This window comes from Polypterus senegalus, chromosome 1 (assembly GCF_016835505.1).
Source record: "Polypterus senegalus isolate Bchr_013 chromosome 1, ASM1683550v1, whole genome shotgun sequence".
NCBI classification, from domain to species: Eukaryota; Metazoa; Chordata; class Cladistia; order Polypteriformes; family Polypteridae; genus Polypterus; species Polypterus senegalus.
Genome location: NC_053154.1, coordinates 188193197 through 188337375, shown reverse-complemented (window position 1 = coordinate 188337375; position 144179 = coordinate 188193197). Strand labels below are relative to the sequence as shown.

At 38.7% G+C, this 144179-nt stretch overlaps 4 protein-coding genes and 1 pseudogene across 16 annotated transcripts in view; 2 read left to right on the top strand and 3 right to left on the bottom strand.

Moving 5' to 3' along the window:
- LOC120536386 (UAP56-interacting factor-like) overlaps positions 1-1143 on the bottom strand; it is a 46017-nt gene extending 44874 nt beyond the window's left edge. For 4 of the 8 annotated variants that reach the window (XR_005635110.1, XR_005635111.1, XM_039764718.1 and 1 more), the window contains exon 1: positions 551-734. Coding sequence is in view for 6 of the 8 variants with exons in the window: in XM_039764718.1 (XP_039620652.1) it covers positions 551-645 (95 nt within the window). In the remaining 2 variants the exon portion in view is untranslated. Of the gene's footprint in view, positions 1-374; positions 515-550; positions 735-1105 lie in introns of those variants that run through there. The other 4 variants (XM_039764730.1, XM_039764739.1, XM_039764748.1 and 1 more) reach the window with 4 other exon arrangements.
- An 892-nt stretch (positions 1144-2035) lies between these two features.
- On the bottom strand, positions 2036-4863 carry LOC120539835 (annotated as a pseudogene).
- A 23249-nt stretch (positions 4864-28112) lies between these two features.
- On the top strand, positions 28113-58167 carry rubcn (rubicon autophagy regulator). Of its 3 annotated transcripts, XM_039764662.1 has the most exons (22): positions 28113-28243; positions 34865-35018; positions 40111-40167; positions 40244-40382; positions 40458-40564; positions 40655-40760; positions 40837-41196; positions 41330-41374; positions 41591-41671; positions 41773-41888; positions 41967-42177; positions 42721-42825; positions 43092-43166; positions 44241-44295; positions 55098-55230; positions 55323-55468; positions 55558-55622; positions 55736-55974; positions 56059-56120; positions 56202-56355; positions 56458-56551; positions 57025-58167. In XM_039764662.1, the coding sequence occupies exons 1-22, from the start codon at positions 28128-28130 to the stop codon at positions 57213-57215; spliced, it is 2811 nt and encodes a 936-aa protein (XP_039620596.1). In that variant the 5' UTR covers positions 28113-28127; the 3' UTR covers positions 57216-58167. The 3 variants fall into 3 exon arrangements, with proteins under 3 accessions (XP_039620596.1, XP_039620603.1, XP_039620611.1); XM_039764669.1 differs by lacking the exon at positions 41330-41374; XM_039764677.1 differs by lacking the exon at positions 43092-43166.
- A 167-nt stretch (positions 58168-58334) lies between these two features.
- LOC120539743 (5-hydroxytryptamine receptor 3A-like) lies at positions 58335-134661 on the bottom strand. Its single transcript, XM_039770154.1, has 10 exons — positions 133917-134661; positions 129371-129709; positions 62598-62761; positions 62449-62493; positions 61712-61821; positions 61387-61556; positions 60971-61131; positions 60647-60857; positions 58668-58901; positions 58335-58597 (listed from the first exon to the last, which is right to left on the bottom strand). The coding sequence occupies exons 1-10, from the start codon at positions 134005-134007 to the stop codon at positions 58335-58337; spliced, it is 1788 nt and encodes a 595-aa protein (XP_039626088.1). The 5' UTR covers positions 134008-134661.
- LOC120536358 (CPD photolyase) lies at positions 97571-116869 on the top strand. 4 transcript variants are annotated; one of them, XM_039764699.1, is made up of 11 exons: positions 97572-97659; positions 99785-99942; positions 112813-113145; positions 113220-113365; positions 113464-113646; positions 113759-113917; positions 114262-114460; positions 114534-114686; positions 114901-115022; positions 115112-115271; positions 115358-116869. In XM_039764699.1, exons 3-11 carry the CDS (start codon positions 112848-112850, stop codon positions 115510-115512), a joined length of 1575 nt encoding a protein of 524 aa, XP_039620633.1. In that variant the 5' UTR covers positions 97572-97659; positions 99785-99942; positions 112813-112847; the 3' UTR covers positions 115513-116869. The 4 variants fall into 4 exon arrangements, with proteins under 4 accessions (XP_039620621.1, XP_039620633.1, XP_039620627.1 ...); XM_039764693.1 differs by having other exon boundaries at positions 112748-113145; XM_039764687.1 differs by lacking the exon at positions 99785-99942 and having other exon boundaries at positions 97571-97659; positions 112748-113145.
- Positions 134662-144179: the final 9518 nt, after the last annotated feature.

Below are 144179 nucleotides of genomic sequence, written 5' to 3'. Positions count from 1 at the left end.
AACCGAACTTCTAATATACAAGGCTAAACCTCAAACTTGACCAAACGATGTAAAATGTTTGTGAATATTACTTCATCTAAACACAGCGTCTAGGGAACTTTAAAACCTCATCTCGAGGTTATTCTTGTAAATTTTACTTGAGTAGGAATTTACCAACAATGATGACCTTATTGGCCTTGCTCGCTTAAAAATCATCAATAACTATCGCCCCAGAAATAATCCATGCCTAAGAAACTCGAACCTCCAGTTTTCTCTACTTGTATTTGCCTACCATTCCGCCGCATCCCACCAACAAACCACAAAACTATGCACCGCTTTTCCACAATGGGCATACCCCCACATTTATTCGATTGTACTCGACATGTTCACCTTACCTGGAAGAATCTCCGTTTGTAACCACGTTTCTAAATACTGGATTCACCATTTACTTTTACTCTCTCTGGTTCGGAAAATGAAAATAAGAAGCTCAAAGGCCTTAGCCAACTTACGATGGGATGCAACCCAAACTTGAGTCGCCGACGTCGAGCTTTGTAAAACGAACGGTTCTTACCTACCAAGAGACATGTCAATTTTATCGACGGCATCTGAAATTTGATCCGTATTCAAGCTGGCCTCGTTGTTACTTCTAAATGCAGTTTCGCTCATGATGTCGTTACTCTATCGTTTTCCCAGCCGAGAGGCCTAAAACACCCCGGAGAATAGACTGACGGTTACGCAGAGAATCACGGCTCTTGTAGTCCTACTACTTCAAGTGACGCTATACAGTATATCACATGAGCTTCAAGCGCAGGGTATTCCGGATCTTGTAGTCAAACTACATTATACATTGCCTTCAACAGAGCGTTCAAATTCAAAAGTCAGTAATCATCCAGAAATTTTCAGGTTTTTGATAGAAACTGATACATTGTTATCAATATATTATTATGTTTATTTATAAATACATCCAAGACAATTACTCGTGTTGCTAATGGCAATTACTGCTAAAAATTACGGATTTTAAATTTATTAATAAGATATAGCTGCAAAGCCCCGTTTTCGTTTTGTAATTGTATTAGCACTGCTAAAAATTGTTATTCTCTTCAAAAAAGCAAGTCATTTATCTTACCTTGGGTTGCAAGATACTAGCATTCCTAAACGTATTCTATATGTTAGTGTTTGTTTTTATGATCTTTTGATTGGCTGTTCAGCAAACTTGTGACTTCTAGATAGAAACAACCCCTAAATCTACTAGTGTGAGTGCCAAAGTGCCAGTACTTTTTGCCAGAAGGGAGGAGTGAGGAAAGAAGCTATGCAGGATGGCCGGGGTCGTTAATAACCCTTTTTGTCTTCCTAAGGCAGTGACTGTTGCATTATGACCTGAATAGAATGCAGGTGGGTGCCAGTAATAGTCTGTGCTGCCTTTACCACTTTCTGCAGCACTTTATGATCTTAACCCAAGCAGATACCATATTAGAATGTGATGCAGCCAGTGAGGATGAATCTCACTGGAGGCGTTTGAGGGAACAAATGGAGAAATGCAAGCTGTCCTCCAGTATTTGAGGAAGATGATGAAGGTTTAGTCAAATACATAGATGCAAGTGACAAAACCTTGACTCTCCAAGCCCTTCAATTAGTGTGAATCAAACATACCAATTGCACAGACAATACAATGTCTATCTATTTTTTAGGCCGCCTAGCAGGCAGTGATATTCAATCCTCCCACTTTTTCTTTGTTTGCCCCTAGACATTCTCTCAGTGGACTGTGCTCAACTTTCTTTTGAAAGTACCTAGGTGGCAAAGGTACCAAAACACCTGACCTGGCTCCTCTCAGCTTAAGCAAGCAAAGATTCTACTGTACTCCTGCTGTACTGTTTTGTTCCTAATCCTGTCATAAGGTGTGAACCCAGCAATCCTGCACAGATATCTCATTTTGATTGTGTACACTTTATTTATACCAGTGAGCTTTAGGATAGGTTTTGGTTTCCTGCAATGCTGCAGCAGAAAAATGGGTTCTGAGAAAGGGATGATTATGCATAAAATTAAACACAGAAATAGTCTACTGATGAAATGAAATGATGTCAATAGGTATAGGTGAATTTTTCAGCAGGCAGTGTAGCCCAGTTGTAAAACAATGCATGCATACAGTTTTGTACCTAAACTTGTAAATGTTAGGAGGTTGTCTATGTCGAGCAGGATAACGACGTTCAGTGCGAGCATCTGTTGAAAATGAAATAGTTGAGGGATATTTTGTAGATTTTCTAGCTGACTCTTCCTCATTCACAGGAGGTGATGGAGTTCCTGATACTTCAATAGGTGACACTTCTTCCTCAGTAATAGGACACTGATTTTCACTAACATCATAATTCAATTCAGGACAGTCCACATCTGGTGGCTCAGTGGGTGCTGGTGATGCCTGCAACAATTGATCCACATGTCTTCGCCAAACAGTACCATCAGCAGTGCAGACAGTGTAAGAAACAGGTCCACTCTGACTGATTACGGTGGCAGGAACCCATTTGTATTTGTTATTAAAACCTCGAGCCAATACAGTGTCATCCGGACGAAAGACTCTGTCTCTTGCTTTCTTGTCTTGATGTTCAACTTGCTTTTGTTGATGATGACGTACCACTTGTTTTGTTTCTGGTGGCTTTAGCAAATCAAAAATTGTACGAAGTTGTCTTTTCATCATTAGGATGGCAGGTGAAAGTTTAGTTGCGCTGTACTCAGAATTCCGATAAGACAGTAAGAACTGGTTCAAACGTGTATGAAGAGAGCCTTCATCTTGCGATGCCTTCAGTGAAAGCTTCATTGTCTGAACAAACCTTTCTGCTAAACCATTTGTGGAAGGATGGTGTGGTGCAGAGCGAATGTGCAGAATTCCATTGACTTGTAGGAAAGTGGCAAATTCCTGTGACACAAACTGAGGACCGTTATCACTCACAAGTTGCTCTGGAAAGCCATAACGACAGAATAATTCCTCCAACTTTTCCATTGTTTTAACAGCAGTTGTTGAGCGCATAACAGCAACCTCTGGCCACTTACTATAGGCATCTACAACCACCAGAAACATCTTTTCCTCAAAGGGACCTGCAAAATCCACATGGATGCGCTGCCAAGCCCTTTCAGGCCAGTCCCATGGGTGAAGTGGTGCCAGCTGTGGGGCATTCTAATCTTCTGACAAGAAGAACATGCCTTGGCCCTCTCCTCAATATGTTCATCTATTCCTGGCCACCAAAAATAACTTCTTGCAATCTCCTTCATGCGGACAATACCAACATGACTTGCATGTAGCTGCTGGATTAAAAGTTTCTGCAGTGGTGGTGGAATGATGACACTGCGACCCCAAAGAAGGCAACCTGCCTGCACAGACAGTTCACTTTTCCTAAAAAGGTAGGGTTTTAGTTCTGGTAAAGTACTAGGACTTTTACCAGTAAGAACCACGTCCATTACTTTAGACAGTACTGGATCATTTCGAGTGAATCCTTTTACTTGATTTGAGGTCATTGGTGTCTCATTTACCTGCTTAAAATAAAATATATCCATATCTGGGCTTTCTGAACAGGTAACTGGCAAGGGTAAACGTGAGAGTCCATCTGCGTTGGAATGCAACTCAGACTTGCGGTATTTGATATCATATGTATGGGCTGATAAAAGTAATGCCCATCTTTGCATTCGACTAGCTGCTAGAGATGGTATACCAGTATGAGGTCCGAAGATGGTAGTAAGGGGTCGATAGTCTGTAAGAAGGGTAAACTTTCTCCCGAATAGGTACTGATGAAATTTGCGAATTCCAAAAATTATTCCCAGTGCCTCCCTCTCAATTTGTGCATAATTTCCTTTCAGCTTTATTCAATGTACGTGAAGCGAAAGCAATTGGTTTCTCCACACCGGAGGGCATAATGTGTGAAATCACTGCACCAACTCCATATGGAGAAGCATCACAGGCAAGCTGCAGTGGCAGTGTGTGGTCAAAATGTGTAAGAACATCAGATTTTATGAGAGCGTCCTTTGCTTTGGTAAAAGTTTTTCTACATTCTTTTGTCCACTTCCAAGCTTTGTTTTGACATAACAACTGATGCAATGGCCTCAAAAGAGTTGCCAAATTTGGAATATATTTTCTATAATAGTTGAGAAGTCCCAGAAATGAACATAATTGGCTTACATCCTGAGGAGCAGGTGCATCAAAAATTGCTTTAACTTTTAAGGGTGCTTTGTGCAGTCCACAAGCATCTATTACATGTCCCAAATATTCTATAGAGGACTTGAAAAATTCACATTTATGCTTGCGAACCCTCAGACCATATTCATTTAGGCGCTGAAGAGTGGCATCCAGGTGTTGAAGGTGCTCTTCTTCATTTCTTCCTGTCACAAGGATGTTATTAAAATAACACTGGACCCCTGGAAGCCCACTTAAGATTTGGTCCATTGCTCTTTGGAATAGAGCTGGAGTCGAGGTGATTCCAAAGGGTAGGCAGCAGTAACGGAACAGGCCCTTAGGGGTCACAATAGTTAGCAATTCTCTAGACTTTAGTTCAACATGCATTTGGAGATATGCATGGGACAGGTCTATTTTGCTGAATTTCTGTCCTCCAGCAAGGCCTGCAAACGGATCATCTATATGCGGAAGTGGATACTGTTCTACAGACAACACAGGATTGATGGTCAACATAAAGTCCCCGCATATACGTACTGATCCATCGTTTTTAATCACGGGTACAATAGGAGTAGCCCATTTGCTTACACTCACAGGTTTCAGAACACCAGACGTAAAGAATCCAGTTCAGCTTCAACCCTTGGTCGAATAGCATAGGGAATTGGTTGGGCCTTCAGAAATTTCGGTTGACTGTTAGGTTTAGTGGCAAGTCTGACAGTGATGTCCTTCATGCTCCCTAGTTCACCAGAAAACAACTCAGCATGTCTGCCAAGTACTGCATCCAACTTTGTTTCTCCTCTGGGCAGCATACAAACATTTGGCCAATTCAATGTGATTTTTTTTTTAACCATGATCTTCCTAATAATGATGGGTAATCTCCTCCCACTACATAAAGTGGTAAAGTGGCTTTCTGCCCATTCAATTGAACAGTCACCTTTATCAGGCCTCTCACATTCACCGGTTCACCTGTATATGTTTTTAACACTACATTAGTTTTCTTTAGTGGAAGGTGCCTCAGGAACGTGTAGTAGGTTTTATCTGACACAAGAGAAACAGCCGCCCCTGTGTCCACTTCCGTGTATACTTTTTGTCCTTCCAAAAATGGAGATACCTGGTATCCCTGTGAGCCTCCTTCAAGACTCAAAATATTTAAAAACACTTCATCTTCAGATGTGTCACTTCCTAATGTTGTTTCTAATTCTTGCGGTTGCAGCAAATGAACATTTTTCTTTTGACTAAATGCTGCCTTTTTACTTTCATGTCTATAATATCTTTCTGTAGCTTTCTTGGATTTACATGCTTTCTCGATGTGACCGTTTATTCCACAACTCTTGCAGTCTAGGGGCCTCATGTATAAACGGTGCGTACGCACAGAAATATGGCGTAAGAACTTTTTCACGTTCAAATCGCGATGTATAAAACCTACACTTGGCGTAAAGCCACGCACTTTTCCACGGTACCTCATACCTTGTCGTACGCAAGTTCTCCGCTCGGTTTTGCAGACTGGCGGCACCCAGCGTCAAAGCAATGCTACTGTTCCTGTGTGATTACTCATTATTTTCATGACGCGGCTTTATAAATACAATGAAACTAACCGCATATTGTATGTAACGCATCTGATTGTAATTAACTCGTAACAATATAATGGTCCAGGGAACAGACATAGTATTCCAAATACCATAACTGCTTTAGCGTTGTTACTCTCACTACACCTTCTTCTTATTATTATTTTTCTTCTTCTTCTTTCAGCTCCTCCCGTTAGGAGTTGCCACAGCGGATCATCTTTTTCCATATTACTCTCACTGCACCACTCGGAGTATTTATATTACTGTATCTGAGTGTGAATCACAGCAGCAGCTGATCGGAAAGAGAATTATCGGTATACAGTTTCATGGACACGCTGTCTCAGCCACTGCAAAACGTTTTAAAGCCTTTCCTGTACAGACCTCGCGGTTCAGAAACAGTTTAATCCCAAGAACTTTAAATGCAGTCAATCAAGTGCTCCTTGTAGAACTGTTTGTACTTATAAGCTTATCAGCCTACTGTAAACTTGCACTACAGTTATAATATCGCACAACCTGAGCCACTTTATAAAGCGCGTATTTACATATGATGACGATTTCATTTTTAAGATAAAATGCAGCAAAATATGTTTGTTAAATTATACAGATAAAACTTTAACTTCATTTAAATAATCTATATTCTTCACTGGGAGTGTTGTTAAGGATAGAACAATTAAACATGTACTACGAAGATATTTCAATGTTCTTTAAACGTTTTGAAGAATCGGCGCTAAGCTTACTGATGGCTTAACGTCTATTACAGAGCTGATTGTATGGCGATCGGTTACTTGGGGAAAGAAAAGCACTGACTGCAGTGACGCTACGCCAATATATATTGAATATAAAACAGAAGAAAATAACAACACAGCTAAAAGCAGCGACATATTTGGCAAAGTTAAATGCTTGTGTCATGAGCACGAGGCGGCTACGCAGTGTCTGCAACGGACGTGGCCATCCACCGTGCATGACACTGGCGGGCGAAGGAGCACTGCTGCAATAAATTATTTCATCGAAGTGAAACACATGTTTAATAACGTGCTTTAACTCCTATCATCATGAAAATGACATCACGTATACATCTCAGTATTTTAGTTATTCAGAGAGCTGTAATATTACGAATGTAATGGACTCTGTGTCCAGTTGGAGGAAGAAAGCTGGTTTAAGAAGCAAGTGTGTGATTCACACACATAGAGCACATAGAAAATCAAATACAAAACAAAGCATTTAACGTGCTACTTTAATTACGATGTGATTTGAGAAACTGGTTAATTAAACGATTTTAAGATGAAGTTTATGATGTTCTACTTTAATGACAAAATAAACTACGTGATTAAAGTGGAAATGTCGAGATTGAAGTTGACATTTTGTGTTTTTTCCCCACCGTGTGCCTTTTTTCTCTGTACCCTAATAAGCTTACATATGACACTCAGACAGTGGGCTACAACTTCGCCTTTTCACGGCGACTTTGATATGTGGCTTTTTTATTTCCGGCACTGCGCGATTTTGTGAACGTGAGCTTTCAAGTTTCTCCAACACGCTATGTTACTCGATCAACTTCCTTTTGTTGATTATACCACGGTTTATTTGAACAAACAGTATGTTTTCCTTTGCCTCCACTTGGTATTCGCTGAAATTCTTATATTTTCCCCCGTGCTTTTCCCATTGTCTTTTCACAGAAGGCTGCGCTTAAGGGCAATTTATATTATTTTGCATATTCAAATAGGCGTAATTCTGGGAGGAGTTGGGGCGTTACATAAAGCGCGTGCGGCGTTAGTTTTCACGCTGATCGGGATTTATGTAGCGGAAGAACGTGGAAGTTGGAGTACACACAGATTCCTGCATCTGGATTTTTCTGTGCGTAAGCACATTTCGACTTTATTAACTTACGCCATGTTATAGTGCGAGTTCTACGCACGGCGTTATACATGAGGCCCCTGGTCTTCCACAATGATAGCACAGCCCTCTACCAGCGTCCTTGCTCTTTATATTTACTTTATGAATTTGCCCAGTTATGCTTAACTGCTGAGCCTCTTTAGCTGCCACTTCCATGGACACGCTTATTTCAATTGCCTTTGCAAGGGTTAGGGCACTTTCTGTCGGAAGCCGTTTTTGTATGGCTTCACTTCTCAGTCCACATACTGTACCAGCCTATCACGGATTGTGTCATTGGGCACTTCATTGAATTCACAATGTTCAGATAACTTCCTTAGTGCTGCCACAAACATTGTTACTGATTCCCCTTCCTCTTGATTTCTATTGTGGAATCTAAACCGTTCAGCAATTATTGATGGCTTTGGTGAAAAATGAGCACTCAAAATTCTAACAATCTGAGGATATGATTTCTCTCCAGGCTTATCTGGTTGCACAAGACAACGCAGTAAGTTGAACGTTTTTAAGCCAATGCCACTCAAATAAGTAGGAACTAATTTTACATCGGTAATATCGTTTGCTTTAACAAAGCACTCAAAGCGCTCCGTATACGCGTATACGTCCACTGCTCCACGTTCTCATCGAAAGGTCCAATTACTCCGATAATGCCAGCCATCTCGAACTTGCAATCGAATCACAGTCACTCTTACTTCACAATAAGGCGATTTAACTTCTGAAGAAACTTCTTTTACAATTATCAGTACGGTTTCTTCTCTACTCCTGCCACGCTTCCTTTGCGGCAAACAGCGGCGTCTTTTTTTTTTGGATTTACCGTCACCGTTTCTTAATGGAGTATTATTCGTTGCTCCTTTACAATTATTACCACCGTGTGAATTCAGACTTCCTCGTCGCCACTTTTTGTTGTGTTCCTTCCAACTCCAACAAATAATAACTACAGAGACACAGGTAACTCAACGTGCTCTTTACTCAATTTCGAATGTGTGTCAACAACACTTCCTTTTTCCCACAAGGCTAAGCACACAATATTTCTTTATGTAAATGAAGTTAACATTGCTAATTAACAAAGGCAAGATTCATAACAACCTTTACATCAGATTGTTGCACAGAGCATTCTATAATGGCAACATAATAAATCAGAGGAGAATAGTGTAATTTATTTATATCTGGATGCAGCAGGAATGATGAAAATAATACATATTTCTTAATTTTTATTTTTTATTGTGAGTTTTGTTTTCTTGTGAAGTGTATTGTAACACTAATCAAGTATTTATAATTTCTAAAGCTGGATAGCCTCCATTAAATTGGTTAAAACCTTATATTTCTGTGATTTGTAATTGTCAATAATCATTGTTTACCTAAACAGTCACTACTGGTCAACAGAAGGTTCTACGTAGAAATGGACAGTAAAAAGAGTTGCTGGAGGAATCAGAAAAATGGACTTCCTCAAGGTTCAGTGCTGGCTCCTGTTCTGTCCAATACCTATACCAACGACCAGCCTGTGTTCACCAACATTAGGAAGTTCATTTATGCAGATGATCTCTGCTTAGCCTTCCAGTCTGCTCCATTCCAAGGTATCCAAAAGTGACTTACAAATGCCCTCAACAACCTCTGTTACACTAAATGGTTCCTTAGTGCCAACACAGGGAAGACACAGGTCTGCACCTTTCATCTTAAAAATAGACAAGCAAGCACAACTCTAGAGATCAGGTGGAATAACAAAGTACTGAAGAACACCAAACATCCTGTTTACTTAGGCATCACTCTGGACAGGACTCTGTCTTTTAAAGAACATATTTTTAAACTCAGAAAGAAGATATCCAGCAGGAATAATCTCCTTAGCAAACTAGTAAACACATCCTGGGGAGCAGACCCTAAGACCCTGTGATCAACGGCCATGTTACTCTGTTATTCAACAGCAGAGTATTGTGCACCAGTGTGGGCTAGGTCAACCCATGCCAACAAGGTTGACCCTGAGCTAAACAGTGCAAGCCGAATCATCACCAGCACATTGCGAACAAAGTGCCTTCCTGCTTTATACAGGCTGGCCGGGATTGCACCTCCCCATATATGACGAGAAAGTAGTTCAAGAGTAGAAAGGTTCAAGCAACTGATGGACTCCCAAAGACATGGACACCAACTTCACCATCACCAGGGGCCTCATGTATAACGCCGTGCGTAGAACTCGCACTATAACATGGCGTAAGCACAAAAGCCGAAATGTGTTTACGCACAGAAAAATCCAGATGCAGGAATCTGTGCGTACTCCAACTTCCACATTCTTCCGCTACATAAATCCCGATCAGTGTGAAAACTAACGCTTCGTACGCGCGCATTATATAACGCCCCAAATCCTCCCAGAATTACGCCTCTTTGAATATGCAAATCAATATAAATCGCCCTTAAGTGCAGCCTTCTGTGAAAAGACAATGGGAAAAGCACGGGGGAAAATATAAGAATTTCAGCGAATACCAAGTGGAGGCAAATGAAAAACATACTATTTGTTCAAATAAACCGTGGTATAATCAACAAAAGGAAGTTGATCGATTGACATAGCGTGTTGGAGAAACTTGAAAGCTCACATTCACAAATCGCACAGTGCCGGAAATAAAAAAGAAGTCACATATCAAAGTGCCGTGAAAAGCCGAGATGTAAGCCCACTGTCTGAGTGTCATATGAAAGCTTATTAGGGTACAGAGAAAAAAGGCACACAGTGAGGAAAAAGCACGAAATGTCAACTTCAATCTCGACATTTCCACTTTAATCACATAGTTTATTTTGTCATTAAAGTAGAACATCATAAACTTCATCTTAAAATCGTTTAATTAACCAGTTTCTCAAATCACATCGTAATTAAAGTAGCATGTTAAATGCTTTGTTTTGTATTTGATCTTCTATGTGCTCTATGTGTGTGAATCACTACTTGCTTTTTAAACCGGCTCTCTTCCTCCAACTGGACACAGAATCAATTACATTCGTAATATTACAGTTCTCTGAATAACTAAAATACTGAGATGTATCGTGATATCATTTTCATGATGATAGGAGTTAAAGCATGTTATTAAACATGTGTTTCACTTGATGAAATAATTTATTGCAGCAGTACAATCAGGGGCGGCTCTAGGCTTGTGGTGGCACTGGGCAGAGGAAGAATCGGTGGCTCCTTCGCCCGCCCGTCAGTAAGGTAGCTTATGCACAACGTCCGTTGGGACACTGCCTAGCCGCCTCGTGCTCATGACACAAGCATTTAACTTTTGCGAAATTTGTCGCTGTGTTTTTAGCTGTGTTGTTATTTTCTCTTTCTGTTTTATATTCAATATATATTGGCGTGCCGTCCTGCAGTCAGTGCTTTTCTTTCCCCAAGTAACCGATCGCCATACAATCAGCTCTGTAATAGGCGTTAAGCCATCTGTAAGCTTAGCGCCGATTCTTCAAAAGCGTTTAAAGAACATTGAAATATCTTCGTAGTACATGTTTAATTATTCTATCCTTAACGACACTCCCAGTGAAGAATATAGATTATTTAAATGAAGTTAAAGTTTTATCTGTATAATTTAATAAACATATTTTGCTGAATTTCACCTTATAAATGATATCGTTTCTGTTTCTGAACCGAGGTCCGTACAGGAAAGACTTTAAAACATTTTGCAGTGGCTGAGACAGCGTGTCCTTGAAGCTGTATACCGATAGTTCCCTTTCCGATCAGCTGCTGCTGTGATGCACACTCAGATACAGTGATATAAATACTCTGAGTGGTGCAGTGAGAGAAATATTGAAAAAGATGATCCGCTGTGGCAACTCCTAACAAGAGGAGCTGAAAGAAGAAGAAGAAGAAGAAGAAGTGAGAGTAACAACGCTAAAGCAGTTATGGTATTTGGAATACTATGGCTGTTCCCTCTACCATTATATTGTTACAAGTTAATTACAATCAGATGCATTACACTAATAAACAATATGCGGTTAGTTTCGGTGTATATATAAAGCCGCGTCAGGAAAATAAGGTGTAACCACACAGGAACAGTAGCACTGCTTTGATGCTGGGTGCCGCCAGTCTGCAAAACCGAGCGGAGAACTTGCGTACGAAAAGGTATGAGGTACCGTGGAAAAGTGCGTGGATTTACGCCAAGTGTAGGTTTTATACATCGTGATTTAAACGTGAAAAAGTTCTTACGCAACGTTTCTGTGCGTACGCACCGTTTATACATGAGGCCCCAGGAGGTCAATCGCCAACTACCTTCTCATTGGAGTTTCGCTACAGTGGAACCCCTTAATCCAAAGCAGTCCACAAAACATAAGCTTGAGAGGTGGCACGAGACTGACTGTAGCCCTCGCAATGAAGCCCTTCCTACACCTCAAGAGCATCTACCCAATGGAACATCCCTCTCTAGGAAAGACTGGGTCGCATTATCCAAGCTAGGTTAAAGGTGGGAAAAACAAAGGACAACCTATTTAGATGGGGCCTCACAACAGGCACTGATTGGGTGGTGAGCCCACCCAAACAATGGACCACATTCTCCATGAATGTTCCAGTGGCCCTACATGTACTGATGAAGATGCTAATGACGCCACTTTTACCTGGATACGGCAGTGGCATGATAAGATATGATGATGACCTAAACAGTAAATAAATTAATATATTTCTGTTAAGAAACATTTATAAAATTACTAGCAAAATACCCGCGCTTCGCAGCGGAGAAGTAGTGTGTTAAAGAAGCAATGAAAAAGAAAAGGAAACATTTTGAAAATAACGTAACATGATTGTCAATGTTATTGTTTTGTCACTGTTGTGAGTGATGAGTGTTGTTGTCATATATATATATATATATAAATATAAATATATATATATATATTTACACACACACAAACATATATATATACATATCTATACATATACACATACATATACATACACACATACATACATACACACACATATATACACACAAATGCATATATATATATACATACACACACACATATATAAACATATATATACATATACATACATATCTACATATATACACACACAGCTATTTCAGTATCAGTGCAATACGCTGCTTGTTAAAATGGATAACTCCGCTCTTACGTGCAAGTCTGCGTGGATATTATGAACTATCGTATTTGTTCAAGTTCTATTTAAATTTTAAATAGAAGGAATTTTTATTTAGTCGACAGAAATATCTTTGGTAGGAATGGTAAAAACAGACAGGAATATTATTCCTGAATAAATCAACTCAAACCTTAAACAACTTATAATATTTTGCTCTCCATAAAAATATATCCTGTCTAAATTATACAAGTTAGAAATAAAGTAAACATTAAAAGAACAAACATTAAAATTTCTTTACTCTTATGTAATTTTATATTTTATAAAAATAAACTTAGATTTTAAATATCCCAAAAGATTTTGCTCTCCATAAAAATATATCCTGTCAAAATTATACAAATTCAAATATGAACATGCTGCATAACAAAACCTGGAAATATAAATAAAATGTGTTCCTTTCAGCAATAACAAATCAAATCATTCAGTTGTCTTTGCTCATATGTCATTTTAGAGCTGGACGCCTGGCATCTTTTTTGGCACAGGTTCGTTTCTGTTTGGTGTGAGGTTCTGTGTTGTGGAGATTCTCAGGATGGATTGCAGGTGCTCATCAGTGAGGCGACTCCTGTGTGCTGTTTTGTTAGTCTTTATCACTGAGAAGAGCTTCTCACACAGATATGTGCTACCAAACATGCACAAGGTTCGAGCCGCATGTAGACGGACTTTTTTTGTTCTTCAAAGTCACCAAAGCGCCGTGCAAACTCAGTGCGCTCAGTTTATCAGCAAAGTGCGTATTTGGGAACACCGTAGTGACGACTTGGTTTAACATTACTTGGCAACAGGGAAAGTTGGGCAGGTGGTTGTGTCTCCCATAAAAGCAGCTTCACTTGAAATCACTTTGTGATTGTGCACGGTAAAACGTCCGCTGAAGTGTCAGATTCTTATTTAATTCTTCTGCTTTCTGTATCTTCTGCATTGCATTCAGGTCTTTCAGCCTCACTGATGAGCACCTGCAATCCATCCTGAGAATCTCCACAACACAGAACTCCCTGATGTTTTGTCTCATAGTGCCGTCTTAGATTAAATTCTGTAATTACAGCCACATTAGCTCCACAAATGAGACACACGGGTTCAGTAAACATATACTCAGCCTCCCATCGGTTTTTAAAGGCTCTATTTTCAGAATCAACTTTTCTCTTCAGCATCGTGTGAGCTAGCTTCGCAATAACTTGCAGCATCATAAGGTAGACTTGATTAACGCGGTAAGTGTTCGGCAAGGCAGCTGAAGCGCTGCATTATGGGATCTGTAGTTTATTGTGTTACCAGCGCTTCATATACCGGGCTTTAATAACAATAATACAGTATATAAAATGATCTCGCGGGCGGATATAATTACACGCCGGGCGGATGTGGCCCGCGCCCTTGAGTTTGACACATATGGACTAAATAGAACTTGAAAAGATATATTTTTCAAATGTGATCGCGCAATTCAGATAGAGTTGACGCGCACTACAGCCTGCATGCCTCAATAAGTCATCCTCCCTGCCTTACTTTTTACCGTTCATCTAATGAATACACTGAGTATGGCTTTACCAAAACAATCATTGATGGCGAATAAAGTATCCATTATTCGAGTATGTAGATCGGGATATATATATATACATATATATATACCCGCGTATCAGCGAGAAGTAGTGTGTTAAAAAGCTAGAAAAAAAAGGGAACATTTTAAAAATAACGTAACATGACTGTCAATATACAGTATTTGTTTTGTGAGTGTTACTGAGTGTTGCTGTCATCAAGGATTTGATTATCATTATTTCTTTCAATCAGGTTCGTATTTGTAGGATGTGTTGTGTTCAAGTTACATTCCGTGTTTGTCAATCGTTGTAAAGATGACAGGTTTCATTCATCGATTCGTTTCTTACTGCATCAATAAACAGCTCGTCTTCTTCTTTATCTGAGACCTGACACACTGCATGCACGGGTTTTTTACACTGTCTTCCTTTAGCGGGACATTGACTTTTTCCAACGTGTGCTTTGTTTCCGCAGTAGTTGGATTTATGAATATGCTTGTATGTATCAGGCGCTTCATATTTTTGCTGCCTTTTCAATTGTGTAATTCGGTTTTGTTCAGCTCTTTGGAACTGTTGCTTTTATCTGTGCACTGCGTCAGTTCACGTGAGCCACTTGGTGTACATGCATCGAAGGTTCCCAGCTGTGCTGGTGCCATCTCGTGCTATGTCCATGGCTGTATTTAATGTTACCTTAGTCCTGGCACTTAAAACTTTCTCTCGTAGTTTCGCTGAGTTTGTGTCAAACACCACCCTGACCATCTCATCTTCCTCTCCATAAGCACAGTCCTTCACCCGTGAATATTTACCCGTGGCAGTTTGCTATTGGATTGCCGCTGACGGACGGCCTTATATGGGCAGGCACTAAATTACAAACGCCAGCGCAGCCTGTCTATGAACTTAATTTAAAGTGTAGGTTTACATCGTGCTTTGTTTCAGTAGCAGAACTCATGAATATGGTTGTATATGTCACTCGCTCGCTTCTTATTGTTTCGCTGCCTTCTCAATTATATAATGCATGTTTTCTTCAGCGCTTTTTGAGGTCTTCCTGGTTTTCTATGTACTGCGTGATTACGCGGGAGGCGTGATGATGTCACACGAAACTCCGCCCCAACGGCGTTGAAGCTCATCTCCATTACAGTAAATGGAGAAAAACTGCTTCCAGTTATGACCATTACGCGTAGAATTTCGATATAAAACCTGCCCAACTTTTGTAAGGAAGCTGTAAGGAATGAACCTGCCAAATTTCAGCCTTCCACCCACACGGGAAGTTGGAGAATTAGTGATGAGTCAGTGAGTGAGTGAGTGAGTGAGTGAGTGAGTGAGTGAGTGAGTGAATGAGTGAGTGAGTGAGTGAGTGAGGGCTTTGCCTTTTATTAGTATAGATTTGTAGAATTTATTATTTTCAAGTAAAGTTTATTGTCATGAGAAGAATTCTTACTTGCATGTCTCCTTAGAATAGTTGACTAAAGTACAATACCCAAAAATAAAAATTAAATAAATAAATCAATTTAAACATATAAATAGATGTATAAAATTGCATGCAACATATTTGTATAAAATTATATACAATCTAGATTTTCATGTGACATTTTCATGGAACACTGATTTTTCTTCAATACTGTATATCATATAGCATACATCTATACAGTATATCATTTTTTTGTCTTCGTTAGGAGAATACAACAATGATTCTCTTATGTCAATACAACCAATGTAACATGCATATGTCAAACAAAATACCTTCTATATTTTCACTCCGTTAAGAACAGTAAAAGTATAGTTGTGTGTTAGCATTCAACAAATAATGCCTATGTAATGCATATAATGCACACACCTACAAATTGTAAAACTGCATAAACATTCAGTTACCAAATTTAAAATCAAGACTGGTGATCATGCAGGAAATATTTATATTCCTTCCATGTATTAAGTAAGTAGATTATCATTCATCTTGCATATATGACAATTTCCGACAGTTTTAGCATTTGCTGTGACTGTAAATAAATCACATGGCCAGAGTTTTGACCTGTTGGAATATACTAATGGACCAATAGCAAGCAAAGTGAGGGGGGTTGGACCACCATTGGTGACCAGGGGCGTCATGCATAACGCCATGCGTAGAATTCACACTCTAACATGGCGTACGGACAAAAGCGGAAATGTGCTTACACACAAAAAACCCAGTTGCATAAATCTGTGCAAACAGCAACTTCCACATTCTTCTGCGACATAAATCCTGGTCAGTGTGAAAAGTAATCCACGTACACGTGCCTGCTGCACCACCCCAACTCCTCCCAAAATTATGCCTCTTTGAATATGCAAATCAACATAAATAACCCTTAAGCTCAACGTTCTGTGAAAAGGCAATGACAAAAGCATGGGGGGAAATAAAAGAATTTCAGCGAATACCAAGTGGAGGAAAGGAAAAACATACTATTTGTTGGTGTAAACAGTGGTATAAACAACAAAAGGAAGTTGATCGTGTGACATAGAGTGTTGGAGAAACTCGAAAGCTCATGTTCACAAAGTCGCACAGTTCCCGAAATAAAAAAGAAGTTGTTAGATATCAATGTCAGTGTGAAAAGGTGAGTCATAGCCCACCATCTCGGTGTCATATGAAAGCTTATTAGGGTACAGAGAAAAAAAAAAATAGACACACAGTGGGAAACAAACACGAAATGTTATCTTTAATTTTGAAATTTTCACTTTAATCACGTAGTTTATTTTGTAATGAAAGTAGAACATCATAAACTTCATCTTAAAGTGTTTAATTTACTAGTTTCCCAAATCCCATCGTAACTAAAGTAGCACGTTGAATGCTTTGTTTTGTATTTGATCTTCTATGTGCTCTATGTGTGTGAATCAGTACGTGCTTAAACGGGCTTTCTCTTCCTCCGACAGGACACAGAATTCATTACATTCGTGATATTACAGCTCTCTGAATAATTAAAATACTGAGATGTATACTTGATATCATTTTCATAATGATAGGAGTTAAAGCATGTTATTAAACATGGGGACACAGTGGCGCAGTGATTGTTCATGCCTCATGCAAAATGCTTGCTGTGCCGTGCACGACCTTTGATTAAATAATTTATTGCAGCAGTACTGTCTCTTTCAAACGTACTAACCCCCAATTCCTGTCCTTACTTTTCTTTTCTCCAAATACCCAATCAACACACAATCATCTCTGTAATAGACATTAAGCCATCTGAAAGCTTAGAACGCCGCTTCTTCAAAACTTTTCAGGAGCATTGAAATATCTTCATAGTACATGTTTAATTATTTATCCATCTATCCTTCCAGTGTTGCGCCAGTCCCAGCAAGAATACAGCACGAGGCAGGAACAATCCGTGAACGGAGTGCCAGCTCTTCGCTAGCACTGTGGTACCGTGTCCTCACATGTTGAATTATTAACAGTACAGTATAGATTATTAAAATGAAGTTAAAGTTTTATTTGTATAATATAATAAACATATTTTGCTGAATTTCATCTTAAAAATGATATTGTCATCATATGTAAATATGCGCTTTATAAAGTGGCTCAGGTTGTGCAATATTACAACTCTATCACAAGTTTACAGTGAGGTAATTGTACTTAGAAGTACAAAGCATTCTACAAGGAGCACTTGATTGACTGATTGAGTGTGTTTATAGTTCTTGGGATGAAACTGTTCTGAACCGCGAGGAAAGGCTCTGAAGCATTTGTCGTATGAGAGCAGTTCAATAGCATGGCTGAGGCAGCATGTGCTAGATCCTGTATAGTAACAATTCTCTTTCCAGTCAGCTGTTGTAGAGCTGTGATTCCCCACTCAGATACAATGATATAAATACTCCGAGTGGTGCAGTGAGAGTAATATGGAAAAAGATGATCCGCTGTGGCAACCCCTAACGGGAGCAGGTGAAAGAAGAAGAAGAAGGTGAAGTGAGAGTAACAACGCTAAAGTAGCTATGGTATTTAGAATAGTTTGACCATTCTGTTGACCATTATATTGTTACAGGTTAATTACAATCAGATGCATTAAACTAATAAACAATATTTGCTTAATTTCAGTATATTTATAAAGCCGTGCCAGGGATGTGGATCTAAAATAGAAAGGGAAACCACACTGGAACTGTAGCACTGCTTTGACGCTGGGTGCGGCCAGTTTGCAAAACCGAGCGGAGAACTTGTGTATGCCAGGTTTGGAGCTACCAGGAAAATGTGCGTGGCTTTACGGCAAGTTTAGGTTTTAACATCGCGATTTGAGCGTAGGAACGTTCATATGCAACATTTTTGTGCGTATGCACCGTTTATACATGAGGCCCCAGGAGTCTCACCCCCAGTATATATATATATATATATATATATATATATATATATATATATATATATATATATATATATATATATATATATATATATATATAGTAATGAAACCCCAGGGCAAGCCCAAAACCCCAAACACGAACACACGGGTTCAAATAAAGAGTGATTTATTAACCAAAATACCTCAAAAATAGCACAAAGCACAGGTTCAAGTAATCTCTTTCTCACAAACACCTCACAATTCAATTCTCCTCTCCTTTCACTAGCGCACGGCCCTCCTCCAATCAAATGTTGCTCCACACCTTCCCAGCTCCGACTTGGCTGGATAAAGGAGTGTGGTCCCTCTTATTGAGGACCCGGGAGCACTTCCATGTCATATGGAAGTCCCATAAATTGGGGACGTTTTAATACGAATGGCATATCAAGATCTCCTTTGGTGTCTAATGTTATCTGCGGAAGATGTACTACATTACCTTTCTTCTCACCTGTTAAAATTTTACATGTCAAAATTGTTCGACCAATTTTGAATACAACTAATTTTGTCCTATTGCATAGCCCATCACTCATACATAAATTATACAATAACATTACGATATATCCTTCTTCAACAGTAATTCAGCCAGTGGAAGACTGGATGGTGTTAATTGTTGTAGATCTTCTACGGGATATTGTAAGTTAATGTTTTCATCTTCCGCAACATCACCAACAACTATTTTCAGCATAGTCTGTTGATACGCATTTAACCAATTTGCCAATTTGATAATAATAATTTACAAGAGCTGAGAGCACAGGAGCTGTGTCTGACAAAAGCATTCACACGAATGATAGGTGAGGAGACCATGGGTATGGGCCCTTAACCTGAAATGGTTGAGAGGAAGACTGGACTTGAAAAAATCTCTTGGCAATAGTCTTGTCTCGTCTCAAGATTTTCTTTTATAATAGATATATACAGTATATATATATATGTATACATACAGGTGCCGGTCATAAAATTAGAATATCATGACAAAGTTGATTTATTTCAGTAATTCCATTCAAAAAGTGAAACTTGCATATTACTGTAGATTCATTCATTACACACAGACTGATGTATTTCAAATGTTTATTTCTTTTAATTTTGATGATTATATCTGACAACTAATGATATCATACACAATGATCACAAAAATAGTATTCTGTCTTTTAAATATTATTTAATACGTTCGCCACAACAGTATAGATGTTACCATTGCTGTTTTACAGTTACAGGTACCTGGGTTTAGATACTTGTTAATGAATGTAGTATGTAAATGCACCTTGCACTTTATTCTCTCATACATCACAAATATATACATTTGAGGATATTTATTGACTCTAAATTAGCCCTATTTCTGAATGAAACCTGTGTTTGAGTGGTATAAATGGATAATTTCTGACTTGCACTTGATGCTGCTGGGATAAGCTCTTGCTCCTACAGTCCTGTAGTTGTTCAAAATATGGATGATGGTTTAATAATATTTATTCTGTTTACACTGTCTTACATTATGCAAACATTTGTTAGTATTTGAAAATATATATATATATATATATATATATATATATATATATATATATATATATATAGTAAGAGACGGTCGGCAGCTCAACCCTGCCAGGACGCCCCTAAGATGAAAGGATGGGGAAGGCAGCTTTTCTAGAACACTGCCTCCCCCAAGACGCTAAATGGCAGCTCCCCTGGACTGCAGTGGTATCCCGGATTCCTGCAGGGCACTATGGGACATGGAGTTTGGACACATAGCCCTGCTGGGTGCCGTGGGTGCTGCCAGGAGGAGCTGGCAAAGGACCTGGGGACATATTCTTTCCTTATAGCCCGGATGTACGAGGTAGTCATGAGGCCAGAAGCCCCAAGGTATTTCCGGGCTCTAGAAAATCTCAGTTCTTTGTTAGACCCAGAAGTCTAAGGACAAAAGCACCTGTGGGTCAAAGACTATTTAAAAGACTGATGGAAACCCAACAATCCAAGCCTGAGTTGGGAGGAGGTGGAAAACGCTTGCTGGGAGGTGTGGAGGAGAGAGAATATTGTGTTTATTGCTGAGTTGTGTGTTTATTGTGGCTGTGGTGCTTTGGAGGCACTGGAAAGGAAGAAAATAATTAAAAAAGATCTTCTTGGTGCTTTTACCCAGTGTCCTGTGTGTCTGTCTGTTGGGTTTAAGGGGCAACAGCGACCACTAGTGTCCACAATATTTATATATTTTTTGGGAAATGCAATTTAATGGGAGGCAACCTTATTAGGTACACCTTGTTTTCTTAGATAAAGTTAGTTACAGCATTCTAAGTGTAGACAATGGCACTTAATGCTCGTAAGAAGATACAAATATGATATGTGCATAATTGTGTAATTCAGTGTTTGAATTAACAAGAATAACGATTTGAGTGGTGTTGCAGACAGCACACCATTAATGGGACTGTATCAGGAGCAACTTTGCTAAATACATATTTATGCATTCCTCACAATCATTTCTTCTCAGGTGTATCCCAGTGAGCCCCAGACCTCAAACACAAATACACCAGACAGTCAAATAAATGGTGTGTTTATTACAAAATACCTACAAATTAAAGCACACAATACAAGGACAAGTAATATCTTTTCCAATTTACCTCTCATCTACTCTACTCTTCTCTTTTCTCTCCACTGTACTGCACTGGACTGCACTGCCCTCCTAGAGTTAAGTGTTGCCTTCCTTCCTCCCAGCTCCGACTCGCCTGGACAAGGGAGTGCACTCTGTTTTATTAAGGACTAACAAAATACCCGTGATTCGCAGTGGAGAAGTAGTGTGTTAAAGAAGTAATGAAAAAGAAAAGGAAACATTTTGAAAATAACGTGACATGATTGTCAATGTAATTGCTTTGTCACTGTTATGAGTGTTGCTGTCATATATGTCTATATATATCTATACTAATTAAAGGCAAAGCCCTCACTGACTGACTGACTCACTGACTCATCACTAATTCTCCAACTTCCCGTGTAGGTAGAAGGCTGAAATTTGGCAGGCTCATTCCTTACAGCTTCCTTACAAAAGTTCCATTTCGAAATTCTACGTGTAATGGTCATAACTGGAAGCTATTTTTCTCCATATACTGTAATGGAGTTGAGCTGGAAAGCCGTGGGGGCGGAGTTTCATGTGACATTATCACACCTCCTACGTAATCACGTGAACTGACTGTCAACGCAGTACGTAGAAAACCAGGAACAGCTTCAAAAAGCGCCGAAGAAAACATGCATTATATAATTGAGAAGGCAGCAAAACAATAAGAAGCGAGCGAGTGACATATACAACTATATTCATAAGTGCTGCTACTTCGGAAACAAAGCATGATGAAAACCTAAAGTTTAAATTAAGTTCATAGACAGGCTGCCGCTGGCGTTTGTCATGCCCACGGGTAATGCGGGATACAAGTTTAATGAGAGGAAGCAGGATATAAACAAGAGTTTTGATCACTTTGTAACTAAGTTAAAATTGCAGGTGAACGGCTGTGCTTATGCAAATTCCGAGAGACTGTGTTTGTGGGGGATTGACAGTTAAGGCGGGGTGGGGAGTCACGTCATCATCTCCTCTCCCATTCACCTCATTTCGCTCTGAGCTGAGCTCTGCAGCTAACGCAGTGTTATAGAAGCGACTTTGTGACGCTGCCACCAAATACTCACAGAAAAATCCACAAGTTAATACACACTGAATCCTCCAGGCACTACTTACAAAAGGCTACATTGACAATCATGTTACGTTATTTTTTAAATGTTTCCTTTTCTTAGCACAAGCACAGCTGAGAAGCTTCGATGCATGTGCTCCATAACGCGTTAAAAAATCAAGCATTTAATCACACTTTGCATTCCCAGCAAAGGGGAACTTCTGTCAATGCATGATTTCCTGGTACACCGATTACATTGATCAGCGCTTCGATTCATTTTACCCTCGCACCCCCTTGGTTTGAGAAGTATGAAAAAATATGAGGTTAACACAGAAAACCAGATCACCAATTGAAGCTTTATGAATAATTGATTCGCCATCAATAATTGTTTTAGTAAAGCCATACTCAGTGTAATCCTCCTTTCATTTTATAATTTTTCCGCCACTAGCCATGATTAAATGAGCGGTAAAAAGTAAGAGCGGCGAGGTGACTTATTCAGGCAGGCAGGCGACAGCTCAATAGCTCGAATTTGGATATAAGTAGGTTCTATTTAGTCACCAGAAATATCTTTGGTAGGAATGGAAGTTGAATTTAGTCTTTAAATTTCTATGGTAAAGAAAAAGTTATGCAATGATGACTAAAGTTAACTATATAAAGTCAAAACTTGTATATATAAAGTCATTCCCGAATATATAAAGTCAAAACTTGATTATATACAGTCACTGTCGGAATAAATAAAGTCAAAACTTGAATATATAAAGTCAGTGCTGGAATATATAAAGTCAAAAGTTGAATATATAAAGTCATTTCCAAATATATAAAGTCAAAACCTGAGTATATAAAGACAGCGTTGGAATATATAAAGTAAGCGCTGGAATATCCATCCATTTCCCAACCCGTTGCATCCGACCACAGGGTCACGGGGGTCTGCTGGAGCCACTCCCAGCCAACACTGGGCGCAAGGCAGGAACCAGTCCTGGGCAGGGCACATGCATCATTTTCAAAACATTAAAAGAACAGTGTTTTTTAAATTTATTTTTCTGAATACGTTTTTGTTAACTTAGTTCAGTTCAGAGTCGTTTCAATCAATATATTTTGACTTTGACTTTTATATATTCAGGAGTGAGTTTATATACTCCGATGTTGACTTTATATAATCAGGAATGACTTTATAAATTCCGACGCTGACTTTATATATTCAGGTTTTGACTTTAAATATTCCAGCACTGACTGTATATATTCCGACGTTGACTTTATATATTCAGGTTTTGACTTTATATATTCGGGAATGACTTTATATATTCAAGTTTTGACTTTATATATTCCAGCGCTGACTTTATATATTCAAGTTTTGACTTTATATATTCCGGCAGTGACTTTATATATTCAAGTTTTGACTTTATATATTTGGCAATGACTTTATATATTCAAGTTTTGACTTTATATATTCTGACGCCGACTTTATATATTCAGAAAATCAATGTATTTGCCTGTTTGGCACCCCATAGTATATGTGTGTGTGTATATATGTACACATGTATGTATGTACATATATATATATATATATATATATATATATATATATATATATGCCAGCAACACTCATGACAATGACTAAACAATTACATTGTCAATCCTGTTACGTTATTATTAAAATGTTTCCTTTTCTTTTTACTTCTCTGCAAGCTGGTATTTTGCTATATATATATATATGTATATATATATATATATATATATATGCATATATATATATATAGATATAGATATAGATATAGATATATATATATATATATATATAGATAGATATGACAACACTCATATCAATGACAAAACAATTACATTAACAATCATGTTAAGTTATTTTTAAAATTTTTCCTTTTCTTTTTCATAACTTCTTTACACACTACTTCTCCATGCTTGCTTGGTATTCTGCTAGTATATATATATATATATATACACACACATATAAACATATATATACATATATACATATACATACATATGTACATATATACATATACACATATATACATACATACACAAATATATATATATATATATAGCAAAATACCGCGCTTCGCAGCGACGAAGTACTGCCTTAAAATTTTTATTAAGAAGAAAATTAAACCTTTTAAACTGAGGGAAAATATACCAATAATTATTTGTTAAGGATCTCATTGTACACCACATTGTGAGTTTGGCCCTCCGGTTGTAATATGACCAAGCTGTGCGCTGAGCTTACTCTTGAACATGCAATGTGCTGTTGGCCATGTGAACAGTAATCTTGTTTCAAATCTCACAGATTGGATTGCTGCTGTCATAATCGGTTTGAGTTTCATGGTTTGTTTCAATTACAACAGTATTTGCAGGACTTGTGTTGAAGTGACATTCGGCATCTGTCAAGCGTTGTAAACATACAACCGGTTTCATCGATAACTTCACATCCAGCTTTTGAGAGTTTAAACATTCATAAACACCAAAGTGTCCACTACTGAAATCGTCACCTGTGAATCTAAGATGTTTAAGAGGCATTGGCGGTTGTTGAAAGGTGTAAAATATTTGGCCATTTCGGTACACTTGAAAGCGACAACCGAACAATTCAGAGGCAGCCATCAACTCACATGGAGAACCATAGGTGAAGGGCTTAAGCATTTCACTCTTATAGTGCTCCTGTGTAGTATAATTATCTCATGTACCGTCATCAGTCCACACCTTGAACCTGTCCCAGTCATTCAATACATAAGACACAATGTTTCTCCGGATATCAAGATTGAGCCTGATATGGCCGTGCAATATGTAACAAAGAGAATGGAAAAGGTAGGTGCCATCTCTGGGCAGGGAAACCACTCAGTAAGTGACAGTTCTTTGATCGATGGTGATCACCTCGATAGACATGTTAATGGGGAATGCGGCTGGAATGATAAAGGAAATGGGTACCTGAACAATGTAAAGTAAGTCTAAAATACCTACACAATAACTATAATCGTAATAAACGAACAATAAAACAGCAGAGAAGCCGTGGATTAAATAAAAAGGCTGTAGTTATCAGCAGGGAGACGTGAATCCCGAAGCGAAGCAAGGAAGGGAATGTAGAGACCGGAGCGACGGACGGCCTAATATAGGCAGACAGCCAACAACGTGGGAGGTGTTGGGATGGGGGACCCAACGCCGCCTCACACGGTGACCGAGCTGCAGGCTATGGATGTATATATGTACGTAAGTAGGATTCAATTAGCGTTGGGAACCTGCGTACCAAATTTCTTGAACATGGGCCCATAAGTAACAAAGACTGTTGAAAGTTCAATATGGCGGCCGACAGTTGCATCATACCACCAAAATAAGTACGTACATTGGTTTTGGTTAGCGCAGGGAAGCCGCCGACCAGATTTCATGAAGATGGGGCCATAAATAAGAAAGTTCAACATGGCGGACATTGTTGACCATTATGACCGTTACACATAGAATTTCGAAATGAAACCTGCTTAACTTTTGTAAGTACGCTGTAAGGAATGAGCCTGCCGAATTTCAGCCTTCTACCTACACGGGAAGTTGGAGAATTAGTGACGTTGGAAAGTTCAAAATGGTGGCTAAAAGTGGTGTCATACCACCAAAATAAGTACGTACATTGGTTTTGGTTAGCGCAGGGAAGCCGCCTACCAAATTTCGTGAAGATGGGGCCATAAATAAGAAAGTTCAACATGGCGGACATTGTTGACCATTATGACCGTTACGTGTAGAATTTCAAAATGAAACCTGCTTAACTTTTGTAAGTAAGCTGTAAGGAATGAATCTGCCAAATTTCAGCCTTCTACCTACACGGGAAGTTGGAGAATTAGTGACGTTGGAAAGTTTAATATGGCGGCCGACAGTGGTGTCATGCCACCAAAATAAGTACGTACATCAGTTTCGGTTAGCGCAGGGAAGCTGCCTACCAAATTTCGTGAAGATAGGGCCATAAATAAGAAAGTTCAACATGGCGGACGTTGTCTACCGTTATCGACCGTTATGACCGTTACCTGTAGAATTTCGAAATGAAACCTGCTTAACTTTTGTAAGTACGCTGTAAGGAATAAGCCTGCCAAATTTCAGCCTTCTACCTATACGGGAAGTTGGAGAATTAGTGATGAGTGAGTCAGTCAGTGAGTGAGTGAGTGAGTGAGTGAGTCAGTTAGTGAGGGCTTTGCCTTTTATTAGTATAGACACGGAAGTACTTCCGGTGCCAGGGCTACTGGCTGTTGGAGGTACTTCCGGGTTACACAGAAGTAATAAGGAGTATATTTCCCTGCAGTGCCCTCTTGCAGCCACCATGGACACCAGCAAGGCTCTGCTGCCAGACTACAACTCCCAGGATTCCCTGCTAGTTCCAAAATGGAGAGCTGCTGCCATCTAGCTCCTGGGGGGATGAACACCCCTCACAGACAGTCCTTCCCTGTACTCTTTCATCTCGACCAGGGAAGGTGTTAACACAAATGCCTGGTCAGGACGCCTATCAATTTGTCTGGCTTGTCCGGGTCTTCTCCAGCTGGGATGTCCTTTCTTCCATTAGGAAGCCTTGTCTGTGTGTGACGACCTTCCTTGTTTCGGCCAGGATGGCTTTCTGTACATTCGAGGACTCCTCTCTGTGAAAGTAATGTTCCCAACTCCCTGTCGGGGTGGCTGTCCATCCCATGTGCCACCTACAATACCTTATACCCATTTGGTTTTGGATGACCCTTGGCCGTTCCTTCCAACTTTGTGTTTGTGTGTTTCACTGAGTCATAGTGCAATAAATACAGTAAGATAGGAAGCACTCTTTAATAGCTTCATCATGGTGAACCAGTTCATTGAGGGGTACCCTATATAAAAATAAATGATCAAACCTCACAAGGAGGTGCGGAAGTAAGATGAAAATGATGTGGAAACTGAGACACTGCTTTATTGGCAATACCAATAAAAAGGTATGTTATATTTATACTCTGACATTCTGCTTGTTATTCACTGGAAAGCATATTTGGTTACAATATATATGAGATGGAGAAATTGGAAGTATTATTCCTAATGGCTTTATAGTTTAAACATGAAAATAAGAACTGTTGTCTCCAGCCCACTCCTGTTTGCCAGTGACTGTAACTATTTTATTTAATTGAGACTGAATTGAGAGTTGTACAGCATTTTACTATTCTCAAACTTAGAATGTTTTAATTTCAGGTATATTGTTGGTCATTCTAAGCACTCTTAAAACACGAGTTTAAATGGAGAAGTAACGTTTACATATGGCATTGGAAAAATGTTAAACGGTAAATAATTTCCTTTGTTTATTTTTTATATAAAATATAGCACAACTTATTCATAATTTAACCGAAGACCACTTCTGTTTTAAGATCGATGGCGTCCGCTTTTTGAACAAGACCCAAGATCGATTCAGACCTAGTTTTTGGCACTTTTACCTATGGGTGGGGAAAACGAAGAAGTAACATTATGGGTCCTACTGCCACTTGTGTTTGCTGTTAAGCAACAATATGTCAGAAGCTATGTTGCCACTTGATGTGAGATGTTAAAAGTCAACGTTGATTACAATAGATGGTTGTATATACATGAGAAATGTAATAATGTACTTCTCTAATTATTGTTTAAGTTATGTCCAAGATTAGAATTCAGTCGTTTTCGATTTACAATGAACATCAGTGCATATGTATCCTTTTAGAAAATGGTATAAACACTGAAAAGGATTTACCTTACGTTCTTTTTTAGTTTATATTACTTGGCTGAATGTTACTGCGATAATAGCTTCAGCAATTACTCATCCTGTATCAACTATATTTTAACCATTATCTCCATCTTCAAGATGCATACAGACCTTTCTTTCCAAGTAAACCTCCCTATAAAATGCACTTTTCCACTCTAACCATAACGCGTGCGCAACTATTTACCGAATGGGAGGAGTCATTTTGACGGCCAAACAACACAGGAGATGATTGGGCACTGGGATACGGTTCCCGGAAAAACATATGTGCCGCAGTCAGGGCGAAGGCCGCTACATCGCGGTGAATTGTTTATGGAGACGTACGAGGAGGACGAGGAACGCAGGTAAATGCATGTTCGTATACGTCCATAAAATTGGAGTATTTTGAGCGTGTCAACCGCACTCTCTTCAGGGACTAGGAAATAAATTAATAAACACTCGAAACATTGGTAAAGTGACAGCAAATGAGAGAGTCTACAAGGGTGTATTTAGTCTTCATCATCTCCGTGTCAGTTATCGTACATCTTGTCTGTCGAGTGAAGTTTGAACAAGTAGGGGTGGATAATCGATGCATTTCTTGTTAAGCCGTTTGTAAAAACGAAAGGGGAATTCTTATCAAATTTAGCACACCCCGCCCCACGTCCGCGAAATGTCTCACTGTACAGTGAAGGAGAAAGCCTAAGTCTCTGCTGGTTTCTTGCTGTATCCAAGTCTTTTCTAGATTGAGAGAATAAGACATTGTCTTACTCGTTTTCATTAGAACTTGTTTCAATGTAAGTGATACTGGATAGTTTCTATTTTTATTTAATTTTGCTCCAGCGACTTAGGCAGTGTTTACATCTTTACAAGTATGTTTAAAATTTATTGAATTTGTCATCTCGTAATGCCATACAGATAAAGTTTGTCGAACTGAAAGTGTTAGTTAGTTCAGCTTTGTTTAGATCGAGCGGCGAGTTAGAGTTAATAAAATGAAAAACATGAATTAGCACAGTTATTCAAATCAATAAAATAATTAGTTGTCTGAGCTTGGCCAGTTTTACTGGGAGCAACGGAGAAGGAGAAGTTGGAACCCCGATGCCGATAAGGGTCTGCATTTCCTGTTCTGTCCTAAATAACTTCCCCAACTATTATAATAGTTTGGCAGTACAGTTTATTCCCACGCCAACAAATGTTTAAACTGAATACATGACAGGTTTTGTGTATGTGCAGATTGCTGTTGTAATGTGAGCTGTGTCAATTCCACGCGAGTTTTATTTAAATAAAGCGATTTGCAAGTTTACCCATTAAAAGAAAAAAGATATTGATGAAACGTACGATGAAGTGAAATCGATTACTATTTTGTTTTAGCTCTTAAGTGAAATCGATTACTATTTTGTTTTAGCTCTTAATTAAAAAGGAACATGTGTGCCTATCCTGGGGAGTAAAATCCACAACATTACAAACGGAAATATGGAAAAATTAACACTTTAATATAAAGTGTGAAATTAATTTGACTTGAACCTGAATGGATCTTTGTACTTTATTGATAGTCAACTTAGTTGATAGGAATTACTCTTGGTGTTCCATCCATTCACCAACCATAACATAGAATTAAACAACACAATATACAGTAAATGATACCACCACAATATTATATATCTAAACATAGATACATAAAAACAATATAGTAAGGTAGAACTGCACTCCTGCTCAGTGATATAATAGGTCAGTCCTATATAAAATAAACAGAATTTATATTGAAAGGAGGATAGTAAAAATCAGTAATATATAGAGGTGAATCAGATTGTGTTTACCCATATTAGCTGCTGTACAAAAGAAACAGTTTCTAAGTAGTAGTTCTTGTATTCAGTGACTGGTAACATTTCCTCGATGGTAATAACCAAAAGAGATGGTTGTCTAGGCGAGTGTAGTCTTTCTTTGCTTATATTTCCAGCTTTTTTCCTGACCCATGATGTATTGAGGACCTCAATGGCATCCAGTTTCAGTCCTACAATCTTTTCTGCTGTCTGATTAACACACTGTAGGTTATATTTGGAGTAAACAGAAGCATTGCCATACCAACTGTTAGAGAAAGTGAGAACACTGTCAATTATAGCAGTATAGAACTGTATAAGCACTGATTGGAACTTTATAGATTGATAAGGAAAAAACATCTGCTGCCAAGCTTTTATGTTAAGACCAGTTATGTTTTCAACCCAGTTCAGAATGTGAGGTACGGTTTTGCCAAGATACTGTATTTAAATGATTTTACTCTGGTGACAACATTTATAGCTAGGGGTGTAGGAGGAAAGGAGTGTCTCCTAAAATCCACAGTAATTTCAAGGAATTCAAATCAAGATTGCTAAGGATGCACCAACCAGCCAGCTGGTCCACCTCCCTCCAATATATCTTCTTGTCCACATCTGTGATCAGGCGAGGTAGAGTGATGTTATCAGCAAATTTCAGCAGTTTAACAAATTTATCACAGGAGGTTCAGTCATTGGTGTACAGAGAGAGAACAGTATGGGGGATAGAACACAGTCTTTATTGGACCTTGTACTCAAGAGTCAGAGACCTTGACCGATACGCCCCTGTCTTCACTGTCTGTCACCTGTTACTTAGAAAGTAAGAGAACCAGAGACATGTACCATTGTTCAAATTCATGGACGAACTCTGGTATGATTGTATTAAATTCTAAACTGAAATCCACAAATGAGATCCTGGCATAAGTAGCTAGAGAATCAAAATACTGCAAGATGTCGTGGAGAACCATGTGCATGACATCCTTGAGTGATCTGTTGGCACAGTAAGCAAACTGTAGAGGGTCAAGAAGAGTATTTGTGATAAAACTGAGATTCTTATTCAAATGGCTTCATTGTTAGAGATTATTTCTACTTACCTATAATCATTTAGACTGTATGTATTTACTGTAGGTACACGGATGATTGTGGATTTTTTGAAACAGGAACGGAATTTGCATTGAGTCAAAAACAGAGCTGAAATTTCTGTAAATGCTACATTTATGTAAATTATTTTTAAAACATTCCAGGCAGACAGACAATAAATTGTGGAGAACCTCTGTTCCAGCTGGGCTTTGTATTTTCTTTTTTATTGGCTTTCTCTAGTTGATATTTAGCCTCTTTGTAAACATTTTTGTCTCCATTTTTTAAGTTTCCTCTTTAGTTTCTCTTTTTTCAGATATTCAGAAAACCATGCATTGTAATTGTTTTCTTTGGAATACAGGTATCCTGATAAAAACTTTGTGTAAGGAGTAACTATCTATGTACTGATTTAATTCTTGAGAGGTGTTTCTGAATATGTCCCAGAGAAGAGTCAAGTCTGTCCTGTTTTCCCTCCACAACCTCACTAGTCCACTTATGCACTCTTTTTATTTCTAGTTTAGATTATTTCAATTTCTGTCTGTATGAAGGGATAAAATATATAATGGCTTGGTCAGAGTTGCCCAGAGGAGCCAATGGAATGGCATGGTAAGAATCAGAGATAATGCTGTAACAGTAATTAAGAGTTTTCTCCTCTTTGGTTGCTCATTTCACCAGCTCTTTGTATTTGGGAAGTTCAAGTATCAAGGTGAAGTTATTAAAGTCATCAAGATAATAACTGCAGAACCCAAATATTAATTCTTAGCATGTAAAACTTGGTTAGCTAAAAGCTGCATTGCAGTAGTGCTATTTGATGGAGGTGCCACATAAACTCCAATTGGGAAAACAAATATTAATTCTCTAGGCAGGTGAAATGTTTGCAGTTAATTGTCAGAAATTCCACTTGAGGTGAACAGCTTCTTCGTAGCACTTTCAACATTTGTGTATCACAAGTTGTTGTTAAAGAAACATACTCCTCCACTTTTATGTTTATTGTATTGGTCATAGTTATGATCAGCTCTAAAAAGATTGTACCCTAGCCTTGTTACAAATTAAATCTGTCTGGCAGGTCTCAGTAAATAATATATGTATATACAGTGCATCCGGAAAGTATTCACAGCGCATCACTTTTTCCACATTTTGTTATGTTACAGCCTTTTTCCAAAATGTATTAAATTAATTTTTTTCCACAGAATTCCACACACAACACCCCATAATGGCAACGTGAAAAAAGTTTACTTGAGGTTTTTGCAAATTTATTAAAAATTAAAAAAATTGAGAAAGCACATGTACATAAGTATTCACAGCCTTTGCCATGAAGCTCAAAATTGAGCTCAGGTGCATCCTGTTTCCCCTGATCATCCTTGAGATGTTTCTGCAGCTTCATTGGAGTCCACCAGTGGAAAATTTAGTTGATTGGACATGATTTGGAAAGGCGCACACCTGTCTATATAAGGTCTCACAGTTGACAGTTCATATCGGAGCACAAACCAAGCATGAAGTCAAAGGAATTGTCTGTAGACCTCCGAGACAGGATTGTCTCGACGCACAAATCTGGGGAAGGTTACAGAAAAATTTCTGCTGCTTTGAAGGTCCCAATGAGGACAGTGGCCTCCATCATCCATAAGTGGAAGAAGTTCGAAACCACTAGGACTCTTCCTAGAGCTGGCCGGCCATCTAAACTGAGCGATCGGGGGAGAAGGGCCTTAGTCAGGGAGGTGACCAAGAACCCGATGGTCACTCTGTCAGAGCTCCGGAGATCCTCTGTGGAGAGAGGAGAACCTTGCAGAAGGACAACCATCTCTCCAGCAATCCACCAATCAGGCCTGTTTGGCAGAGTGGCCAGACGGAAGCCACTCCTTAGTAAAAGGTACATGGCAGCCCGCCTGGAGTTTGCCAGGCACCTGAAGGACTCTCAGACCATGAAAAACAAAATTCACTAGTCTGATGAGACAAAGATTGAACTCCTTGGTGTGAATGCCAGGTGTCACGTTTGGAGGAAACCAGGCACCTCTCATCACCAGGCCAATACCATCCCTACAGTGAAGCATGGTGGTAGCAGCATCATGCTGTGGGGATGTTTTTCAGCGGCAGGAACAGGGAGACTAGTCAGTATAAAAGGAAAGATGACTGCAGCATTGTACAGAGACATCCTGGATGAAAACCTGCTCCAGAGCGCTCTTGACCTCAGACTGGGGCGACGTCCTGCTGAAAGACAAACCAACGACCCTAAGCACATAGCCAAGATATCAAAGGAGTGACTTCAGGACAACTCTGAATGTCCTTGAGTGACCCAGCCAGAGCCCAGACTTGAATCCGATTGAACATCTCTGGAGAGATCTTAAAATGGCTGTGCACCGATGCTTCCCATCCAATCTGATGGAGCTTGAGAGGTGCTGCAAAGAGGAATGGGCGAAACTGGCCAAGGATAGGTGTGCCAAGCTTGTGGCATCATATTCAAAAAGACTTGAGGCTGTAATTGCTGCCAAAGGTGCATCGACAAAGTATTGAGCAAAGGCTGTGAATACTTATGTACATGTGATTTCTAATTTTTTTTTATTTTTAATAAATTTGCAAAAACCTCAAGTAAACTGTTTTCACGTTGTCATTATGGGGTGTTGTGTGTAGAATTCTGAGGAAAAAAATGAATTTAATCCATTTTAGAATAAGGCTGTAATATAAGAAAGTGATTTGCTGTGAATACTTTCCGGATGCACTGTATGCATGTGTTTATATATATATATATATATATAGGGCAAGCAAAACAAACTCAAAACTACAATAGCGCTAGGTAAGCAAACTGAATAACAGAAGGGCTTCTCAGTTTTCAGTCTCCAGAACTGGTCTCATCAAGACAACTTAATGGAGGCACCCGATCCTTTTATAATGGGAAGATGGGAAGGGGTGGAGCTAGTTTCCTTTACTGGGAGGTTTCTGGGAGCTGTGGGGGGAAAAAAGGGAACAAGTTTAGTGACAGCGCCCATTCTCACCCTGATGGGTTACTATTTACCTTGAATGAGCCTTCAAGGAGATCCTCAGACGCTCATGTGTGACAAAAAAAATATATATAATTGGCCTATGAGTTATATACTGACCTGTCATTCTAACCTAGGAGTACTGTATAATGTGAGTTATACACTGCAATGAAAAGAAAATATGTATGGAATTAGGCCAAATACATAGTTCTAAATCCAGATACACACAAAATTGGCCCTTTATTTGTGTGTATGGCTGTGTTCTATGGGAGTCTGACATCTCCCCCAGGGTTGCTTTCTTTTTCCATTCAGGCTCCTTTACCATATATTGGAAAAAGGATATTGTGTTTGACCACAAAGTGTTGAAAGGGTTGTAGTGTAAAAATGAATATTTCAGGTTTTATCACTTAATCAGCCAGTTCTTGAGGAAACTGAAAAAAATATGTAAATATTTTACTACCTTCAAATTGGAAATGATGTTTATTGAGGAAAGTAATTTGTAAAATACGTATTGTTGACCCAAACTAGGCCTGTCACTCTAATATATAGAGCTTTCTGACCAGAAATTTTTAATTACTTTGTCTATTTAAAATATGTCTTTCATATTAAAAATTTCCCAATATACTGCTGACTTGATGGATATTATACCATTCTTTAAATTAATATGTGACTATGTATGTAATAAGGAGACTTTAAACCTAGCTCTGAAAGGGAGTCCTTCTATTTCATTCCACATATGAAAAAAATCAATACAAATAATTTAATGGGCATTTGTTATTTCTCTACCTGTCCAGAGGGTGGTTTTTTCACACTTTGCAAAACTCTGTCATACCTTAAAGTAAAAACAAATTTTAAAAATTTAAAAACACTTATTCAAAAACTGTGACTCAATTTTTATGCTAAAACAGAAAATATCCAGACAGTTGTTATTTGTATGTTTGTTTATAAGACTCATAAATGAAACAAAGCTGAAAACCACATGGATATCTGCTTTTGTACAACAAACCGCCTAGTCACAGTTTGTGTATGTGTAGTAATAGATGAACTGCAACTCGATTTCAACTACAATGCTTGTTCTGTTTAAAGCAGATTTTAATTTTTTTATTGCATTTCTTTGTTTGTTGTCATGCAGGAGGGAGCGCTGGAAGCTTCTCAACAGCTTGAAGACTACTGTTGAGGGACTGCTGTCTACTAACAACCCCAATGTCTGGTCTAGGTATGGTGGCCTGGAGCGGCTATGCAAGGACATGAACAACATCTTGAGCCATGGGCTCATTCAAGATCAGGTACACAGAAATTATAGGGTGCAAATTTGCTAAAGTTATTTTAGATGGCTGATTGGATGACAGTTTGAATGTTATGTGTAAAAGTGTTCACGAAAAATAGTTTAACCTCTGAGGCTATTTTTATATTGGTGGATAAGTTAATGCTGGAAATGCCTAAATTATTATCCATGATTTACATGTAACCTTAATACCTTAGCAAGGGTCAGAATTTGCTCTGTTCACATGCCACATTCCTGTAGAGATGCCTGTATCCTTCAGCGCCCAAATTGCTCCCCCTTCAAAGGCTAAATGTAGAGGCTACCTTAGCCAAGTCCAAGGGCCGCTTCAAGAGCTGTACTCCAGTTGGGATGCCCATATCCTTCGGTCCTTTGATTGCCACCACTGAAAGAGCTGAACAAACAATGAATCACTTGCAAGGCATTTATAACTGACATGAAGAAGCCTAGCAGAATAGATAATATTAGTAAACAATGCAGTTTCAATGATATGATATTCAAAGTTTATTTTATTAATTTCTTATATGCATTTCCAGAGAAACTAGGCATCAAATACTAAAAGTAAAAAGAAAGCATACAACTTGAATGATTCACATTAATGTGTCAATTCTTCTTAATCCAACTAAAGTGTTTCATAAAAGCATGCACTATGGCATAGCCTTTTTCCTCTTCTCCATTGGGACACATTTTCATTTTGTGTGTGGCACTGTGCTTTTGTTTTCTGGCAGAATGATGTTTTGGGGCATTCTTCAGAACTGCCTATTCCCTTTCCCTTTCTTATACAAAGTGCTGCATTTCACATTTCTCATATCAAAAGCCATATGTCATTTACCTCTTACAAAAGTTGTATAGCACCCGCATCAAGCCAATAGAGGTGATTTATTTTATAATGTGGCTTGATGTCTATTTTTAGTAAGTGACATCAGTCAAAAATCAAACCACTTAAAATTTCCCTTGGTCTTGGTACTTGTTATGAATTAAGAAACATGTTAACAACAAAGCTCCGAAGCTCCTGTTTTACATCTTCTTATAAGCGTATACTGTACACACTGGTTAATTTATCTGAGCTTAAACATAAATATTATTAAATATATATAATTAAATATATAAATCACTTCTTATTGTTTGCTTTATATTTAATACTCTGCTTAAGCATGTTTTTGTCAGTTTCTTTAGCAGTTGGTTTAACTCTTTTAGGGCTATTATTTTTTTTTTTTTTTCTCCCAGGGCTGAATATTTTTCCAAAAACTAACATTTTTAAAAAAAGAACACAAAGCAATGGTTTAACATATCAAATCAACAAAAAATATTTATTTTTGACAAATGTTACTGTCTTGCATGTTGTATGAGCCTGCATACTATTTGATTTCACATACATGTTACACAGCAAAGTATAATATGGCTCAAAGCAGCCAATTGCATGTATTGCCACATTGCACTGCTTACAATACGTGTTGCACTGGTGTTTCCTTTTCAATCGTCTGTTGCTGGACTTTCTTACATATATTGTTAGTGTGCACTGTAGAGAGACGAGTCACCCATTTGACATTGTGCCGTGCCATGCCATTGCCACCAAGTTTTCCGCCCGCATGAAAACCATATTGTCACCTCTTTTCATCTTCAGCCTGTCTGCCTTCAACTGCGAAGGCATGTGTCTCCTGTTCACCCTCACTGTCCCACAAGCTCCAATTCCCCTGCTCTTTAGCTCCATGAACAATTCTGGGCCTGCATAAAAATTGTCCATGTACACAACATGACCCATGTGTTCATAGCCCTGAAGCAGCTCCAGCACATCTTGACTTGTCAAGGGACAATTCTTTATTTGAAAGAAATACTTTCCTTTATATGTAATTACTTTCAGGCAGAAACCAGTGTTTGCTTCTGCCAGTAAAAAATCCTTTATGCAATACTTTTTGACTTGTCTGGTATATATTGGCAGAAAAAAGGCGTCCCTTTTATTTTATCATAGATTCATGCACAGACAAATCACAGCCAGGCTGGTAAAATTGTTTATATGTTCGTTCCACAATGTCAAGCAGGGGCTGAACTTTATACATGGGGTTATAGCCTGGCTCACCCCTTGGGATTTGCTTCTGGTGGCCAGAAGTGAATAAAACTTTGCAGCAGCACATACCTATCACGCAGCATAACCTGTCCATAGCCTCCAGGGGACAAAGCACATTTGGACCAATGCTCCCTGAAGTTATATCACCAGTCTAGTCCCATCTCTGTTTGTAATGCCACAAAGCCCTTCATGTCGTCTTTTGTTGTGGGTTTCCTCTTTGATAAACGAGAATGCGGTGCAAGCACAGCCCGCGATTCAAAAAATTGCTCTACATACCTGTTTTTCTCGTTTCACACTTGCTGAAAAGCAGCATCAGGAGACAGCAGCCTGAAGTAGTTGAGCGGCTGGTAATGTGTCGTGTCTATCAGCAAGCCATGCTGTCTTGTGAAGTCCAGTGGCCAGTTTGGCTCCCACGGATCAGTGTCTGGGTATTCCTCCCACATGAACCTTGCTGTAGGTGCGTCGGCTGTGTGAATGAGCTCAGTTGGCAGCCGATCAGCTGGGGTGGCATCAGCTGGTGTCCAATCAGCTAATGCCAGTTCCTCACTCTCTCGCTCGATCTCCTGATTACTGTCAACAAAATCAGATTCTGAAAAATCTTTGTCCGATAATGCGCAAAACATCGTCTGAGTATTTTCTTTTCTGCACTTACTTGCTTTGCTCCCTCGTGAGATGTTGATGCCATCTTGCCTTTGTTTACATTTCGTAACTCACGCAAGGATTAGATGCCGAGTCAATGAATCTAACATTCCTCCAAGCAGAGAGGGAATGCCTGTGACGTAACAGTGAATTTTGGCGCTATCAATTGACATCCGCCCTAAAAGAGTTAAAAGAAGAACAGATATAAAAGCCCTTCGATGCCCGAGGTGTCCACAGCCCTAGGCGTCCTCTGAATCCTGGGACATCCATAGTCATAAACCAAGATGGACAGGGGCATTAAAAACACAAGCAACAAGTGATGGAGCAAAGTGCTTAGTGCCTTTTATTACAAAGAACAAATGGTGTCCAAAGTGCGTGCAGTTCAATAAAGTCTTCAACAAATAATCCATAAAATAGAGCAGGGAGCTAAAACCAATAAATATGTTCAATAAATAGTTAAAAACCAGAAATAAAAACAATATTGGATTGGCTTCTCCCATTTGTCCTCCGCTCACCAATCAGGCATGCTCAGCAGGGCCGAGACACTGGTGCATGGGCTTAACCATCTGGCTTATATCCCCGTCATCTCAGCTGGTCACTACTGGGATCCACTGAGTGCAGCTCTCTCATCCTACCACATTCTCTCAGTGTACGTAGGACCCTTGCACTCAGTCACTTCTGTTCTTCATGTTCAGCAGGAGTACCCTTTGAGTGTCAGTCCTTTCACTCCATTACAGGGCCCCCTGCTCACCTTGCCTCCTCTCCTTATCACTGGTCTAACCACACAAACCAAATTTCTGTTTGACCTTGGTTTCTGTTTCACATTTTTCATTTCTCCACCTTCAATCTGCTCAGACCTTTTTTGTACCATGTGAGTGCAGATGCTTGAAATGATCAGTGGAGCCTCAGTGAGGGAAGGCTGTACTAACTGCAATAGTGCACATACCAAACAATTAGCTAATCCCCAACCCCCAGTAAGGTCTCCCATGGCTGCTCAGCTTTCCTCCTCACCTACACTCACAAGGTCTAAGCTGATGTTATTAAAATTGCTTCATCTGCTCAGACATGCTCCACCACAGGCCACCATTTCTAAAATGATCTCAAACTTTTTCCACAATTTCATCCTCTCTTGCTAGTCCTTAAAACGTTTGTAGCCCATTCTCTCTGTTTCAACCTCTGCAGCTTCTCCTATAGCTGTGACATCTCTTAACAATATGATGCCATTAGTAATTGCTTGAATGTCTAGTGACTGTCATGAGCCTTAATTTGATTTTCTCCAAGCTCTTTTATTAAACTCCTGTTGAAACACAGACAATCGCAAATAATATAGTAACAGTCCTGGTCACACAGTTTATTCAGTTAAAAGCTACATCTTATCTAAATTGTCCTAAAATTAAAACATACCAGTTAAATATTACACGTTTTAATAAAAGCTAAAAAAAAAACTATAGATTTTTATCCCCATTACAGGCATACATGTTGTAACACTTGTGCTGCTGGGAAGATGAGTTATAGTCTAGAAATAAGGCAAAGAATATAGATTTTATAGCTATATAATGCTTCCCTCTGTCCTATATTCTGGTCCCTTAAATTGTGCACTAGGAAAGACTTACTGGTTTGAATTTTAGTGCTGAAGTGCAAGAATCGCAACATTTAATATAGAAATCTTTCACAATTAGTAAAGCAGGATTTACTTTAAAGGCTACCATTGTTGTAAGCAAGACTATGTTTCATTAAATGTTATGTTTTTATTAAGTGATAGTAGTCAACAAATACTGTAAATCTCAAAATAACAAATCTTAAGGCTTCACAATTTTAGTTTGAAAGGTCTTAGCATAAAAACAGGATTGAAATATTGTTGTAAATGCTAAGATCCTAAATAAACTCTGGGTTTACTGTGTTAATGTAGCACTAATATTCTGATATTGGAATTATGATTTTAACAAAATAGGTTAAGAATGATTTATTTATTCAAGACTTATTTTTCAGTCACTGAAAAATATCACTGAATGAACTTGGTATTTGCACATGTTAAGAAAAATTAAGTGGTCTATGAAGATCATATATAATTCTTTCTATGAGCCCCATACAGTTTATTACATGAGGGAACATCTATCATTTAAGTAAAAAATTAAATTTAAGCACTGAACATTACAAAGCAAAATTCCTCTTTATGTTGTCTTGCCGAAGCAAAGACATATGCCTGTGTTGATGCCTAAAGTAAAGCACTAACAGGAGTAAGAAAAAGTGCTGATCAAGGAAATAGGTATCCTGAAGACAGCATTTTTATGAGAAGACACTTGCTGTAAGGACAGGCGTAGTAGAAGAATTAAACAGCCTTATTGCTTTTATTTTTTAATAATGTGCTGGGGGTCTCTTCACCTCTCTCCAGGTTTACTGCAGGCAAGCTGATTACTGGGCATTTGTCAACTGTGCCCGCTTGGAACAGGTGAGTATATTAATTGGTTATTACTAAGAAATGCTACCTGCTCCGATATTCACCATACTGTTTTCTTATGCCTCAGTTTCTGGATGTGAATGAAGGTCACAAGACTCCACACAGGGCCTATGTGTGGCTCCACCACAGCTTACAGTTTCACAGTCTTTCTGCACAGCTGCGACCCCTGTTGCAACAAACGGGACATACCCGCAAATTCTACACAGGTATATGGGAAGGTTATTTCATGTGTGTGGCCAGAATGGCTGACAGTTTTTGCTGATTTACGACTTTCTTTTTAGATGGGGCATTCCTCCTGAGTCCCCCTCATGTGATGGCAATGTTCCAGTGTTTGGAGGCAGTTGAGCAGAACAATGCCAAGTTGCTAGCCCTTATTGATACTAGCCTGGTAAGTCCTGGTAATACACATTGCCTCTTTACCTATTGTTAACGGTTCACTGATGTCAGACTCTGTATTTATTGTCTTGCTTTTTCCTAGCTGACATTGAAGATACAATCGCCTCTGTTCTTTCCCATGCCCTACATCCCAGTCTCCTCCTATAGCAGCTTCTGTGACAGCTCTGCCAAGATCCTTCCTGGTGCAGGTACATATTCACACAGATGACAGAAATTGGTCTGTGGTGCTTCTCTTTGTAAAAATTCTGCTCTGTGCCTTTGTAGGTGGTAACAAGTCTGCCATTCCTCCTCCTCTGCTGGTGCCAGAGAAGGGAAGCTTTACCCTCCCACGAGAGATAGAAGACACTAGGGATGATCATTCCACAGAACTGGATGATGGGCCAGAATACTTGGCGATTGGGAACCTCGGGTGCCGGCGCCGCTCATCTGTCAGCAGTAGCACGGAAAGCACAGCTAGTTTGAAGGAAGAAGAGACTATGCCCACTACTATCTCCAACAGAACGCTTTCTGCCCGTCGTTCCAGCTTCTCAGAGGGGCAAAGGATGGAACGGCAAGCAGGTTTTAGACGAAGCCATACTCGCTCACACTCAGACACGGGCCTCGCCCAGGGTCGATTACAACAAGGTAAGTTAGGTACACTTGAAGGGATCATTGAGTATATGTGAAGAAGTGCACAGGCTCTGCTGGCAATCATTTAGAAATGCTTGTCTAAGATCTTCACAGTTTCTTTCTTTTTTGGATGTGCTGCCCTCTGAAGGAGGCCATAGGAACATCACCATTATTATTGAGGACCCTGTAGCAGGTTTGCACTACCACCCACTTCCACATCAATTCTGCCTGCATGTACCTTGATTATTATTTGTTTTCTATATTTTCTCCATCACATAGAATGGTTCTTACTTATCTTTTGTTCCATTTATTTTCCACGTGTTTGTTTATTCCTTGCATACACATGGGGTTTCGGTATTTACAGTGTGTAGCTGTAGTGTGTTATAGCTACTTTTTTTTTTCTCCTCAGAATCATACCCTGAGGTGTGTGGTGCATTCTCCAGTCATAGTAGTGAGGTTAGCACACCAAGTTCCCTGTACTTGGAGTCTGGTGAGCCAATTAATAGTAATTCCTTTATTTTGATGAATTTGAAAACTATGGTGCAGCTCTGATTTATTTATATTTTTTTTCTTGCTGCTTTTCTTTTTCAGAGGTATCCCAATACAGCAGTCTAACAGATGGTATGTTTCGCAGGCCATCAGAAGGCCAGTCACTTATCAGCTACCTTTCAGAGCAGGATTTTGGGAGCTGTGCTGATCTGGAAAAGGTACAGCCCAGCTTACAATTGTGACTGAATCCACCACAGGCACATGGCAGGTCATCTTTTTTCATGTCTTTGTTGCAGGAAAATGCTCATTTTAGCATCTCTGAGTCCTTAATTGCGGCTATTGAGCTCATGAAGTGCAATTTGTTAAAGCGCAATGACCCATCCCTTGAAGGTGAAGGTGAGGATGATGAGGAGAATGACCTTGAGATCCAAGAACTGAAACAGAAAATACGCCTACGCCGACAGCAGATCAGAAGTAACCGACAGCAAAAGATAACACTTGATCCATGTATGTATCCACTGTGCTGCCTTGTATTAACTCAGACTAGTTAACAGAAACTAATCTATAGGAAGTCTTTTAATCAGGATTAAATTCAAACCTTACTATCCAGCACACAAACCTGTACCCCAGCCAAGTCTTGTAACTATTGTTCAAGAAACGGATAAGCTGTCAAACTGTATGCAGGATCTTTTTGGAATCTAATTCTATTCTTCTTAGTATAGCTTCACAGAAAAGTTATCACATTTGGTATGTTGGGGTTTTGCATTCATTGTTTATCTATATCATACGAGTGTCACCATTTATAGGAAGCATGCAGGTAAAAATTTCATTGTAATATATACTGTACACACAGCAGTAAGTTTGAGCACAAACTTGAAGTTAATGTTCAAACCAGTTTACATTTATCCTAAAGTGAGCCAACAGAAAATCTTGAGTCTGCATATGGTACATAGTGTAAACCCACATGGATTCTGTATCCTTGCACCATGGTTTTTTTTAATGAATTCATACCTGGAAATTTCATTAATAGAGTCAATATTATTTTGCCAGCATTCACCACTCCAGAAAGTGGAAACTCAAGGCACAACTCCCTGGATTCCTTGCAGCTTTCTGATTCTGGTTCTGTGGAAGAAGTGGAGGAAATAGAAATCAGAGGTAATTAATACAGATTAATCTCTTGACTGTGCGGAACATGGTCTCCTTTCCACCTGATGCCTTCGCCAGCTTTGCTGAGTGAAATGATATCCCACTACACTGGCATTTCCACTCTTAATTTAGTGCCTTTTGGTTCTCAAGCCTCCTTAGTAATATGAGGGTTTCATTTCCAGTGAATTGTAAAGTTTAGTGAATAGTGGTTCTAGGTCTGATATGTAGAGAGTTGTGCTGCATCCCCAGGTGATAAACATTTTGTCATCACACAGATGGTAATGATGGATGTAACCTGATTCAAATGTCTAACAACGGACTCTCACTGTCCCTGGCCTCTCTGTTCTCAGGTACTGGTGCTGGGCCTCCGAGGGTGTGTGTGTGTGTGTGTGTGTCAGAGAGAGTATTAGAAAAGACAACCAGTCTACTTGCTTTTCTTATACAAATGTTTGGAAAAATGAGTACACCATGTCTACACAGGATTGAGTGAGCTGCACTCTGTTATCATTCTTTGTGGGCTGTGTTGTCTTTGTATAAGACTGAATTTTCTTTTTTCTTCCCTAATGTCAGCAAACAACATTCATTACGAGTCATAGAAATATATCTGTACTACCTCTGTAGGTTTGTTTTAATCAAATACGCAAACTGTATGTGTAAGACAGACAAGCCTCTGCACTATAATTTTGTTTGAATGTGAGTCATAGGCAGATTGAGCTGCAGTGCTTTTGTGATTGTGAAATACACTTGTTTTTAAAGTTAAGACAGAACAAGCTATTATGCCCATATGTATAAGAAAAAAGCATTCTCTTCAACATTCAGTTTGTTGAAACACTGGGTACTATATATGCGTATCTGTAAAAATGCAGAACTGTTCTGGTTTGTGCATATTTAAAAGATACACATGGTGTATGTCAGTTCATCTCGTTCTTGTCCAGTTCAATTATATCAAAAAAAGAAAATGATTTTTGTTGTGTGATCCATGGTGCTGGTACAGGTGCCTTAACCCATATTCATTCGGGGGTGGGGCGAATTGGTATACAGTATATGGTTTACAAATAAGCAATCAGCATTGTGCACTTCATTTTTGTTTGAGAAGATTACCTATACAGTAACTATATTTAACCAAAGAAGAGCAAGTTTACAAGCTTTTTCTATATGCGAGTTATATACATACATTGTCAATATTGTGTGTGTGTGTGTGTGGATATTTGCTATCTGCTTTAGCATTATAGATGGGAGATACAATGTTGGGCTTCGCTTTTCTTTTGTAGCTTGCTGGTCACCCGGATATACTTTTATGCTGCTCTCTGTGTTACCTTTTTGTCTTTTATGCTGCTTGTCTGTTAGTCCTTTCTAACACTTCTCTGAGCTCAGAATTCAGAGTGACAACTGCTTGACTTCTCATTGCAATTGTGTTTCTACAGATGCTGACATTACAAAGTCTGGTCGCAGTGTGTCCCTTCCTGGCTCATCAGTTATGTAAGTCACTTCATCTTGTTTTTGTTCAGTTTTTTTTTTTTTTGTAGCGTGTTCCATGATGCTGGTACAGGTGCCTTGACCTATATTCATATGGGGGTGTGTGTAATGGGTAGGATGAGTACATTTGAGGCTGAAAGAAAGAGCTTGGATGTTGGTACAGAAGATTTCTCTCTTAGCACAGCTGTGGTTATTGAAGCCATGCAGTATAGTGCGGGCTGAGTAGATGGCTCAGCCGAGGTCGTCAAGAAGAATTTTGCTTGCAACATTTAGAAAAGCAGAATTTATGTGGTCGGGGCCAGGAGTCTCCTTTAGCTAAAGCTGCATTTACTGACATCTTCTAAGAGCTGTTGTAATCCAGATGTTGTGGGTTCTCATTTGACCACTAGTGGTTACCACAATGCAAATCTGTGAACTGAGATGGCTTATGGTGCGATTCCACAGAGAAACAGGGCAGCTGATTGAGAAGGCTGCTCTATAATCCATTCCATTTTTTGGCTAGGTGCTTTTTGAGCAAAATCCTGAGCAAAGATAAATACATACTGTGTACATACATACAAAAGCAAATGAATAGACACCTCAATAGATTTTCAGTATGAAATCTTGTAATAGTAACACAAACATGCATTATTTATTGTTTTTCTATTTTTTCCTATATTTTTTATTTTATACTCATGTCTTTTTAGAACATCTTGTTCACTACTTAATTTCAGTCAATTTTAGTCAATATTTCTTTGAACTGGACATACCTTGTCCATGGCTATGCAGGTGGCATCTAGCTCCTTGGCAAACTCATGCACAGCCTGACATGGGTCCTCAATAAGTGTGTGGGTCCACATAGGTCCTAATGCCAGGGAGCTTTACTGGAGAAAAAGGAAAAGACAAAAATTTTACTGTAGCACTGAATAGCAGGAAGACCAGAACAAACTCAGAGTATTTAAGGAAGTACGTGTCATTCAAAATAATGGAGTCTGTTACCCAAAGAGTGCATGTTGTCAGAAAAGGCAGGCTGTCAGTATGGCCAAGTTAACATAATGAAAATTCAAAGGCTGTTGCTTCATTCTTCACCACTTACTATTTGTCCGAAAGAGAGTGTACTAACTTGGAGAGATATCTGATCTGTAACTTCTCACCTGCATTTAAATTTACATTATTAATGTGGGTGCCTTGAAGGCACATAAAGCTATTTGCATTACTCAAGGCACTACACAAACAAGTGGATTTCTGAATCTCTAATTTGACTTCAGTCATAGAACCCAAGACAAGTTTTTTATTAAAGAAAAAAGTGCCCTTTGGCACCAGCTAGGCTGGCAGCCATAATCATTATTGATGTAAACTGACTGGTGGGAATTAAAAAATCAAAAGAAATTGCTGAAGGATTACTGGAGCTTTTCCACTGTGTTTAGGTGCTATACTGTAATAAAAACGGGTGAGTTATTAATGAGCGAATCCTCAAGGCTGGTAAAATGTGATATATTTTATGAACTGATGTAAAAGTACAGTTAATGTAATGCAGGGGACTTGTGGGAACGGACAGTTGATACAGTCTTGTGTTTTAGTGTGAACGTTCTGTAAAGGTTGGCACAGCTACAAGAACCCCCAGGTTCAGTTCCAGGCCTAGTGACTGACAGTGTAGAGTCATGATGTTTTCCCTGTATCTGTGTGGACTTTCTTCCAACATCCCAAATGGCTCTGTTGGGTAATTTGTATTTTTTAAATGGCCTGGTGTGATTTTTGACCTTGCCCAACAGTCGACTGAAAAGTGGTGTCTATGAATTTTCTCCTGCCTTACCCCGAATACTTCTATGTTAGGCTTTACCTCTCTAAAACATTGTAATGGAAAAATAGGTTCAGAATATGAGTGCATGTACAGTATATTAGGTTCTGTATAGATCCCTCTTGTGATACTCAATTACGGCCTGCATATGTTTGTTCTGTGATTGCCTTGTTATACAGGATTACTGTAACCCAGACAAACTTTAAATTTTGATGTACTCCATTTTCTGGTTCTTCATCATCTTTATCTTTTCCCACTTTTATGTCGGGTTGATCTACTTGCTCAGCATTCTCTAAATAATTCTGTCATGTACCTCCTCACTAGTCAAGGCTGAGATGAGTTTACTACTAAATTTTTGTAAAACTATGTTATTCTCCTCCTGGGGAAAGTGCCTAACCAGCCCCTAATGTAGAGACACTATTCCTTCTCACAAAAAAAGAATGCGATTCCTGAAGTGTTTCCATTTTTACACTTTTTGTTCTGTTCATCAGTAGTAGAAAAAGCAGTAACAGAATATCTTGTGCAACATAACTGATATGGTAGGCAGTCAGTTAAACAAGATATGGCCTCTCTTCTAGCAATGGAGTTAACAATGGATAAAAAAAAATCAAAGTTATCCAATTTGAATTGCTCCTTTTTCCATTGTATATCTGCAGGGATGCAGAACCACGGCAGCGCCAGGTTTAAGGCAGAGGGCTGTCATTCACACAGGGTCAGTTTTGAGCCAACCTATCTGGCATGGCTTTGAGAGTTGTGTTGTGTTCAACAGAGCATCCAGTGATCACCCACTGACACAGACCTTCCTGGGAATCAAACCCAGCTTTCTGGAGTTGTGAACCAGCAGTGCTAAACAATACTACTTGCCAAAAAAAGATAGAAAATTATAAATCATTGAAAAATGTAATTTCAAAATTCTGAAATGTGACTAGTTTGTAGGTTTTCATCCTTTTGTTCACTACTTAGTTAAGCCACCTCTTGCAGCGGTTTATAGAAAGTAGTTTTTAAATATGTTTCTATTAATTTTGAACTACATGACAGAGTAAGGTGTCCCCTTTGCTTTTTTTGAGAAATATGTCAAGCTGGGCTAGGTTAGTTAGGGAGCAACAACAAGCAGTTTTTAGTATTAACAACAAATGTGTGGTGGAGCTTAGTTCAGGACTCTGACTGAGCCACTCAAGGACATCCGTCGTCTTTATTTTAAGCCACTCCATTTTCCCAATGTGTTTTGTTTGGATGGACAAAGTTTTGTCTTAATCATGGTAACTGCTGGGTTCTCTTTCTGACATTTTTTTCCTTTTAGGGCTAGATACTGCTGCAGCCTTTTTGATAATGTGTGCTATGCTGGACTGGCCTGCCTACTTAGAGTAAGAATATGCCTTATATGCCATGTCAAACTAGGCTGGGGTTACATATTATTATGGCACTGTGTGCTTTCTTGTTGCACACATTTTTTTTTTTCGCCTCTAACCCCATATGGTTAATTTGCTCTTCTTTGGATAATTTAGAATAATAAGCCTGTTGCATTTTTAAAGCCTACGATTGTACTATTCTTTGATTGGACATATGTTTTTAAGGGTATGTTGAGAAATTAGATGTAGCTGCATGTGATGTGCTTGACAATGGCTTTTCTAAGGATATTTTTTCCTTGTTAATATACCTAGCATTATCTTATCCGTATCTGGTTCTTTTTCAGTCACCCTCATGCTTAGAAACATAGGAAGCTAATAAATATTTTACTCTTAGAAATTGCATACATTACTATTAAATCTTCAATCAGAATCACTTTATTGCTAGCATCTGAAACGTACCATAATTGTCCTTGGTTAGGTGCAAAACATGAAATACAAGACAATACCAACTCCAGACAACACAATTTCACCCCACCATTAACCTTACGATGTGCAAACCACTATACAATTACAATTTCATAAATAAAACATTGACAAACTTTAACAGTTATCTCAAATGAATAGAAGAACTATACAAAATAATATATACAGTATTAAATAGTATAAGTTGAGCAAGTTTGAAGCAGACAAATAGACAAACAACACAGTTACCAGTTATATATTTTAAAAACAGTTACGAGTAACCCTGTGCAAGTTTTTTTAGGATCTGAATAATTTGAGGAAAGAAGCTCATGAACAGATCTTTTAATTTTGGGAGACAACAGCCAATGATTTTCTCAACTAAACAAATCACCTGCTGCAACCATGTCTTAGAAAGAGAAGAGGCGGAAGCAAAACAAATGGTGATGGGGGCGGTCACAATACTCGATGATGGCTGAGTAAGAATTTAGCAATATACGCCTTGATATGCCAAGCTTCTTAAGTTGGTAAAGGAAGTAGAATCTTAGAATCTCTGCCTGGCTTTCTTGATGATGGTGGTGATGTGCTTGACCTATTTTTAATGTGTTAATGAAAGTAGTCCCCAGAAACTTAAATGACTGAACTAGAGACACAGTCTGGGCATTAAATTGCAAAGGTGGACAGTTAGTGACTTGTTGGCGGAAAGCAATCCTCATTTCTACTGTCTTAATAGCAGTGAGCTCCAAGTTGTTACAAGAACACCATTCTGTAAGACGGACCCACCTCACTTTGATAGGAAGACGCATCATTATTGGAAATGGGACTCTGCTACGGTTGTGCCATCTGCATCAATTGTATGAGATGAAAATAGGATCGGTGAAAGAATACAGCCTTGGGGTGGGGCTGGGGGAGCCTGTGCTAACTGACATTGGATTCAACATATAAGGTCCCAGTCTCACATACTGCTTCCTACCTGTCAAGAAACTCGAAATCCACTGGCAGACACCATAGGGTACACCTAACTGGAATAGTTTATTCTAAAGCAACTCTGGAACAGTTTTATCGAAGGCAGACAGAAACCAAACAAGACCCTCACATAGGTGTTAGGCAAGTCCATGTGCTGAAGAATATAGTGGAGGCATAAATTAATTGCATTTTCCACTAAACGATTTGCACTATATGTGAACTAAAGTGAATCAAGGAGAGGGTCAGCGGTGGACTCTAGGTAGGAAAGCATAAGACGTTCAAATATTTTCATAACCCCCGAGCTCAGAGCAACTGGCCAATAATCGTTAAGTTCAGAGATTTTAACCTTCTTGGAAACTGGAATGATAATGGCTACCTTAAAACAGACCAGAACTTGCCCAGCTTCAGGGAGATGTTGAATATGTAAGTGAAGACTGATGCTAACTGGTCTGTACAAGAGTACCAGGTGATACTCCATCAGGGCCAGCTGCTTTTTGTACCTCCTCTTGCTTCACAGGAAGTATGGGGTGGAGCGTAGAGGAATGACTTGGGGGAAGGGAAGTTGACGGGGGTTAATTAAGGGGTGGATGGTGACTCTGAAATTGTTGTGAGCATGGTGTGGGGGGTTAGTGGGTTATACTGTTGATATAGAAGGCAGAGGGACAGAGTCCAAGCATGAGCTCATGTCCTTGACAAACCGGCAATAAAACTCATTTAGCTGACAAGTCCCTCAGCCTTCTAATAATAATACATTTTATTTATATAGCACCTTTCCCATGCTCAAGGTGCTTAACAACAACAGCAGTCCATCTGTGGCTAATAGTCCTGGTGGGCTTAACTGTTCCAGTTTCCTTTTATAGCTGGGAACAAACATAATCGTAGCGTGGTCAGAGTTGCCAAGAGGTGCACGGGTGAAATGCCCCTTTAATGTTGGTATAAAAGTGATCCAATGTTTTGCCCTCACTTGTAGGGCAGTTGATCAGTTGATGGTATCTGGGCAGCTCGTCTTTCATGTTAGTCTGGTTAAGACCCCCATAATGAAAATGACAGTACCGGAGAATTTATTTTCCAAATGATGAATGTTATCAGCTAACAACTGTTGTGCTAAATTGAGCATTTGCATTGGCAGAAATGTAAATACTAACCAGTATAACAGAATGAAATTCCCTGTGCAGATAGAATGGCTTGCAATGAATGACAAGACCTTCTAAATTAGCAGAGGAAAAGAGAGAATTTCAGACACATCCCTGCAACAGCTGTTGTTTATAAACATGCACACACCGCCACCTTGTGATTTGCCACAAAGTCCACTGTTACAGTCTGCTCTGAATAACGGATATCCTGCCATTTGAACAATGTTGTCTGGTAGATCTGCATTAAGCCACTTTTCAGCAAAGCAGAAGGCACAAATATCTGCAATATCTTTGTTAGTACTAATGAGGATTTTATTGATTAGCAAGCAAACATTTGAAATGCAGATTGTTGGGAGTTAAGCACAAAAGCCTCTGCATTTCCAGATCACCAGCCCACTTACCTCTTGTTGAAGTATGATTGACTGGTGACATTTCTGCAGAGAAATGGGGAAAATGTCTGTGGTAAATCTCCCTTATCAATAACAAACCTAAGAAAAAAATCCAATGGAAATAAGTCCTGTTTGTTCAAGAGCTCTTCACGAGTAAAATAATTCTTGAAGTTGACAAAAGACATTCATTAACCACTTCATATACATACAGAGCAAGCACACCTGAAAACCGTGGCAGCCTGGTCACTCCAGCAACAGTGAACATTAAATCACAGGCAGTGTCATTTAGCAAAGCAAGAAAATTATTAAATACTTTATTTCCAATGAAAGACAGAAAAAAAATGGTATTCCAACTGGGAAATATCTTTGATGCACTAAATATTTGTGTGTGTGTTTTAAGCAATATTAATTCAGTTTTTTACATAATTTCAAATTATTTAAACACTGCATTTCATGTACTTTATCTTAGTGATGAAGATTTGGAGGGGGATCCCAAACTGTGGAAGAGCCATTGAAACTAATTCTAACTTTTCATGTCACTGTTTTGGGGGCTATAGGCATGTGTTATGGATTGAAACCTGGAAAAATCATGACTTTAACCGGGACTCCTTTGTAAAGTTTTTAAAGAACATTTAATTGTTCAGTGCATTAACATGATACGGGGCAATATGCTGCGTCTCCTTAAAGTAATTCCTCCTTTTTCACTACTGTGAACACCCTGTCGGAGTCGTATGTTCTCTGATAGTTGTGAAAGCACATAAAACACATGGGAATCTGATTTTCATGGGGCTCTGAGTATTTTGCTTCATAGCCCCTTCAGAGGGTTTGCTTGTGTGGCGTCATGCATTTTCTGGCTTGGACAGAAGTATAATAGATAAATGATGACATGATTTTTTACTGCTAGATAATTGTAGCAGAAATTCAACTGAAACTACACCTGGAACCAAGCTCACAAAATAAATTAATTAAAAAGTACATTTTATAAGAAGCCTTTTGTGATGCAAGTATAGAATATAAGAATGTACATTATAAGTAATCATGCCATTTGACAATTTTTGTTTGAGTAATAAGCGACAACCCATCAATATAGTAAATGAGAAGCAATGCTGAAACTACTTTTTCTGATGTATTCTTACTTTGTATTAAAAAAAAAAAAAACTTGATGTCAAAAAACAAATGTACTTTTGGCCTAAATTAAATCCTTATATAGTCTGCATTTCAAGCTTACCTAGTTCTAAAACAAACACAGGCACATTGTTGCATATAATACAGTAAACAAGTGTCTTTCTTCATAACAGAAAAGAAATACAAGTGACAAAAATTAAACTGGCGCACTCATGAATATCTGCCTCCAATAGTTGTGTAAGTAGTATTAAAAGCCTCATGCATTCCAACTTGCACAGATGTTTAACACTCAAAATTTCACACATTTCACAAAATGTAATATTAATATAGTTTATAATATATAACAGTTTGTCTTATTTGTAATTTACTTTATATTTGTCTAATGTTTTAAATCTCTCAAAAATCATACCCAGAATTTCACTAATACTTTTATTGTCATTTGTATTTGTATCTGAATCTCTAGCTTGAGCACATTAGATTTCAGAATTGGTATAAGGACCCATATGGTACCATCCATTGCCTGCAGAAAAATTAGCTAAGAGGAGAATTTTAGAGATTATTTTTTGTGGGTTTAGGTGCAACCCATTTGTTTTTTTTTTTGTTTTTTTTTTTATATATAAAGTGTATGGTAGTGTCTGGTTTTAAAGGTGCATAAAGGCTGAGATTGACGGCCTTCTCCTATTCTCCATTAGAAAAAGACATTTGCCTGCTTAGTATTGTCAGTGCTGGTAGGAGGTAGTTTGATGTTGGGGATTGCTTTGTGGATTCAAAGAAAAACAAAGTTTTGGGAAGAAGTGGACAGCAACTGAGTTCTGAGACATTGTGTTAAAAGTGAAATATAGCAAAAGTATAAAACTAATCCTGGTACATTTGCATCTGTTCATGTTCAAGCAAGTTCTATAGTGAATTAGGTAGCAGTGCCATGTCACGACTACTAGCGAAGCAGTGGATTATAAAAGAAGAGTTTGACAATAAAGAAGGGAGCATTTACAGTATTTGGATAATTGCCCCAGTCAAGCAAACTTGGCCCTTGTAAATATACAGTATATTTCACTTAACTACCTGTGAATCATTTAGTGCATAGTTTGTATTAAAGGACTGAGATTGTTGCTGGTAAGTATGAAATTTATTTTGATAACCAGTAACTTGTACTTGTTTATATCCTTATTTCGCTTGTGTTCGTCCTTGCTTGATACAAGCAACAGTTGCCACAACTACTATATTACTCCACAACAATAATGAGGAATCCGTGTTTTGGTCTTAGGCTTATCTTCAATTCTTCAATGTGACCAATTATCGACTGTGGTATCTGACTGTTTATTCGGTGCATACTTTGTTACTGGCCAAAACTGCATTATGACACTACCATTTTACACCTCCTTTTTCCTTCATTTCAACGTAAGCCTCCTAATAAAATGAAAAGGCACATACGTACGGGTGCTTGTGGGTTACACACAGGGATATTTTCACTTACAATAATGTTTATGCAACAAATTGCCTTTTTTGACAATTATACAGTCATGGCTGAATTTATCAGTACCTACAGTCAAACATGGGGGAGGTTCTAAGATGTTTTGGGGATGTTTTGCTGCCTCTGGCACTGGACGCCTAGACTGTGTGCAAGGCATCATGAAATCTGAATACTACCAAAAGATATTGGAGCGCAATGTAGGGCCCAGTGTCAGAAAGCTGGGTCTGCGTCAGAGGTCATGGGTGTTCCAGCAGGCCAATGACCCCAAACATACCTCTAAAAGAACCCAGAAATGATTGAAGACAAAGCGCTGGAGAGTTCTGAAGTGGCCAGCAATGAGTCCAGATCTAAATCCGATTGAACACTTATGGAGAGATCTTAAAATTGCTGTTGGGAGAAGGCACCCTTCAAATGTGAGAGACCTTGAGCAGTTTGCAAAAGAAGAGTGGTCGGAAATTTCAGTTGAGAGGTTTAACAAGCTTGTTGATGGTTATAGGAAGCGCTTGATTTCAGTTATTTTTTCCAAAGCGCGTGCAACCAAATGTTAAGTTGAGGGTGCCAATAATTTTGTCCAGCCCAGTTATGTAGTTCTGTGTGACATGATGTCAGATTTGGCTTTTTTTTCCTGTGTTGTTCCAATGCACATAAAGGAAATAAACGTGTATACCAAAACATTTGTAATTGCAACAATTTTCTGGGAGAAATGGTGCATTTTCTGGGAAAATTTCAGGGGTCTGATAATTTCGGCCATGACTGTAGACGTTGGTATACTACATTACCTGATGGCCACACTTCACACATAGTGACTTGCATGTGCCCTGCATTTCCCTTCTTATCCAATATGTTCTGTTAACCTCTTCATGTTACACATTGTATTTTAAATATTCATGCTGTTGTAAGTGACTATAATAACATCCCATACTAATCATGTGACACAAGTCACTTCTTATTAAAATAATCTCCTTTCTTACTGTAATGTGTGAAATTCTTCTCTTTCATCATTTCATTAATGCTTTTATTCTTGCAAATATTTTGCAAACAGGATTTGCTAGTATACAATATATAATGCAAAGTGACTCACTCACCAACAAAAATGTTATTTCAAATTTTAGCTTTTTGGCTAAATGGGAAAGGATGGTACATATAGAGTAGTAGCTATCCACTAAAAAAGGACATTACAATAGATCAATATTTAGGGGTAAATCCCCCCCTTCCCCAAAAATCTCAAAAATGCGTGGACCGATTTTGTTTGAAAGTTTGTGACATTGTAGAAAAAGAGTTTGCTGACCGGTGTTTTCATATTTGCATGCAGAAGGAAGATTATTGTAATAAGAACTTAGAGGGTCTAAAATAAAGAATATATTTGAATATCAAGAGGCTATATAAAAGTGTGATTTGGGAGAAAGCCCTTGTGTTATTCAGTCTAATCATTGTAGTTAAAAGGCTGTGTACTTCATGCATACCAGAGGATTTTCAACCAAGTTCAAGACATAAGGAATCTAATAATTTCTTCACTGACTCCGTTGCTTGCTTTATGAAATTTCAGGTCACTTCATTTAAATATGCCAAAAAAGCTATAATATTGCTGGAATGTCTATAAAGCCAAAATGTTATTCTTTATAGAATTACACTATGGCTTCACAAACATTTTTCTATTGCAGGGTCAGTTCCGCTAAACAAAACATATGAGCTAAGAATATAAATATTTACTTTAGAAATGTAAATAGATCAACACAATTAAGATCATATACATTTTATACTCAAGAAAACATTAAGGTTCATATTAATCAAACCACCTCAGAAGAGGAATTATTTTCACCTAGTATTGTACATAACAAGATTTTCAGAATTGAATGATTTATTACACAGCAAAACTATTTTCATTTATTCTAGTATTTGAATCTGGCTAATAACCTTTTATGATAGATATCAGACTTGTAACAGTTAATTTTGAAAGTAAGTTAGAAGAAACCAAAAAATCTCTCTGTTCTGTCATCTTCGTATTCCTTTATCTTATTAATCTCAGTTTATTCATATAGCAGTTTGCTGGGAAATATATAATTACCTAATTTAGAGTACTTTAGTAAAACTGAATGAAATTCTCTTATTCTTTGATTGTTTTGAACTGGTCCACAGATCCCACTTGTTCCTGCAGTCTAATTCTGCTGAGTCCGTGGCTATGGGGTTGCTACGACAGTTTGAAGGAATGCAGCTCCCTGCAGCCTCCGAACTTGACTGGCTTGTCCCCGAGCATGACGCCCCTCAGAAGGTAATATCCTATTTGTGAACTAAATCAGTACAGCCGTGTAAGTGAAAACTGTTTCAGTCTCATTTTTCTTACTTTATTTTTCCGTCAAACAGCTGCTACCTATTCCAGATTCTCTACCCATTTCTCCTGATGATGGTGAGCATGCAGATATCTACAGATTAAGGATCCGTGTCCGAGGGAACTTAGAGTGGGCCCCCCCACGCCCACAGATCATCTTCAACATTCACCCTGCTCCCAAGTGAGTTGATACTTACACTAAACTGTCCCATATGTTAGGAGACGGTCTGTTTACATTAGCTACATTAGCTGTTTATATTCTCCTTGCAGGAGAAAAGTGGTTGTGGCAAAGCAGAATCACAGATGTGCTGGGTGTGGTATCCGCATTGAGCCAGGTGAGGAGGGTGATTTAGGCCTGGTTTAACCAGGTGTTGAGAAGGTAATATTACTTGGAATGCTTTTTGCTAATCAGAAGATCTTTTTGTCACCTTCTCTTTTGTCATGCCAGATTACATCAAACGTCTGCGTTATTGTGAATATCTGGGAAAATACTTTTGCCAGTGCTGCCATGACAACAATCAGTCAGTGGTTCCAAGCCGTATTTTACGCAAGTGGGATTTCAGCAAGTATTATGTAAGCAATTTCTCCAAAGATCTACTAACAAAAATCTGGGGTGACCCTCTGTTTAATGTTGAGGACATCAATAGTGCTTTGTATAGGAAAGTCAAGGCACTGGACCAAGTGAAGGTAAGATACAGCCTAAACTTGGATTGGACCCTGACACACTTAGAGCTGCTTTTTAACTTGAATGTTCATCCTTGTGTCTTGCAGCATTTGAGGGTACAGTTGGTTCGGATGAAGAGCCTGCTCAAAACATGTCGTCTGGCCGAGGAGTAGGTGTCGATGTGTGGTTATGTTATGTGCATCCCACACTGCCTGCTTTTGCTGACTGTCTGTTCTTCTTTGTCTGACAGCTTGTTAGATCAATTTGACCAAGAACCTGGTCACCTAACAGAAGATCTACACCTATACTCATTGAGTGATCTGGTGGCTGTTCGAAAAGGAGAGTTGGCACCCCGTCTCCGAGATCTTGTCCAGAGAGGTGCTGCACATGTCCACAGATGTGAGGTGATTTGGTCATTCATAAAATTATGATTTCTTGTTTTTTTGGGGAGGGTGCATATTCTGCTCTTGTTTCCACTCCTGACTTAAATGTGTACTTCTCTACAGCTTTGCCAAGCCAAAGGTTTCATTTGTGAGTTCTGTGGGAATGACAAGGACATTGTTTTCCCGTTTGAGCTACAGAAGTGCCGATGTTGTGAGGGTAAGATTAAGGTTTAGACTTCTCATTCTGGCTTATTCTATGAAACTAGGCTGGAGATTTGAATTGCAGCTATTGTTTATTTCTAATTAGTTGAATACTGTATATGCAATATGCTATGTGTTTTTATGTATCTTATTGAGCAAGGTGAGATTTTTTTCAAGGCACCTTGCATTTTAGCAGATTGTAGTACAGAAGGCAGTCTTTAGTGTTAGCATGAATGTGTTAACTGGGATGATGGCTGTATGCAGCAAGAGGTTTTGGTGGTAATATGAGGCGAGTTGTGGTTAAGTGAACCTATGTGGTATTTTGGGATGAGGTGTCTTGTGTGAATGTTGGGGCTGTTTGTGAAAGCTTGCTTGCTTGCTTGTAGCAAAGAAGAATATTTTTGAAAGCCTGATTTTTATGGGGCAGCAGTTTGGGGATTTTGTACGTTGGCTTATAATGTGTGTGTGCCACCCTCTCTCTTTGCATAGAATGCAAGGCCTGCTATCACAAGAGCTGCTTCCGCTATGACCAGGAGTGTCCCAAGTGCCGACGTCTAGCACTGCGCAGGGAAATGCTGGCTCGTCAGAATATGGAGGTGCAAACTTCTGAAGATGAGGAAGAGGATAGTGGACAAAGTAGCAAAGGAATTAATGGCTCTCAGGAGCAGGACATAAACTGACCCCTGTGGGGCCTGTTCATTACTCATCTCATCACTGAATATACCAGAGTTAAAATGGACTGTAGGACCAGCTGAGCTGGATTCAGGACTCTGTGGTGACTGTGAATGTATTTTGTCTTTTTCTCTAAAGTTAGTATGGGAATATCGGAGATCAGGTAGAGCTCTAGGTTCTAGCTGTGACACTGGTAAATCTGTTTTACCCATAGTCAGTTTTTTTGGACTGTGGTAATCTGGTTCTGTGATCTTTGCTCCAGCCTACTCACAAACGTTTGTGTGGTCTGCAGTTAACATTAAGTTTCAGTGTGGTCTTGGCCTTATAAGGATCAGCAGTCATGGAACCTCGGTGAGATGGTGGAAACCAGCAGGATTTGAACTTTCTTTGAAATGAGGGATAAAATCTCCTCTTTGGTTTCACCCACTTCATTTGAAAATGAAGCTGTTTTTTTTTTTTCTTCTTCCAGTGGGCAGATAATTACATTGCACTTGTTCCAACTATCATGAATGGTTCCGATCAGACATGTCTGAATTGTGGTAGGTTTGAATGAATGACACTGAACCACTGCCCCATCCTGCTGCTTGTTTGCTTGTTAAATTAGATCTTGCATAAATAAATATAATTTTAAATAATTTTTTTAGTATGTTTTTGAGTGTTCAGCCTTGACAGGTGAGTTACACTGAGTGTTAGTAGTGTCCAGAATTGTTCAACATAAATGGGCACCAGCTGTATGACAGTAAAGTTTCAGACAGGAGAGGAGCTGATAGCTAATCACTCCCAGTGTGTTAGGACATGCACTGACCTGCCACAGAAATAACCTAATGATGTCAAACACACTGCACTCAATTCAGGCTGGTGGCAGCCGAATTATGTCTCCACCTGCAATAAAAAAAGTGAGATTTAATGTTATAAAAAAACAAACAAACAAACCAAAAAAAAAAAAGTATCTTTATTAAAGGCAGAAAGTGTGGTTAAAAGGAAAACCCATTACATCTACATTAACCATAGGCATACATCATTCAAAAGGGCTATATTCGGCCAAGCTTATACTCTGTGCCATATACCCGGATGAATCTTCTGAAGATGGAGTTGAATTTTTATGCTAATTGTGCTGGCAAGTTGATCTACATGTTGAACCAGATGCACCATGTGCAAATTATGACAAGAGCATAAGCAAGTATGAAGAACAGGTAGACCCTGAAGAGTAAGAAGTCCAGAATGTAGCCAACATGGATCCACTCCTCCTCACGGCTCTGCTGGATCTGTAGCTCATCAAGGTGGCTTCGTACTGACGCCAGGTCACGAGAGATTTGTTGGACCTCTGTGTTTGCCAGGGAGGGCAGCTGGATGAAGGGCACCTCAATGTTCTTGATTTTTTCCCCTGGGTCTGAGAAGCAGCAGGTTACATGTGGTTAACTGTTAAGACTAAAGCCTACCATATTCTGTGCTCTTCTTACCTGTGTAAGGTTTCAGCTCATTGTTGGAAAAGTCCCCAGTGGTGGAAGGTGTCTCAGAAGGCTTAGGCGAGTGTTTGTAGCAGATCAGCCGGGCAATATGATTCAGAAATACAACTCGAACCCAGTCTGGCACTGGCTCATACTTCATGGCGTTATGATGCAGAATATTGGTGATTATCACCGTCTCCAGCAAACTCATCACCATAAAGGCTAAGCAGACTGAGAAATATATGCCTGTAGGTACAGAAATTGGGTCAGTAAGCCAGAGTTTGAGACAAAAATGATGTGGATGCTGTATCTGAGGATTTCAAGCTTTGCAGGAGTATGTTCTGGACAAGTTTTATGGTGGTTGCTATTTTCTGCCAGACCTTGGAATCTTGTCTTAGAGGTGCAGAACTAAGGCTGTCAAAATGTGGCAACCTTAAACAATAATGTAAGGGGCTAGAGTCGTACTGTGGCATTCTAGCTACTTTTAAGATAAAGTAATTGTGACCTAGGGGTATGTTGCCTATTTGGCAGATGTGTATAATGGACTTCACAGCTATATAATGTTATATACAAATCACAAGAAAAACGTGTACCGTATGTTTTTCTTTTACAGCACTGGTGGTTTAAGTAACTTGCTCAGAATCACACAGTTTGGTAGTGTGGATGAAACTGGCCCCTTCCTAGCATGCACTATAATATACCTTTGGATTGAAATAAATTCTTTAACATTGGATCCATGTAATTAATAAATTGTCTAAGGAGTTGAACATTACACTTCACTCTGTTTGATTCGTAGTAACCATTTAGTGGCAATGTATTTGTGAAATTAGACCTATTGCTACAGATAAAAGTTAATATTTATATGCAGGAAAAAAAGACAAGCCATTAACATTATTTGTATGCTAAGAAAAACTAGGCATCAACTATTAATGACAGGGTCTAGACATTTAATACATGTATCATTCTCTCTCTCTCCCTTGATCGTTTTTATAGTGACATCTAGTCCTCAAAAATCTCTGAAAAGGTTACATCAGTGTTGTTCTAGCATTTCTTGAGCCCCATTGAAAAGGTAACAATATGGGTGAGAAGAACAGTGAAGTTATTGTAACAGAGGATCTACTTGGTGGATGACAGAGAAGGGATGTTTATCAGTAGAAAACTTACCTAAAAGCCATTCTTAATAGCAGAAATGCATCAAAGTGAAGTATAACAACATGACACACTTAGCGAAAGTCTCATTTTTTGAAGAAGAATGTAAATTCTAAAACTGATTTTTATTAATGATTAGGCAACAGATATTTATGCTTCAAACTTGTAAACTGCTTTATCACTTTTTGAAGTTATTGCTGATAAGGCCATGCATATGTTGTTCATTTTTAAGGGTTTATCTGTTATATATATATTATCATATACATACATAAACTGTTCACATTAATTTAATGCTCATGTGTATTTGATTATTAAACTCTACTTTGGTGAAAATAAATATCCATTAGATGGAATGTATTCAAACCCATGATATCTTAAGAGCACAATTTATGGAATGGGTTCTTCTCCAGCAGACCACACAAAAGAAAATGCTGTATATGTAGATTAATTCACAGTGTGGTGGAACTGGATTTTTAACTACAAGGCTGCCAGTTTAACTCCTATCTCTAAATCACTCTGTTGCCATGAGCAAGTCACTAAAGCTGCTAGTGCTTCAGTTGTAAAAGAATTTTGTGGACGCATATTCTAAGCCACCTTAGATGAAGGCATTTGTGAAATACAGAATATAAAAAACAATTACTTTCATCAGCTATCAAGAGGTCCAATCTGAAAAATGTTTTGTCATTTACATCTCTAGTCAGAGCTGACTGGCAGAGAAGAGATGATAGACACAAAGCTGGAGTTGGCCTTTTAGAAATCGGACATGTTTACAGCTATGGAAAGAGTCTAAAACTAGCTTGCAACTCTTTTTTTCATTTAGTATATCTGTCTTACCCACTCACCAATAAGTGGTGTCCCATTAGCAGTGCTTGGAAGAAGGTCATTCATGATGAGCAAGAAAACCGTATATCCCAGAATGAGAGTCATTTTGAAGGAGGCACGATCCACACTGTGGGGGGGCAACAAGAAGCTAAGAATGTCGATAACCATCAAGAAGGCACTAGGAATAAGTAAATTGACCACATAAAGAATGGGCCTGCGTTTGATGACCACCTGCAGATAGAGATAGCAACAATAAATACATAATCCTTACCAAGTAATGAATATTCTGCAGTGCTTAATACGATGAGTGACCTGTGTAAGAAACATATGATAGGAGTGCTCACCCAGAATGTTATGATGTCCCACTCATCAATACCAAACTTAAGGATGTCTGATTCGCCTTGGATGACCACCAGTTCCCACTCTCCACTTGTCTCCAGATACTTCTTAGAATTGGCAGAGATCTGCTCAAAAGGAATGGCAGTGCTGACCCTCACATCTCGAACTGCATGTGGAAAGAGACCATTATACACAGCAAACTATCCACATTCGAGATCTCCCTCATTGGGATCTTTAACTATGGATGTGTCTTGCTTATTTTTATACTTGAATAGGTAGGAGCCCCCAAGACTGATGACCCACTGTCCATCTCTACTACTTTCCCTACTAGTTTTATCAGTAGGAGTGATGATCCAATGCAGTGCCCTCATCCTTACACATGTGAGTAGTTGGGAACCAACCTAGCCATCTGTATACTCACTTGTGTGCATATAGGAACCAAAGGTAAGAGTGCAGTTTTGCACATCAAAGGGAAAATTGAATATTTCCAAGTTGCAGGAGCTAACAACACGTAGCATCCGGTCGTAGCGTATCTGCCCGGTATGATTCACATAGACATATGGGCAACGCTGGGACTTGTCCTCATCTATACTGGAAAAAGAGCATCATCAATTACCAGTCATCTGTTGAGATGTTCAACAAACATCCCACACGCTTCCCACCCCCTCAATGCTCTCATTAGCACAATATATTCCTAAGAGATACCATGTGAACATGATGATCAGATGAACTTTTAATTAACTTACAATTCATAAACAATGATGTCTGGGGTCCACAGCTCTTCCACAGGCAGCGAAATCTTGGACACCCCACCACAGGCCTCCGGGTCCCACTGGAGAAATTCATGGTGCCAGTACTGAAATGAAGTAAAGGGTCAGATCAAAGAGAATTCTAGAAGCAGTGTACTAAACTGTGGTTCAAGGAAAAAATATGTCCTCCACAATAAGGAAGCTTTGTTATAAAATGGGTTAAAACCAAGAACCCCAAAATGAGGTGGAACCAACACCCAATAATAATCTCAAAATAAAAACCTTTTGCCACCATAACAGAAATTTCAACAAAGCAAGAAATAATTATTCAGAAAAATTTATATCTACAAAATAAGAATTCACAAGCTCCTGAATCATTTAATGGTTAATATTCCCACTAAAATAAACAAGATAGTAGGATAAAATTAAACTTTCCTGACAAGAAAACATAAAAGACCCTTGGAACACAAATAAAATCCACAATGAGAGGGTCCCCTCAAACCCAGTGAGTGAAACTACCGAACATAGTAAGTGCTTTAATCCCTTCCAACAATCGGGACTCAGGCACTAACAAAGACTCATGGAGAGCAATGGCTAGGGAAAAAAGGAAACCCCACTGAATTAAGTGCCAAAAAAGACAGTACCACAAAAATAGATCAGAACAAATCAACAAAGAGACCCCCACACTCCACCAAACGACAACACTGTGCCTGTAGAGAGAATTGCTCACTCACCAGTCTGAGCCACAGGAATGTGGTCAAAAGTTGGGTCTTCTCATTCTGAAAGAGTAAGAATGAAAGTAATGCCAAGCTGAGAACAGGTCCTTTCTCACATGTGGAAATGTCTGGAATCTGTTCCAGTGGTATACTGTGAAAATACTCACAACTCCCAGCACAGCATAGAGTGTGAAAGAGATATTGGTGATGGTTGGAGAGCTCAAATTGAAGGCGGGACGGAAGGACTTCTTGTTAAAGACATCTTGCAGGGACTCATAGGTGGGACCACTGTGTTTTTTGTCACAGATGAGAATGGCACAAGCAACGGATACTATAGATATCACAAAGAAAACATTAGGCAGTTAACCTCTGCTGGAAATTAAAGGTAACTATTAACAGACTCACCTCCTAGTAATGCAAAAGAAGCAATGGATAGACAGTGTTGCAAATCCCTCATGATGGTCATGACTCTTCCTTAGACAAAATGAGCTATGGTCTCTGTATCGGTGAAGTTTTTCATGAGGCTCCTATGAGAGATGGGGTGTAATTCACACCTCTTATGTCTGAAAGAGTCTGAATCCTCAGAGAAACACCTGTTGTGCAGAAAAACAGCTGGCTGGCAAGATGAGGCTCCTAAGTTCCACTAGGGTCCTGCTGTGTTGTGTTTGGAATGGGAACCTAGATATGAGCATATCCAAAATAGTGTCCTCTGTGGTGACACTGCCTTTCGTTGTAGCCTGAGGTAATTAAATGTGTGAATTATCGCATTCTCAGAGATTCATAAGCAAATGAAAAGCTTGTAAATATGTTTTCAAGTGATTGGAGGGTCACCATGTGTTTCACTGTAAGGGTGCTGATTCATTTTAGGTCATTTTGTGGAAGTCAACATTTTGCAGCTGTTCAGATGATGTGGCTGTCAAAAATATCTATTCATATGTCAGTGAGATTTGAACTCAGCTGATACAGCACACATGTAAAACAGAGAGTCGTGCACTGGAATTTTAGTTCTTTTTTTAAAAAGTATTCTGAAGAATGTTGAAGAAATCAGGGTTGACTTAGATTAAGGGATGGTACACAAAAAAAAATGTCCTGCAAATCTAGGAGTACACATTGTGACCTTCATAAATCCCGTTCATTGTGAGAATTGCTGCATTGATTTACAAGGGACTTCTTTCTATAAGGTCTGCAATGTTATTGAAGAAACCTGGGGTATGGATAGAAAGGTTTATTAGCTTTAATGCAGTAGTACCCCATTTTTTTCATCAATGGAATTATGGATTTCAGAGAAACACAATAGGATATTGTTCCAGGAATCCCTAGTTTGTCAACTTGTAGGAACCTGTGCAAACATTCAGGTTCACAATCGAAGTACTCGTATGCTCTACCAATGAATATGGCATGTCCTCTCTTCAGCAAGCATACAGATATTGGAACTAACAAAACAAATCACTAGTGCATAATTCTACTAGCTACATCTGGCTTCAGCTAAAACCAGGACAGGGCTCCTTATCACGGATGGGGCTACTTTTTGTGCACTACCCTGTAATTAACCTTGAGTTAATAAACATGCTGTACGTTTGATGGAGGATTAGAAAAGCATGCCACCTGCACACAAAGTCATGGTGTTTGAGAAGTTATGTCAAGAGTTGAATGAGAGTTGCATTCTGGGAAACACAGGCTAGCTAAACATTTTAAGGAAATGGACAAATGAAAGTGTAAACTATGGGCATCTTCTAGCAAGGTGCCTTTGTGTTTAGATCACTGATGGCAGAATCCATCCATTCACCCATCCATTAATTTTATGTAAGCATATACAGACACAAAATATTAACAAACAACACCAAATATAATTGTATTTTAGCTCAGCTTGATCATCTTTTCTCCTACAGAAAAAGGCACTAAACCTGCAAATGTTATTTCTTTTAATTCTTATCTAAAAAATTGCCAGGTTGCGTGTGTGTTTCACACTATTTGAAATTGTTGCATACTGCACTTAAACTTTTTGAGGATACAAACATTGTGGTCCTCTTTTTCTTTTTATTTGTGATGAACATTTTATTAAACAAAGACAAACAATAAACAAATGTACATTATAAAAGAAGCCAACCTTCCCTCTCCCACCTAGCATGAGCCAAGACTGGGAGAATCCAGTCACTAGAGCAGAGAAGAGGGGATCCACAACAGCAAAAACAAAAACAGCAAGCAGTAGTTGACAGAGTCGAGGTGTTAACAGTAAACCAGGATTCACTCAATTGAGCTGCAGTAGACCAAGTTTCAATTGCATTGCATGTTTTCTTTTTCAAACATAAAAATGAGATCTACTGGGCAGTTGGTGATCAGTCATCTTTTTTCCTCAGGAAGACAAATGTGTTTCTTTATGTATAGTCCTCCTGGTTATGCAACTTGCTTTCCTTTACCTTTGCTTTGTTGCAACCACACCCTAGACAGTAGGCGTTCTACTACACAGCAGAAGTTAAAGCCAGGCAGAAAACGAGCAGAGAGCACAGATCTAGGCTTGCAATGATTTATAACAGACAGCGTGGAAGTTTTATTACAGATTCCTTCTGTACATATACACCCACACTTTTTTGGTTGATAAATGGTATAAAGGTTTGTCTATCAAGGTTAGCAATGGTTATTGCTTTTTGTTCACTAATCAAGAGGTGTAAATGGTGCCATACTCATCCACACTCATACTCATACTCACTGAAGGACCAGCTTGTTGCCCACTAACATCTTCAGAACATAGGAGAAACCTGAAGTATTTGAGGAAAACCCCCAGATTCACAAAGGGAACATATAAAATTAAAGAGACAAGATTAAATTTGATCCTCTGTGGCTGCGAGACTACTAACCACTACACCACCTTGCTGCCCTAACATATTTAAACTGTTTTACGTAATAACAGGGAATAAAAAAAAAAAAGCCTTGGCCTGCTTCCACCATGACCAACACCAGGAAAAATGGACGATGAGATGAGATGAGCTAAAAAGTTAAAAGAGTATTTGCTTCACTAACAATAGGAGTCTGAATGTGGACTTAACAAGGTCCTGTGATGGACTGATTCCTGTGCAGTACTGGGCCCTTCATTTGTGCCCGATACTGGCAGAATAGGCTCTAGCAAAATACAATTCCAAATTGGATTAAACAGGCTTGAGAATGTTTTCTTAAAAACCTTTTCACCCCAAGCTAATATTCCACAGCAAACCACAAAGAGCAGCTAGATGGCTGAGGTTTTTTCAGAATCAAGTGAGAAAAGTACAGCAGTGTGTTTGGAATTAAAGGATTATTTCATCCATCTATTCATTTCCTGAATCAGTTTCACCCAATGCAGAGTAATACATGACCCAGAATAGGTAGGAATCTGCCCTGAACAAGAAGTTATGCAGTGTTTTGTCTTGGTAGAGTGATATATTACTGTACTTTCCCCTTTTGTATTATTAATGTGTAGCCTTTGTCAGAATGCCTCAAATCTCACAGACCTACCACTGTTTATAAGGTATTATTTTATATAACTTCTCCCCACCTTCCCTTCTACATTTATAACCTCAGGCAATTAGGTGTAGTAAAAGATAAGCAGGAGTTAAGTTACACTTTAAATAATGTATTATTGATTTTATTATAAATAATAAAAATATGCAAAGTACATTTAAATATTGGCAACCATACAACCTGCTAAATGGTGTAGTTTTAGGTAGTACACAGACTTGTTAGTTACTTAAAATATCTCTAGCTAAGTCCTTATTTGTGGTCAGCTTTGTTCAGAACAGGCTGCATGTCTGTCTCAATATGGCTGCCGAGCTCTTCACTGTGTTGTCCTTTTGAGTTCATGGTGTGTGATGATCTTTCACCAGTTTGGTAAGAGAAAGAGAGGGTGAGGTAAAGCAAGCAAATTTATAGGTTTTCTGTCCAACCCCTTGAGCCACTAGGGCATCATGGTACTTAAAGGCTTTTGATACAAGACAGTTAGTTTCAAACAGCCATACCTCAGACCAATGGGGGAATAGAACATCTTCACATCCCCCCAAACCATGGGCCTCATGCATAATGGCGTGCGTAGAATTCACACTCTAACATGGTGTACGGAAAAAAGCGGAAATGTGCTTATGCACAAAAAAATCCAGATGCATAAATCTGTGTGCTCAGCGTTCTGTGAAAAGGCAATGGCAAAAGCGCGGGGAGAAATAGAAGAATTTCAGCGAATACCAAGTGGAGGCAAAGAAAAATGTACTATTTCTTAGTTTAGACAGTGGTATAAACAAAAAGGATCGAGTGATCGAGTGACATAGCGTGTCGGAGAAACTTGAAAGCTCACATTCACAAAGTCGCACAGTGCCCAAAATAAAAAAGAAGTTGTCACATATCAAAGTCGCCGTGAAAAGGTGAGTCATAGCTCACTGTCTGAGTGTTATATAAAAGCTTATTAGGGTACAGAGAAAAAAAAATAGGTACACAGTGGGAAAAAAGCACGAAATCTCGAAATTTCCACTTTAATCACATAGTTTATTTTGTCGTTAAAGTAGAACATCATAAACGTCATCTTAAAATCATTTAATTTACTAGTTTCTCAAATCCCATCATAACTAAAGTAGCATGTTAAATGCTTTGTTTAGTATTTGATCTTCTATGTGCTCTATGTGTGTGAATCACTATGTGCTTCTTAAATGGGGCTTTCTCTTCTTCCAACAGGACACAGAATCCATTACATTCATGATATTACAACTCTCTGAATAATTAAAATACTGAGATATATACCTGATATAATTTTCATGATGATAAGAGTTAAAGCATGTTATTAAACATGGGGACACGGTGGCGCAGTGACTGTTCATGTCACACGCAAGATGCTTGCTGCACCGTGTGCTAGATAGATAGATAGATAGATAGATAGATAGATAGATAGATAGATAGATAGATAGATAGATAGATAGATACTTTATTAATCCCAAGGGGAAATTCACATAATCCAGCAGCAGTATACTGATACAAAGAAACAATATTAAATTAAATAGTAATAAAATGAAAAAATTAAAATAAAATTAATGTTCGCATTTACTCCCCCGGGTGGAATTGAAGAGTCGCATAGTGTGGGGGAGGAACGATCTCCTCAGTCTGTCAGTGGAGCAAGACAGTGACAAAAGTCTGTCACTGAAGCTACTCCTCTGCCTGGAGATGACACTGTTAAGTGGATGCAGTGGATTATTCATGATTGACAGGAGTTTGCTTAGTGCCCGTCGCTCTGCCACAGATGTTAAACTGTCCAACTTTAATCCTACAATAGAGCCTGCTTTCTTAACAAGTTTGTCCAGGCGTGAGGCGTCTTTCATCTTTATGCTGCCACCCCAGCACACCACGCGTAGAAGAGGGCACTCGCCACAACCATCTGGTAGAACATCTGCAGCATCATACTGCAGATGTTGAAGGATGCCAACCTTCTCAGAAAGTATAGTCTGCTCTGACCTTTCTTACATAGAGCATCAGTATTGGCAGTCCAGTCCAATTTGTCATCCAGCTGCACTCCCAGATATTTAAAGGTATGCACCCTCTGCACACAGTCACCTCTGATGATCACAGGGTCCATGAGGGGCCTGGGCCTCCTAAAATCCACCACCAGCTCCTTGGTCTTGCTGGTGTTAAGGTGTAAGTGGTTTGAGTCGCACCATTTAACAAAGTCTTTGATTAACTTTCTGTACTCCTCCTCCTGCCCACTCCTGATGCAGCCCACAATAGCAGTGTCATCAGCGAACTTTTGCACGTGGCAGGACTCGAGTCATATTGGAAGTCTGATGTATATAGATTGAACAGGACCGGAGAAAGTACAGTCCCCTCGGCGCCCTGTATTGCTGCACACAATGTCAGACCTGCAGTTCCCAAGACGCACATATTGAGGTCTGTCTGTAAGATAGTCCACAATCCATGCCACAGGTGTGAATCTACTCCCATCTCAGTCAGCTTATCCCTAAGGAGCAGAGGTTGGATGGTGTTGAAAAACATAATTCTTACAGCACCACTGCCTCTGTCCAGGTGGGAGAGGGATCGATGAAGCATATAGATGATGGCATCCTCCGCTCCCACCTTCTCCTGGTATGCGAACCGCAGAGGGTCGAGGCGTGGCGGACCTGTGGCCTCAGGTGGTGAAGCAGCAGCCGCTCCATGGTCTTCATCAGATGTGACGTCAGAGCAACAGGCGGAAGTCATTCAGCTCACTAGGACGTGATACCTTTGGGACAGGAGTGATACAAGATGTTTTCCAAAGCCTTGGGACTCTCCCTGTTCCAGGCTCAGGTTGAAGATGCGCTGTAGAGGACTCCCCAGTTCCAACGCACAGGCCTTCAGCAATCGTGGCGATACACCATCTGGACCCGCTGCTTTGCTGGCACAAAGTCTTTTCAGCTCTCTGCTCACCTGGGCTGCTGTAATTGTGGGTGGGGATGTCTCACCTATGCTGGTATCAGCAGAAGGATGGTTGGAGGATGCAGTACTCGAGGTGAGAGTGGGTTACTGTGATCAAACCTATTAAAGAAGTTGTTCATTTGGTTTGCTCTCTCCACGTCTGTCTGATGGCGGCACCCGCTTCGAGCTGCAGCCAGTGATAATCTTCATCCCATCCCACACTTCCTTCATGCTGTTGTTCTGCAACTTCTGCTCCAGCTTTCTCCTGTACTGCTCTTTCGCCCTGAGCTGGACTCGGAGTTCCTTCTGCACGCACTTCAGCTCATGCTTATCACCACCTTTAAAAGCCCTTTTCTTCTGGTTCAAAAGGCCCTTGATGTCACTTGTAATCCATGGCTTGTTGTTAGCATAGCAGCATACTGTTCTTACTGGAACTACAATGTCCATACAGAAGTTGATGTAATCAGTTGTGCATTCAACAGCCTCTTCAATGTTCTCACTATGTGACCCAAGCAATATATCCCAGTCTGTAGTTCCAAAGCAGTCTCTCAGAGCCTGCTCTGCCTCAGGGACCACTTCCTGAATGAGCGTGTGGTTGTAGGTAGCGCCCTCACTCTTGGTTTGTATTGAGGCTGAAGCAGAACCAGGTTATGATCTGCTTTCCCAAGCGCAGGCAGTGGGGTGGCGCTGTATGCGTCTTTAACGTTTGCATAGTAGGTCAATAGTCCTGTTTCCCGAGTGTTACAATCCACATACTGGGAGAAGGCAGGTAATGTTTTGTCCAGCGTTACATGGTTAAAGTCTCCAGCGATTAGCACAAGTGCCTCAGGGTGCTGCGTTTGTAACTTAGCAACTGCGGAATGGATGATGTCACTCGCCATCTCGCGTTCGCTTGAGGGGGGATGTAAACAATAACAGCAATCACGTGTCCAAACTCTCTGGGCAAGTAATAGGGACGCAGACTTACGGCCAACAGTTCGATGTCCCTGCAGCAAGTGGAGATTTTAACGTTTACATGTCCTGAGTTGCACCACTTTGTATTGACATAGAGAGCGAGTCCTCCTCCTTTCTTCTTTCCACAGGTACTTGCGTCTCTGTCCGCTCTAACTGTGCTAAACCCGGTAGCGCCACGTTAGCGTCTGGGATGATAGACGTTAGCCACGTTTCACTAAAACACAGCAAGCTGCATTCTCTGTAGGTTTTGACATTTTTCACCAGCACAGCCAGTTCGTCGATCTTATTTGGTAGTGAGTTTACATTTCCCAGGTTTACAGAAGGCACCGACGGTTTATAACGCCATTTTCTCTCAAGTTGTCTCGATTTAATCTTATTTTTTATCTTTGCCGCTCGGCTGCCCGATATCGTCTTCTTACCTCGTCAGGTAAATAAGGAACCACACCGGCATAAGCATTTCTTCTCAGTGCTTTAAGCTGACTACTTGAATAGGCGATTCTCGGAGTGTAAAATCCATGTCAAATAGTAAAATAGTAAAAATGTGTAAAAAGTGTCCAGGGAGCAATTCCACATAAAAGAAAGTGGTAGAAGTGATCAGTGAAATAGAGAAAAATAGAGATAAAAAGGTAAAAAGATAAAGTCGTATATGGAGCTGCTGGAAAGGCTGCCACTCGGATGCAGCACCGGAAATAGAAAATGATGAATAATTTATTGCAGCAGTACTGTCTCTTTCAAACATACAGTACTAACCCCCAATTCCTGTCCTTACTTTTCTTTCTCCAAATACCCAATCGCCACACATTCAGCTCTGTAATAGACATTAAGCCATCTGTAAGCTTAGAACACAGATTCTTCAAAACTTATAAGGAACATTGAAATATCTTCGCAGTACATGTTCAATTATTCTATCCTTCCAGTGTCGCGCCAGCTGTACAGCTATGATTCCACACTCAGATACAGTGATATAAATACTCCGAGTGGTGCAGTGAGAGTAATATGGAAAAGATGATCCACTGTGGCAACCCCTAATGGGAGCAGCTGAAAGAAGAAGAAGAAGGTGCAGTGAGAGTAACAACATTAAAGCAGCTATGGTATTTAGAAGAGTTTGACCATTCTATGGACCATTATATTGTTACAGATTAATTACAATCAGATGCATTAAACTACTGTAATAAACAATATATGGTTAATTTCAGTGTATTTATAAAGCTGCGTCAGGGATGTGGTTCTAAAAAAGAAAGGGAAACCAAACAGGAAAAGTAGCACTGCTTTGACGCTGTGTGCCGCCAGTCTGCAAAACCGAGCGCAGAATTTGTGTACAACAAGGTATGAGCTACCGTGGAAATGTGCGTGGCTTTACGCCAAGTTTAGGTTTTATACATCGTGATTTGAGCGTGGAAACGTTCATACGTAACATTTTTGTGCGTACGCACCGTTTATACATGAGGCCCCATAAGTTAAGGTAAAGCTTGGCAGTTAGGCAGCCTGGCTTTGTGTGGGGGTTGACAGAGAGACTTTAACAGAGAAACACTTACCAAACTTGTTTGAGGCACTTTCCCCCCAACCCTATCGTAAAATTCAAAGAGACCCATTCCTAAAGGGGGGGGGGGCATGGAGTGGGATTAAACATGAATGCTTCTCACTAATATAACACTAACATTACATTGCTTTGTCTAAGTTACAAATAAAGACATACAAAATATTTATCAATTTGTATGCAAAATTTCACATCACAACAAGCAGGTCAAATTCATTCATTTTTCAAAATGACTTACTTATTTCAGGTCAGGGTCTTCAAAGCCTATTTTCGCAATATCAGATATGTGCATACACACCGTACAGACATGAGGCTCCAGGTCATGTCACTTACACAAATTCTCAGATGATTTCGCACTTATGGGGTATATTGATAAAGGGGATGAGACAGAGTATAGGAATCAGGTGGAGAATTTTTTTTCTTGGTGCAAAGAGATTAATTTTTATCTTAACATCAGTAAATCTAAGAAACTAGTTATTGCCTTTCGCGACACATCAATGACAGGTTGGACTGGTCTTGGAATACAGAGGAACTATATAAAAAAGGGCAGAGCAGGCTCTTTTTCCTTAGAAGACTGTGTTCTGTCAATGAGGGAAGTAACATCCTTCACATCTTCTATAACTGTCTGATGGTCAGTGCAATTTTCTACACTGTGGTGTGCTGGGCTGGTAACATCACTTCAAGAAAGGCCCATCAAATCAACAAGCTAAATAAAAGGGCAAGCGCAGTTAAGAAACACATTATGGAACCCCTGGAGGAGCAAAGGAGAGAATTAAAACAAAACCAATGACCAATGCTGCACATTCTCTCTCTGACACATTAACACTGAGGACTTTCAGCTAAAGAATTATTGTGCAGAAGTGTGTCAGGAAACACCACTGGGGCTCTTATATACAGTGGTGTGAAAAACTATTTGCCCCCTTCCTGATTTCTTATGCTTTTGCATGTTTGTCACACAATGTTTCTGATCATCAAACACATTTAACCATTAGTCAAATATAACACAAGAAAACACAAAATGCAGTTTTTAAATGATAGTTTTTATTATTTAGGGAGAAAATAAATCCAAACCTACATGGCCCTGTGTGAAAAAGTAATTGCCCCCTGAACCTAATAACTGGTTGGGCCACCCTTAGCAGCAATAACTGCAATCAAGCGTTTGCGATAACTTGCAATGAGTCTTTTACAATGCTCTGGAGGAATTTTGGCCCACTCATCTTTGCAGAATTGTTGTAATTCAGCTTTATTTGAGGGTTTTCTAGCATGAACCGCCTTTTTAAGGTCATGCCATAGCATCTCAATTGGATTCAGGTCAGGACTTTGACTAGGCCACTCCAAAGTCTTCATTTTGTTTTTCTTCAGCCATTCAGAGGTGGATTTGCTGGTGTGTTTTGGGTCATTGTCCTGTTGCAGCACCCAAGATCGCTTCAGCTTGAGTTGACGAACAGATGGCCGGACATTCTCCTTCAGGATTTTTTGGTAGACAGTAGAATTCATGGTTCCATCTATCACAGCAAGCCTTCCAGGTCCTGAAGCAGCAAAACAACCCCAGACCATCACACTACCACCACCATATTTTACTGTTGGTATGATGTTCTTTTCTGAAATGCTGTGTTCCTTTTACGCCAGATGTAACGGGACATTTGCCTTCCAAAAAGTTCAACTTTTGTCTCATCCCTTGGGATTAATAAAGTATCTATCTATCTATCTATCTATCTATCTATCTATCTATCTATCTATCTATCTATCTATCTATCTATCTATCTATCTATCTATCTATCTATCTATCATCAGTCCACAAGGTATTGTCCCAAATGTCTTGGCAATCATTGAGATGTTTCTTAGCAAAATTGAGACGAGCCCTAATGTTCTTTTTGCTTAACAGTGGTTTGCGTCTTGGAAATCTGCCATGCAGGCCGTTTTTGCCCAGTCTTTCTTATGGTGGAGTCGTGAACACTGACCTTAATTGAGGCAAGTGAGGCCTGCAGTTCTTTAGACGTTGTCCTGGGGTCTTTTGTGACCTCTCGGATGAGTCGTCTCTGCGCTCTTGGGGTAATTTTGGTCGGCCGGCCACTCCTGGGAAGGTTCACCACTGTTCCATGTTTTTGCCATTTGTGGATAATGGCTCTCACTGTGGTTCGCTGGAGTCCCAAAGCTTTAGAAATGGCTTTATAACCTTTACCAGACTGATAGATCTGAATTACTTCTGTTCTCATTTGTTCCTGAATTTCTTTGGATCTTGGCATGATGTCTAGCTTTTGAGGTGCTTTTGGTCTACTTCTCTGTGTCAGGCAGCTCCTATTTAAGTGATTTCTTGATTGAAACAGGTGTGGCAGTAATCAGGCCTGGGGTTGGCTACGGAAATTGAACTCAGGTGTGATACACCAGTTAGGTTATTTTTTAACAAGGGGGCAATTACTTTTCACACAGGGCCATGTAGGTTTGGATTTTTTCTCCTAAATAATAAAACCATCATTTAAAAACTGCATTTTGTATTTACTTGTGTTATATTTGATTAATGGTTAAATGTGTTTGATGATCAGAAACATTTTGTGTGACAAACATGCAAAAGAATAAGAAATCAGGAAGGGGGCAAATAGTTTTTCACACCACTGTATATACAACAATACTCCTGCATAATGCCTCACTGTAACTGCCAAGTCAGAACTTTTCTATGTTTTTAATTTTTTTTTTTAAGTCATTATGATGTTTATTCAGACCACAGCGTGTATATATAAATATGTATCTATTATCTATACTGTATATATAATTCACTAAGGCAAGACAACCATGAAAAGCACGCCAGAATCTATATGTATAATTTACTAAGGCAAGACAACCATGGAAAGCACGCCGAAAGGGGCGTGGATTCACTAAGCCGCCGACAAGTGAGACACCTATGGCGCACGCAGGAAGGAGCCACTCCCACCAACTCCAAGCCCATTGGATACGACGACGACTCGCAGGGCCACGCCCACCAACTCGGACGCGATGACACAGAAAAAATGGCGTCATTTATATTCGTCTGTCATAGAGGCCACATGCAGTGCAGGTCAGGTTAATGTCATGTGCATGTCATGCACCTCCGAGCAACGTTGACTGTTCATAGAGGCATGTTTCTCGCAGAGGTGAACTGCCATATGCAGCGTGTGAAACGGTTTGCGAGAGGTATCCCATGGGATCCTTAAAAAAATCCTTTACAACTAAGGTTAAAGCACAATAGCCAAGTTTCCATCCAGTTTTTTGCGACGTTTTGTTATCGACAAACAGAATATATGTAAAAAAAAATGTGCGAAATTTGCTGTCTCCAGCCTGTTTCCATCTAACTGGCTTTTTATCGATAAAATTGTGTGCGTGATGACGTCATCCCCCCCAAAACGAACTGTCGCATAAGTTTTGTTGTATCGTGAAAAAAATCTGCCCTTGAGCTGTTTCCATACATAATTTTGTGTATGTCGCAAATTATCTACCTTTTGTGTTTCACGTTACACCCCCTCCACTAAACAAAGAAACAAAGAAATGGAGAGATTATTTAGACAGTTTTTTGAAATTTGCCAGCTTACTGTTATTTCAGTTTCACAAACAATTGGAATTGTACATAATATCCAAAGACGACAGCAGAATGAAGCAGTTGCTTGTCTGATAGCCCTAGAGCTCGAAGAAAGTACCCCAGTGCAGAAACCCACGGGTATGGGAGAGACGACGGAATAAGACCTTCTGGGAGGAGATGGTGGAGAGACACTTCACAGAAAATCTCTGGCCGCAACATTTTAGAATGACACGGCCGACATTTGAGATGTTGTGTGGATTAATCAGTCCTGATGTTGCGCCCATCACAGGTTGCCACCGACCACCGGTTCCAACCCAAAAGCGGATTGCCATCGCCCTTTAGAAGCTGGCAACCTGCGCCGAGTATAGAGTAGTTGGAGAAACTTTCGGGGTTAGTAAAACTACCGTCCATCGATGTGTATATGCTGTGTGCACCGCTATTAAAGAAAAATTAATGCGGCGTTATATCAGACTTCCGACTGTAGCGGAGGCCAATGAAATTGCATACCGCAATTCCTTGGTGCATCTTGTGCCACAGATTTACGGTGCGCTGGATGGCGCATGTGCCTATTCTTTCCCCCGACGGAAGGCTACCGCGATTACATTAATCGCAAAGGGTGGCCATCTATTGTTCTCCAGGCCCTTGTTGATGACAGGTGCATGATACGAGACATTTGCGTTAACATTCCTGGAAGTGCCCACGATGCAGCTGTGTTTGCAGCATCGGATCTGTACAGGTGAGCCTACCTTTCAACATCCCTTCTCAGTGCGATAACAACTGAATTAGTACTGTAACCTGGTTCCCTTAAGGTTTTTAATTAAAACTGAAATTTGAATTAATACAAAATAATGACGTTTAATAAAAAAAAACTAAAGTTAATATTAATGAGAGAATTTCTCATATATGCTAAAACATCTGCCATTTAATAATAAGAAAAAAATGTTTAGATAATGAAACACAGAGTTTTTTAAATATTTTGACTGGCACAGTAAATTACTTTTGCGGTTTTTGTATTATTTAGACATCCTGAGAGACACCCCCAGGCTACAGTTGATCTGGAGGGAGTTCAGGTACCCCTTTTAGTAGCAGGAGACTCAACCTATCTGCTACTGCATTGGCTCATCACGAGAAATAACGAGTCTCTTCATCAGAACATGCGAACCGCTCCGCCATTCTCGTTTTGATTGCACGTGATGAAAATGTATCATGTGACACATTTATTTGCGTTAAAGCCCTTTTTTTCCGACAAAAAGTGTTTCCAATGTAGTTTTTGCGATATCTGAAGTATCGATTCATGCGGCGTATAGTACGCCGCGGGTTGGCTAGTTTTATTTATTTAACGAGCTTCTGTAAAAAGCCAAATTTCCACCTGGGGACAAATAAATCTGTTCTAACAAAATGGATGACAAAGGCAAATTGAGTCGTCCTTGATATTTATATTTGGATTATTTTTGATATAAACTGAGTCTTCACTACCTCCCATTTTATACCAGGGTGAGAGAGTAATCTTCAGTTAACAGAGATATGCTTATTTTTGCTGAATTGGTCACAGAAATATGTATTATTCTCTAAGGAAGCATTCAATCTTTATTTTGGAACATGGGAACTGAACAAAGGAAATAACAAGGTTCATTAACAAGGTTTCTGTTGTGATATGGAACTACCGTTGTGTTTTCATCATGGAAGAGTAGTAGCAAGAAAGAAGAGATGGGAGTTTAATTAATACTGCACTGTGTTTTATGACATAAAGGAAATTAATCCTTTAGGCCAAGAATTTAATGGTGCAAGAGCAATTTGCCAGGTTAAAGTGCTTTGAAAGGTCATGAATCCCTCTGGTGTAATGAGCAGAACATCTGAACTAGGACAGAAAGACTGTAGTAAACAATTTTGCTTTGATTGTCAAACAGATTAAAATTTCAAAATATTATTTGTATAATTCACTAAGGAAGATAATGTTGCTGCCTCATATACTGTATACAGCATTTGGGATTTATATTCTGAGCCCAGTCAATGTGTAGTTTGCACATACTTGTCATGCAAGTGTGTGTTTTCCTTTGGGTCCTCTGTTTTTTCTCCACATAAGAACAGAAGAAATTTAACAAACAAAAAAGAGTCCATTCCATCCATCAAGCTTATTTGTTTAACTAGAATAATAGTTGAGATGCCATCTCATTCACATTCTTCTTAAAGGATGTCAATTTCTACTTCACCTATATGACTTGGTAAGTTAGTTCCATACTCCTACAACAGATTGAATGAAGAACTGCTTTCTGGTTTAAGTCTTAAATCTACCCACTTTAATATCAACTGGTGACCACAAGTATGCATTTTACCATTAAGTCTAAAGAAGTCACTCAGTCATTATCCAATCTGCTATATCCTAACACAGGGTCACAGGGGTCTGCTGGAGCCAATCCCAGCCAGCACAGGGTGCAAGGCTGGAACAAATCCTGGGCAGGGCGGCAGCCCACTGCAGAACACACACACACACACACACACCAAGCACACACTAGGGTCAATCAGGATCACCAATGCACCTAACCTGCATGTCTTTGGACTGTGGGAGGAAACCGAAAAACCTGTAGGAAACCCATGCAGGCACAGGGAGAAATGCAAACTCCACACAAGGACCCAGGAAGCGAACCCAGATCTCCTTACTGCGAGTCAGAAGCACTACCACTGTGCAACCGTGCCACCGTGCCACCGTGCCGCCAAGTCTAAAAAAGTTCTACTGGATAAACTTTATTGATTTATTTGAGGATTTTAAATACCTTTTTTTAGGTCTTCTTTGTTTGAAACTAAACAGGTTTAATCCCTAGAGTCTGTTGGAGTAGGACATGTCCTTAAGTCCTGGGATGCACTTGGTTGTTCTCCTCTGCACAGTTTCAAGTGCTGCTATGTCTTTTTTATAACACAAGAACTGCACACAATACTCCAGATGTGGTTTCACTAGTCAATTATATTTCATCCCTTAATTTATATTCAACAGTTTTTATGATATAATCTATAATTTTATCTTTTTGTTTATTTCCAAACATTGCTCAGACAATGAGAATATTATGTCAACGTACTGTAAACCCATACATCCTTTAAAGAGGTTAATTCCTGTAGGATGGTGTTTCCCTTACTTGTATTTATAAATTAGATTCATTTTTCCCCTCATGCACAACCTTTCTATGGAAGATTATTCATGCCAAAATTAAATGCAATCCAAAATATTAACTATTGAAACACAATATATATGCAAGTGAGCTATTTCATTTAGCAAGGTTTTATTATATCATAAATAAAAACCATAATCAACTGCTTATCGATTGCTTTTCACTAAGGCACATAATTTCGTGTCAGTTTAAAATACAATGCAAAAGTGTGGCCTATTTATCTATCTATCTATCTATTTTGAAGAAGTCTTACTATAAATGATGACTTGACCAGGGACATTTATGTAATTAAAAGTCTCCTTAGCATTTATCAGGTTGTATGGTTTTCAATATTAGCATGTATTATACTTCCTTATTCTTATTTTATGAATATTAATAATACATTAAGATGTAACTTAACTCCTCCTTTTCCTTTATAAAATTTCCTGAGGTTATCAATTTAGGAGGGAAGGAGAGGAAAAGTTATAAAGTAAAATACCTTATAAACAGTGGTCAATCTACGGAATTTGTCAACACAATAAAGAATATAAAAATAGAGTAATTTAGGATTCTATCAAGACAAAACAGTGTCAAAACTAAATTTAAGCATTCCCAATCAGCATTAAAATGTTGGACAAAGAGCGCAAACAGTTGAGAAGAGAGGCATTCCAATCATTAATGTATTGTACTTCAGGATGAGCAGAGAGTCAATAAGGCAGAGGATCTGTCTTCTCCTTGAATGGGTGGAAGTTGGTGATCTAAATGACAATTTCATTCTCTTGCTTGTTGAAAGAAGGGAAAAAACTATATAGTATAATTTGAATAAGACGGTTTGAATAAAAAGCTAAAAGAAACCAAGCTTGTTGACACTAACAAATGTTTCACTATATTCAGTATTTAGTTAAAATTGCTAACTGCCCACCTCTTGGATCTCATTCATGAACAGAGGCAATTAGAGAACAAAATTTGGGTGGACAAACTGAAGCAGCACTTATGTATTATATAGTGCATTTCACATTTGTCTACCTATTATACAGTGCCTTTCATGTCTATCTGGTCATTCCACGTGCTCTTTCCGTCATCATAGTGCCAATGCACACCTTGGCCTGTCCAGTACCAGACCCATAGGACAAATTCTAGTTAAAATGTATAATACTCTTTCCACCATGCTGCCCTATCTGATGCTGACTTTTCCATTTCTACCATGGTCCACAACTTCAGTCCAGGGCATCCACAGTCTTCTTTTTTTCCCATAACTTGCCCTATAGACATGCAAAGGAACAGGTACACCTGCCACCCAAATTTTATACTATACTTGTCTCTAAATTGCCCGATCCTCTGCTAACTTGCCCAGTTCCATATTCTGCCAAAACCCACATCATAATCTCTGCATCTCCACTTTCATAATCTTCCAATAACGTGAACTTACATCTGTCCTGTAACACATCCAGAAGTCCACTACAAATCTTATTCTACCTCTGCTAATAGAATGCCCAGTCCTTTGTCACTTCCACAGTATTCCAGAAAACCACATACAATCACTAGTCATCTGATTTAGTGATTTTTAATCCTAGTTTATCATTTCCCACACCCATAGAGTCATTCCCACCCTAATTTTATTCTACACTTGCTGCCAGTCTGCCCAGTCCTACGGGAGTTTGCCAGGCTTACCTCTCCTGGGCACAAACTCACATTAGAAGATCCACAGCTCCCCACATCCTAAAACATAACTTGTCCCCAACCTGTCTTTTATTACACCCACAGGACATGTCCAACTTAAGCCTTATTCTACCTTTACAGTCAGGATAATTATATTTCCTTGAACATAAATTTTGCCCTCCTTTCCTTCAGGCCTGATAATTTCTCAATTACTTTCTGATTAAATTGAGTCATTTCACAAAGCCTGCCAAAACATTAGCCTCATACTTGTCTAAATCAGTGTTTCCCAACCTTTTTTCCTGTAGTGGCACAATTTTTGTAAATGAAATAATCCTAAGGCACACTACTATCTTACTAACCACAAACATAAATACAGTATATATCTCATACACTTGCTTCACTGCCTCCAGGGGCGGGACAACCAGAGCTCCGAGATCAGCGTTCACAGACATGGCACTCAGTGAGCATCTCCAAGCTGTTTGGCCATTTTGCCTGCCCCCGTCTGCCTCAGAGGCAACTCGAATGGCCACTATCCACCAGTGCTGTGTGACTCGCTGCTGACCACATACCCAGGCCAGATGGACTCTTGCAGCCTGCAGACACGTCTGAACTGCTCCAAGTGCTGTGTCTACAACATAACGATCACAGAACTGCTTTTATGCCAGCTATTCCAGGTAGACCTGTCCTCCTCAGACAGATCTCGACCACCTGAGGAGTTTGTCTCTTTCAGGTTCAGGCCCAAGTGTGCTATACTATTATGTCCACAGCACACCTAGGTAGCTCTCACAGCACACCACTGTGCCACTTCACACTGGTTGAAAAACACTGATCTACACAGCAAGTCAAATAATGTTAATCAAAACTATGGGTGTAAAATCTTATATTTTTCCAGTGTACATTTGGCGCCACACTGGAAAGTGTATAATTAACACTTTAGAAATAGGAGCATTTTCCACACCATTAAAGTGCAACTTTTTGAACACTGAAATGTAGAAATAGAAATCTTTTATAGTAAATTAATTTACTTATTAAGTTAGGAAATTACTCTACTTAATGTGGCATATAATTCTAGGTGGCACATATTTAACTGTCTATTGTAGAAATAACACTTAATATTTGCGTTAAATATCTGTAGTAGAAAGAAAAAAAATGATAAAGTGACAGTATTGTTATATATTCAAATAAATAAATGACCAAACTATCATCTTCCATGAGAACTAAGGAGCGACATACTGTGTTTGTATATGTAAGCAAGAACATTTCTTACACTTAAGATTTTACCACACTAGAGACATTTTTACTTCACACCTTTTATTTAACAAAATTATTTATACTCTTCAACAACAGTTACATAGAAGACAAAACACAACTAACAATGTACTTAAAACATGCTGTTTCCATCAATAAGGTCAATGTATACTTGGCTAAGAGTTGGCTTTTGCTGAACATAACAAGGTTTGTACTGTTTTGTGAGGCACTTATCAAAATATAAAACATTAACTAAATGCTTAAGGTACACATGATCAGCTGTCAATATGCCTTATTATTTCCTTCAAAAATAAAACCCCTAAACACACACTGTTCAGATTAGTATGTACAGTAACATTAAATGTTTTAACATGCAAAATTAACTCTGAAATTTCAGATCATGAACAATTACTAAGAACATAAGCCCTCGATTGGCAAAAATTTAGACAAAGTACAGGATAATTTCTAAATGATATCAGGTATTCCAAAACTTTATATAAATATATAGCTCAACTATGTTGATTCAATATGCACAGGACCATTTAGTGTTGTGCCAGTGTGAAGCTTTTTATGCTGACTGGAGTGCCAATTCTTTCACCAACTCCCAGGGTTTTTCCTGCAGGTTGGAGGGCCTACATGCAGGGCTGGATGCAGATTAATGTCATACCCAGGACAAAGCAATTGCAGGTTAACGGCCTTGCTCAAGGACCCAATGGAGCACAATCACTTCTGGCATTTACGGGATTTGAACGAGCAACCTTACAGTTACTGGTGCAGATCCCTATCCTCAGAGACACCACTCCGTTCTTCTCATTACAAAGTACTAGGAAAATGGAGATATTCTACAAGTTTTGTAAATTTAGAAATATATGTTCTCTCTTTTTAAAGAGCTACATCACTTTGAACAGCTATGTGTGTCCAGGATCTTTGAAAAGATACTGAGGATTTCAAATTAAGTAACAGGATGTCACAGTACAAAAACAATCATATTCACCTCTATATGTTACCTGGAGGTCAAATGGCTTCTAACATTTTCCACTTCCACTATTTGGATATCTTTCAAAGTTTTTTCTGCATACTAAAACTGTGAAGATGTTTAACAAAGCAAACTGTATCAAACTGTAATTAAACACTTTTTCTCTTTTAGAAATATGGCGAATATTTTACTAAAGACAGGAATATGTAACGTGTACGCACGCGTTCCCAGCGTTCATTTGGCCTGGTTTATACTTCATGCCACACAACACGTGCTCCTGCGGATGCTACTGTTATGCAGGTGGTGTACTGATTATACTTGCACGCATACTTTATGTAAATCTGGAAGATTCCACCAGGTGGCAGTGCAAGATACCATCACAATGAGAAAACAAAGTTTGGCTTCACTGTGTTGTGAATTTCTAGAAACATCCATTAAAATCCCAGGACACCTTTCCGCAATATTTCTGAAAAGGATGGATGTTTAAGATTACATCCATCAATCCTGGGACACACGCATTCCAGTTAGCATTGGGTGCGAGGTAGAAATGATCCCTGGATGTGGCATAAGCTCAATGCAAGGTGAATACTCAATATATCAGTTATACATTACAAATACAAAAAGAATCTGCGTTTTACCCACCGTCTTTAATAAAGCGTGTACCGTAATCCATCGTTGCCAACTTAAATACATTTTTTTTTTTGCTTTCCATACTGAACTTTATTAAACATCTTCATGAATTTTCATTCTGTTGCAAAAATTACCAGATGTGCAGTTACCATCTCTTACAAGTCTCTCACATACATCTTCACAGAAAGTACAATTATCTATGACCAAGACAAAAAGTGTGAAGCCGGCGTTGTCCTTTTACGAGTTACAAACAAAATGGCGTCCTCATTTGTAAAATGAATTAAGAAAATACAATTATATGCACTTTGCAAAAAATAATGCTGACTATTACTGACATAATTTTAACTTTGCATCTTAAAAATTCATCATAGTTAAACATCTCTCTATTATAAAAAAAATCCTGGAGAGAAACACAAGGGCGTCGAGATGTGATCTTCGCGTTAAGATCACGGAGGACAATTTAAAAAAAACGCGAGATGAAAGAGATTGGCCACAGAGCGTCTCGTGGGGACCTTAAACATGAGACTTTGTGCCAAGAGATTGACCTAGGACCGTCTCACGACCACGTGGAACATGAGATTCTTGCAAGATACCCCCTACCTACAGTCAATATCAAATAAGCCAAGAGGCAGCAAAACATTCAGTCATTTAAAGGTTTTGAGCACACACAGATCAAGGACTCTCAGCGCATATAATATAAAGCGTATAAGGACAGTACGTTATAAATGAAACGTCGACAAGTAAGCAAAGAAGAAAGCAGCGCGGAGAAAAGAGACTCAAAAGCGTTGGAGAGAAAAAAGAGCAGAAAAGAAAAAGAATAATCTAGGTGCAAATTCAGAAAATAAGGAAAGTAATTATCAGCCCGGAACAAGTGGAACTGAAAAAAAGCATGTCCAATCCTGCTCAGAATTAATAGACAGTAAAAGACAAAGTACAGTAGAACTTCATAAAGACGTTCACAGACGTTGGTGCTATACACATGCACAGCAGGTTAGAGATTATGAAAGCAGTGGAATTTGAAAGGCTCAAAAAAACAACAACAAAAAAAAATGTCACGATACACATGTGGAGGAAGTTAAGTGATATGAAAGTAGGAGAATTAGAAAGTATAAAAAAAAGAAATTAAAGATCGTAGTAGCGAAAACAAACTGCCTCATTTAACTATGCACCTGTCTAACTTTGGTTTTGCACAATAATCACGGCACTGTTGCACCTTAATACTTATTTCTACTTTATTCACATATTTTTACTTTATTATGTTCTACTATACTGTTATCTTTCAGCCTAGAACTTTTTGTTAATCTAACTGATACTCTTCTAACTTTACACAGTTTTGATAAGCGGATCAGGATGCATTTCACTGCATGTTGTCCTGTATAAACTATGCATGTGACAAATAAAGAATCTTGAATATTGAGAATTTCAAAAAGTTTACCGCACATGCATTTATTGGTTACTTTGTGAAAAAATGATTAACTGCTGATGATGTAGATCGCTTTGTCTGTGCTGAAATTCCAGACAGAGAAATCTATCCTGAATTATGGTACAAAGTCATTAAACACATGTCTCACTGACCTCAATAAAAAGATTCAGCACATTGGGAGTGTGGTGCAGAATATAAAGGGACAAAAATAAAAAAAACCCTCAGTTTAGAACTTAAACTAAATCACCCCATAAAACCCTATAGATTTTAAATACTGAAAAAGTATCCTATGATGTGGAATTCAGTTATTTTCATAACTAATCAAATCCATCCATCCATTGTCTAACCCGCTGAATCCAAATACAGGGTCACAGGGGTCTGCTGGAGCCAATCCCAGCCAACACAGGGCACAAGGCAGGAGCCAATCCTGGGCAGGGTGCCAACCCACCGCAGGACACACACAAACACACCCACACACCAAGCACACACTAGGGCCAATTTAGAATCACCAATCCACCTAACCTGCATGTCTTTGGATTGTGGGAGGAAACCAGAGTGCCCGGAGGAAACCCACGCAGACACGGGGAGAACACGCAAACTCCACGCAGGGAGGACCCGGGAAGCGAACCCGGGTCTCCTAACTGCGAGGCAGCAGCGCTACCACTGCGCCACCGTGCCGCCCTAACTAATCAAATCTTTTAGAGTAAAACTATTAATCCCCATTTCTTGAAATGCTGCCTGAGGTTGTAATAATTCACTGTGAATAATATAATGAGGAAAGGATACATGCTGTACTTTTTCTTGCTGATCACAGTACCAACAAAATCCAGATGGATGTTTTCATATTCGATATGGGGGATAATTTAATTGGTGTGTCCAATTCTTAATCTCATCAGTATTATTTCCTCCCTTCTTGTTTATTCACCTTCTCTTACAAGTCACACATTTTAATGTATTTTGTACAAATGCATCCCCTTACTTCCATCGTTCCATAAGTTTTGCTACGATAACTTTTGATTTTATTGTAAGGTTTAGCTTCGAATGTACTATTTGAGATTTTTTATACCCAACAAAAACAGTTTTAGAGCCTCTTTAGATAGATAGATAGATAGATAGATAGATAGATAGATAGATAGATAGATAGATAGATAGATAGATAGCCATACCGTCAACCCTTTCATTCTCTTCAAAGCCTTTATGTGCAGGAACCAATAAGAAAACCACACATATACCCATATTTTGTAGGCAAAATAAAATCTGATTAACTTCTAATGTCAAATCCAATCTATAATTGTCCATTTTCAATACTCATCAGTCCTGAATATGAACCTGAACATTAACAAATCTGTTTGGCATTATTTCTTCCACCCACTGTAAGCCTAGAATGATTGCAACCAATTTTGCTGTATATACAGATGAATAAGTTGCAATTCTTGTACCATTTTAACTTGGAATTCTGGCACATAAGCGGCTGCTCCAACTCTTCCATTACAATTTTTACAAATGCCCATAAAGAAACTGCTAATCATTCCATAAAATTTCTCATAAATATATTGACTAACAATCTTCCATTCTTATAAACCTGATTGATTTTCTTTTGTTAAATTATGCAATGTTAGATCAACTATTGGTGATGGAAATAATCAAGGGGGTGTTTATACCCTACACTACAGTTGGACTTCAGTATACCCAGATTATGTGCATGATATAAACCTACCCATCCAAAACTATTTCTACTTTATAATGTTCACATCATTCTTTCAATACCTTTTTAACAGGATGATTATTTCCATGCCCTATTAAATTGCTCCAGTAGTTCATCGTCAATTGCAATGTTCAAAGCTGTAATGGTAACTCTCCCATTTCATCTAATATGGCTGAAACTGGGGAGGATCTTGTTGCACCAAAACACGTTCTTGGAGTCTGTGCTAGTATTACCTTTAAACATTTTAGTCTTGAAGGTGCAGCAGACCCATAATATGCACACATTCATACTGAAATACTGACCTTATTAAACAGATATAAATAGTCAACAACGATTTTCTAGTATCACCCCAATCATATCCACAGATACATCAGAGTATATTCAATACCCTTTTACATTTATCAACAATTTTACTGATTTGGGATTTCCATGTAAGCCTACACTCCATCTACATGGCCAAAAATGTTATTACTGAAATGTCTTTGAGAGTCCGACTATACAATTTCTAGTGTAGCATTTTTTTTCCTCTTTGTAAAACATATCATTTGAGTTTTACTTACAATTTGAAACCCCATTTATTTACCCTGTGAAATATGGCTGGCTGTTCATCCCAGCCAATACCCCCACACCGCTAGATGGAGTCCTTCCGGCAGCATAGAGGTGCCCCGAATTCCAGCAGGGCATCATGGATATTGGAGGTTTTTCTTTACAGCCCTGCTGGATACCTTGGGGGCCTGAAGGGGATGCTGCAGGGAGGCTCAGAGACATGTATTTGCCCTATACCCCGGAAGTACGTCCTGGACACAGGGACAGAGGAAATGACGTATGTCTGGGATGAAAAAGAAGAGTTTTTATCTGACCTGGAAGTATTAACAATCACATGGACTGAAAGGAGCGAAACACTTCCGGGTTAAGGACTATAAAAGACAAGAAATCCCAAACAAATGAGCTGAGCTGGGTGGCAGGGTGGCAACGCATCTGGGAGAGAGGAGGATTATTGATCATTGTAGGAGTATTGTTTATTTCTATGAGCTTTGTGGAGAGGAGCATGCTTTGTGCACATTATTATTATAATAAATCCAAACTTTGGACTTTTACCTGGTGTCTGACGTATTGTCTGAGGGTTCAAGGGAGCGATAGCACCCTCATTCTGTCACAACCCATTCTTCTTATTAATAGCTAATTGCATTTTATGTACAATGTAACTGACAGTTTTACCTTTAACTCATAATGCACCATCATCCGCATATAATATTTACCAACACCAGTCTCAATGTTAGGAAAAAATGTCATTAATCATTATAATAATGGGCCATACACACTCCCTTGTGGGGTACCATTCTCAAACTTGTATGATTCAGAGTATTCTGTTTCCACCCTTACCTGCATAAATCTTTCAAAAAGAAAACAGAAAAAATTTGTACATTCTTCCACCTATTCTTAAATACTCAACTTAAAGTCCATCCTTCCATAACATATCATATGCTTTTTCAATATCAATAAATGATGCAACTACAGATTCCTTATTGACCCGGGCTTTTCTAATATCATCTTCTGGACACAAAACAGAAACCAACGTCATTTTAACTCTCCTAAATCCATTTGGATGACTAACTATTTCTCCTTTCCTTTCTAACAAACAGTATAATCATTCTGTTACCATTTGTTTCACAATTTTACATAAGTGAAAAGTCAGTGATATTGGTCTATAGTTAGACAGGTCTAAAGGGGATTTACCTGGTTTCAAAATTGAATCACTACTGCATTTTTCCACAAGTGGGAATGCACCCTACTTTCCAAATATAATTGTAGAATTTCAGTATTACATCTTGTCACACACGTGTGCATGGGAATCAGCTAAAGGGCCTAAATACTAGTAATTCTACGCCAGGCCAGGGGGTGGAGGAGTGTACGGTACTGACTATCTCTCGCAGTCCCTTGCAGACCTTTTCCGGGAACTCCCTCCTGTTGCCGGCCCCAAGGATGACGTCACTTCCGGGCACAAGGACACCACTCCCAGTTCCAGCATAGATGACGTCATTTCCCTTCCAGCCCTTTAAAACTGCCATCTTGCCTCAGTACAGGCAGTTCTATTCTGGACTCTAAACTAAGCACATTGTGCTATTTAAAACTACTTTTTGCAGCTGATTCAATTATACGGGTGGCTGCCCTAAATCTTTATGATGTCTCCGACTCATTCTTATTACAATCTATTGATATTTTGTACATATTCTCAATGTACAACAACATGTCATCTTTTCCAGATGTTTCCCTAGCTTCTGCAACAGCTTTTGAAAATTAAAGAAAACTCTGCATCCATAATATCATTATCACCACTTCCAACAAATTGGTATCATTTCTTAAAATTGCACTCCTATGTTTCCTAATTTCTTCAGTCAAATTGTCTTCGCTGTGTATTTTAATAAATGTTTTATCTAGTAATTCAGCCTCCTCCACTTCTGTTACCATCACACTTCCCTCATTATATAATGCTAGAATTCTCTTATTCTTATTCACCCCTCCTATTTTCTTAATCACTCTCCAGACATCTGTAACTAAAGACTCTTTCTCAATACTGGAGGTCTTTTTGTGAAAATATGTCTTTTTAGCCTGTTTCGCCACCTTTTTTACAACTGCCTGAGCCCTTTTATACACAATAAGGTTATCCATACAATTATTCTTCTTAATTTTCGTAAATGCATTGGTTTTCTCCCTAACTGCTTTTATACACTCTTTATTCGGTCATAGTACAACCTTTTTCCGGCAGAATCATTTTCAATGCTATTTGATGTATAATCTCACACAATTTGTTATTGCATAAATCCACATCCTTCTGTACATTTATCCCTATCAAGTGCTCCCCGTGTAATATTTTAAATTTCTTCCAGTTTGCTTTGCTGAAATTCCATCTCCTAATACTAGCCTCATTTACTTCATACAAAGTTGCCCTGAAGTCACTAATCATGGGAAAGTGATCACTCCCTAAAATTACCTCATTTTCAACATTCCAGCAGGTCACTCCATCTAATGTATTAGAAACTAACATAAGACCTATAGTTGTTTCTGTATTATTTTGTATATTACATCTTGTACCCCTACCATGATTAATACATACCAGATGTCTAAATAATCTTCTACTATCAATCCATTCCCATCCTTTCCCTCACAACCCCACAGTGTACTATGCACATTAAAATCCCCACACCACACCACATGACCCTTTGGGTATTAGTCACATATTCTGTCTAAACAAACAATAAACAATTTTTCACATGGGTTATAAAAATTTACTACCTCAACTCCCCCATTCTTATTGAAAATTTCAACAACTAATGTTTCAGCTTTTTTTATCCACATTCATAACTCTGTACTCTATCCCTTGTCTACTAAAACTGGCAACACCAACACTTTTTCCACCTTATAGTAAAATATCCAGCAATCTGAAAATTTAAATGTGGCAAAAGCCATGTTTCCTAAACACATATTATGTCAGGCATAACTAAGATATCTGATATATATTATTTTTAAATGTTGACCATTTGCAATCAAACTTCTCGCATTCCATTGCAATATTCTAATCTTATTAGTTTCCTTCACAATTTTGGGATGATGATGCTCCTCCCATCAAGGTTTTATTTACTGTTTCCCATATGAATTCTAGTAATCCTAAATATTTTACGGCAGCTTTCACGATTATTTAAATCTTTTTCAGTAAGACTTGATGTTTGTGACGAACAGTTGATTACATCTATTATAAACATCACAAAGTTAATTTTATCAGCTGTTAAAATATCCTTATTTAAAGAAAAATTGACATTGTTTCCCTAATTCAGTACTCTGTTCTTTATTCAGTTCTCCTATATCCACATTATTATTATTATTTTTTTAACCTTTTGTATTGCCTCTGAATACAATAAATCTCATTTTACGTTCACTTGAACTTCCTTTGCTTTCTTAAACGTCTCACATCCTCTATATGCTGCACCATGTTCGCCTCCACAATTACACCATTTAAATTTCTTATCTCCCCTAAAATCTTCTTTTTAGGTTCTCCACCATATTTAGTACAGCTCTCTTTTCCTAAACATATTGCCACTATTTGACCAAATTTTTGACATTTAAAACCCCTTATTGGAGGAGGTTCTCTTACTATCCATCCATCCATCCATTATCCAACCCACTATATCCTAACTACAGGGTCACGGGGGTCTGCTGGAGCCAATCCCAGCCAACACAGGGTGCAAGGCAGGAAACAAACCCCGGGCAGGGTGCCAGCCCACCGCAGTATTCTCTTACTAGATAACTAACAAATCCAAGACTTACTCTATCAAGGAGTTTTACTTCATCAAAGTAAATCAATATTGATAAACTATGAACTTTGTTGCCATCTCTAAATATTTGTAACCTCTTAACCTCCTTAGCTTTACTTCCTGATAAACACGATTTAATTTGTTCATCTGAAATCCGTAAGAACACCAGTTATTACACCTATAAATTCCCTTACCCAACAGTGTTTTCATACACAATGCTTTGTTGTATTTTTCTTATTCATACAAACCACTAACACATTTCTTCCTCTTAAAATTCTGGCATTATATATACCACCTATTGCTGACTTCAGCTCTTTAGTTATTTTAATTGGATTCATAACAGGGGACTGTTGTGAATCAAATTTAAGCAATACTTTAACATTTCTTAACTTTTAATTTTATTATTAAGATGATCACCTTCTTCTCCATCACTGGAAATTTCGGCTGTGTTTTGCAGTTTTTTACGCTTAATAGCTCTGGATTGAACTTTACTCCATCCTTCTCCCTATGTCCTCCTTTCCATAGACATAGAATTACTAGACACCGCATGACCAGCAGCATTGTACGTCAATGTTGCCGCCACATTGCGAGTGGCACTGCTGTGGAGCGAAGTAGTGGATAAAGATGTATGTGCTGCTTGGGATGATGCAAACTGCTGTTGATTACATTTCATAGGTAAGGCTGAACAATTGTTTTGGTTATATTTGGCCATTAGAAAATCCCGTTTTATAATCTTTACTTTAGCTACGCCAGACTAAGCTAGCAAAGCTATGCATTTATGTGCTCAAGTGATCCTCCAAACAATGTTTAGTCACTAACTATGTAGATTGTTGTTAGCTGTTAACATTTCTCAAACTCTGAAAGTTTCCCAAAGAAATTCACCTCAGGAAGCAGTGGGAGGTAGCCCTAAAACGGGATTTTGAGGAGGTTGTCCTATGACGTGTGCTGTGCTAGTTTGCTAACAGATGCTGTACTGGCATCATATGATCAAAGCTACCACTTGCTCACATTAAAAAAACAAAGGAGGTTTGATGATTCCTTTTGAGGGTACAGTCAAGGTGGTCAAAGTAGATAGATAGATAGATAGATAGATAGATAGATAGATAGATAGATAGATAGATAGATAGATAGATAGATAGATAGATAGATAGATAGATAGATACTTTATTAATCCCAAGGGGAAATTCACATAATCCAGCAGCAGTATACTGATACAAGCGTGTAATTCAACAGTCGACATTAGGGCAAGCTGTCAGTGTATCTTTGATCAGTCAGTTTGTTCAGGCTGAGGTTGGTTCAGGCAATGTGTTTTTTCTCAACAAGCACATTGAGGAAACACAGTTTGAAATTGACAACCATCATTTTATGCTCAGGTCTTTAGTTGTGTCTGTCTTCCACAAACTAAGGCTAACTGGTTATTGCCAGACTGAAAACTCTCAAATTACAGAGTGGCAACACACAGAAAAAGCTATGTAAGACAGTTCTGTTTCAAGGATTTTAGATCCTATTCTGTATATATTTAAGTGACCACATTGTGTATGTGTGCGTGTGAGAGAGAGAGAGATTGATAGAGGAATGAGTGAAATGTTTTCAGAAATTATTAAGCCAATTTGTATACAATAAAATTTATTTTTATCATTGAGTGTATCATTTCACTGTTAAAAGAAAGACCAGACTGCCAGTTGCAGTCTTACTATTTTGACTTTTAGATATTGGTCAAGTTTTGTCTCTTTCTAGTTCTTTCTTAGCACTCAAGGTCACCTTACAATAAAATTAAACAAAATTAGTTAAATTAAAACAAGAGAATGATAAGTCAAAAAGCAATAATTAGCAAAGAAACAAAGATAACTGGCAATAACAGTGCAAAATTCACAATTGGTATGCCAGTTTGAGAAGATCAGTTTTGAGGGCAGTTTTAAAATGTGTTATTGAATCGAGCTGATGTATATGAGAGAGAAGAGAATTCCCGAGTTGAGGAGCACTATGAGAGACGCTCGAGCTCCCATAGCACAGAGTTTGATGTGTGGTATCGAAAGTAGAGCTGCAGATGAGGAGTGTAAATCTGTAGGAGATCAGTAAGGTTGTGGAGAGCTTTAAATGTTAAGAGCAGTATTTTGTATTGTATTTATAGTGAACAGGGAGCCAGTGAAGTTGAGAGAGAATAGGTGTGATATGTTCAGTGGATTTAGAAGAGCAGGTTATTATCCTGGCATCAGAATTTTGAAGAAGTTGTAAGCGATGGATACATTTTTGTGGGATGCCAGATAGAATAGAAGTACAGTAATCTACTGTATACGTGAGGTGACTAGGGCATTAACTGATATTTCAATACTGTGTTGTGTAAGAACAGGATGAAGTGTAGAAATGTTTCGGAGATGGAGGAAGGCAGTCCGAGAAATGTTACTTATATGGGAGGAATTATTTAATAATAATAATTATTATTATTATTGCATAAACGGATATAAATAATATCCATTTAATAATATACTTAAGAAATGATACTTTCTTAAACGTTATTGTTTTGTCATCAGAAAACCCGGTTTCCACATCTACCTGTACTAGTTTAAATGGCACTTTTGCCACTCGTAATATGGCGGACGCGTTGATGTATCGTGTCGACTGGGAAACACAGTGAATGTGGTGTCTATGCCTCTTTCTCCCACTCGACCTCCATTTCCGGTTCATCTTCCGGGTCTTCCTCACTACACGCCTCCTCTACAACCCAACATCCCTACACCATTCACAGTCCAGCCTCACCAACTGTCAGTTCACACCAAAATTCACCACTCCCTGACCTAAAACATTAGTAATTCACTATCAATAAATGTGAGATGCGCCAAAAAATGTGGGAATGCAACCAATTACGGGGGCAGCCTCAGGTCACCCGCTAGCTAAAAGATCAAGGACTTACATACAGTGTCATTTGGCTGGCAACCCTAACTCAGGAAATACAGGTATTCGCACAGAAATAAAACAAGTACAAGTCAGAGCCAATATTGAAATGGATGTTGACTGACAGCAGACACTTGTGTAAATAGAATTTCATGATTATTTCGCATTACCTAATTTATTTGAGTTTTTTAAATATTTGAAGGGGGCAGCATCCTAGTTCCACGATAAAAAAGTTAGTAAATTAACAAACACATTTGCGTGTAAAAAACTATTTTACTAAAATTTTAGGCCACATTCACAAACCATGAGTAAAACCTCTATATTTTTTCTTAATACCCTGCATACAGTCATGGCAAAAAGTTTTGAGAATGGCACAAGTAATTTTCACAAAGTTTGCTGCTTCAGTGTTTTTAGATCTTTTTGTCACATGTTTCTATGGTATACTGAAGTATAATTACAAGCATTTCATAAGTTTCAAAGGTTTTTTATTGACAATTACATTAAGTTTATGCATGAGTCACTATTTGCAGTATTTGTCCTTTTTCAAGACCTCTGTAATTCGCTCTGACATGCTGTCAACCAACTTCTGGGCCAAATCCTGACTGATGGCAGCCCATACTTGTATAATCAATGCATGGAATTTGTCAGAATTTGTGGGTTATTGTTTGTCCACCCGCCTCTTGAGGATTGACCACAAGTTCTCAGTCGGATTAAGGTCTGGGGAGTTTCCTGGCTATGGACCCAAAATGTTGATATTTTGGTCCTCAAGCCACTTAGTTATCACTTTTGCCTTATGGCACGGTGCTCCATCATGATGGAAAATGCATTGTTCGTCACCAAACTCTTCCCGGATGGTTGGGAGAAGTTGCTATATGAGAATGTTTTGGTACCATTCTCGCTTGTAAAAAGCTGATGGATGCGATTAATTCAGTGTCTTCTGTAGAGCGAACTCATCAAGAAGTAAAATGGAAATGGTTTGATTTGAAATTAGATACAGTGAAACGCATATCTAGGCATCGAAAAAGTACCTTGGCAACGGGAGAAGGTCCCGGCTCTTCGTATCTCTCAGTTTCAAATGAGCGCTTTGCATCCATCCGTACATCTTTTGTGGGAATTATTGCCGAAGGAGACAGCGACATGTCTCGGACTACGGAGTGGACATCAGATGTGAACTGTAAGTGACTTTTTTCATTTTACAATATTAATAACCTGAAACATTAATTTATTCCCTAATGCGTTTATGAACGGTTAATTCCGCTTGGATTGTGGAGACTTCATATGAGATGTCGAGAGCTCCACTTGCTCAAGAACTTGCATGCCAGAGAAGGGGTCCAGTTTTCACAGAAGTTATCAAGAATCAAAAGCAACTTAACCAAGCAGTCGGAAGAATGCACTGCACTCTGAAAGACATACAAACCAGCTTGAAAGAAATAGGAAATAGTCCGAGTGAATTATGCAAAGTGTTACAAAATGTTGCCAAATACTAAGTGATTTACGTTCTCGGTTAATTTGTGTTTTCAGCATATTTAATACAATACGATTGCTTTACCTTAGAGTCGTTGTATTATTTGGTGACTGCTGCACTGTGGTTTTCACCAGCTGCAGCCCCGCAAGCATTGGGCGTGGGTCAGGTTCATTCAGTATATTAGGCAGTGAACATCCCTCCTTCATTACTAAACACAGCAAGCTAATATTATTCTGAACATTTTTTCAGGTAAATATAAAAGAATGCCACCCTTTGTATCCAAGCCATTGTGTCTTGAAAATTCCATTTGTGAGCTCAATAACAGCCCGCACAGTAGCGTGTGCATCATTATAAACCCATTAATGTTGCGTCTGTAGGTTGTTTAGAGGCGTCATAATGTCTTCAATCCGAAACCCATGTTCGCCATGGATATAACCAGTTAGCTTCTTTATACCTCTCAAATAAATACAATTTGATCTTGGAGAAACCTTTACTCTCACCGAGAAGCCAGCTACTTGCACAGCTACTTGTTCCAGACGCGTGCAAACGGATCAGAATGCACAATAAAACTCAACAACGTTGAGCACCACATATAAGCCAGAAGTTGATGGAATGGAAATGTTTTCTATTCATCTGTGCAAACACATCATTGGATGGAGCTTTGATGCGTACAATGTGCAGTCTATTACACCAATAGCCCTTGGTAAGTTGGCCAGCTCGTAAGACCCTCGACTAACTCTTGCCTTTCCATACCTTGTGAGAACTGGCTATTATCACGCATTAGTATTAATATGCCGTTAAATACTCTTAAGCAGTATGCAGCTAATAGATGGCTGAGAAATCCCAGAGCTGTCTGCAATCTCTCGCGGAAATGTCCTGTAGCCAAAAAGCCAAGTGTCGACAGGGCCAAAAGATGCACAAGTATGGCACGGCTTCTTGTTGTTGCTCTTTTCCAAATAGGATCCACCATAGTGCATGCATAAGTGCACCGGAATGGGTCTGGGTAGTCCAAAACGACTAATTAACCATGTATCACTCTGCCAACACATCAGCACGATCTCGGAATCTGCGCTCTCTCCTCAGTGCGCCAAGGGACAAATCATGCAGTAGTGCGAGATCAGTCATTGTTAGGTTCAAATCAAATTAGGTTCAAATCGACGCCCTTGAAAATACATTCATTAGGTACAGAACTGTGTGATATATGTTTACTGAGAAACAAAGCAAGACACCTGTGTTGTTGAATAATCATCAAACTAGTAGCTAATTTGACAGAATTCGTTGAATGATTTGATATAATTCGCATCTTTATAAGATATTGTGTTAGTTTAAAATGTGTTTTGTGCAAATGGCATTCATATATAACGGTTTTTATTATTAACACACGTATTACGTCTGGTTCTGAGCATGTGTAAGCTCCGTTCTTTTTTAGGAACAGAGGAGCCTTACTAAAACATTGATAAATACCGGATTTTTTCCTCTACGAAGTCTTTGCGAGAAAATTCGTTATGTTCACGTTTCATGAACGAGACCACTTGAATGAAACGCTACTTTAAAAGGTATAACAATAAAACAACTCTAGTAAACTTAACATAACAGTACATTTTTCAGCGAGACCTAAAACATAATTTTTGCCATTTCAGTTAATCACTCCACAGTTCATACTACCAGTAACTAAACTCTGAATACAGAAACGTTACAAATGGAACGCATCTTCCTTCAACTGTTGCCGCTTGCCCCTCCCTTTCACGGTTTCTAGATATGGCACGATTAAAGTGGGGTTCGAACCAAAAATATTAAACTGTACTTGTAAATAGACACGGAACTGCAGCTGAGTAAATTGTAATACGTCAGTTTTTCTTTTAGTTGTGACATGCAATCTATGAACATGAATTTAAATGCAGTACGTTTATTTTGCTCCATTTAAGACTGACAATAAAACTGAGTCTCGTTGTGAAAAGTAATCGATCGATAAACTGTGACAAAATCAAATGCCGCGCTTGTATATGTATTTCATTTCAACGTAGTTAACACGGTGGCCTGTTTTTAATTTTGGCAGGAATCATTTGTCATATGAAGCATGTCAATTTCAAACTCAATGAACACAGAACGTGGTTTTATTTCTGCATGAGCCATTTTACTTCTTCCTTTAAATATATTGTATGCTATTTAGTTTAATACCATCTCAATTTCGATTATTTCCCCGTGTGAATCTAATTTCTCTTTTACTGTTTTAATGATGACGTAGTATTCAAAAATTGTTTTCTGTTTATTTTGATCTTTCAAATTCTTTCTTGATCTCTTGCTGTAGTGCCCGGTACTGTATTTGCCTTTTTTTGCTAGCACGTGGCAGGGCCAAATCAAAGCAATAACCTTGCTTCCTCTCACATTTCCTCCCAGATCTTGAATGCTCAACTTTATAAACATTACTTTCTAACACATTACAGCTTAACAGGGAAATGAATATAGTAGGTCTAAATGTAGATATATTCATATCCCCATTCTAATATAATGAAAATTTACCCCTCTAATTTCATCCTTAAGGGACAACAGAACTTTAAATTAATAAGAAAGATCAGCTTGTAAGGAAATCGTGCAATAAGCTCCAATGAAAGAATTTTCCCTTCCAAGCAGCCAGTAAATAAAGCAACAATTCATTTTCATATTGCTAGCCTAAGGTGTTTGCATACCTTTTTATTCGTTAAAGAAAATGGGAAAAAGAAGGCACTCAGGAAAAAAATGCGCTTTGCCATAACATATTACTGAGAAGAACTAGAACAGAATGAAGCCTTTACAAGACTCAGATTTACAGATGCGGAACCACTCATTAAATTCATACAGCAGTCGATGTGGAAAAATTTATAAAAACTAAAATTAGTTACTTGTTGAAAGGAAACATTAATCTATTTCAACCGCCCGATAAATTTTACAACTTTAAGTTAATTATTTGGTGCAGATCTTGGCAATAAGAAATGTTTTAGCAAATGGTTGTACATAGTAATAATATTTTACATTTGGCATCCAGTATATTGGATAAATGTTGCGTAAGAAATAAGCAAGCTAAAAAAGTTTAATGCTTTATATTTCAGCCTGCTTCCACTGAATTTGGAGCCTCGGAGAAGATCAGCTCCCTTAACAATCTGGTAGCGCTTCTTTACCCACAAATACTCTCTCGCTGTTATCCCGCCCCTTATGTTATACAACCAATACTCCACGCCTTCGCAATTGCCCAATCAAATCGCTTCGTATTAACCAATGGGCTGGCTTTACCGCGCGTGTTTTGCTTGTTACAAAACTCAAAACAAGGAAGAAGCAAGGTGGCTACCGATGAGTAACAATACCACATTCAGGTTGGTTCGGGTTCTGATTTTCTGTAGGTAATAGTTGATGTGCAAATAGGAAAGTTAAAGGGAAGGTGTGCACTTTAAGAGGTTGTAAATGTTCGTTATACTGAAGGCACATCGTTCCGGTGTTCTGACGATTTGTCCTACTTTGTCGGAAGTACCCTGCCGTAGTTTATTGTAAGTCGTAATATTAAACTTATAACGTTATACCATGTCATCATTTAACATGTTGTATTTAGAAGTCGTCTATCAATTTATGGAAATGTTAACATTTCTCAATTTATTATATATGCATCATTTAATGCCCGAAAGAGACACAGCCTGATGCAAAGATTTCACAAGACGGTCATTACTCGTGCATGGATACAATGGCCTGTACAAGATTAAAAGTCACACATGCAAAATATACAACTTATAAAATGTTGACAATAAATACCTATGCAGTAAACTGTAATAAATGCATTAATGTAGTAAGGCTAAGTTGCGTAATTTTGGTCCGCGCATGCGTAGTATGAGTGAGTAGATCATTTCGATGGGTAGGATGTTTCGTTAGAACACCGGCAAGTTACAGAAGATGTTTGTGTGTATTTCAATGTAGAGGCTGATTGGAAGACTAAATCATTATACGAGTTCCTGTTTAACGTACACATTCACACAAAAACCTTTTCAGCGTTAACGTCACGTGTATGAGATGTTGGAGGAAGCCACGGTAAAATGAAATATATATATATATATATATATATATATATATATATATATATATATATATATATAGGTATGAGAAAAACGTACAAACGCAAGGGTATAGGATTGGGAATCAAAATTGAATTGGATTCCTCAGAGCAGAAGTTAACCATTACAGACCTGAATACAGACCAGTGGCTGCAGGTTTTCGTTCTATCCAGTTTCGTAATTAGTAGCCAGGCCTAACAGATAATGAAACTTGGTATTTAATAATGTGGCTTGTTACCGCTTGAAAGTCCATCTATTTATAAACCCATTCATGTGATACAGCAGCTTCTTTGGGCAGCATCTGGCACAAGGCGAGATTAAATCCTGGACAGGACTACTGTCCATCATAAAGCATATACTTAAACAGGACCATTTTAAAATAGTCAGTTAGACTCCTATTGTTTGAGAAAGAAAGAAAAATTATGTAGACTGCAACTAGATTGGGATTTAAATCCATTCTCCTGGAACTGTGAGATAACTTCACCAACTGATTAGCCGTTGCATTGCCCTAGACAAAAAAGACGTCATAAAAACCTACCAGATGACGTACAGATTTATGAAGATGTAAAAGAGAGGGATATGTCACAGACATCCAGTTTGTTTATACTTTCATTTCTTGCTGTAATATCTTTTTTTGCAGTTGATGTATTACATATTTTTATATAATTAGCATTTTTGTGTAAGGAGAGTTCTGTGCTCAAAATGTGATAAACAGCACTGCAGCACACTGTAAAATGGAGAGAAAGAGCCAATGGGTAAGTTCCGTCAGTACAGTACAGACAATAGGCTTGTGCTTGAATGAATAAATCAGTGTGTAGATATATACTGATTCACTTACGTAATCTTAATAGAGTATTATTTTCTTTTTAGTTGTCAAAGGCAGAAATAGAATGCAAGTACATAAACACTGAAGTATACAAATAAGAAGGAGCTGGAAAATTTGTGTATAGCCAAATAAAATTGCAGAGAGATAACCCAGCACTGGGAAGTCCTTGCAAAAGTTCAGACATTAATTCAGAAAAGATAAAATGGTTACATTTATATAAAAATAGATTCAAGAGAAAAGTGAGAACACATATTAGAACTGGTATTGGTAAGGTAGGCAGGCATATAAGAGCCATTTACAAAATAAACTACAGTAAAAAGATAGCTAATAGGCCTGGTTATTGTCACATATTTCCAAATTCAATACAATTCTGTTTCTCAAGGTCCCAATTCTATTTGACGTCTATTCAATATCGATTCAGTACTGTATGATGTCAAGGTTTTGCACTGGGGTCATGTGTTTGCATTTTATATTAATTTCTGTGACCTATACATGTAATACACAACAATGTACATTGTTTAATAGAAAATTAACAGTGACCTAATGCATTTCACTTCTGTTTTTAATTACTAGCTCTTCAAATGCCATAAAAGCCAATTACAATCAGTGATCACGGTTTCCAATCTTATTTGCATTATAATAAAACCCATTGTTATTTGTATCCATATGGGTTATTGAAAAGTGAAAACAGAAGTATAACCCATACATCAATATTGTACAAAGGCCCAGAGGTAAGTCTTGAACTTTTACGTTAACTTAGTCATGTTACTGATTTTCAATGTTAAGAGAATAGAGGTAAATAATTATACTTTTTTAGTTCTTGAGAACTGCCTAATTTTTCTGTTGCTTTTGGTATGAGGCAACTCTTTTTTTGCTATAATAATGTCATTAGCAGCTGGAATGCTTTTTGTAGTAATGCAGAGATATCGCTTTGCCTGGTCGGTCAAAAGGGGATACTCCTCAGCAAGCACACCCCACATGATCAACGGATTTTGAGAAAAAGGAATAGGTGTAATTTTCATGTATGAATCAATCGATCTGGATGCCCAACTATCGCAAATTAGAGCTACTCTCTTAGCTGACTTAAGTGAAATGACAATCGTGCCTTTCACATCTTCATAAAGTTTCAGGACAGTCATTTCCATCAAATGTATGTATGTTGGTGGCTCTAACACATGCAGTAGGTTTCTTGTCAGTTGTTTTCAATGAAACAATGTGGCTAAATATCTTTACAGATATTTTAAGTTAAACCTCTGAAACCCCCTCCTAAATGATAATACAATGGGAAACAAATACAGTTTTTTTTTTTCCCCTCCTATTTGTTCGATCAGCTGCTGGCTTGCTGCCGTGCTGCGTGTTCAGCATCTAGCGTGGCGCTTCGAACATTTAAAAGCCTGTACAGCAGCTGTCTTACTCTTTGTCTTTCATTTCTATCCCTGGGCATGGTTATATCTCTTGGCACAAAATCTGGTCTTGAGGGATGGGAGTTCTTGATATTTTTTATCTTATAATTTAAAAACGTAATGAGAATCTGAAAATCTAACAACATCAGATTAAAGTTCAATAAATTCAATATATATGTGTGTGTGTGTGTATATAGATATATATAGATATATATATAGATATATAGATATATATATATATATAGAGATATAGATATATAGATATAGATATATATATATATATATATATATATATATATATATATACAGTAATCCTTGCTATATCACGACTTTTGGATTTTATATGAAAGCATAATTAAATATATAACGCGGATTTTTCGCTGCTTCGCGGGTTCTGGACAATGTGTCTTTTTACTTCCTGTACATGCTTCCTCAGTTGGTTTGCCCAGTTGATTTCATACAAGGGACGCTATTGGCAGATGACTGAGAAGCTAACCAATCAGAGCACGCAGTTAAGTTCCTGTGTGCTGAATGTGGTGTTAACCAGGAAGTCTCGTCTCGCTCATTCAGCATCAACGTGTTTCGCTGTGTAAAGAGTTGTGCTCTTTTGTGTTTATCTTTGTGCATAGTCAAGCCCTTCATTAAAGCTCCAAAACGATCAGCTACTGCTTCAGGGGCCGTGCCCAAGCGCAAACGGAAGATGTTAACGATTGCCGAAAAGGTAAACGTTTTGGATTTGTTGAAGGCTACAATTCTTTTTATTTAAAAAGTAGGAAAGGAATATAAGATCTACGGCCGCAGTGTCCTTTTAACCAGGGTGCAAAACGAGTTGTAAGTGGATGTAATAAGGCAGTAGTCTGGATGGAATCTGCTTTAGGGATTTGGATTGAAGAAGAACAACGGCGGTGCTACACAGTCGCCTGAAGTGGCACCTTTAAAGGCTGTAACGCTCTCCTTTGTTGTGCAGTAAAATTAAACTCATTGTTATCGGACAAGTCATCGTGTCATTGTTGGTGAGTAACCATAATTAATTTTCTACTTACAGTACTTAGTAAATGTACATACGTTTAGTGTCACTGTACACACATTTACTGTATACTATTTTTCTTGCATTGTACGTATTTATTGCTGGTGGCCTGTCTATCGTAATGGCTGTAACATGTGATATCGGAGACACTCAATATCTTTAAAATAATATTTAGGTTTTACTGTATATAAACAGTGTGTTTATATACATAATTTCAATGAATCTTACCTAATATCTAAGAGAATACAAAGGGATTATGCTGTATAACTCTGCGGAGAATATTTATAAACAGTGTGGGAGAGTTTATAAGGGCTTAAAATATATAAAAATAACCACACAAACATATGGTTTCTACTTCGATTTTCACCTATGCGGGGGTCTGGAACGCAACCCCGATCGAGGAGGATTACTATATATATATATATATATATATATATATATATAAGATAGAGAGAGAGAGAGATAGATATACATACAGTGGGTATGGAAAGTATTCAGACCTCCTTCAATTTTTCACTCTTTGTTATATTGCAGCCATTTGCTAAAATCATTTAAATTAATTTTTTTCCTCATTAATGTACACACAGCACCCCATATTGACAGACAAAAAAAAGAATTTCTGAAATTGTTGCAGATTTATTAAAAAAGAAAAACTGAAATATCACATGGTCCTAAGTATTCAGACCCTTTGCTCAGTATTTAGTAGAAGCACTCTTTTGAGCTAATACAGCCATGAGTCTTCTTGGGAAAGATGCAACAAGTTTTTCACACCTGGATTTGGGGATCCTCTGCCATTCCTCCTTGCAGATCCTCTCCAGTTTTGTCAGGTTGGATGGTAAACGCGTTGGTGGACAGCCATTTTTAGGTCTCTCCAGAGATGCTCAATTGGGTTTAAGTCAGGGCTCTGGCTGGGCCATTCAAGAACAGTCACAGAGTTGTTGTGAAGCCACTCCTTCATTATTTTAGCTGTGTGCTTAGGGTCATTGTGTTGTTGGAAGGTAAACCTTCGGCCCAGTCTGAGGTCCTTAGCACTCTGGAGAAGGTTTTTGTCCAGGATATCCCGGTACTTGGCCGCATTCATCTTTCCCTCGATTGCAACCAGTCGTCCTGTCCCTGCAGCTGAAAAACACCCCCACAGCATGATGCTGCCATCGCCATGCATCACTGTGGGGACTGTATTGGACAAGTGATGAGCGATGGAGTGAAGCCACGAAAGTCGAAGCGCGATATAGCGAGGGATCACTGTGTGTGTGTGTGTGTGTGTGTGTGTGTGTGTGTATCTCTCTCTCTCTCTATTAATTTGGTCAGTTAAGTAGCAGAGGGGGTTGTTAATCAGTTTCAGCTGCTGTGGTGTTAATGAAATTAACAACAGATACACTAGAGGGGCAACAATGAGATGACCCCCAAAACAGGAATGGTTTAACAGGTGGAGGCCACTGATATTTTTCCCTCCTCATCTTTTCTGACTGTTTCTTCACTAGTTTTGCATTTGGCTACAGTCAGTGTCACTACTGGTAGCATGAGGCGATACCTGGACCCTACAGAGGTTGCACAGGTAGTCCAACTTCTCCAGGATGGCACATCAATACGTGTCATTGCCATAAGGTTTGCTGTGTCTCCCTGCACAGTCTCAAGGGCATGGAGGAGATTCTAGGAGACAAGCAGTTACTCTAGGAGAGCTGGAGAGGGCCATAGAAGGTCCATAACCCATCAGCAGGACCAGTATCTGCTCCTTTGGGCAAGGAGGAACAGGATGAGCACTGCCAGAGCCCTACAAAATGACCTCCAGCAGGCCACTGGTGTGAATGTCTCTGACCAAACAACCAGAAAGACTTCATGAGGGTGACCCAAGGGCACCATGTCCTCTAATAGGCCCTGAGCTCACTGCCCAGCAGCATGCAGCTCGATTGGCCTTCACCATAGAATACCAGAATTGGCAGATGCACCACTGGTGCCCTGTGCTTTTTACAGATGAGAGCAGGTTCACCCTGAGCACGTGACAGAAGTGAAAGGGTCTGGAGAAGCCATGGAGAACATTATGCTGCCTGTAACATCATTCAGCATGAGCAGTTTGGTGGTGGGTTAATGATTGTCTGTTGAGGCATATCCATGGAGGGTCACACAGACCGCTACAGGCTTGACAAAGGCACCTTGGCTGCCATTAGGTATCAGGATGAAATCCATGGACCCATTGTCAGACCCTATGCTGGTACAGTGGCTCCTGGTGCACAACAATTCCTGGCCTCATGTGGTGAGAGTATGCAGGCAGTTCCTGGAGGATGAAGGAATTGATACCATTGACTGGCCACCACACTTTCCTGACCTAAATCCAATAGAACACCTCTGGGACATTATGTTTTGGTCCATCCAATGTCACCAGGTTGCACCTCAGACTGTCCAGGAGCTCAGTGATGCCCTGGTCCAGATCTGGGAGGAGATCCCCCACAACACCATCTGTCATCTCATTAGAAGCATGCACCGATGTTGTCAGGCATGTATACAAGAACACAGGGGCCATACAAAATGCTGCGTACAATTTTGAGTTGCTGCAATTCAATTTTGGCAAAATGGACTAGCCTGCCACATAATTTTTTCACTCTGATTTTTGGGGCGTCATCGAATTCAGGGCTCTGTAGGTTGATCATTTTCATTTCCTTTAAACGATGTGGCATCCTTTCATTCCTAAACACATTACTCAGTCTATATCAGTATAGATATCCAGGAGGATTTCTTTTTCCCATTGAGATCTGATGTGTTTTCAAAGTGTTCCTTTAATTTTTTTGAACAGTTATATATATATTAGCAAAATACCCGTACTTCGCAGTGGAGAAGTAATGTGTTAAAGAAATTCTGAACAAGAAAAGAAAACATTTTAAAAATAATGTAACATGATTGTCAATGTAATTGTTTTGTCACTGTTATGAGTGTTGCTGTCATGTGTGTGTGTGTGTGTGTGTATGTATATATATATATATATATATATATATATATATATATACACACACACATCTACATATACAGTATACATATATATACACATATACACATCCACATATATATATATATATATATATATATATATATATATATATATATATATATACACACACACACACACAGACACATATTTACATATATATACATATATTTACACATATATATATATACATATCGAGAAAGATATATATATATATATATATATATACAGTGAACCCTCGTTTATTGTGGTTAATCCGTTCCAGACTCTACCGTGATAAATGAATTTTCGCGAAGTAGGATTCTTTATTTATAAATCAAATATTTTCGCAGTTAGAGTATAGAAAACCTGTTTACGACCTTCTAAATACGTTTTTTAACATTATTAGAGCCCTCTATACATGAAACAACACCCTTTAGTCACCATTACACTCGTATTACTCAATATATTAGACAAAATAAGAGAAAATAAGACATATTAGACGTTACAAATATCATATTACTAGGCGCACTCGCCTTTTAAGGCGACCGACTTTTATCTTCAATTATTGTGCACTCCATGTGTACATCAGGCATGTAAGTGTAGAAAATGAGAGCATCAAAGTGTCCATTCATAACATCTTTTTTTTTTTTTTATCCCCTCAAGTGCCTGTCCAAAGTCGTGTCAGCCCGAATCTGTACCGCTAAAGACGGAGTTTCATGCACTAAATAAGCTATAGATGAGAATAAGCAAGCACCATCTCCCTGATATTTACTACGCGTGAGGCATTTGTACTCCATCAACATTAATTATTTCCAGAGACATAATTTTTTCTATTTTTCCAGCGCATCGCGCACAAAAGCAAGGGAACGATGAGAGCATCAGAACTCTGCTCACATTGCGTCGCTTCGTACCTCAAGCCGCAAGTAGTAAGTCTGTAATAAGCGGAATACCACTACGCTTTGCACTCATGGGACGGAAGGACAATCCCGAACGCTTTTCTATAGTAGATTATTGTACTGTACATTTAATTGCACACAACCACTAACCTATGAAGGCATCTCTCAGTAGGAGAGTCTTCAGAGGTGGTGCAGTGTCTTCAGCAGGTGCGTTGTTGTCTTCTTCCGCTAAAGAAGTACTAGGAGTAGGCAGTGGGTGTCTGGGTGCGCGGCTGAAGAAAATCTTGATAGGCAGTTGCTGGCGCTGTCTTTTCACATGCGTGAGGAGCAGTGGCGGCTGGTGAAAATGTTTTGAGGTGGGGCTGTGGTACAGCAAACAATTTCTCAAACAATTCTTCACAAATCAAAGCAATATGATTTATTGCAATGCAGACAAAGTTAAAGAACATTATTAAATCATGTCTGATCAATTATTTCAGTATATATATATATATATATATATATATATATATATATATATATATATATATATATATATATATATATATATATATATATACACACACACACACGACAAATGTGAGGACAACCATGTACAGGAAAATAACTGTGGTGGGAAAAAAAAACTGCATCTTTTTTTTTTACTTATTTGTACAGGAACACACTGTCTAGCACACTGTCTAGCGAGGCAACAAAATCCACTAAACCCTTAAAAATGCCAGGGTCTCATCGCCCACGCAAGGCCAACTCAAAAGCCCCACAAAATTTAACACAATCAATTATCTTGGATAAAATATACGATTTTTATCTACCTCCTCGTTGTGTTTTCTTATCGCAATCCTGTGACCGTCGCCTAACTGAGTAGCGATGTTTACTCTTCCCAAAATGGCTAGTTTGACGGAATTATCCATGTGTGTCCTGGTGTTCTCATGTTTTCTTACTTTCTCGGACAGGTGCTTCATATCTCTCACTCCGTAACTGTCCAAGCAGGATCTGTCCCAGTTGCTTTAAACAACAAGCACGGGAAACAAAATAAGGCATTAGCAGAAAGCGCATCCACATAGCCAGGCCTTTTGGTGTACCAACTGGAAGAGTAGCCGGCGTGTACTTCTTCCCTTTTTCGCTTATCTGCTGTCTGATTAAGAGGTTAGGCTGATCTGGACCCAGCTCCTTTACCTTCAGTTTTTCTGCCAAAGTTCTCTTCTCAAACGGATATTGGGTAGAGATTGAACAGAGTTGGGTTCGTGTCGAATTAACAACACCTGAGTCCACCATTGTCACGTAATGTTAATTGAAAATTGCCACTACAGACCATTCTTGATTTTAGCTGCTTGGGGCGACAGAAAAATCGCCCATTTCAGTTAAGATTTGAGGACGCTGATTGGCTAAATTTTATGTCACATCTTGAATATATTTATATCTTGAATCAGCATTTGACTAAATTCTACAAAGACCGCCTCCTTTGGGCGATATCTCGATCGCCCCTCAGCTGAAATTGAGGCGTGCTGACAGGCAGAGAAGTTATATGGTGATGGTGAAAACATTTATTTTTACAGAAGATTTTCTAATATATCACATCATATAATTATACATTTAAATAATTTATATAATTATTATTTTGTGTGTGTGGTTCAGGGAGGGCGGCGCCCTAGCGCCCTCTATTGGCCAGCCGCCACTGGTGAGGAGGCTTTTGTAGGGTATTGCCATCTTTAATCATATACAAGAGTTTCACCTTCTTCTGGATAGTAAGCATCTTCCTCCGGCAATTAGTTTTATTCTCAGAAGGCTTAGAAAAAGCAGCACGTTTAGGAGCCATCGTAGGGCTTAGATAAAATTCTCAGAAAGCGCATGCGTAGTGACGTAAGCGTGTATGAGAAAAAATGCGATAGAGTGAAGCCGAAAGTCGAAGCGTGATATAGTGAGGGATCACTGTATATACATATATATATATATATATATATACACACACACATACATACGTATACAGTGATCCCTCGCTATATCGACTCACTTTCGCTTCACTCCATCGCGGATTTTAAATGTAAGCGTATCTAAATATATATCACGGGTTTTTCGCTGGTTCACGGATTTCTGCGCACAATGGGTCTCATACTTGTGTGTATGTTTGTATGTGTCTATATGTGTGTATAGGTTTGGTCACTGAGTGCAAGGGAAAAATAATAAATTATAGTCTAAGTTATTAAACAGTAAAACATTAACGTTTTAAGAAGTACAGGTACATTGAAATTACATTTTCTATGTGAACGTTCAAATTTGTGCCTCTGGTAATGTGCCTTAACGGCATTTAAAGAAAATTAGTTTTGTGTCCTCTGCAGTGTTAAGAGAGAAAGGCTTTGGTTTGGGATAAAAGGAAAAAGGTGTAAAGAAAGGAAAGTTGCCTTTTTCTTTTATATAGTATAGAGAGATGTGTTCGCTGACGTTATGATCGCCTTTTGGGGACATTTGCGGTGGGTCTTGTGTAGACTGGTGAGACGTCCCGCCATTAATCGGCTGTGATGGCACTGTCAGTCCTCCACTCCTGTGCGTGTCTTCATAATCCGAGCTGAGGACCTCATAATCGTATACGTGCAAAAGAAAGTGTGAATCGCCTTAATATTATTTTGCCGTGGTGTAGAAAAGGGGTCCGTGTTTGCACTTGTCTGGGCTATAGCGCAGGGGAGGATGAAAAAATTAAAAGTGCTCACTTTGACTTAAGGCAGAAGCGTAGTCAGCGTCTCAAAGGCCGGCACAGCTATGCACGCGTGCTGGCTGCTCGACTTTGCTGGGCAGGAGACCCCAGTTTTGCAGACACGTTCATGATATCAAAAGTCTCAGCTCTTTGGAGGTCATTCATATATATATATATATAGCAAAATACCCGCCCGCAGCGGAGAAGTAGTGTGTTAAAGAAGTAATGAAAAGAAAAGGAAACATTTTAATAATAACGTAACATGATTGACATTGTCATGAGTGTTGCTGTCATATATATGCCTGCCTAAATAAGTCACCCTCGCTTTGCTCTTACTTTTTTACCATTCATTTAATCATGGCTAGTGGCGGAAAAATTATAAAATGGAAGGAGGATGGCTTTACCAAAACAATTATTGATGGCGAATTGATTATTCATAAAGCTTGAATTGGTGATCTGTTTTTCTGTGTTAACCTCATATTTTTCATACTTCTCAAACTAAGGTGGTGCGAGGGTAAAATGAATCGGGATGCGCTGATCAATGTAATCGGTGTACCAGGAAATCATGCATTGACAAAAGCTCCCTTTGCTTGTAATGCAAAGTGTGATTAAATGCATTATTTTTAAGCGTTATGGAGCACATGCATGAAGCTTCTCAGCTGTGCTTGTGCTAAGAAAAGGAAAGATTTTAAAAATAACGTAACACGATTGTCAATGTGACCTTTTGTAAGTAGTGCCTGGAGGATTCAGTGTGTAGAAACTCTAGAGACAGTGTGTATTAACTTGTGGATTTTTCTGTGAGTATTTGGTGGCAGTGTGACGAAGTTGCTTCAGAAGACGGCGTTAGCCGCGGAGCTCAGCTCAGAGCGAAATGAGATGAATGGGAGGGAGATGATGACGTGACTCCCCACCCGCCTTAACTGTCAATCCCCACAAACACAGTCTCGGAATTTGCATAAGCACACCCCTTCACCTACAATTTTAACTTAGTTACAAAGTGATCAAAACTCTCGTTTATATCCTGCTTCCTCTCATTAAACTTGTATCCCGCATTACCTGTGGGCATGTGAAACGCCAGCGGTAGCCTGTCTATGAACTTAATTTAAAGTTTAGGTTTACACCTTGCTTTCTTTCCGAGGTAGCAGCACTCATGAATATGGTAGTATATGTCACTCGCTCGCTTCTTATTGTTTCGCTGCCTTCTCAATTATATAATGCATGTTTTCTTAAGCGCTTTTTGGAGGTCTTCCTGGTTTTCTACGCACTGCGTTGACAGTCAGTTCACGTGATTACGTGGGAGGCGTGATGATGTCACACGAAACTCCGCCCCGCACGTCTTTCCAGCTCACTTCTATTACAGTTAATGGAGAAAAATACCTTCCAGTTATGACCATTAGGCATAGAATTTCGAAATGAAACCTGCCCAACTTTTGTAAGTAAGCTGTAAGGAATGAGCCTGCCAAATTTCAGCCTTCTACCTACACGGGAAGTTGGAGAATTAGTGATGAATGAGTGAGGGAGGGAGGGAGGGCTTTGCCTTTTATTAGTATAGATTAGTATAGTATTAGTATATATATATTTCTGACTCTGGGCAGTATGTTTTGCTCCAGAGTGTCTTGATAGTCGTGAACAATACTTTATTCATGCTTGCTTTGCTTTACGCATTGACATATTACAGGCACATAGGTAGATACTGGATGATTGCTTTTTATTTAATCACTTTTCAGGAGGCATATAATATCTTTCTAATAAGCTGAAAGGTTACAAACCAATTTATCCATGTATTTGCAAAAATGAACAAAAGAAAACAAAAACAATATGGTAGGCCTTCCTGTACAGCTCAAATACCATTCATATCTGTCATCTAGGGTGACTCCGACACATTCTTATCCAGAATAGCTCTTACTTTAGTTCCTCTTCTCACCTTATGTCTCTTTTTCTTTTTTGTCTTTGGTAAGGGCTCAAATGCCAGGGAAAATGGCCTAAGCCTAATTGTTCCAACACCAAGCTTGCCTGTTTTCTGTGCCTGATGTTGGTTTAAATGCCTTCAAGGAGTCACCTTCCAGGGTCCTGGTCCAATTCTGTTTGCTACAGGAATACCAGGCTAGAGCTTCTTATAATACCCCCAATATCGGTGAAGCCCTCGGCCATTTGCAAGCTTTGAAGGCCGTTTTTAGGCAGCTATATTCAGTACTCAGATGTTTGCCTTCTAGCATCATTGGCAAACATGGCATTTTCTTTCCGGATACATGTTTCCTTTGCATTTTTTATGAGGCTCTACCTGTCTTTAGCGATTTTTCATATACCCATTACACAGTGACAACCTTCTGCCAAACATTGATTTGGTGTGTTGGCTTGTGTTGCTGGTGCCTTGCTTGACCCCATCTTTGTCCTACATATCCTAGAACTACCTGACTGTGTCCCCCCACTGCAAACACAAGCATTGACAATTGCTGGTCATCAAGGTATTTTCTTTTGCATAGAAATAAAAATACCTGTGACACTGATTTCATCGAATGTTTTTAATCAGCTTATAGTATTCCATCCTACGTTTTTATGTGGAACTGCTTATATGTTTGTTGTCAATTTTGCAAAATTACTGAGTCACCTAGCTATGTGTGAACATATAAGTGCAGACAGGTGATATTTAAAGCCAGTAGGCAGGTGCCCACAAATCATGCATATATGTAGTTGAGGAGAGCGTGTGCAAGGCAAATGTTTTAAGTACCATTACCCACAGCATAATAGAGGACAACACAAGCATTAGAATGAGTGTATCAGTGGCAGCATTGACCTATCGCCAATTACACAGATGGCTATTGATAGTCAGCAAATAGTTCAGTACAACAAAAGTGCTAACACAGTATTTGTCACCACAACTCATTATACATTATATATAAATGTGTTAGAGTCAGACATATTCCAAAAATTTGTGGTTGCATCGGACTAAGGGAAAAAAACTCGCTGGTGAATTTGGAATGCATTATTTCCTTGTCAAGTGAATCATGGATTCCACTGATTTGCTCTGTGGATTAGAACAAAATATTGCAAAAGCCTCAGGCACTCATATCATACAACAGTGTAGAATGTTAGTGATGGTGTAATGTGTGGAGTGAATTTCTTTATCTTCTGTGGTAAACACTGGATACTTTAACTGAGTTAGAGCAATGTTTGTTATTTATGTTCAGGAATTCTGTGGCATTCAATTGGGTGCCTTCCATAAAGCAGTTTTTGCACGTAAGAGATTATATCGCAGCATAATGCAATATACTACAAGTACAGTAACATGCAAGAACACCTCATTTAAGTCTGCTTAACGTAGTGCCCGCAGTTAACACTAGAAGTTGCAGTTAACACTAGAATTACCAGAGCCTACAAAAAAACTTGTAGATCAGGCCCACCTTAAATCCCATTGCACCTCTCCATCCGTGTCTTTTGTTCTGTAAATTTGCTGATAACGACAAGCAGCAAGCAGCCTGCTATTCCATCCCCCCACCGCCGCAGAAGCAGCCTGCTACTCCATCCCCCCACTGCCGCAGAACGTGCACAAAGTTCTCTCGGCTCATGCCTTGGTTATCTGGGAGTGAAGTTCTGGAGTTTAAGAGTGGAAATAATAGATCTTTATTTGGAACACAATATTTGAAACTGGGAATAACTGTAGATGTCCAGTTCCATTGCCTCAAAACACCACTCACATTCTTTGATCTGGAGGGATAAAAGCTGACACACAAACGCTGGTGAATCTGCCTTCTTCGTATCTCACCGTCACTTGATTTTTTTTTTTTATTCAGTTTTATTGGGTGTTCCTGCTCACGCTGAATTATGCACCTTATAGTCTATGATGTAAAAAAAAAAAAAACAAGAGACATAGGTATATATGATATTTGGAATTATTCATTTTATGACCTGTATAGTACATTTCGAAAAAAACATTGTGGCACGTATGCAACATTATTCATATTCATTTGCATAACATCTCGTGGTTGTAATCAGTGACCACGTGTTTTTTTCCCTGATCTTGCCAGTCCTCATGTTGCTGTATGGTGGTGTTTCTTTTGCACTCCAGGACACGCAGAGGAAAGAATAGTACAGAGAGGTCAGTTCAGCGCTATATGCAATCATCAAATTCAAATGTTAACAGTTCACACACACGTAAGGACCGTCCTTCCTACATCGCACGTTCTGCGGCGGTGGGGGATGGAATAGCAGGATGCTTGCTGCTTGTCTTTATCTGCACATTTACAGGACAAAAGACGCTGATGGAGAGGTGCGAATGGATTTAAGGTGGGCCGGATCTATGAGTTTTTCCATAGTGACTGGTAATTCTAGTGTTAAAAATAAAATAGTCATTCTTCGTAAGTAAATTTGATATTCTGTCTTCTGAAATGAATTAAATCTTAGTTTTGCATTTTTAGATGTTAAATCAAATCCTATTTGACAAACTGTTATTGATTTACAAGCTTTATCAAAAGCCTAAGAACTCTGTGGCTGGCTTCTTCAGTCTCTCAGTTATGCACTGTGGCTCTATAGGTGTCTTTCTTCATATTGGTGTTTCTATTTAGGTGCTGTCTGCAGTCTTGCCGGAAAGTTCAGTCCTTGTCACCAACAACATTGTATACTTTTGCAGCCTCGCTATACTGTGCAACATCAAAGATAATAGAGATGCAGAAAAAAAGTTCTACAAAAGATTCAGTGAAACAGTTGAAGGCTAAAAAGAGCAAGCTCCTAGAGGATGATCACCATGATGATTATGCATGCAAGAGGCAGAAGCTGCCTGAGGTGACTGGAGGAGGCAAAAGGTTGTCAGATGCCATATGTATTTCCCGCAGGGAAACTGCCTCATCAGTTGCAGAGTTCAAATTCAACAAGAAACGGGTCCGGATTTTGTCCAAGACGGAGGATATTGTAGATGGATCAGATGGTATCCTTTACTGGATGTCCAGGGATCAGCGGGTACAAGGTACTATTTTGTGTTGTACTGCTTTTTGTCATCTCCTGTTTGCAAGGCTGTGACCACATTTTATGTGTCCTCAGATAACTGGGCATTGCTGTTTGCACAGCGTCTGGCTCTTAAGCAGAAGCTACCCCTCCATGTGTGTTTCTGTTTGGTACCACGCTTCCTTGAGGCAACCATTCGCCACTTTGGCTTTATGCTACATGGCCTACAGGAAGTGGCAAAGGTATTACTGTATGTATACTTTTGGCTTTGTCTGATTGGTACCCTTCTCTCCATCACTTAACCTGTTTCTTTTACCTTCTACTTAAATTGCTTTCTTAGGAATGTACTGAGTTGGACATCTCCTTCCATCTGTTAATTGGTTATGCAAAAGATGTTTTGCCAGAGTTTGTGAAGTTAAACCACATTGGAGCAGTTGTCACCGACTTCTCCCCATTGCGGGTCCCACTACAGTGGCTGCAAGATGTTAAAGATAGACTGCCAGAAAGTATTCCCTTTGCACAGGTAAGTCCTAATAATAAGACGGTCTGGCCTGTGTAAAAAATGCTGCAGAGAATCTTTCAATGAGCACTACAGTCTTGGTGTTGGTAGCAAATGTCTGTCTCCATATGCCTAGGTTGATGCCCATAATATTGTACCTTGCTGGGTTGTCTCAGACAAGCAAGAATATGCAGCAAGGACTATCCGCAAAAAGATTCATGATAAACTGCCTGAGTTTCTGACAGAGTTTCCCCCTGTGGTGCTACATCCTCATTGCACCAAGATCAAAACTAAGGTAGGAAAATAAGATGATGTGAAACTCTTGTGATGGAACAATTGTCTTGCCTTTTAATATGTGTGGATTTGTTGGTACTTGCTGTATGTGGAAATAAACTTTTTTTCTGGCTTTGTGTGTGTGTGCGCATGGAGAAGTGATGTATTAATAGGATGTGGATGCATTCAATGGAAGATTTCTTTTGGGTACAAGAAGTATTGGATACCTCTGGGAATATAAATGGTTGTTGAGATTACCTGTTGTTGCCTATATAGAGACAGTCAGTGTGTGTAAGCTGCACATTTGGGGGAATCGGGGTTAACCAGATGGTTAACTATGCCACTTCTTGTTTGTTTTCCAAATAGGAGGTGGACTGGGAGAAAGCACGTGCCTCTTTGGAAGTAGACCACACTGTGAAGGAGGTGGACTGGGCTAAGCCTGGAACTCAAGGAGGCATGGCTGTTCTTGCGTCATTCATTTCAGAGAGACTCAAGCTCTATTCATCTGACCGCAATGATCCTAACAAAGAAGCACTCAGCAATCTTTCACCCTGGTTTCATTTTGGTAGGCTGTCAAGCCACAGCTCATTCTATGATTTGTACTTCATTCTTTTTGATGTTTTTTAATTGTATTTCAGGCCAGGTAGCAGTGCAGCGTGCAGTGCTTGAGGTGCAGAAATTCCGTAGTAAATATCGTGAGTCTGTTGAGAGCTTCATTGAGGAATCAGTAGTAAGGAGGGAACTGTCTGACAACTTCTGCTTCTACAATCCTAGATATGACTCCTTGGATGGTGAGTAAGGACAGGACGCAGGAGATACAATGCTGTCTGGTTTCTAGTTGTCATCATTATATTAGTTGTTTTGTGGAAGATGTTTTTGGCAGTATGATTTCATGAGTAATTGTGAGAGGAGGGTATACGTGTTGGTGTTAGTATAGTATTGTTATGGTAGGAGTATTTTACTGTTAAAGTTGATTCTCAAAACTGATTACTGCTTGGTTGCAAGGGGCCTTTGAGTGGGCCAGAAAGACCCTCGAGGACCACGCCAAGGACAAGCGTACTCACCTGTATTCACGTGCAGAACTAGAGGAAGGCAGAACTCATGACCCACTTTGGAATGCAGCACAGGTACTTCATTTTTAACCTTTGTACCTAGTAAAGTCGCATCATTATCTCAGTTGATTTGTTTTTTGTGAGTTAATTACTTTTCATCACAGCTGCAGATGGTTCATGAAGGGAAAATGCATGGCTTCCTGAGAATGTACTGGGCAAAAAAGATACTGGAGTGGACCCACTCCCCAGCAGAGGCCTTAGAAATTTCCATTTACTTGAATGACAGATATGAGCTAGATGGACGAGACCCAAATGGATATGTTGGTCTGTATCTGCTTTTAATATTGATGCTTCCATATTTCCTTCAAGTAAACTTTCTATATTTGAACATTTTTATATTTGTTTTGCAGGGTGTATGTGGTCAATCTGTGGAACTCATGATCAAGGGTGGTCTGAAAGAGCAGTGTTTGGGAAGATTCGATACATGAATTATGCAGGGTGTAAGAGGAAGTTTGATGTCAACCAGTTTGAGTGTACATACAACTATAAGAAATTCACTCCCTGACTATAAGAGCTCACTGGCTTGACTATTTTGAATTACAAAGGTTAATTTTGACCCTGATACCTCAGCAGGCTGGGTCTTAAATATGAGGTGTGTTAATGATTCAATAGCTGTGGAACTTTCTAACAGGTTGTAGGATATGCACTTGTCTAATCCAACCTGTCAATCCTTGCTTCTTTTTTTACTGGGTATCTGTTACTAAACAACATTGCTTGCTGGTAGCTGATGTCATTGAAAGTCAAGACAGTATTGACCAATGACACTTAGGTGTATGCTGTATCCATTCATTTCTCTTACCATTTCTATATCATTTTATGTGTACCATTTTGAAATATATATTTGTACAAAAATGACTGTTGCCTTTGTTCTTGGTGTTTTTGTTAAGAGTAGATGTAATCCTGTGTGGCTAGGCTGACAAATACAAAGCACACCTCCTTTTGAAGCTTTGTATGTTGCACAATGAGAACATAATATATTCCATTGAAAAGCTGATTGGTAGGGGGACTAAGATGAAGTATTAGTATTTAGATGGCACAGGAGTATAGTGTGTAGCACAGGTAGAAAATGCCAAATGCCTCATGGATGAACTACTTGATGTATTGATGTGATGGGCATTATGCCAGACACACAGTACAGATAAAGTGTTGTATGAGTGTTTATGCATTTTCTAGTAATGCCGGGAGCATTTTTGTAACCAGTGCTGCAAATTTCAATACTGAATCATCTATTTGTAGCTATTTTCACAAGTGTTTTTTTATTTTTATGTCCTTCAAGAGGGAAACTCCTCTTCTATGTACATTGGCATGGAAGAATTCTAGTTTGTCTTGTATGACTATCTGGCTATAATTTGCACTCCTGGGAATTGGCTCTCAGGGCTAGTATGTTACATGTGATAAAATTTTGGACATCTTATTTATTTTGTAATACTTCAGAAGTGTATTCCAAAATATGCCTGTGCTCAGAGTGTTCAGTCATTTTTTCATACAGATTAAATCCTTCGACTACTTCTGAACTACAGCATTACAATCTGTTATGCTGAGATTAGAATGTTGCCCTAAATAAATTGTATGTAGTAATAGATTTGTAGCCTCCTCAATATGACTTTCCAGTAGACTATAAAAAGAAGAAGGTAAAGAAAATATGCATGATGTTATTAGCATGCCCATGAGTTGCTCTACCAGTACTATTGAAGTGCATAGTTACTTTACTTTTGAATTTTAAATTTCATATTTCATATTCAGACAACACTGCATTTTTTGATGTCACTAAGACTATCATTAAGGTGACTAACAGCAGTAACTGATAAACATTTAGCCTAGATATGTATGCTTCTTATCATTCAATAAAAGATTGTCATTTACATCCCTAAAATGTATAAATTCATAATTCTCCCATGTGTAATTAAATTAAAAATGTATTCTAAAATATAAAATGTATAAAATAGATTATTCTAAATTAATTAATTCATCAGCTATACTTTTCCAGTGACCATGATGGAAATAAAACTCCATTCGCTGTAACCTACTGTGGTGACCTACAGTAACAGTTATTGTAATTCGTAACATTACATCATCCAATGTTAGTTTTGTGAAGATTAAGTTTCACTTGGTGGCACCACTTAACACATCCACTTTTGGACCAAAAAATCTTTATATCTCAATGAACAATGTGCTAACTGAATTTTTTACTTGCTGCAGAATTTTTTTTTTTTAATTAATATTCACTCGCTGTTAACATTGACTGCAGAGCTGCTTTGAAAAACTGTTGGCTTAAGCTATACTTTAGGAGGTTATGATTGGTGATGCTAAAAGTAAAACTAGATACTGAGATTATTGGCTAATAATAAAAAACATATAAAGATAAGTAAATAAGATTAGAAAAAACAATGAAAATGAAGTTGATGAGATGAGAATTTAGAATACTAAGGTTTGATTTTTGCATGATATTAGTATTAGAGGTTTCTTGCCTATACTCTAGTTTCTTCCCGTATCCCATGTTGGTTGATGAATGATTCTAAATTGTGCCTCCATGAGTGTGTTTGTAAATTTAACCATTTTATATTTGGTGTCTCATCAGAGGTGGTCTTCTACCTTGATGCTAACTCTACCACTGCAAGATGTGGTACCCCCACAACCCTATAATGGAAGAACACCGGAATACCCAAAGTACCTCTTATTTTTGAGTTAAGATTTTTTTTAATCAAAGATAAAGAGATACTTTATTGATGATCCAAGGTGAAACTGCAGACTGCACATATTAGAATATTAAATATTATGTTTGATCACAAGGATTTAAGTCTGGGTTGTTTTTGTGCCCTACACCATTTTTAATTATGAATCATTTCAGTTTAGGGTTTTTACATTAACTTCAGGGAATCTCATAGTTTGTCATAGGGACATTCTTAAGATGAAGTGATTTATACAGATATATTGTATGTGTAAACAAAATTGATATGTAATACTTGCCTGATAAAGCAAATGTTTTTCTGTTTAGACTTACCTTGTATCTACATTTACACTCACAGCAGAGATAATTTTGCAGTGTTGATAATGTAGAACTAAACTATTTTTTATGAAACGTTACAGTTAAATAATGCACAATGTATGCAGAGAAATTTTTTTCCCAGATTCTGTATAAATACAGGAACGTGTGAAATAAAGCAAGCAGGTGCTTAAGTGAAGCTAAATTATTCAAAGCAATGTTTTATTGCTGCTCTGTTTAGTTCCTTTTGCACATCATTGTCTTTCACATGAGAAACAGAGGAATAGTCAAGCGAGTACATGGAAGGCCAACACTACATCAAGGAGTGTCCAGCAGAACCACCCTGTTAACCTTTTTGTGACAGTTCACTGCTGTCTTTTATGCCTGCTTTATGTGTCACCAGAGTTTTGAGGCAGACAAAGGCACAAAACTGTACTAGGAAAGGGACTGGCTTGAATAGGCAGCCTATTAATATCCCACTTCCAGAACATCCAAAGAAACTGGAGGCTTTAGTCTTAATGCTGATGGATGTGATTTTGAACTTTACTGTCTTGGTGGCCTTGGGCCCCTGCCTCATCTGGAAACCTAATTGTAGCATACTCCACGTGGTCTTCCTGTTTGGCTTCTGTAGCTGGGCACTTCTGGAAGTCTAATTCACCATACTCAATTGCATAGACGGGTGTAGAATGATGGACATTATTCTCCTTAAACAGAAGCACAAAGTAAAGTGGATAGTTAGTCAAGGGTTCAGTGATAAGGGGATATTTACCTCTTCTGGTGTTGTCTTGCACACACAAGTGCAAAAACATAAACTGTGCTGCACCTGGCACTAGAATTTCCCTAACCAATTGCTTTGTTACAAAATTATATATCATATTCTGTCACATGATGATAATACCTGCTATTTTGACGACAATTCCTACACAACCATTTCTCATTCAGTTTAGAGTCACATGGAACATGTTTGTATCCAAGTAGCACTGGTCACAAAGTCACTATAGGGCTCACATATTCACAACTTTGACTTGCCAATTAATCCAATCTGCATATTTTTCAGATTTGACAGAAAATCTGAAGTATGGGAGAATGTGCATACTCACCACATACAATGCCTGGGCTAGGCTTTGAATCTAAGTCTCTGAAGATATGAGACACCAGAGATAACCAATGGGACACCAATTAAAAACACATGCCACTGCTAAATCCTGTGACTTTAGCCATCTATAGGCCTTCTCTTCTATGTCAACTGTGCCACTATTAGAAACACACACAAACTCTCTGGCCAGTACATGCACTTCTGCAATGGCAACTAACACATCTGCAATTCACTTCTGCCCTACTCTCAGTTAAAAAAAAAACACTACTGCAATTTCTTCACAGACATGTGCACACACACACACTTACCCAATGCACTTCTTACCTGCTGTTTGCTGCTCAAGATGTGTGGGCTGGAGATGCCTGAAAGGAAAGGGTTGTGGTTTAACTGAATGATTTCTGCTTTGCATGTTGCTGATTCCTGTAAGTATGCTAGCAAAAGCATAGCTAATAAACAATCGGAAAATGGTGTAGGGAGTATTAGTAACCTCCCACCCAACTCACCTTTGTTCCGATCCCATATAAGGAAGAGTGTGAATCCCAAGACTAACAGTAGGATGACAATAACAATCATGAAGATGATGAAGAGCATTGTCTTGGTGTCCTGATTTTCAGGTGACAGTGTTCCTACATGTGTATCTGAAAAACAATAAAAGAAGTCTGGCTTGGTGTGTCCCAAACATTTGAAACGGAGCAGGAAGGTAGGGCTGATAAAGAATATTTCTGTTTAGGGACTGCAGCTAAACAAACTGCTATGAAAAAGGAAGACATGATGATTGCATTTCTCATTCAAGCAAGATGTGTAGGGTCTTTAATTGAATACATGGATATAATGTCAAAAGTCATTTTACGGAGAAATAATGGACTTCTTGCTAGGTTTACAGAGAAAATCCAGCTATAGTCCGGTTAACAGTCACATTTTGGAGCACTGTGTGTGAGAGGGGATCCTCAAATATACAATTAACATCAATTTTCACCAATAATGCTGAGTAACTTCATTTGATCTGTTATACTAGGTGATGCAGGGGTTAACACTGCCTTATGGATCTAGCATCCTGGGTTTGAATCCCACACCCAGTCATTGCCCATATTGAGAATGCGTATTCTACCCCATCTCTTTGAGGAGTTCCTCCGACTTTCTCAAAAACATTAATTGTTAGGCTAAAAGACAATCATCAATTGTAGCTTGAATGACGGTGAGTATGTATTTGTGTGTGAATAGGCCCTGCAGTTGTCTAGTGTCCCATTCAAGACTACCAGAATAGACACAGGCTCCTCCTTAACACAGCACTGAGTTAAGCAAGTTTGACAACTTTAAAATATGTTATGTCATGAAGAGGATGATGAGTTGCTTGGTGTCCTTTCATATTAAATTCAATGCAAAAACTTTAATTGGGTAAGAAATACTCTCTGATGTGCATTAGAAATAAAAATATCGCTCACTTAAATACCTATAGTGTGTTGGTCCTGAGGTAGTCACATTTAATGAGATGTAGCCAAAGTTAACCCAGTAGATCCTATTGAGATGTTTACCATTATTTTTACATTAATCTGAAGCCTGGTGTCTGTCTGCTAACAGGCTGTTTTTCCAACATGTTTTGGGCGTTAAGATACAGTATATTTTTCTCTTAAACACGTGAATTTTTGTATATGTAACTATAATTTTACATTGTATGTTTTAACACTTCTACAAAACACTATATTGTTCTAAGGGAGAAGCCTTGTTATTAAATAGATTTAAAAAACATGGGCACAGCCTGAATATTACTTTGCTCCCTTTTAAGATGGCAATACCTGAGCTGATGTCACACATAAAATCATTAAATGTGTAGGAAGTGATGAAGGTGGTAAAAGGGTGAATAAAAATAAAGCAAAAAAACAACCCTCGCCTCTACAGCAACAGGAGTACAGTTGCTTTTACTTTTACAACTGTACAAGGCGGTGTTGAAGAAAGTCCAGACCCTTACTCTGTATAGTGTTACTCTCATGTTTAGTATGCTACATGTAAGCAAGTGACTTAAGGATAGTGGTAAGTTGCCTGTGTATTGACAAATGTCTTAGTTGGATTATTTTTTCTAAAACTGCAAACATTTTCCTTATTATTCCACCAAGAGTATGAATAAAAATCTGCTTGCATAGTCTCAGATAGCAGCATTAAATGTTAAATTATCTGGCCTTCTCATGACAGTGGATTTATCACTTCAATTTGTTCTATTTTATATAAAGCATACTGGCACTTTAAAGACAAGCATGCTATATAATAAAAAATCCAGTTCTAAATATATAAAGACAACAGTTCTAAGCAAGACATGTATTGTAACTGGCAAACTACAAAATGCACAAGGCATTACAAAAGATGGTACATATCTTAACTCAGCTTGCAGACTTAATTCCTCAGTATTTCTACAGAAGAAAGACAATGGAAAGTCAGGGTACGTCTTTCAGTGTGTGCAGAGCTTCGTGGAAAATGCCTGACCGACAGGATGTTTTTTTGTACGGGGATAATACCAATGTAGCAATTGAAATTGAAACAACCTTAAATATTGAACCCGTTTTCTAAAAACTGGTCTGAAGTGTTCACAGATAAGATGCTGATTAGCTTGAATTGTATCCTCTTCCATTTAGCTTTCATACCTCAGGTGAACAGATGGATGGATGGATAGATTGATAAATGCTTCTAAAGTCCAGATATTCGGTGTACACTTTAAATAGGAATTGACCTTTTCTTATCAATATTGGCTGCTGCTTTATGGGATGTGTACTGTCCACTCATAAATGTCAAAATGCTGAACCAGATGTCATTCTGTAACCAGTTTTAGTCTGGTTTTAAGTTTTTTTCATCCCTAATAGGTTATGTTTTAGTAACTCTACAGCAGAATTACCTAGAAAAACAAATGGCTAAGAAACATTATTTAATTCAGCAATAAGAGGCAACCAAGGTTTGAACATAACAACAGTACAAAATAAATAGGAGAAGACAAGTCAATTCATCAAACTTGTTTGGTTGATCCAGATGTTTTGGCTGGAGATGAGCTAGATGGAGACAAAAACTACTGCGATGTTGTTCAGTACAGCAAGTAATAACATTGAGTAGCAGAACTCTCCATCCACCAAAGAACATATCCATCTCCTTACACTGAAATGAAAGACACTTTAGAGAGGCCGCATTCCACACATTGTGAGAGTAATACAGAGAACCATTAAAATGTATCTAAATTCATATGATATTATAATTTGTTAGATTTAAAGTTTATTGAAAATAAAAATATATAAAAATACCTTATATTAATTACAGTCATATAAAAAAGTTTGGGAACCCCTCTCAGCCTGCATAATAATTTACTTTCATCAAAAAAAATAACAGTTGTATGTCTTTCATTTCCTAGGAACATCTGAGTACTGGGGTGTTTTCTGAACAAAGATTTTTAGTAAAGCTGTATTTAGTTGTATGAAATTAAATCAAATGTAAAAAACTGACTGTGCAAAAATGTTGGTCCCATTGTAATTTTGCTGATTTGAATGCATGTAACTGCTCAATACTGATTACTTGCAACACCAAATTAGTTGGATTAGCTTGTTAAGCCTTGAACATGAGACAAGGTGGTGAATTGCAAGTTGTGCTTCCCTTTGACTCTCCTCTGAAGAGTGACAGCATGGGATCCTCAAAGCAACTCTCAAAAGATCTGAAAATAAAGATTGTTCAGTATTATTGTTTAGGGGAAGGCTACAGAAAGCTATCTCGGAGGTTTAAACTGTTAGTTTCAACTGTAAGGAATGTGATCAGGAAATGGAAGCCCACAGGCACAGTTGCTGTTAAACCCAGCAGGTCTGGCAGGCCAAGAAAAACACAGGAGCGGCATATGCGCAGGATTGTGAGAATGGTTGCAGACAACCCACAGATCACCTCCAAAGACTTGCAAGAACATCTTGCTGCAGATGGTGTATCTGTACATCGTCCTACAATTCAGCACAATTTGCACAAAGAACATCTGTATCGCAGGGTGATAAGAAACAACCCCATTCTGCACTCACACCACAAACAGTCGCTTGTATGCAAATGCTCATTTAGACAAGCCAGGTTCATTTTGAACAAAGTGCTTTGGACTGATGAGACAAAAATTGAGTTATTTGGTCATAACAAAAAGCACTTTGCATGGCGGAAGAAGAACACTGCATTCCAAGATAAACACCTGCTACCTACTGTCAAATTTGGCGGAGGCTCCATCATGCTGTGGGGCTGTGTGGCTAGTTCAGGGACTGGGGCCCTTGTTAAAGTTGAGGGTCGGATGAATTCAACCGAATATCAACAAATTCTTCAGAATAATGTTCAAGCATCAGTCACAAAGTTGAAGTTATGCAGGGGCTGGATATTACAAGACAATGACCCAAAACACAGTTTGAAATCTACAAAGGCATTTATGCAGAGGGAGAAGTACAATGTTCTGGAATGGCCTTCACAGTCCCCTGACTTGAATATCATTGAAAATCTATGGGATGATTTGAAGTAGACTGTCCATGCTCGGCAGCCATCAAATTTAACTGAACTGGAGAGATTTTGTATGAAAGAATGGTCAAAAATACCTCCATCCAGAATCCAGACACTCATCAAAGGCTATAGGAGGCATCTAGAGGCTGTTATACTGTATTTGCAAAACGAGGCTCAACTAAGTATTGATGTCATATCTCTGTTGGGGTGCCCAAATGTATGCACCTGTCTAATTTTTTTATGATGCATATTGCATATTTTCTGTTAATCCAATAAACTTAATGTCAATGCTGAAATACTACTGTTTCCATAAGGTATGTCATATATTAAAAGGAAGTTGCTACTTTGAAAGCTCAGCCAATGATAAACAAAAATCCAAAGAATTAAGAAGGGTTCCCAAACTTTTTCATATGACTATACCTGGCAAATCGTTTCTCACATTTTTTATTTTTAGAAAATATTTGGATATTTTGAAAAATTCAATCCCCATATAATTTATAGTGAAACATTCTAGTTGCAGTAATAGAAGCTGCCCATTTAAATGGAATCCCAGTAATTTGTTTTGCTGAATTCCAAAGGCTGCGGTGGGCTGGCACTCTGCCCGGGGTTTATTTCCTGCCTTGCGCCCTGTGTTGGCTGGGATTGGCTCCAGCAGACCCCTGTGATCCTTTAGTTAGGTTATAGCGGGTTGAATACTGGATGGATGGATGAATGGGCTCCCAAAGGTTAATACAATAAGAGGTATGAACACATTTATTTGTAAACATTCTAACTTAAAAATAGTGCCACTGGGGCATATTCCAAAGAAACAAGAGACACCTGAAATATTTTATGCCACAAAGTACACCACATACACATCTATCCATCACATACCCCATTTAATACAAAATTAGGGTTGTGGGGGCTTTAGCCTAACCCACTAACAACCAGCTGCTTGGTTCCAGCTTGTTGAAGACCACCAGTACTGAGTTGTCAATTAACTCAATATGCACATCACACATATAACAAAACTATCCAAAACTTGTTTTCCATCTTAAAAATGTTGGAAGATTAAGATGTTTTCCAAATATGCAAGACAGTGAGAAATTAATTCATACATGTATTTCTAGTAGGATTGGCTACAACAATTAATTATTTACTGGCTGCTCTAATCATTCTTGTATGTAGCTTTCAGTTAATTAAAAATACTGCTGCAAAAGTTATTACATGAACCAGAAAGAATGAACACTTAACTCCTGTTCTCAAGTACTTACACTGGTTCCCAGTTAGACTTTGGACCAATTTTAAAATTCTTCTTTTAACTTGTAAAATATTAAATGGAAAGGTCCTGTTTACTTATCTGAGCTTATAATTATTTATAAACCAGAGTTTACATTAAGATCTCAAGATGCCTGCCTACTTAAGATTCCAAGGATTAATAAAACAACAGTGAAAGGTCGAGATTTTACAGTAGTTACAGGGCCCAAAAGCTGTGGAATGATCTTCCTGCTAATATACTGTAAGAGATGCCCTTTCAGTCTCAGCTTTTAAATCCAGGCTGAAGACTCACTACTTTAGCATACCCTGATTAGAGCTGCTGATTAGCAGAGCATATTTCATTCACAATATTTTAAAAAGTTCCTATCCCTCCTGTATTCTGGTTCCTTTATCTGTATACTAGCAGAATACCCGCGCTTCGCAGCGGAGAAGTAGTGTGTTAAAGAAGTTATGAAAAAGAAAAGCAAACATTTTAAAAATAACGTAAGATGATTGTTAATGTAATTGTTTTGTCATTGATATGAGTGTTGTTGTCATATCTATCTATTATATATATATATATATATATATATATATATATATATATATATATATATATATATATATATATATAGCAAAATAGCTGCATTGGCAGCGAGAAGTAAAAAGAAAAGGAAACATTTTAATAATAACGTAACATGATTGACAATGTAATTGTTTTGTAATTGTCATGAGTGTTGCTGGCATATATATATATATATATATATATATATATATATATACACACACACACACAGACACATATATAAACATATATATACATATAAACATATATATATATATATATACACATCTATACACATATATATATACAGTTATATATATATACATATACACACATACATATATATACATATACATATATATACAAATCTACATATATATCTACATATATATATATATTAGGTGGGACTCGATTAAAAAATTAATCCAATTAATTAGAGGCTGTGTAAGAATTAATCTTGATTAATCGTATGTAATCGACACGTAAATTTGCCCCAAATCGCAAATGTTTTTTTATTTAAAACGGTTTTAGTGGGCTTACAGAATCAAATAATAGACATGGACATGAATATTGTAAACTGAAGCTGTTTTAATTTCTGAAAAAAGCTTTTAAACTGCATTTGAATTCAAAACAGAAACAAAAATATCATCCCTGGTTAAAATTGGGCAGACTTAAAAATAAAGTGGTAGTTTAAGTACTTTAAGTACATTTTCAGAATAGTATTGTCTTTAAATAATAATAACCAAAATTTCACCATAAAGTGCAGTTTTTCTTCTTAAAAAATAAGTCAGAAACATAAAAGGTAATTTGACCAGCTTACTCTTTAAACTCTGAGTAACATTAGCCAAAATTATTTTGTACATTAGGCTAAAACAGTGTGATCATTGAACATTTTGTAATTAGATGTATTTAGAATTACTAACGGTCACGGAAGTCCAATGATCCCCAGTAAGAGCCACAAAGTCCGCTTTCTGTAATGCATCTAATTTTGCTTGCTTTTCAGTGTGCACAAAACCATGCTTTTATCAAGGCTTCGCTCGGGTAGTCGAAATGATCAGTCGAGGAACGCTTTATTCCGACTCTAACATTTTTGTAGCTGTGATGTGTGCATCAGTGTAATGGATGTACCAGGAAATCATGCATTGACAAAAGTTCCCGCTTGCTTGGAATTGAAAGTGTGATTAAATGCGTTATTTTTAACGCTGCTATGGAGTACATGCATCAAGCTTCTCAACTGTGCTTGTGCTAAGAAAGGGAAAATTTTAAAATAACGTAACATGATTCTGCTAACCTAATATTTTTTCATACGCCCCAAACCAAGGAGATGGGAAGGTAAAATGAATCGGTAGCGCTACATAGTCAGTACATCCCTCTCGAATCAACCTCAATGTCGGCGTTAGAGGCTTAAGACTCTACAATTGCGCCACCGCTTGTCTATGCTAAAGTATGTATTGTAGATCGGGCTATAGATATACATTTATATATATATACCCGTATCGCAGTGGAGAAGTAGAAGTTATGAAAAGAAAAGGGAACATTTTAAAAATAACGTAACATGATTGTCAATATACAGTAATTGTTTTGTGAGTGTTATTGAATGTTGCTGTCATCAAGGATTTGATTATCATTATTTCTTTCAATCAGGCTCGTATTTGTACGATGTGTTCAAGTTACATTCCGTGTTTGTCAATCGCTGTAAAGATAAGAGGTTTCATTCATCGATTAGTTCCTTACTGCATCAATAAACAGCTCGCCTTCCTTTTTATCTGTGATGTGACAAACTGCATGCACGGTTTTTTTTTTTACGCTGTCTTCCTTTAGCGGACATTGACTTTTTCCACCGTGTGCTTTGTTTCCACAGTAGCTGCATTTATGAATATGCTTATCAGACGCTTCATATTTTTGCTGCCTTTTCAATTGTGTAATTCGGTTTTGTTCAGCTCTTTGGAACTGTTGCTTTTATCTGTGCACTGCATCAGTTCACGGAGCCACTCGGTGTACTTGCATCGAAGGTTCCCAGCTGTGCTGGTGCCATCTCGCTATGTCCATAGCTTTATTTAATGTTACCTTAGTCCTGGCACTTAAAACTTTCTCTGGCAGTTTCGCTGAGTTTGTGTCAAACACCACCCTGACCATCTCATCTTCCTCTCCATAAGCACAGTCCTTCACCCGTGAATATTTACCCGTGGCAGTTTGCTATTGGATTGCCGCTGACGGATGGCCTTATATGGGCAGGCACTAAATTACAAACGCCAGCGGCAGCCTGTCTATGAACTTAATTTAAAGTGTAGGTTTACATTGTGCTTTGTTTCCGAAGTAGCAGAACTCGCTTCTTATTGTTTCGCTGCCTTCTCAATTATATAATGCATGTTTTCTTGAGCGCTTTTTGAGGTCTTCCTGGTTTTCTATGTACTGCGTGATTACGGGAGGCGTGATGATGTCACACGAAACTCTCCCCCGGCGTTGAAGCTCATCTCCATTACAGTAAATGGAGAAAAACTGCTTCCAGTTATGACCATTACGCGTAGAATTTCGATATAAAACCTGTCCAACTTTTGTAAGGAAGCTGTAAGGAATCAACCTGCCAAATTTCAGCCTTCCACCCACACGGGAAGTTGGAGAATTAGTGATGAGTCAGTGAGTGAGTGAGGGCTTTGCCTTTTATTAGTATAGATTGATGTGGAATATGGAAAAGTCATCTCAGATAAAGGAGTGTTTGGATCATCGGATGATGATTGAATGGCCAGTACAGACTCCACTATTGAAAACCAAGGAGTGGGTAGGCAGCGTGGTCTCCAGGACTTTTACTATTTTTTTACTTTCTCTTTTTACAATTTTAATCTCCACCAATGTCAACTGGCTATAGTTTTTTATTCAATTAATGGACAGATATTGTTGGTTTCAATTTATGTTTAATAAGTTTATACCTTGTTCTTTGTGTGTTTTAGCAAATCTGCATTTATATGTATACCAGTTCTGTATTTAGTAATTATTATAATCTATTCTGGTATTTTAGTTGAGACTTGTTCACAGTGCTCTATGTCTGCACTCAGTGAAGAGCACTACAGTATACAAAAAAACAAGTTGTATTGCATTATATCTTTGGGATCTATACAAAAAATCAGAGTACCTAGAGAAAAATCTATGTAGACAGGAGATGAACAACTAAAGTATAGGTAGAGGACTCTAGAGCAGGGGTCCTCAATCCCAGTCCTGGAGAGCCGCAGTGGCTGCAGGTTTTTGTTCTGACCTGGTTGCTTAATTAGAAAGCAATTCTTGCCAATAAAGCACTAACAAGCTGTGAAATTAAATTAACTCTGCTATGTCAGGTCATTCTCATATCCTAGATTTTCTTTCCCTTTCTATCATGCAAATGATTTGAAGGCTAAAATGGACGAGTAATTCTCAGTCCTTCACTTTTTTCTCTTCATTTTTCTTCCAAGTATTTAATTAAACCCAATAGTGCAGATAAATACACACAGGTGTAAATGTAAATAAGCTAAATGGAGAAATGCTGCTCTCTCTTGTCATTTGCATGTTATTGATAATAAGGAGCAATTAAAATAGCTGTTTAAGACAAAATTAAGCAATAAGGGCTCAAAATCACTAAAGTGAAGCAGAAGTGTTACTTTAGCAATAAGTGCTTTTTATTAAGCAACTGGGTTGGAGCAAAAACCTGCAGCCACTGCGGCTCTCCAGGACCGTGACTGAGGACCCCTGCTCTAGAGGTATGAGGCAGCAGTACTTACCATTGTTCCACTATGCTGACTGAACCACAAATATACACATGAAAAATTGTAAACACAACAAAGTAATGTTACAAATAAAGTAATTTTAGACATCTTTTCATTTTTTGCCCACTTGAAACAAATTCATGAAAAGGTTTCTACTTGTTCACAGAAAGGCCCGTGACAAACTTTATGATCTGTCATCAATGGCTTTACAGATTCTAGTTATCTCTGGAAAGGTAAAAAGCTGGGGTGTCAAGGCTGTCTTACCAGTTTGGTTTTCTTGGCTGATGTCTTCTGTCACAACCGTCAAATTAACACAGTTGGACTCTCTGAGGATTTTGCTGGAGCCTGGGCTATATATGACACTGTAGTAGATTGCGGTGTCGTTCAGCTGGAGAACATCTATAGTCATTGTGATATTTTTCTGCCACTCATAAGATAATCTTGGGTCATGTGGGTTTTGATCCTTCTCTGCAATTTTAGTGCCATCTTTGTAGAGCATATTAGTGCAGTCTGTTTTACATTCTTCTTCAAAAGTAAATAGAACAGTCATTTTCTGTCCCATGGTGCCCACCAGCTGCAAAATCTTCTGTCTGCATTTGACACCTTTAAGGAAAAACAAGTACAGGTTTAGACAGGCTGAGGTGTCTCTTTTTCCTTAATGGGGCATAACTGACTTATTTCCTGTTGGGCATATACTGGTCTAAGTATCTCAGCAATGCCAATGAAGAATAACAATAATATTAAAGCTCAAGATTTTTTTTGTTTTTGCATTGCTTGCTTTTATTTTTCCTGCGATGATGTAATATCTGCTTGTAATAAACCCTACCATGGTTCAGGCCAGACCTCAGTAATCTCAAGCGGAGGCCACTAATAGCGTGGTGTGCTACAGCAATTTGCAAGATCAACTGATTTGCATCTAACCACTCTATATCACTTCTGCTTATTAAGCTGTAAGGTGGCAAATATCAGGTTGTGCAATGTTGTTCTCTAAATTAAGCATACAATTTTAAAAAGCCACAAGCCAATGCACTCATCATCACATTTTTTTAATCAAATTACTTTTTAAGCTTTAAACATAATGTATTGTATTCAAATGAATTTTCAGATGTTCAGTGACATTTTATTCAGCCCTTAATTCCATTCTGAGTAATCTGCATTTAATTTTGGAAGGAAGTTCAGTATATAATAAATAGTTATTTGAAATATTAATGTTGAATCATATCATTTTTGATGATCCAGCAAGTTACCATAAGACAGATATAAAATTATATGGATAATATATTTATATATTTCTTCAAACCTAATCCAGTTCAGGGTCATAGGACTAGATATTACACATATTACATTGTCTCCATTTTGTGGCTATCATGAGTTTTTATTTATCACTTTAATCTACTGGGCAGAACAATGATCAAGCGGATTATGTGGCAGTCTCACAGTCTTTGGACCGTAATTTGATTTTTCCATCTGATGCTTTCGGTGTGTCATTTGCATTTCCTCCATCTTAATGTATATGTGTGTTTTCTTTGGGAAGTGCTGTAACCTGCCACAGTCTAAGATGTGCCATTAAGTAGGCTGGAAACTGTCCATTGGTTTATTGTGTAGGTGTTCATATTAAGTGTGGAACTGTGGTGAACTGAAATCCTGTGTAGATTTGGTTCCCACATTGTTCCATTTGCTGTCAAGATTACTTCTTTTTAAACAAGGAAAAAGCTGTGTATAACAAATGACTACGTGGATGGTGAAATGGAATATTTTTATCTAATAATTCACTAGCTCTTACTCCAGTTTAGAAGTATTTGCTATTTGTTTCCACACAGAATAGTTCAAATTAAAATGATTTATGAAAAAATGAACATTTTTGTGGGAGAAACAAATTTATAAATACATACATACATCCTCTAACCCGATTAATCCAATTTAGTGATGATGGGGCCATTGGTTGACAAAATCTTAAAACAGGGTGCCAGTGCATCAGAGGGACTAAATCACACACCCATACTCAGACAGACTGAAGCGAATTTAGAGTGGTCAATGTTAACCTAACAAGACTTTTAGAGATTGCCATGCATGTGCACCTGGGAATTCCCTTCATAGTTCTACTGTGATAAGCAGTACCATTCCAGGACAAGAGGAGAAGTTCACAATAACTGTTTCTCCTTATCCACCTGTGACTCCAAAAAGCCCCCAAGTGAAAGGCAACCAACCTGGCTGCAGTGCTTATAGCTGGCCCTGCCCCTTACGATGAAGGTTTTACAAAACCTGAAGGGTCCCCAGAGGATGGCGTCTGATTTTGGATGTGTAACCTGACCTTTAGCAAACTCCATTGAGTAACTCAAGCCTTTTGTTTGTTGGGCTGATGCACCAACTTTTTTGTTGGTGTCATCATGCATAGTTTTGTTTTGCCTGGTTTATTAAACAAGGATTCTCAGCTGATGCCCCAACATTTTGAGCTGACTCATGGTATTCTGTCTACCGGTCACAGGATGTTAGAGGAAAACTGGAAACTGAAAACTGCATGGTGCTGCATGTTTCAATGATACCTCACAGAGTTTGGACATCGAGCTTTGAAAGTGATGGCATGCTTGTTTCCTCTCATAGTATAAAGACAAGCTTGTGTTATCAGTTGGCAACTCTAAACAGCCTACTCTCTCTCTGTGACTCTGACTAAATAAAAATGGGTTAAGACAATACAAAGATGGGTAAATGGAAACCCACTCCATTTCTTGTCCTGTGTTCCCTTCTTCAGACCTATTTGATTAAATGTTCAAGTTTGACGTACTAAAGACATGTGTTTGACAATCTCAGTTATCAGCCATGAAAAACACATTTGGTCAAGCATACCTTGCTACTAACTAAGGGGTCAAACATCTGAACCAGCTTAGAACACACATATAAATATATACACTCTCTATTTATATTCACCTTAATTAATGGATAAGTGTTTGTCTGTCCAGTTGCTAAGTCTCTGTCATTCCAACAGATGGCGCATCATAAGCATTTGCAATAATAAAAAAGCATTACACCTGTCATTCCAACAAACGGCACATCACAAATATTTACACTGCTTTTACCTATACCAACCGGCATATAACACAGACATATGCATTGCATGCTGCACTCCAAATGTTAGCGGTCTTAGGTCTACATTGATTACTTACATTTTACCCTGTCTAAGATGGGTAGCACAAGTTGTGTATTTATATTACAGTTACACATTTCACTAACACTGTTGAGACTACGGTTATTAACTTGCTCTTCATCTAGCTTCTCTTCACAGTTCAGCTACATCAAAACAAAAAAAAAAATTAAAAACAAAAAAAATTTCAGCCTTTCAGAAAGACGCTTGGTCACAGGTCTTCTAGAAAAACTTCAGCCATTCTGTGCGCATCCATGCCATTAGTATACTGCTGCTGGATTATGTGAATGTCCCCTTGTGATTAATAAAGTATCTATCTATCTATTGAAATTTACTGTATATATTTAGATACTCAAATCTAAAATTATACAAAATGTGCCTTCTAAATGTTACACAAATTAAAGACATTTTTCAGGCCAAATTTGAGACAAATGATACGACTGTTTTCAGTTATTTAACAAGGAATTAGTCTGCCCAGTAAGAAAAACAGTCCTGGTTGTCGCAGGTTGTTAGTTGCCAAGTCAAAATGGAGTAAAATTGAGGTGACAACCACAATATCTTTCACGCACACCATTACCTCTAACACAACATTTATTTATAATTGAAGCTGCTGCAGGAATACAATTAAGTAAAATAATAATAATAATCATATAGCATAGCTACTGAATAAAAAGTGTCCCCATCCAATTGCTAAAGAGTCCTGAGCCATAACCTGACCTGTGGTTGAAAAAGTCTACAATACCTTAACATTCCCCATTATTTTCAGTCCTTTTCTATCCATTTTTCTGTGCCCTAGCATAATTCATAATGCATATCTTCAAGTATATTTATCTCCACGTGAGTGTCTAAGGACATCCCTGACAACATGTGTACAATATACTGGTGCCACTCGACTAAGCACGTGTAATTTTTGCAATTACAGTTTGTATTATGTATGTGGGTCTTACTGGGCAGCTGTGTCTGTCCTCCAACACTGCCCTATTCCCACATGTGTGTCCATGTATGTGTGAACTGACGTGTATTCTGATTGCATATCAGTATGTGTGTTACATTAACATTCTCTTTGCGTGAATCCTTACATATCTTACCTTAGCACATTACAGTATATATTTGTACCCAGATGGTATATGAGTGAATATTTCTATATCTTTATATGATGTGTGTATGTGAACTGAGGGAATGAGTGTCGACAGACACAATTCATAAAGGCACAGACACTGGTTCTACACTGGTGTTTTACATATGTGAAATGGCATTTTGAGTGTGTATTCTCTTGCTGAATTTGTGTCTTGCAAATGTAAACTGGCAAATGTGGCCTTACTTTGTGTATTTTCACCCAGGCTTTTGTGTGACCAAATATGACATCTAAAACTGTTAGTGTGCATATAATTTAGTTCCGTGTCTTTGTGCATCAATGTAGTTGTGTAATGCGTTTGTGTACAAGTGTCCTCAGCTATGCTCTAACTCTGTGTTTGTAAACCTGATCAGTCACACTGTCTACCCTTTATGCAGTACTACACAAACAACAGCTGGCACAAGGACCTGTTCTGAGTCTGGATCGTTACATTAGGTCCCAAAAAGAACTCTTGCTGGCGACCCAGAGCAGAATGGAAATAAGAATAATAGCCGTCTCATATAATCTAACAAAAAGAGTCAGAAAAATAAACTTACCTAAATGTCCATTTTCAAGGGCTTCTGTACCAAAGGCAGCGGAATAACACAGAACCAGTGCCCAGATGAGGGCACTGAGGCCTAAGGGCATATCTGAGAGAGGCAATGGCCTTGAGGAACGCATTCAGACTGAGGAAAGACAAAGCTTGTGACAGGAGGAAGAGTAGCCGAGAAAGCCCCGGGTGTGCACCGTCAGAGTTTCCACTCACGAAACCGTGATGTGGAGCTGTGTGTGACGAGGCGTTCTGAAAAGCGTGCAGAGATCGGGCAGAGTGGCGTCTATCACTAAGTGAGGAGGTGGCAGATCTCGTGCGCCATCAAAAGCGACAAAACAGCCGTAGAGAATCTGGAAAAGCCCATCGGAAATCTGTAGGTGGGCATTGTAAGGAATGATAGCGGTCCCCGCATAAGGTGCTCGCTTGGGGGGATGCGGTTAGCCTCAGACTGACTCGGTGGTCTTTATGGTCTTCACAGGTCATGCCCACGGTCACCAGTGGCAAACCGCCTTTCAGATAAAAATGACACCTTCGCTAATCTGAAGGGACCGCAGCCACAGCGCAGCGAATGGCGCCGTCGTGGCTTGTGCAGGGTCCTGGCGAAGCTCGCTTTTCGGCGTCTCCATTTTTGGCGACTTCTTGCGGCGAAAGTTTACGTTGCATTCGCAAGTGATGCTCTTTTTTGAAACGCTGCCTGTTTCCGGGAAACAGATGATGGGGTCACCCTGCGCGAAGTATGAGTGAAGACGGACGGGTGCGTCACTTTTACTTTGCTTTTCTTTAATTTAAGGGTAGCGGGGCTCCAGGCTGCCGACCTGATTAGCCTTCCACCTGGCTGTTTTCAGGTCTTTTCTTCCTAAACTGCAGAGATAATTCTCGGCTCATGTGGAGTACAACGTGAATTGGGTTAGTCAAGCTCAAGTTCAGTCACACGTGATGCCGAGCACCTTGGGGTTTTGAGACTTAGGCTAAGTAGACCCCATTAACGTGAATTTATACAGACATATGGCCGCTAAAATGGAAAAAAAGTGCAGTCTTACACGCGTGCGAGCACAACGAGGTGCTGGTACTGAACACACACACACACACCAACTTTCTCCATCCCAGATGTTGATTGTTTAAGTAATTTATGAATACAAGCTAGCACTACTTTCGTAATTATATATAGCGCCTGGCGGCAGAGTGGTTAACGTGAACGCTTGGTCCAGATATTACTTAAGGGCAGTTTGCACTTTCCCTTGTCATTTTTTTCAACCTCAGCTAGTTCGGTTTCCTTAAAAATTCAAAATACGTGCGTGCTAAAGTTAATTTAGACGTCTAAAGTGGTCAGCTGCGTTTGAGTGTGGTCTGTAATGGAACAGTGTCCAGTCCAGAGATTTTTCTTGCAATGCCTGGGATATGCGCGCAGTTCACTGTGACTCTGGATAAGGGAGTAAGAGAGCAAGTAATAAAGTGGATACATCATACATGTATATGAAACAGCGGTAATGGTGAAAACATAATTCAAAGACACATTACACAAACAGTTATAGCATTACACATACCTCTTAATTAGCTCTGAGCAGGCAGGTCATGGAACTTTTTGATTAATAACAGCCAGTAGTTAAAGTGGGTGGAATAATGGCATATGCTTAGAACCGATGCTTTACAGAATCTAGACCTGCACAACTGTCTGTGGTGGTCTGCATTATTTTCCAAGTAATCAAATTTTTTTCTCATATCTTTGAGAAGTTAGGTTAATCTGTGTTTTAGTTTAACTTCTCAGTGAGAGACTGGCATCCTATCCAGTGTTAGTTTCTGCCTGGCATCCTAATCAATCAGAATAGTCACTGGTTTACCACAACACTGAAACTGTTGAAGTGGGTTAGAAAATGAATGAATGGAGTAGATAGAATTACCTCCTGTATATACACAGATTCAGGTTCCCAACCATGACACAGAGAGATATATACAGTACATACATACACCAATGTTTGCAATGTTGTGCAGTATCTGAACACATACTCGCATTAAGGTGGCTGCTGTTTTAGTACTTAATGTGCACAAACCCACACATAAGCGTAACCTCTTCAATTATCAGGTGCTGCTTGCCACTACCACAGTGGAGCTGATGCTTTTATGCATACACATGACCATTTGTATGTAAAACTAACACATATAATTTCCTGCTCTCCCCTCCTCTGCTGCTGCTATTAATGAAGTAGATGTTCCAATTAGTACACACATGCATATGTCTCATCCTCTATGCCAAAATATTAACAGTTTGCACATTTTATTTATTTACCAATGTGCAGCGCCACTCTTTCTTGGAAAACACAATTTTAGGTGGGTGGCATCATCTCGAGTTACCAGAAAGGCTATTTTTATTTTTATCTTGCTAATTACAAAATTGAAAGTTTTGTTTTGCAAAGTTCATTTGTGCTTTACTAAAGCACTTGCCCCACCTACTTGTTTCATTTGTGACTAATGAGTGCCTACCCACCATGTGAGGATGTACAGTATATATATATACTAGCTTCTCAGCGGAGAAGTAGTGTGTTAAAGAAGTAATGAAAAAGAAAAGGAAACATTTTGAAAATAACGTAACATGATTGTCAATGTAATTGTTTTGTCACTGTTGTGAGAGATGAGTGTTGCTGTCATATATATATACAGTGGTGTGAAAAACTATTTGCCCCCTTCCTGATTTCTTATTCTTTTGCATGTTTGTCACACAAAATGTTTCTGATCATCAAACACATTTAACCATTAGTCAAATATAACACAAGTAAACACAAAATGCAGTTTTTAAATGATGGTTTTTATTATTTAGGGAGAAAAAAATCCAAACCTACATGGCCCTGTGTGAAAAAGTAATTGCCCCCTTGTTAAAAAATAACCTAACTGTGGTGTATCACACCTGAGTTCAATTTCCGTAGCCACCCCCAGGCCTGATTACTGCCACACCTGTTTCAATCAAGAAATCACTTAAATAGGAGCTGCCTGACACAGAGAAGTAGACCAAAAGCACCTCAAAAGCTAGACATCATGCCAAGATCCAAAGAAATTCAGGAACAAATGAGAACAGAAGTAATTGAGATCTATCAGTCTGGTAAAGGTTATAAAGCCATTTCTAAAGCTTTGGGACTCCAGCAAACCACAGTGAGAGCCATTATCCACAAATGGCAAAAACATGGAACAGTGGTGAACCTTCCCAGGAGTGGCCGGACGACCAAAATTACCCCAAGAGCGCAGAGACGACTCATCCGAGAGGTCACAAAAGACCCCAGGACAACGTCTAAAGAACTGCAGGCCTCACTTGCCTCAATTAAGGTCAGTGTTCACGACTTCACCATAAGAAAGAGACTGGGCAATAATGGCCTGCATGGCAGATTTCCAAGACGCAAACCACTGTTAAGCAAAAAGAACATTAGGGCTCGTCTCAATTTTGCTAAGAAACATCTCAATGATTGCCAAGACTTTTGGGAAAATACCTTGTGGACTGATGAGACAAAAGTTGAACTTTTTGGAAGGCAAATGTCCCGTTACATCTGGCGTAAAAGGAACACAGCATTTCAGCAAAAGAACATCATATCAACAGTAAAATATGGTGGTGGTAGTGTGATGGTCTGGGGTTGTTTTGCTGCTTCAGGACCTGGAAGGCTTGCTGTGATAGATGGAACCATGAATTCTACTGTCTACCAAAAAATCCTGAAGGAGAATGTCCGGCCATCTGTTCGTCAACTCAAGCTGAAGAGATCTTGGGTGCTGCAACAGGACAATGACCCAAAACACACCAGCAAATCCACCTCTGAATGGCTGAAGAAAAACAAAATCAAGACTTTGGAGTGGCCTAGTCAAAGTCCTGACCTGAATCCAATTGAGATTCTATGACATGACCTTAAAAAGGCGGTTCATGCTAGAAAACCCTCAAATAAAGCTGAATTACAACAATTCTGCAAAGATGAGTGGGCCAAAATTCCTCCAGAGCTGTAAAAGACTCATTGCAAGTTATCGCAAACGCTTGATTGCAGTTATTGCTGCTAAGGGTGACCCAACCAGTTATTAGGTTCAGGGGGCAATTACTTTTTCACACAGGGCCATGTAGGTTTGGATTTTTCTCCCTAAATAATAAAACCATCATTTAAAAACTGCATTCTGTGTTTACTTGTGTTATATTTGACTCATGGTTAAATGTGTTTGATGATCAGAAACATTTTGTGTGACAAACATGCAAAAGAATAAGAAATCAGGAAGGGGCAAATAGTTTTCACACCACTGTATATATATATATATATATATATATATATATATATATATATATATATATATATATATATATACACACACATAAACATATATATACATATATATATATCTACATATACACACATACATATACATACACACAAATACATATATATACATACACACATATATATAAACATATACATATTTACATATATACACAGTCTTTGGGGTGTGAGCAACTGTTGCTGGGGGTGCCAGAATCCATGAAGGAAGAAATTATTATTATTATTTATTTATTATTATTTATCCCTTCCTAAATAATTAAATGGGCAGGCTATTTCGTATCAGTGCAATACGCTGTTTGTTAAAACGGATGACTCCCGCTCTTATGTGCAAGTCTGCCTGGATATTATGAACTATCGATCTGTTCAAGTTCTATTTAAATTTTAAATAGAAGGAATTTTTATTTAGTCGACAGAATATTATTCGAATAAATCAACTCAAACCTTAAATAACTTATAATATTTTGCTCTCCATAAAAATATATCCTGTCTAAATTATACAAGTTAGAAATAAAGTAAACGTTAAAAGAACAAACATTCAAATTTCTTTACTCTTATGTAATTTTATATAAAAAATAAACTTAAATTTTAAATATCCCAAAAGATTTTGCTCTCCATAAAAATATATCCTGTCAAAATTATACAAATTCAAATATGAACATGGTGCATAACAAAACCTGGAAATATAAATAAAATTTGTTCTTTTCAGCAATAACAAATCAAATCATTCAGTTGTCTTTGCTCTTATGTCATTTTATCAGAGCTGGACGCTGGCATCTTTTTTTGGCAACAAGTTTGTTTGTTTGGTGTGAGGTTCTGTGTTGTGGAGATTCTCAGGATGGACTGCAGGTGCTCATCAGTGAGGCGACTCCTGTGTGCTGTTTTGTTAGTCTTTATCACTGAGAAGAGCTTCTCACACAGATATGTGGTACCAAACATGCACAAGCCGCAGCCGCATGTAGCGGAGCTGGAGCATTTCTGCGAATGGAGTGAATAAACTGTGCAGGCCGTGCAGTATCGTACTTTGCCTTCAGTGTGCCATTACACTGCAGCTCAATCACCTCCATCTGAATCTGCACAGGTGCAGTTTCCACATCGACGGCAAATGGGTTGCGTAAACAACTCAAAATTCTTTTTGTTCTTCAAAGTCACCAAAGCCGCGCGAACTCAGTGCGCAGTGCGTCAGTTTATCAGCAAAGTGCGTATTTGGGAACACCGTAGTGCCGAGTTGGTTCAACATTACTTGGCAACAGGGAAAGTGGGGCAAGTTGCACTGGTGCATTTGTGTCTCCCATAAAAGTAGCTTCACTTGAAATCACTTTGTGATTTTGCACGGGTAAAACGTCTGCTGAAGTGTCAGATTCTTCTTTAACTCTTCTGCTTTCTGTATCTTGTGCATTGCATTCAGGTCTTTCAGGTTATCTTGATGTTTTGTCTCATAGTGCCGTCTTAGATTAAATTCTGTAATTACAGCCACATTAGCTCCACAAATGAGACACACAGGTTTACCAGCAATGTCAGTAAACATATACTCAGCCTCCCATCGGTTTTAAAGGCTCTATGTTCAGAATCACCTTTTCTCTTCGGCATCGTGTGGGCTAGCTTAGCAATAATTTGCAGCATCATAAGCTAGACTTGATTAACGCGGTAAGTGTTTGGCAAGGCAGCTGAAGCGCTGCATTATGGGATCTGTAGTTTATTGTGTTACCAGCGCTTCATATCCCCGGGCCATTAATAACAATAATATATAAAATGATCTCGCGGGCCGGATATAATTACACGCCGGGCCGGATGTGGCCTGCGGGCCTTGAGTTTGACACATATGGACTAAATAGAACTTGAAAAGATATATTTTTTCAAATGTGATCGCGCAATTCAGATCGAGTTGACGCCAAGACTACAGTACATCGAGCCAGCGTGCTATTGTGGTTTTGCCTGCGTGCCTCAATAAGTTACCCTCCCCTCACTCTTACTTTTTACCGTTCATCTAATGAATACACTGAGTATGGCTTTACCAAAACAATCATTGATCGCGAATAAAGTATCCATTATTCATAAAGCTTCAATTGGTGATCTGTCTTTCTGCGTTAACCGCATATTTTTTCATACGTCTCAAACCAAGGGGATGCGAGGCTAAAATGAATCGGGAAGCACGCGTACATACTCAGTGCATCCCCTTTCGGGAATCGAACCTCAGATGCCGGCGCTAGAGGCGAAGTCTGTACTATTGCGCCACAGCATGTGGTTTGTCTATTTGAGCGTAGCAGTGTAATTCGGTTTTTGTTCAGCACTCTTTGGAACTGTTGCTTTTTGTCTGTGCACTGTGTCAGTTCAAATGAGCCGTTGAATCTGGTTTTATATGTCACTCGTTCGCTTCTAATTGTTTCGCTGCCTTCTTAATTATATAATGTATGTTTTCTTCAGCGGTTTTTGGAGCTCTTCCTGGTTTTCTACGTACTGTATGATTACGTGGGAGGCGTGATGATGTCACACGAAACTCCGCCCCCCACGGCTTTCGAGCTCAACTCCATTACAGTATATGCAGAAAAATAGCTTCCAGTTATGACCATTACGCGTAGAATTTCGAAATGAAACCTGCCCAACTTTTGTAAGGAAGCTGTAAGGAATGAGCCTGCCAAATTTCAGCCTTCTACCTACACGGGAAGTTGGAGAATTAGTGATGAGTCAGTTAGTCAGTCAGTGAGTCAGTGAGTCAGTCAGTCAGTGAGGGCTTTGCCTTTTATTAGTATAGATATAGATAAAATTCCACTATAACGAAGTGCCAGGGACCTAAAGAATATTTTGTTGTAACGAATATTTCATTGTAATGAGATTCTGTATTTGTTACTATAGTGCTTTTTTTTAACTTGTATCCAGGCTTTTGCAATCATTTCATAGCTTCTTTCACATTACTTTTAATCTCCTCCTGCCTACAAGTCATGCTGACGAGAATTTTTCTCAGCATTTGCTTGCGATAATACACTTTCAGGGTACAAATAATGCCCAAATCCAATGGCTGAAGTGCTGCCGTGTAATTGAGTGGGTGACATTCAAAGTGAACATTATCTGAATGTGGAAGCATGTTGTGGGCAGCACAGTTATCAGTCAGGAGCCGAATCATTATTTCTTCTTCATATTGTTCATAAAAGATCGGGGTTGCGCTATAAGTCCCTGTCTTTCATTCCAAAACACGAGGCTTAGTCTCAGTACTTTAGCAAAACCAGCTTTATTCAGCTTGAAACAGGAATGGCACAGTTATTTATTGTAGCGTGATCTGCCACTCTGCTATACACAGACATAGCAGTCAGGCAGGATTGTGGCCGGGTCAGTGATCAAGTAATTCTGTTATCTGCATTTACAATTTACGTGCTCCTAACCTTGCATCACCCATCGAGATCTTTTCTGAACAGTTCACATACGTTTGTAACCCGAGATTTTTCTGCTTTTTTTGCTCTGTCTTTCAACAAAGTTGACAGTGTTGATGGCGAAATACTGAATTCACTGGCAATGTCTGTTTATTTTTGCAGCAATCGAGAGCTGCAAAAAATTTGTTTTTTTTTCTAATATAAACTGTTATTGTTTTTCCGTGTCTGCCGTTTTTATAGGAGGGTGACAATGAGTTAAATTCAAATGGATGTTTTTCAAATGTTGACGAGCAATAAGTAAAAGGTATCACTGAAAACCGCAGGAAACAAAAAAGGCAAAAAAAAAAAACAGTATGAGGAAAGTTCGAAGAAAGAAAAATAATTACAGTGTTTCTGTTTGGGGATCGTTGTTCACAACTGAGCTGCAGCCACAGAACTAACTGCTCTGTGGATGATTCATTCAGGCGTTTCAAGGTCTTTTGTGCACTTCGTTGTAATGAAAATATCTGCTGAATGTACTTCGTTGTGACGAGATTTCTATAGACTTGTGTCATATGGGGAAGCTGTCGGGATCATAAAAATACTTCGTTGTAATGAAAATTTCATTGTAAAGATATTTGTTATAATGGAATTTTACCTGTGTGTATACTGTATATATATATATATATATATGAATGATGTGAACTTGGCCCGGACACAGACAGGCGGACATGTTGTTGTCAAACCACCACACGTTTATTTACAGTATTTACACTAATAATAATGGTCACAAAGACCCCAGTCCATTGGTCACACAGACCTAGTCACGTGCACAAACCCCAAACCAATCACAGTCCTGGCCACAATGCCTTGTCTTCAGGCCGCCTCCACAGCTCCTCTTGCCTCGTCCTCCTTCCACCCGACTCTAGCCTCGAATGTATGAAGGACGGCCCCTTTTATACAGTGCCCGGATGAGCAGCAGGTGTTCCCGGCATTCCTCCTGTCAGCCCTCCGGGTAACACCCAAGGTCTTCCCCCCAGCACTTCCTGGTGTGGCAGAAGTGCTGGGGCAACAAGTCTCCAAGACATCGGGGTGCCTCCTGGCGGTGACCACGGGCCCCTACAGGGAAGGGCTTCCATGCCCTTGACCCGTGGCCCCCAAAGCAACCGGGAAGGAAAACCCCACGTGATCCAGGCAGGGCTCTGACCCTCTTCCGGTCCCTCCTGGCATCCCGGCCGGGTCATAGCCCCTGGCATCCCTGACAATATATATATATATATATATATATATATATATATATATATATATATATATATATATATATATATACAGTATATATATATATATATATATATATATATATATAGTCATGCACACGCGAGTAGGGGACCGCGGACGGACGTTGATACGCTCTGGAAGACATTCGCCAGCAGGGAGTGGCGGGTACTAACCTTTCTCCTTTTATTTCCTACAGAAAAAAAGACACTCTGCCGCCATAAGCCTCCTTCTTCCCACAGCACGTTACTTCCGCCCTTCCTCCGTCCACTACTACCAATGTCATCAGTCCCATCTTCCACCACGGTTCCTTCCCAGCATTCCTCCACTTCCAGCTCCTTCTCCATAAAATGTCCGCCGACGCCATCTTTGGTGTCGTGCAATTGTGAAGAATATTATTTCTTGTGTATGACCTTGTTTTTGATTTTGCTGTGGATAATTTTCCAGTATACGGGGCGGAAACCCTAACCTTTACGTTGTCTGTTGCTTCATCTTTTACTATATATATATATATATATATATATATATATATATATATATATATATATATATATATATATACAGTACAGGCCTCCTCATTCAATGTGTTTTCTTTATTTTCATGACCATCTCACTGAAGGCAGTTATGAACTTAACAAAAAAATGGTTATTTCAGGTGACTACCTGTTGAATGCCAAGAGTGTGTAAAGCAGTAATCAGAGCAAAGGGTGGCTATTTTGAAGAAACTAGAATATAAAACATGTTTTCAGTTATTTCACGTTTTTTTGTTAAGTACATAACTCCACATGTGTTCATTCATAGTTTTGATGCCTTCAGTGAGATGGTCATGAAAATAAAGAAAACACATTGAATGAGGAGGTGTGTCCAAACTTTTGGCCTGTACTGTATATATAGCGTCACACACGAGTGCATGGGGAGCAGCTTAAGGACCCGACGTGCATCGCGACAAGTTGTGCCAGGAGACAATGGCAGGGTACTAACCCCTCTCTCCCTCTTCCCGTAGAAAAGACGAAGCGCCGCTGCCATAATCCTTCCCGGACAACTAAGAGAACAACACTTTCGTGTCCCTTTCTTTCATCTGGTCCCCCACTGATGACGTCCACTACCCATCCACCACCATGCCTTCCCAGCATTCAACGTTCCTAATTTCCAGTCCAGCTCTTTAAATTGTCCATCCACCCATCCTTTTTTGTCTTATGATTTCGTGGAAATATTTGACCTTGTTTGTGTTACAGTATACGGGGCCCAAAAACCCCAAACCTTTATGAGTTTGTTCTTGTCTTTATTACAGTGGCATAGCTGGCAGGATAAGACCCGAAAACGATGTCTGAAGGGCAAGATCTGAATAGTGTTCTA

What these genes read in the sequence shown, in the direction of transcription:
- rubcn (XM_039764662.1), top strand. Translation starts at nt 28,128, where the DNA reads ATGATTGGGCACTGGGATACGGTTCCCGGAAAAACATATGTGCCGCAG. An exon ending in TATTGAGGACCCTGTAGCAG is followed by an intron (nt 41,375 to 41,590) that starts GTTTGCACTACC and finishes TTTTCTCCTCAG; the next exon opens with AATCATACCCTGAGGTGTGT. An exon ending in AAAGATAACACTTGATCCAT is followed by an intron (nt 42,178 to 42,720) that starts GTATGTATCCAC and finishes TTATTTTGCCAG; the next exon opens with CATTCACCACTCCAGAAAGT.
- LOC120536358 (XM_039764687.1), top strand. Translation starts at nt 97,637, where the DNA reads ATGAGTAACAATACCACATTCAG. An exon ending in GCACCAAGATCAAAACTAAG is followed by an intron (nt 113,918 to 114,261) that starts GTAGGAAAATAA and finishes TTTTCCAAATAG; the next exon opens with GAGGTGGACTGGGAGAAAGC. An exon ending in AGACCCAAATGGATATGTTG is followed by an intron (nt 115,272 to 115,357) that starts GTCTGTATCTGC and finishes TTTGTTTTGCAG; the next exon opens with GGTGTATGTGGTCAATCTGT.
- LOC120539743 (XM_039770154.1), bottom strand. Translation starts at nt 134,007, where the DNA reads ATGCCCTTAGGCCTCAGTGCCCTCATCTGGGCACTGGTTCTGTGTTAT. An exon ending in TAATGGGACACCACTTATTG is followed by an intron (nt 58,902 to 60,646) that starts GTGAGTGGGTAA and finishes CTGTACCTACAG; the next exon opens with GCATATATTTCTCAGTCTGC. An exon ending in TGAGCTGAAACCTTACACAG is followed by an intron (nt 58,598 to 58,667) that starts GTAAGAAGAGCA and finishes GCTGCTTCTCAG; the next exon opens with ACCCAGGGGAAAAAATCAAG.